This window comes from Gavia stellata, chromosome 9 (genome assembly GCF_030936135.1).
Source record: "Gavia stellata isolate bGavSte3 chromosome 9, bGavSte3.hap2, whole genome shotgun sequence".
NCBI lineage: Eukaryota > Metazoa > Chordata > Aves > Gaviiformes > Gaviidae > Gavia > Gavia stellata.
In genome coordinates, this window is record NC_082602.1 from 8,558,427 (window position 1) to 8,694,860 (window position 136,434).

General features: G+C 38.0%; 1 protein-coding gene across 1 annotated transcript; it reads right to left on the bottom strand.

The window, feature by feature from the left end:
- Window positions 1–4,709: 4,709 nt before the first annotated feature.
- Window positions 4,710–115,066, bottom strand: BICC1 (BicC family RNA binding protein 1). The gene is made up of 21 exons (XM_059821214.1): window positions 114,865–115,066; window positions 77,071–77,117; window positions 59,641–59,710; window positions 31,761–31,840; window positions 30,428–30,586; window positions 29,434–29,487; window positions 28,255–28,449; window positions 27,005–27,256; window positions 23,133–23,264; window positions 21,794–21,980; window positions 20,243–20,401; window positions 19,652–19,848; window positions 19,212–19,353; window positions 17,949–18,105; window positions 16,386–16,551; window positions 15,047–15,086; window positions 14,224–14,378; window positions 11,687–11,843; window positions 8,940–9,100; window positions 6,598–6,697; window positions 4,710–5,058 (listed from the first exon to the last, which is right to left on the bottom strand). Exons 1-21 carry the CDS (start codon window positions 115,064–115,066, stop codon window positions 4,928–4,930), a joined length of 2,943 nt encoding a protein of 980 aa, XP_059677197.1. The 3' UTR covers window positions 4,710–4,927.
- Window positions 115,067–136,434: the final 21,368 nt, after the last annotated feature.

Sequence of the window (136,434 nt, forward strand, 5' to 3'; positions counted from 1 at the left end):
GCCTGCCAGGGGCCACTGCTGACTCCTATTGAGTCTGCATAATTCCTAAAATTTATATAATTTATAAAATTATTAAAATTCTCTTTGATTCATTAAATCATGTAAAACATTAAAATCAGGAACACTATAACCAGAAACTTCTGTATGTTTGTAGCACAGGAAACAAAGATAAACCCCAAATTTTCCTTAATACAATGGCAAATCATAATCTGCAAAAAGCCTCTTGTAATTTCTGCATTTAGTTTTCAGATACAGAAATGCCCCAGATAATATCTTAAGCCAAAAGAAAAATAAAGGAAATTTATACCAAAAGCATAAGTTTATTGGGTAGTGCTTTCCAGGTTTCAGGTTTTCCTCACTCACAGCTACCCCCAATTCAAAGTAAGAACTCATTTATCTTTTAACCATTTCAGGCATTCTGTAAACACTTTCCCTAGCTGCCTACATGTCTTTACAGTTCTCCACTTTCAGAAGCTGTTGAAAATATTGTAGACACCAATGATGCATATTGCAAAAACTTCTAGAAGTCCATTTGCTTTTCCATCTTCTCACATCCTCAGGAACTTTGCAGCAACTCCAAATAAAAGCCAAGCCTTTCTTCTGCTCAGATGTCTGTGACACAAAGCAAGACAGTTCTTCAAATATAAAAGGTAGCTCCAGCAGTGTCCAGACTTGCGTGGAATCAAATACTTCTTGGCTTACTTACAGTACAAGCACAAATTTCTGAATATCCTTGCCTATCACACCTTTCCTGACCAGCCTGGAACAGTACTCATACACCTTTTGTAACCATGTTTTCCAGGGCTTTGGAAAAGTAAGTCTCCTCCACCAAGTGTTTGATTGGAGTGGGGGTCAAACAGTAAGGACAGATGTCTCACTGTTAACCTTTACACAGCTTAGACAATCCATCTCTTTTCTCTTGTATATTGGCACTATTTCTTAGTAGACATCTTCCTCTTCAGGCTGGAAATCACCAGTTTTGCTCTTCTGACTGGTAGCAGGAAGAGGTGATGAGCATCTGGATAGTGAAGCCTCTTTGTTCAGGGAGCAATCCAGTTCATGCTGTGCCATGCCAGCTGCTGGGAACACTGCTTGCACCGCAGGGAGAGCGGCCATCTAGCTCTGATGCTCTGTCACCGCTCCTCCTCTTTCCCACACCACCTTTACCACTCTGCTGGCTGAAGCCACATGGTGGTCCATTAGAAGAAATATTCCCAAATAAATTGTCCACAAAGGAAACTAAATAGTTTCAGACCTCTGTGGATCACTAACACTCAGGCATCAGAAACACTGTGCCATTTGCAAGTCCACCAGCCTGTGCTATTTCCACGTAGTTTACGCCAATGCCTTTGAGCTGGTACTCGGCACGATACCCCTTCAGCTGCCCTCAACAGAAGTGTTTGTTGATCTGTTCCCTTCCCAGACTTGCTCCCACATCTGCAATTCCCAGTAGGTATTCAGAAAAATAACTCACAGATTTTTAAAAGGTCAGTGAGCCAGGAATACTGTAATTTAAGTGGAGACCTGTGTGTATGCAACAGTTAACAAAGAAAACACATTAGGCTGGAATAATGAAATGCCTGAATACACTGAGTGAGGTAAGTAATATTAAACTTGCATCACTACATGTCAAGCAAGCAGACAAGACTAAGGTAATATTATGTACATATTACCTCAGTGTGAAAGCTATGCCTCTTTCTAGAGTCTGACTGGTTGAGTGGCCAGCATTCCAAATAAAGAATCCCTGTTGTTTTTTTCCATTTCTACACTGGAAGTGATAGTATAATGACCATCATGAAAGAGTACATACAACTGTCCTGCTACCCACACCAAAACATATATCGTCATTAAAATAGGAAGACCAAAGAAAGAATAAAACTCATGTAAGCCAAACCATTAAAACCTGCTACGAATGGAACCTGGGATAATTTCACTCCTTTCACATTCACTTTTAAGGAGAGGTAGCTCAAAAAAGCATTCTCATTTAACAGCCAGACAAACACACTGTATGTGATATAAAAAGAACGGCAAAACACATGGAGCATTAGCATGTGAAAGAAACATGTTGCAATTATGTCAAATACTGCTTTTTATATTTTATTAACAAGCAAGCATCCCTGGAACTGGGTCTATATAAAAAATACTTCATTAACCAATCAGAATACAAGGGAGTTATATAAATTTATTTTATGCAACATTGATTAGTTTTGAAAATTCCCATTTTTAATGTTTTAATTTCATCTTTTATTTAAAAAAAAAAATCACTAAAAGGACACAACCCACAAAAATACAATCTGTATCTGCTCTATATTTACAGATAACTGGTCACTATTAAGGCACAGATTTAAAACTAACATTTTTATATAGCAAGTCAAATATTTGTGCATAATATAACACTAACAATACGGTACACTGTACTGTCATATTCCCTTTGTGGAATCAAAATAAGTGAGAAATTTTTTTCTTCCAGTGTGTTTTTTTTGTGTGAAGCCCTATTGAAAAATAATGTTAATGGGAAATTCTTCACTTTGGTGTAGATGATAAAAGCACTGCTCAGCAAAAGACCACATCAACTTAATACTGTAATACAATCAGTTTCTGAGTATAGTACTGTCTAGATACATAGTATGTACTTACAAAAGACTAAAAATCTAAGAGTGTAAAGGTTTTTTGATGCTTTTAAGTTTAGGCAAAATAAGCAAGAAGGGGTTGCAGAAAATTCTGTACAAAGTGTTGCTGAATATTTATTTCATTAAAAATATTTTCTAAAATTAACATGACTGAATACAATTTGATTTGCAAACACTGGTCTTGCAAATGCAAACATTTAAATGACAGCTTATCAGTAAGCACATAGTAGTCCATGTGAATGGAACGATCCACGTGCTTAGAAGTAAGGACAAGTGTAAATAGTTTTAGAATTAGAAGTTGTGGCTTCCACAAGGGTTTCCATGAAGTTGCTCTTACCTGTGTAACACACATACACACAAATATCTCCTATATATGTGGACGTTGACTTTTGGCATTTGAGCACAGTAACTTTGATGTGAACAACTGCGTGCGTACAAGATGCAGTTTTATCCATTCAGATCTCTAGTACAAATTTAAAACCAGAGGAAGCTACTTGATCTATAGGGGAAATCACCCAGCTATACACCATTAAGTAGATATGGCTGAAATGAGTACTGAGCAGTTATTTTTTGCTAACCGCAACAAGACTTTATATTATCGCTTGATCATCTATGCCCTTAAGTAATAGTTTCTTTATATTCCCTTTGTGTGTGCAAGTTTCTCTATACATCATTTTGTATTCTCACCTTAAAAAGAAAGAATTATCCATGGAAAGTGTCAAAACTATTTCTCACCCATTTTTGCATAAAAACCAACTACTGTAAATGTTATTCTAATGCCTTCTGTTAAGAGCACTTGACAGTGGTTTATGTCCATCTCAAAAGGCTTGTACACTGAATATAAATAATACATTACAGTAGAGGTAATTCACAATATTTCTTATGGGAATGCTTTTCAACAAATTAATGCTTCGAAACTTCATATTGCATTGCAGAAAGAGGCACTTTATGAATTCCTTCATTATATCAGAACCCTTCATAAACCCATAACAAGACATCTGTAAAGACAGAGGAATAATATTGGCAAATTATTTGGACTTTCACAGTATAAGAAGAATGCAATAGTTAGCTCTAGCCACTTATAATATGGACTCTTTCTGTTGAACATAACTTGTTTCAGAAATAGTTCATCTCCAGAGTTTTCATCACTTCTGCAGCTGACAATTACAAATCTAGATTGAACAAAACAGATGTTATTACACCTATTTTATGTAGGTCGCTTAATTGCTGCATGCATAGTCATGTAAGTAATATGTGTCATTTATTAAATGGCAACAGTGCTGTCTTGTCAAATTGGATTAGTTGTCTGTTTAATCAAACTGACAGCCCAGAGCTCTAGTTTGATGAATGCCTTTCATTCTCTACCATAAATCTGCAGTAGATCAGTTTAATCTGATACGTATTGTAGGTGTATAGAATCTAAAAATAAAAGTCTGATATAAATAAGTGTCCTTTAGTGGCAGGGTACTAAAAATAGCCCTTTGCTTTGAGACAACCATTAAAAACAGTTTTAGCATAACAGGCAGCAGTTAAATATGATGACTGCAAAGGGTTAATATTGCAAGGTCCATTTTGGTCTTTCATTGCATCTGTTACAGTGAGTGAGTATTATTGCAAGCAGCATTAGACTGCTTCATAAGAGCATAATAGGACTGGTCCACTACCAAGTGGCTTGATTTTGGAACAATCTCTTCAGATAACTACCAGGGAGACAGAGAGAAGGAAAAATCTGCATAAGAACCAGTTTCTAGTACCGTTATAGTGAGATGTGACTTAATGCAGGAACACCTGAAAAAAATTTGACTAGTGCCAATATAAAAATTGATATGGAAATGAAAGAGAAATAAATTTCCACAGGACAAGAAATCAGAACATGTAAAGTGCAGAAAGACCTCAATAATTATTTTAAGCAGTACCAGAAAAATCCATCTTGATAAAACCAAAATCTATGCTCTCTGGCATCCCAGCTCTTCATTCTTCCTTCATTCAACAAAGTAAAAATTCAGTGCATACATTATAGTTATAGGTAATAAAATACTAAACAAAGAACCCTATATTATTATTATTATTGCAAATTCTGTCCAATCTACATGAGTAAAACGTAACCCACATTTGGTGTTTTGAAAGACAACAGACAAAATGTGTTTTCTCTTTTTTTTTGGCACAGTCTTGTGCAGACAAAATGCTTTGGTCCTTGACACCCAGACTCCCAAAGTGCAGAGGGCGGTGTGCAGTGAAGGCTGTCCACAGGATTGCCATGTCCATCTTTACAGCTGACTTTGAGCCACAACTTACTGCTACCAGCGACCGCTGACACTAGCAATGTCCGAATGATACTGACGCGGCAGTCTTCCACTAGCTCCACCTTCCAGGAATGAGGCACGTATGTTCGATGGGTCAAAGAGCTTTCTTCGGTTTTTATTCAGTTCTGTAAAAGGTCACACAAAAAATCTCTCATCAGAAATTAATTTTAATATTTTGATCTAAACCAAAAGCAAAACTTCTATTTAAGCAAACAAAATATTTTAGACAGACCAGTATGAACTGAAAATGTCTGTGAGGTACTTGTTCAATTTAACAGTTCAACAGGATAGTTAAGAGTGCCAGGTTAAGACTGATAGAGGCTGCTTGGGATGCAGGCATCTATTTGGTGCAATTCTTAATTGGCACTGATACAGTGTAAAGTAGATAATGTTTTGCAATATTAATTTAGATCAAATTGACCTGGCTGAAACACTTTAAAAAGGTTCTCTTATAATACTCAAAGGCTGAAATCTTCCTGAAGGTACATGCACACAGAATATACAGCTGCAGCACAACCATGCAATGTAAACTGAGATGACTGAAAAGCCTCTTAAGCAACTTGATCATTTCTCAACATGCAATTCTTTAAACACAACACTGAAGCAATATTTTAGTAAGGACTGTTAGAAAAAACAGATGCTCACCTCTCATTCAAACATGCACCCTAAGCTTGTATTAACAAATGCTCATCCAAAATGTTTCTCCTTTCCCCACTTTTCTATTCTTGTAAACAAACTCCATGATAGATACAAATCACTGAAAGATTACATAGATTTTCATGACTGCTATTGAACTAAGTACATTGCATTTTAACCCTCTTTATGCCACCATTTTAAATTCATAAAAAACATTCACTAATGGCATCAGTAGAAGAGATGCAAATCGGGGAAAAAAAATGATCTAGCATTACAATGAAGCATCTGAAGAAAACTATTCCTCTGATACAGATTCATTGCCTAGACATTGCCTCATGCTATTTATTACAATCAGAAAAATATAGTTATGCATTATATGCTACAAATTATATTTGGCCTTCATCTTTCTGCATGTAGGATACAAGACAACCTTTTAATTAAAAGTGGGTTGGAAAAATTCCAAATGAGAGAGTTACATGTTTCTTTTCAAACCTATATATTTTGCAGAAACAACTGGCCTAGGGAAAAAAGAACCCAAACAAAAAACCCAAACCAATAACAAGGCCCCCACCAAAACCAGGTAATTTTTCCCAGTAGGGTGATTGATTGCTCTGCTCACCAATAAAGTGGAGGACGGGGAACCAAAAGCCTGAAAATGCCAGTTCCGACTGGTATGTAGTGCCCGTTAAGACTCTGCAGAGCCTGTAATCCCAGAGCTTCTAGGACCCACAGTTTTGGGGCATAAAACAAAGTTCACAATCTGCTGTGAAACAAACTTTCTACCAAGCTCCAATTTTACATGGGGACACAGGACTTCGTAACTGAAATCTTATTCCGTAATGTGAAAGCTCAATAAACCCTGGGTTTAAAGTACCTTCTGATGAGGGGCACACCAATATTACCTCTGTGGACTAGATTCTCACTTTTCAGTCTTTCCAAGATACTTTGTTAACTATAAACCACACAACTCAAGTGAGAAGAACACAAACAATACTTAAAATCAACAAATGATAATCTGTGTTACTTACCTGAGATTGCAAGCAGCATTTTTCTTCTGGCACCAAAAGTAGTAATTCCTAACTCTTTCAAATCTTGATCAGTAAGAGTAAGGAATGTCTGCAGATCAATCTAGAGTAAAAAGAAATGGGAAAATTATGCCAAACAAATCTCTTCCCAAAAGTATTTAGCCATAAATGTGGTTCAGAATAGCTTCACAATTTTTTTCCCTCCTGCATTTTACAGCTACTCTGCACGCAAACAGCAATCATTGCTTTCCAACAGCTTCTTCACACAGTTGCTCAATTTACTACTCTGCATTTCTGACAGATAAAGAGAAACTAAGAAGTGAGCAGTTTTAGAAAAGCACAAAAGATAAATTTATCTTATTTATTTGTGACTCTTAAGGGTTTGAGTATTTACCACAATTGCTACAATGTACTTGGGAATAGCCGGGTATATATGTCTGTAGATATGGTAGGTGCTTCAGACTATAGTAGGTTAGCAGAGCATGATTACCCAATCACTGATGACGTATTTGAGTTAAAGCACAGAGTATTTCATAGCACTCCAAAGCATGTGCAAGCATCTATGTTTGTGGGTTTTCAGCTCCCAATACAATTCACAGAACCGTAGTGGAAAATTGATTAGTTTTCACTCTGGCCAAACTACTTGGCTCATCTAACATCTGATCAGCCACTCTTGAGTTAAGAAAAAACAAAACCAAAACCCACCCAAACAAAAGCTATCTTTAGTGTTAGAAACCAACACAACCATCTCTCCTTTTTAGGAGAGTGGCTAAGATAATAGATAAGGGTTAATGACTGGATAATATGGGTATTATGGAACATGCAGGGGAGTACAGAGGAGATAAACCTGAGGAACTGTACTCAGAATTTACTGAGGCACAGTTGGATTTATTCACTCAGATTGAGGATTCACCTTGCCACTTTCAGACTGGTTGAAGGCAAACCCATGCTGGTGTCTATCCCACACCTGCCAGTGCTTTGCAATCCAAAAAGAGTTCATTAGCTCAAGTGCAGCCAGTTCCTAAGCACTTTCATGCAGTACTTCACAGGAATAAAATTCCCCCACAGCACTTAAGCAGCATGATTAGAGAGAGACAAGAAATGCTGGCAAGAAACACACCAGATCCAGCTGCCCCCAGGCTGAGACAGCAGCAATACACTTCAGTGGACTTAGGACGATTCTGTGAGCGCATATACATGAGCGACTTAGTGCACAGGAGAAGGTACAAATTTGCCTTATGTCTACCCTTGGAATAATGTAGTACACACTTCAGTGTGCCCCTGGTTTGCGCAGTTTTCCTCTTGCAGAAGCAAATCTGAAGCTCAATGTTGGCACACCAGAGCAACTTGTGCAACGTGAATGGAAGGTCCTCTTGGAGTTTGTTTTTCATGAACACATGCACAGTTCTCTTAATGACATGGCAATCTGTGCCAAAACCCACTTTGTGTGGGCTGTTAGGAGAAAACATGCAGGTGCAAACCCAAGACCAGCAACTAGTGCAGGCCTCACTGCCGATAAAGATGTGAAGTGGACATATGGGTCCAGAACACAGGAATATGCCAAATCCAGCTGTGGTCCTTCCCTGTACCACATGAGGTACTGACGCAACCCACATGGACATCTGTTTTGCTCCCTAGCACACCCAGTTCCAGTGGTGTGAGACATACAACTTCCCACATACAAGTACAACGCTTTCAGGATGAGCTCAGGGGCTCTATGTCTAAGCCAGTAAGTCTTGCAGCTGGGCTCACTGTACTTTTGTGACACAGTTAAATGTGTCACCAGAATAAATTATCTGCAGATAACCAAGTTGACTCTACCTATATAGTATTCTACAGATACGAAATAGTACCACTTGGATTAAACTGAGATTAGTTGGCGCGGAGGTGGAAAACTCACAGAGATGACTGACCATATCTCCCTGTTGGGAGTGAATCAAAGGAAGTCAACTGGCACACAGGAGAAAAGGCAAGGGGTGAACATATATGACCCCAGCATCAGCTGAGACAAGACGTTACTACTGAATGCAGAACGGATTTCCATAACCTATACATGAAGTTGACCAAAAGCTATTAAATTCTAGTTAGCATCCTAGTTTACAAGTAGGAGCCAAGGTTTAAACTTTCTTGAATGAAAAACACCCCAAAACCTAGTTTAATTATTTGTTAAGTATAAATCAAAGGTGCAGAACAAAATAGTACTCATGCCCAGGCTGACTATCTGGAAATTGAAAGACATATGATACAGCTTTGAAAGACTAGCTCACAAAAATCCAGTCACAAAGTGAGACTTCTTAGTAGCTCTGGTCAAGAGACAGAACAACTACTTTCAAAGGAATACTAACCTCTTGCTGTTGGAATACGTCTGTGTATTTGCCCAAACCAAGTTTGCTGAACAGCTCAGGCAGATCAGATCCCTTAAACAAACTGTTCAGGTTACAGCCATTGCTTCCTGTCAGTGAGGAAATGCAGTCCATGTAATTGCTGCTACTCAGATAGTGTTCAGCTGAAAGGGAAGAAGTGCACTTTTTAGTCACGTCACAGAAGTGCACAATTTTCTGCCACATCAACATTATAGTCAACTAGATCACTAAATTAACAAAAAATATTTAAATCTTTATTATTCATCAAAAAAAGCCTCTCAGTGGTCTGAGAGAACGAACAGCATAAAGGAATTTTTTTGTTAAATAAGTTCCAGTGTTTGTTTTCTATAGAAAGAATAAAATCACATTATGTGAACTGTCACATGGAAAACAAGTCAGGAACTCATACAGGGGAAAGACCTGCAAGACCCCGCTGCTTTTCCTCCTCTTAAGCCCTCTCTTCTTTTCACCAGTGAGTATTTTGGAAAACACCATTTCACATAAATGCAACCAGCTCTTTTTGGTCTGGATTGGGAGAAAACCATGCTGGAGCAATTCCCGATAAAGGAACTACCTAGTAGCCACATGATTTGGCTATTTTTTTAGTACAATACCGACAAAAAATAAATGCAATAGTTTTATAAAAGACTAGAACTGGAAATACACTCCCTATACAATTTTAGATTACATTACTTAAAGGTATACCTTTAAATAAAAGTTTGCAGGGTGAGGTTCTTAAAAAAAACAAGAAGACTAATTTAGCAGTGCGATCCCCGTTCCTCTGTGTGTGCACACTGATAGTATGTAATCACATAGTTCATAATTATTTTTCCTCATGCTGCGTAAGAAAAGGATAGCTCCCAGGGAGTGCATTAGGCATTTGTGTAAATGGGGCCATTGTGAGTGCTCCCTCCCTTGTTACATACACAGGAAAGAATAACAGTGAATGCATAAGATGCTTGCAGGAGATAAAGTCTACTTTCCCAGGTGAGTAAAATTAAGATCGCCCCAGAGACTTATGCTATGGCCTCCATTATAGAATGCCAATAGGATGTGAAAACCACTATTTTTCACAACTGGCTATGCTACATTTCTTATTTTCTGGGCACAGACTAGTTAGAAGCATTTGGGATCGGATTTACCGAGTTTGGAGAATTTCTATCAACCTCAGCTCCACTTGGGAAAAGAGTTTTAAAACACAGTAAACCGTTCAATGTTGAAAAAGTGAACATTAAGTTTGACAAACAAAGCAATAACTAAGTTGATTTTTCAGACTTTAAAAGGTGGTACTCAACTTCTTCACTATCAGAGTAAGATAACACTAGAAATACCCAAACAGAAAATCATGATCCTACACTCAGGGCAGATGATGCAAGGTCATGTACTCAAAACTGAATATTAAGCAACACTTCTTACTGGCACAGTCAGGAAGCATTATCTTAAAAACAAAGAAGAAAACTCAACACTATTATGCAATTATGCCAATGAAGACTTATATTTTAGTACTCCGGCACCTATATATTAAGGTAAATGCATTTGTCCAGCCAACTCATAACTATTGCTTTTGACCCTGCTCCACATATTTCATTCTCTGGGAAAGCTACAGTTGCTATAGAACAGAGTTTCCCCCACCACCAATGTATTCACACTTCTGATAATTTTCTACTGCATATGTAAATACATTTTTAATCATTATTTATTTTGATTCACCTAGAGCTTCTGCTTTTGTCCAATTAACTTGGAAACATCAACGGCTTGATTTCAAAGATAAACTTTCAATCTCTTTTGTTCTGCGAGTGCTTAGAATATGGTATGCAGCCATTCACAGCTGAACTAATATGCTTTTAAAAATCATAAATAATTGCAAGTATACCAACCATGAATATTTTCCCTAATTGAAGCCATCCTTTCTTAGGATGTCCAACTTTTACTATCTGTGTACTCTGCAGTTAGTCTGGGATTTAGGTTTTATTCACCTTTACATGAAAAATGCAACCAAAGAAGTAAAACCAGCCATAGTGGATATTTCCCCATAATGCAGATAGTATGGACCAGTATTGTCTACCTCCATTTTTCATTGTTGCAGAAAGGCATATATTAAATAATTTTAAAAAATGAAATTAAGTTTCAAAGAGTTCAACTGAAGTAAAATTTTAATTTGTAAGTTTTAAACATTGTTTAAAAGTAATTGCAAAGTTTACAGCCTGTATCCACAGAAACCAGTGTTTAAAATCATGTGCTAGGCCACGCCAAACATATGGACAGCCTTATTTTATCACCACAAAGAGAACCATGCTATAAAATTCAAGATCAGCACAGATTATGACTTCACCACTAGCGAGCAAATAGCCCAATAAAGACCTGGCTGTTGTTGTTGCATCGATAACAGAGCAGAACGATGGTAGTCTAGAAAAAAGCTTTTATATAGGTCTGTTTTCAGTACACCTTAAAAATTCCTTCCAAGACAGCAAAGAGCTTTCAGCATGAATGCCTTGCATTTAAAAAATTTCCTTAAAACTTCTCCTTTTGGACCAGTATTTGTATGTTATATTATACTACTTTGCATATGCTTTCACTTTTCAATTTGTAAAATAAGTTTACTTTACAGGTGCCAGTAATTTAAATCCTTAGTCAGGAAACATTTATATTAAAATAAATATTCATTGATATCAATATGATTTTTTTTTTTTTTTTTTTTTTTTTTTTAAATCATATCTTAAGAAATTAACCTGATTTATTTTGTTTCCGTTTGGGGCTGCCAATTGAGGAGACAAATTCATTATGAGCTGTGGGTCCAAGCCCATTACGGTCTCTCCAGTTATCAGATTCACTGCCACTTCCCAGGTGCTCCCGACTGTTGGACCGTGAGAGAGACATCGATGAACCCTGCAAACAAAAAAAAAAAAGAAAAATTTGGGCAGAAAACAGAAGTTTTGTTGTGACTCAGATGTTTTCTTTGAAGCAGCTCAGTTAAAAATCCCAGCTTTTAATGCTTGCAAACATTCTTTTGGCAGTTGATCAATAGTCAAAAAACTGCAAATGGGATACAAAAACAGCAGGTGTGCTTAAAACATATGCAGTTTACAGATTTTAAGCAGAAGTTATTTAAAGACCATGCTTCAAAATAAATTGCTCAGTATTTCCAAGTTTGTTTCCCAAACGTTCCATGGTATCAAATTCCCACACAAATTCTAGACAAAGCAGTATCCACTATATCCCTTCACGGGGAAGAGTACATAATAGAACATCTATCTGAAGATAAGTGGATGAAATACACAATACTTGACAACAATATGGTATATAGTACAACAACAATTCTGCAGTGGTTTGTGAATTTGCAGCTTTTTTTTTTTTAAAGAAAAACCCCAGATTTTCATATTAAGTAAAGTACTATTTATCAACACTCATCACTGTGGGTCAGAATGTTCCAAAATAAGGCAACAGTATTTTCTGAAAGCAGCAGTTAACTATGGAATTGGGTGGGGATGTATGCAAAAAAAGATGGACATTATTGATATCACACACTTACATGAACTAAAAATTGTGGAACCAAATGAACAATTCTATAGACGTGCATCAAATTCCAATTGAAAAGCATAACTTAGGAGGCAGCAATCTTTTCTACTATACAGGAAAACAGACACCACTGAAGAAAAAAGGCAAAAGCTCCTTGTCTTTGGCAAAATTGGGAAGGTGTGAGCTATAGTTAGTATGACTCAACAAATAAAGGCAGGCAGGAATTGACTTCAAGTCTTACAGAAAAGCGAGACAGGGCTTCTACATTATGTTAGATCATAGTGATGGCTAAGAGTTGTGAAGCAAAAAAGATGTCATCCAATGTTCTTGGAAAACTGAATGCACAGTAAAATATCACAGATAAGATGAAATATGTTTGGTAAGTTTATTTTACAAACTAACTTCCCAAACATTAGACTACAATCCCACTACTACGTCTGTTCAAAGACTTCAGCACATGACTCTCATCAAACATGCATGTGTACAGAGGAAGTGTGGCAGTACTGCCTCTAATACCAATGATGTTGAAGACTGCTAAATAGAAGAAGGATACAAAGAATACAAGTTTTTTAGCTTTCCCAGATGTTTCCACAATAGCTCATACCAAACAATGGAAACAGGAGTCCTAACATGCTATCTTTTTCACTGGAAAGAGCTAAGCCCGTGGTTTGCACATGGGCAGACTCTGAGTAACTAAGATACAGTGTTCTTGATCAGAATGACATGCTTCCTTAGAGACTTCTAGCAGTGCATCATGGTTTGGGGAAAACTCCACCCCAGCTCAATCAGTATAGAAAAGTATGTAAAAAAAATAATTCAGATTTTGGTTGTAGCTTTTTCTCTCCCCCTAGTTACTACTGCAAGCTCATTACGTCTAACCAAAACTATTACATGTAGTTGAATGACAAAAAATTCACAGGTCAAGTGGGGAACACCAAGGCATATTTTTACCATGGTTGAATATCTCTTTGGCATTGAAAAGATAGGTATATCCTAGAGAAAAGCTGCATTAAGTCCCAGTCCTGAAGAAACATACCATTTACATTTAATGTAAGTAGGACAGAAATAAAAGAAAAAGGTGTCTGTATGGAAGTTGGGAAAGATGACAGCAAGAAAACACACTGAAAATCAACTTCAGAACGCCTTTGAAAAGAATGGAACAGAAATTCCCTGCAAGATTCCCGTGGTGGGACTCTGAAGAGACTTGCTGGACCCTATGGCTGCCTTCTCCCCCAGAAATTTCTGGGCCCAGTGAACAGTGCAAACAGAGAAAGCTCTTTCATTTCTACAGCTTTGTCAACAGAAGATAAGATGAGCTGCAGCCATTTCTTGTTGTAACATTCTGCTCCACCATGCAGTGATTCACTTATATAGTTTATCTGTTGTATACAAATTGTTTTAATTAGGTTACAAAATTTCTACCACTTGTCTACAACTACCGAGACATTTGGTTCCATTAGTTGTTTTAAGTTTCTTTAAACAAATATATTTTCAGCAGCAGACTTCTATAAAGCTAGAGTAAGATTTATAAAGTGGATATATTTTTGTGTGTCAGGCTGAATGTATTCCATATGCCTTAATATTTACTTAAAAAACGTTTCACAATAAAAAAAATATTTAGAACCCTAAGAGGAAAGCTAAAAACCTTATCTGCAGAACTTTTGTAAAAAAGTTATAGATATTTCTCAAGAGAAACAACTGTATCATTCACTAGAAACAGAATTTCCATTACAGGATAGTTTTTTTATACCTCGTATGTAGTTGTCATAGATGGTTTGTACGATACATGATTCGCTCTTCTTAATTCCTTGATAGTTTCTGCAGGCATAGATTTAGAGAACCCCAAACCACTCCATGTGTTTGTTGGAGTTCTCACTTCCGTTACAACTGGCTTCTTTAACATAGCTGAAAAAATCAGAGACAAATTAGTAAATATTAACCATAGTAAAGGTACTGAGATGATAACTCTTAAGTCATGTATGCTAATAGACTTCAACCCAAACAGTAAACTCTAAACACCTCCCACTTTCTACACAGATTGAATCCTACCCTTCCTTAAAGCAATTTACTCTGTCAGAAGATAGTTAAACCCCATAGGGCTGCAAGGAAGCGAAAATAATCATATCTGTTTCAAAAATAAGCGTTCCTGGTTTTCTTTTGCTGTGTGGGTATTTGGTTTGTTTTTAACAGGTTCAAAGACATGGATAAGTCCCTTATAAATTTTGTAAGTTAATTCATCCCTGAAATAAGGAGCAACTTTGCCAATATGACAAACATCTTAGTTTAATTTGCATCCAAATAAAATCAAGTGTCACAGCTGTGAGGTCTCTGAAAACAACATGGATCATTTGCATATGGATACACTCACACAGAGAATATCCCACCTGCAAGTTGCTTATACTGTATTTTACATGTTGGTATTATGAACTTTTTGGAACATGGAAACTAATATACAAATGTTTCATTAGCAGCTTTAAATTTGATTAAAAATCCAATTACAAAACTGAAACTTCAGAAAATTCTTTCAGCCATGTTCTAACAAACTTTTCACAAGTCACTGTTTATCCACATACCTTTGGTTGCTAGTAGCTTCTTCTGTTCATAGTCAAATGCCTGTAAAATTAAACATGCAGAAGATAGCTTAATTTCATTCTAACTAAATGTCATTCCAGTACTTAGCTCTTTGTAAAAACAAAGGTTTTGAAAGTGGCCAGTGAATACATCTAGGAGAAATCTGAAGTACTGCACAATAATTTGACAGTAGTCCAGTTAGATAATGAAGATTTAAAATAACTCACTCATTTGAGTGAGGCTGCAGCAGTATTTACAAACTATTTAGGCAGAATTTTTTTTTTAAATAAGACATTTTTTCAAGCATAGTTTCTCTTCCTTACATCATCTGTTCTTAGCAATTAAAACATTCCTCAACAGTACAAAAAAGATATTATCTTAGACAGCAAATCTAGGCACCACAGTTATTTTAATAATCTTCTTTCAAGTTTAGTTCTTCTTCTCCATGCACTCATCTTCTGAAAGGAAAAGAACCTAAGTTTTGAGGGAATTAAAAAACACTTGTATTTGTACTACATATGACAATGGAAGAGTTAACCCCTGGTTAAAGAAGTTAGACTTCTTGGTATTACAGATTAGCAAGTCTAAATATACACATAAAACTACAATGCAGTATTTAGCATTAAATTTGCTACTTGAAATAACTAGAGCTCTGATAAGGAGAAGGGCTGCAAAACACTAACCTTAATCTTGTTCCATTACTCCATGAAGTCTAGTTATGCCCACACTGATAGATCTATACTGAAAACTACTCTGTTACTACTGCTTGACAAACAGTCAAAGGGGTGTCTCTTTGGGGAGATTTGCAATAACATGGACATAGGTTATAGTACAGTAGTAGGCTGTAGTTAACCAAGTAGGAATAGTACAAGAAAAAAAGGAGTATATGTACAGATCCATATTTGTAAAGCAAAACTAGTTAGTTACTCCAGTAATCCCCCCTGTATATGAACCTGAAGCTATAGGAAAAAATTGTGTTGACACTGCTTATGAAAAGTTGTAAAATGTCTTTTGTATATATAATAATCTCTTCTCAAAGCAATGATATAGGATTTTTTTTTAACACAAGTGATGCTTGTGTAAACTAATATAACCATTCCATTTATTCTGTTCTTAAATTTTTCTTACTCAACAGAAGCATAAAGGCTTTTTTGTCTTCAAGACTTTTAGTTGACAACCCACTCTTTAGTTGAAAGAGTTAACGACTTTGCTGGATGCTTTTACTGAAATAGTAATGGCAAGTCAGTCTGCTGGTCAACTGTCACCTTTGCATTCTGTGGTAATTTCACTTTGCAATTATCAAGTTTTGCACTAGATTTGGGTTTATTCAGGGAAACATACCTGCATATTTACATATGATGGTTGTGGAGCTAGACGTGCTCTTTCAGAGTTCTGCTGGGCAGCTGCTGCTCGTTCTGCTGCCCGTTCACTTCCAGGAGCCTTTTTATCAGCCACGGGACTTTCAGAAGCACTTAACTCTGCATCTGAGAGCAGCCTCTCTGTGGTACTGTGAGAGCAAAGTCAATATTAACTTCAGTCTTCTTTTTCACAGGCAGTGAACATTCAAAGCAATTTTGATATCTGAGCCTTATCCCGAGAAGTTCGGCAGCAAAAGTCAAGAAATGCCAGTACCAAACATATCAGCATTTTTAGCAACATTTCTGAAGTCTCAGCTTTCCTTTACCTGTTTCTCTGTCACTGAAACAAAGCATGTATTGCTGCTTCCTATATTACCAAGTATGAGGCATAGTTTATAGATTCAGATTTGAGCTGTCTGTTACTTGGAATTATCACATGCAATCCCTACACGGTGTGACTTCATACCGTTTAGTCTTGATCAGGCAAGCAGCTCGGCAGTTCTAACAGATTGATAGTAGCATGATAAAGAGAGATGCATAATGGGGACTAAGTTAACATGGGTCCTGCTTGCTTTTAAAGCTTCAATAATTGCAGTCCTACATGCCAAAGCACCTCTTAATGTGATCTTTTCTTTCTAAAAATCAGCCACATTTTATGCCTACTCTAGAAGAGTATAAACTCTTACTTCAAAGCAAAGTGACCATGTTTTAGATGCTGAGACTGCCCCAGAAAAATGCCACAAGAAAACTGTGAGCACTATGTCATCAACAAAAAGAACAAGACATACAAACTGAGTGACATAAAACCAACTGAGTCTGATTAGCAGGAATCCTTGGATTTCTAAACTACGAGAACAGAATTAATGAAATAGATAGTATAGCTTTAACAGCGTAAATAAGTCAGGTAAGAGAAAATCTGCATCTCAAAAGAGTGATGATAAACAGTTCCCAAAAGGAATAATGAAAACGCTACTTAAAGTACATCAGACAAAAAATTGTGTTAAGCACAAAACCTGTGTGGCCAAGACATATTATGACTCAAAAGAGCCTTTGCCACTGCCGGCTCATTAAAAAAACCAAACAAACAAAAAAATCATTGAGACAAGTGTTTGAGAACATGCTGTTACGCCCTGAATATCGTTTTTCTAAGAAGAAAACAGCCTCAAGTACGCACAAAAGGAAAAAGGCTGTCAGTTCGGAATTGTTCTAAAAGCAATCAAAAAAAAGAAAGTGCAAAAATGTATCCTTTAGAAAAAGGTAATGAAAGTTACTCTGAAAAAAACCCCACTCTTTTGTGGGAGAGGTAAGGCGTTTATTTTTTTCAAACCAAAGAAAAATACTTCGGATGTACAAAAAGCATTCAAAGTTTGCAACTATCAGACAAACTGGCGGGTATATTAATGCCCAATGTGATTAAAAATCAAGCCCACTTTAAATCAGCTCTTTGAGTATCTTTGACTGAACCACCCCTTCTACCTACAAAAACATGTTAAGTCTGTTTGCATGGTGAAAGTTCCATTAATCTGTATTTGCACATTTAACTTACTGTAAATGAGAGTTTTTGGTGCCTTGCAGTAATTCAACCGTTTGTCTCTTAGAACAGGCCTGTTTGGAAGAGCTCATCATCTGCTTCAGATCACTGGTATTTGCTGAATGGGACGGACTTCTTGGCATTCCCACTTCTACAAAAGCATCATTGCAACCTACAAGACCAATAAAGAGGATCGTTAAACAAAAAATCTCTATGTTCTAGTGAACTTACTGAAGGAATGACAACTATAGAACAAAACCTGCTCTTCCTCCTTACAAAATTATTCTAGTCTTCAGGGATAACAACTTGATCAAAGTTAACAAGTCAGAAATGTGAGTTCAAATGCACAAAAAAGTGTTAGTATTCACATATATAGTAGACACACTAAGTATTTTCTTCTTAAAAAAATATTTTAAGTAATATTACTTAATAATAAATCTGAAGACTGACAATCAGAAGTGAGTAAGTATTTCAAACAACTTTGATTTTATATCCAGTTTTAATAAAGCTTGCAGGTACTCAGATAACTGTTGCTGGAATGAAAGCTCCCCACTTCATGTTCAAATATCTTTAAATGTGTTTTTTTGAATATTTACCACCTTAATTGGGCAATATACATTTTATTCAAATCAGTATTTCAAATGACCACATCCCTTAAAGGGCATCTCCTTGTTGATCAGTATTTGCAAGGGAAACAAGGCCTTTACACATATTTGCTCAAGTTTGAAGTTGAACTGGCTTTCCCTCCCTCCAAGAATCATGGAAACAGTTCATTAGTTCCTTTAGTTCCTAAAAGGCAGCATAACTGAAATGTTGTTATAAAACATGCACAAAAATTCTGTTGGCCAGTGTCATCTAGGTTTGATCTACACGTAATTTTCTGCAATAACCTTCTCAAAGGCATTAATTCTTTGCTTTCATTAAAAAGCAAAAATACAACATCTTTTAAATCAGCAGAGATTGTTTTAAGCAATGAAGTTAAGCAGCTGTAAAACACACTAAATTTTCATAGGTTATTTCCCTCTGCTCTTAGGGAATAAATAAAATGTTACAAGCTCATTTATGTTGACTTAAGATGTTTCTATCAACAGTACAGCTCAGATACTACAACTTCTATTTACTTTCTTTGAGAACAAATCTGGGAGAGCCAGCAAAATTTTCCTTCAACATGGCTGCAAAACCAATGCACAGGCAATAGATTTACATTTTTTGTTTCATGAACTGTACATAGACTGCACTAACACTACCAGACAAAATAATAAAATGTCAAAAATTTACCTTCAGCACTATTTGACTTGGCAGCTACTTGTTCTGAAGCACCATGAGCACTTGTTTGTCTTACTGGATCACTGTGGTTTGTGCTCAACACATTTTCTCCTAGTGATGTGGCAGACAGTCCAGCATACTTGATATTTGAGGTCTGAAATGATTGTTAAAAAAAAAAAATCACTAAAAAGTGGTTGTTATTCTTAAGGAAATATTGAAAGAATTTCCCTTTTCTATCTGTGCAGGAGAACAAGAAATTCATTCCCGATATAGAAAAATATGCTTGAATGTTCCATTTTCAATCTTTAAGTCATATTTTGAAAACACCACTGTTCTATTTCTAAACTTAGTAGCTTTAAGAATCTACTAACGTAACTAGTTTTCTCTTTCAGCTTCTCTTAGTAGAGGTTTATTACAAACAGATCTGGTTCTCCAGAGATAACATCACTTACCTTTACATGACCATTTAAAGAAGGTGAGCCTTTTTTACTCTCTGATTGCATGCCGTTGACGTGGACTTCAACAGGAGTCAAGCCTGGTGGTGGAGATGGAGTGTTCTGACTGTAACTAGGTACTCCAGACAACAGAATACTAGTTAAAGTTGCCTGGGCAGTAGACGGTATCATTAGGTGTGGAATAGCAGAAAAACCTGTAACAAAATTTGGTCATGTTCTGATGAAGTTTCTCACTTAACTTTCTCAAGTACTATAGTACTTTATATAAATCTCTATGTGGCTTTGATACATCATTAAACAAGTTTCCATTAGAATTGCATGCCAAAATCGTAATGCTTTATCTAATCATTACTTTGTAGGTTAACATAGTTTCCTATACAAAACAGATCAAAACACTGCATGTGACAGCACATCGTAAGTTCATATTAAATTATAACTTTAAATTTGGATATTTATTAATCTCTGTTAAGAAAAACTTAAGAATTATTAAGGCTCTAAAGAATGAATGATTCTGGACTTCTCAACTGTCATTCTAACAACTTACTGTTGCACAATTAAATTTAATTTACATTTAACTTTAATACCAACCTGTGGCATTCGTGTTAGCAAGAGATGTTGCCCATAACGTGGGACTAGGTGTGCCTGAACTTGGACTCTGTAAGGGACTCACAGAGCTATTAAGGGCATTCAACAGAGAGTTTGGAGCAGTTGAGGTGTTGACTGACAGGGCTGTTGGACCTAAAAGGCCTGCAAAAAATTATACAAATGAATATTTAGTTAAGACTTACAGAAAAACATTTTTACAAAAGTACCGCTTAAAACATTAAACCTGCTGTTAATTTTGTGCAGAGAACACATTAAGAACAAGCATTCTTAAACTGGGAATCATATATCCAAGAATTGTAGCATCTCTTACTTCCTTCTACTGGACTCTAACTATTGTCAGAACAAAGAGCCTGCACTGGCTGCTCCTCAGTCCCACCATCCCTTTGTATCCTCTTCATTGCTTCTGTCAGTTTGTTTCAAAGAAGCATCACTTAGAGAACAAGCAAGCAACTACACTTCACAACCTTACTTTCATTTCAGACAACCTTTTTCTCAGAAGCTCATACGAACGAACCACTACTTCCACACTAAGAACTATTCAATTCCTTTTTGCATCTTCAATACTGACTGCAAACCATCCCCCAAATGCCTTGCTTATTCCCAAAGCATTCCCTCAAACCAGCCCTTCATGTAAGAGCATTCGCAAGGCAGTTCAGCACTACACTCTAAAGAGGTAAAAACACAACCCCAAAGTGCGGGCATGACAAGAATGGTAACAAAAACAGCATTAAAAAACACAGTCAAATGGCACAAATACATGCCCCTGTGTGACTCCCAAGAAACCATCTGACATGGAACTACGCAGCATTCCCAGATGGCAGGTTGCAAGGGAGCACGGTGGTTACATGAGAACTCTTGACTTTCAAGAACCAGTGTCAAGATTTGACACTAAATTCTTCTGGGACTGCTTGGTTTTCTATACATTTCTGATAATAGGGTATTTGCAGAGCTTGAAAATAAAATGGTAATTCCAGTCTGGACTATGTGCTTCTTCTATAAATTTACATTAAGATAGAAAGCTTACACATTTCTCTCCCAAGTTTCATACTGACTATTAGCACGTGCATCCTTCAATTACAGTGAGATACAGCCAGAACTGAAATGTGGTGTTAGCTATGTTAACTTTCACGGTACTGTTGACAGGCTCAAGCACCTACCCAAATTCAGGACAGCATGAGACATCACAATATTACCAAAGAAGTTTCATTTGAAAGAGATCATTCTGAAAGTTGTAAAAGCAAGGTCCTACTTCACCTGTGTTTCCCTCCCTTTCACTTTCAGCCGGCTGGTTTGCGAGCTTCTGTAGGATTTTCTACAGAGATGAGTCACATGTCTGATTACAAAAGCCTTGGAGGAAGTTTTACAACAACAGGCCCTTGAAAGGCCAGATGCTTTTGGAATTCTCTAATGCTTTAACATGATTCCTTATGCAAAACACACATCTGGTCCTTTTTTCTAGTACAAGTGAATTAAGTTTCACACAAATAAACATCTATAAAAAATATAAAGATATGTATAGAATAGAATGCATACCAAGCCCAGTGAGTCCTAGTCCTGCTGAGGACAAGATATCCAAACCAGTACAAGACAGACCAACAGGGCATGAGAGACTGGAAGGATTTGATGCTATGGTAACTCCACTACTTTCAAGTCCCAAGAGACATTTCCGTGCCTCGTACATATTTAAGGCATTTCGTTCAACACTTTTTACAATCACAGACTGTAGGGAAAGAAAATGAAAAATAACAAAAAAGGAAAACCAATGAGTAACACAACTATACAACATGGATCTGCCACACACATCCCCCCTCCTCTTCTTAATACTCCCTCATGGCTATCAGTAACATAGCAGTGTGAGACAGCATGAGATAATGCCCGTTAGCAACTACTCGAATTCAGTGGCCTTGATGGTAAGTTCTGGGATTTTGTATGCACCTGACAATGAGAATTATGAAAGTCCTTTCTGTTTAAGGGAAACAATTATTATTGTATCTTGGTGCTATTTGGTATATCAAATTTTAAGTGGCCCAAGATCCAGAGAAGTGAACCAACAATTAAAATCTTATTCTCTTTTATCAGAGGTCTATACCTTGAAGTGGACAAAATAGTTGTTTTTATTAAATTCATAGCTGTCTGAGAATAAAGTAACAAATTAAAACTTAAAAAAATTAAACTACAAAAAAACATTATTTGTTTCTTGTACATTCTCTACATGACGTTTCTTTGTATCAATTTTATATATCCCTACACAGAGAAGCTTCCTTATTGACACAATGGGAATGGTCACTTAATAATATTTTGAATTTTTTGTCTGTTACAGCATTCTGTACAACAATGCAGATAACAGAGTCTCCTATCCATACTTGCCTGAATATTTTACAATGAACATCTCCCATTAAAGGTATTCTGTAATTCTGTTTCTTGTGGAGAACACAGTCAGACTTTTCTCATAGTCATATTATTTTTTTTGTTTGGGTTGTTTTTTGTGGGTTTTTTTTGTTGTTGTTGTTTAATTCTGATTGCTAAATTACATTGCAGTTACATGGGGGAGCTGCAATTTAAGACGAATCTCTAAAAACCAATCAAGAGTAGTTCTAGTCAGATAAAAGAAATAGACTATGAGGAGATAAAGTCTATCAGTATCTTCCATACAAAAGCTAAGCTCTATATTGTCAAATATTTAATGAAAAAGTCAAATTACCATGACGGAGAGCTGTCACAACATTTAAATTGATATTCCAAGCAGAAAATATATATGCCTTTTACAAGTTTATGATCCATTAAGTTAGGGAGGAGGAGCAGAGATGTCAACTCATCAGCTCTGAAAAGTTGTCATGAAAGCCTAAAAAGAATATATTAGCTTTTCACCAACCTTGCTTGGTTGCTTTGGCTTCGGCTTAATGCTTATGAAGACATCTAACTGCTCCATTAGCTGTGTTATAAACTGTGGTTCTACTTCAATTTCTTCCTTCATATCAAACATGAGCACAAGAGGAAGGCAACCCTGAAAAAAACCAAGAACGCAAAACAAGATGCAACGATTCATGAAACTTAGAACTTACCCTTTTCACATGAAAATGTTAGCAATAAACTGACATGTAAAGATTGTAACACATGTACATCATGATACAGTAAGTTCAGAAAAAAATAGCAAGGATGAAATTTTAAGTAAAGCCACTTCCTTGTATGGAACAATACAGATGTATCTTCCTACCCTGGGATTCTGAACAAAGAGTTTGGTGGTATAAGGGTAAAATGATTTGTTGAATATTTGACATTCCCATCAGCACATACACACCCTGCATTAGCTATTTATACAGACTTAGACGTGTCTGGAGGATTCAAATTCAGAAACCACTATTACCTATTAAATCAGAACAAAGTATTGTCAGGAACTGATAGCAGGACTCTCACATACTCAAATGGCTCATTTTAAACGATGTCTGAGATACAGAAACATAAATCTGAAAAAATTTCTTTGTAAGTCACCATTGTCTAAGTCTTAAATTTACCTTTCTCTTCCCCTGTTCTAGATCAGCTAGATAAGTATATTCCAGTGATATGGACGACATCTGTGAAACACTTGAAATACTAAAACTTTAAGTAAAAAAACCTAGCACCCCTAAAAAAAGCCCAAATCCGAAAAGTAACAAAAAACTCAATGGTCACAGGTTATCTAGAAGTTACTAGATTGCTACTTCTCCTAAAATAACAAAAATAGAAGGTACAAAGTGAGTGAAAAACAAATCTTATGTTTTGTGAATCTAGATTCACAATAAAGTAAACAATATCACACATATCAGGAAAAAAGCCATAGTAAGATACATTCAAGGAAGTGGTCTTTTTTAATCAGTTTCCTGCTTTGGCTTCAGAATGAAAAGCAGCAAATTGGTATATTTATTCTTCAGATCACTAGTTCAATATCATTTTATATTTAAATAGCACTTTTCAACAGTACCACCTATAGCTACGCAGTACTTCCCAAACTTAAAGTAATTTTAAGTTAAGGAAAATTAAAGCAAGGCATCTTAACCATTTTGACTTCAGGAAGACTGACAAACACAGCTTAACTCCACAAAGTCAACTTGTCTGAAAAGAACAATTGTGAATAAAGTCTATTTAAAGACATTGAAATCAATAATCATGAATTTTACAGTAACAGAACTGCTGAGAGCATTTCATACTGGGATGTTCCAAATATTTTTGTAAAAAAGCTACAGAAAGTCATACCAGAAGGTTTCACCGAAAGCCTGCTGAATAAAAACGCAACTAAGTTCACAGGAAAAACAGAAACTTTGAAGTTGAAATGTCAGGTTTTATAAGCATATTAAAAGACTTGTTTTTCACACTTCTGTTTAGTTATTGTATGTTTAGAGCTCCTACATGATGATGTTAAGAGAGGAACAGGACCAAATAATGTTATTTGACAGGAAGTGAGTGAGAAAAACTAAGTTGTCAATACATCTTCTGTAATTAAATATAGTACAGTCATTATTATATGCAAAACTAACAAAAAGTAAGTCTTATCATTTTTTAGTGATGATCAAAATACTGATGAAACCAAAGGGTTTGGAATAAGGGGAAGACATAGAACAAGAACATTTTAAACAAGACTCCAAACTCCTCTCACTTAAGTATTTAATTTTAAATCACTAGGTATTCTTTCTTCCTTTTACAATTTGCCCTCATCACTACTATGAGTATTGTCTCAACAACCACATTGAATATATTCCTGCAAGCAATATGCTGATGATTAGAAACTGAGACTTGCAATAGTTGTCAGAGATAAGTGATATTCACAGTTTATAGACCACAGAATTCATAGCCTTCTCAATTAAATTAGTTACTAGTTGATAGTAAAGTTTTCATTTAGACATATTGCTAAGCAATATTTAAAGATAGCACCAATACATTACATACGTCCTACTGTAAGGTATCTATGCACTGCATCGCATTTTCTGTTGATATTGTAAACTCTGCCTCAAATTTAGTCTCTTACAAGAATTACGGATCACAACAATTTAGTAGCTCAGAAAAACGTTACGGTATTTTCTTGGTATTGATGTTCAGATGCTTCTAGACAGTTATTCCTAGGAGCTCTGCAGAGATCAAATCACTATTTTTAAGTCACCTCTCCAATTCCATAGCACACTTGTGCTGCCTAGCTGTGAAACAGCATCAGCTGTTATTCTGACTGAGGACCTGGCAGAAGGCAATAACAACAGTGACCACAATGAGAAGGCCAGCATGCAGTCGTATCTTGCAGGAAGTCACTCCACAACACAAATCTCATCCCACTGAACAATGCCCAAGAAGAAAACAGGTCAAGTGACATTTACTTCAAAAGAAGTTGAGAATGACTGCAACTATCTATCTGTATGTAGGTATCAGCATGGCTGGCTTATTTAAATGGTTTTATCTGAAGCTGAAAAATACTGTTTTTGCTAAGTTAGGAATGGAGTTAAGATTTTATCTGGTTAGTTACTTTTTCCCTCAGCTTTTCAAATTTTAATTGTTTAAAAAGATATATTCAGTCTTTGCAAAATTTGCTTTTAAAACTTGTTTTATCTACAGAACTTGAAACAACAGTTTCAGGACACATAATGCCAGTGAGTTGAAACAGACCAAGCCTCCTGGTCAGTACAGTTCTTAAAGGGTGATATAGTGGATGTGATTTGGGATACTAAGTTGTACTGATATGTTTGGAACTATTAAATCAAAGGCCAGTATTTCAAAAAGTGGCCCTTGCATAATTCTAAGTTTCAAGAGTAAATGTGTACTTTCATGTTCATATAATAGCTTGTTTGCATTTCCTTCTACTTCATAAACCTCCAGAAAAGTTCTACTTAAACCTCACCAAGGAAATACACAGAATAAGACTATCTCTTAGTACTTACAGACAATAATATCCTAGAATAATCATTAATATACTGTATAAACAGAAAGGCATCATGTTTTTGTTTTCCACTATACAGCAAGGCACACTGCACTGTAAGGGAGAAATGGACTTCTGGAATTTAATGGTATCATGGTTTATCCTAATACCAGCTTTGAACTGGATTTGAATCCAATGTGTTGTTTGTAAATAACCACATATATAAAAATCTGTGTACAAGCAGTAGTACTACAACAATGCCTAAAGGTTCCTGTGAAGCTTAAATACCAATATAACAAAAACCTGTACAATTAATCATAATACTCATCACCAGAGCTATTTTTCTAAAAGGTCTTACAGTACTGAGGCTATGGTACTAGAAAGAATGTAAGATTGCAGAATGAGTAAGTATTTCCTATGGTTCCCCAGTTTCCTTGAAAATTCGCCTACATAGGAACTAAGAAATTCCTGCTATTTCCTCCCAAAAGAAACCTACTTACCTGACAAACATGGAAAAGGCAGGTTGGCAAAACAAACAACCCACCACCCAACTAGAACAAAACCCTACAAAAGTCTGCTTTCTACTCAGAAGCATATTGTTATCGTAAATTTAAATTGCTTATGTTGCATTTATATTGCCAAGTTCGTTTTTCAAATCATGATACAAGAGGTTACAAATATTTTCAATTACACACACTTACAAAACACTGACAAAAATAGAGCACTCAACTGAATCAGATTTTTGCAATGTGAGTAGTAATCCTTCCTCTCTAAGGCTAATTTACATTTGACCAATAAATACGTGCAGAATGGGCATATTTTCTATAATCTGGCATTTTTTTCAAGCAAGTTTCACTGGAAGTATTTACCATGAGATATTGCCTGGCAAGACAGACAGACTCAATTGTGCCCTGGAGGTAGACAGTGGATTTCTTCTGTGGGTTACTAGGGTCAGGGAAGTGGATCTGAGCACCAGTCCTCTGCATAATATGTTTGATGTTACTGCCATTTCGACCCATCATAAAGAGATGATGCTGCGCTGCAATGTCTAGTTGTGTGCTCACAGGGATTGCAGAGGCCAGGCTCCCAGCTAGGTGTTCTAAAAGCATGGCTGTTCCTTCCTGCGGGAGAAATGCAAGAGACCAGTGAAACAGTGCTCACAGGCATACAAAACAACATTTCAGATGTTTCCTTACTTGTCATGCATTCCACATTCAAGATAAGAAAATTCTGTTTTGTTTAAAAACCTGATCGATTTGTTAAAGGCAATAGAAGGACTAAACTCTACCTACTATTGCCATTTTATGACCAAATGCAGCATTTAATTGCCATTGTAAAAGGCAGTAAGATGACATTGAATGGTTTGGTCCCAATAGACCTTCGGTGCCCATATACAGCAATAAGAAAGTCGATACAGATTTATTTGGGTAGTTATACTTTCAAAATTTGTCTTTTGATTTTGGCCTAGAGATGTTCTTAGTGGCTTCAGATACACCCATCTCAGACCATATCAATCCGTCTCACTGCCAGTTGTTAACAAGGAAACTTTTTTTATTTTATTAAGATTAATAGGCTCATGGCAGTTCCCTTACTTGACTGTCAAATTCACATCTCCCAATTCTGGTTTAACAAGACCAGTTTTACTGACTTTAGGGCAACTTTCAAGGTTATGTATTTGAGTGCACGTTAAAAAAGATCAAAGCATGAAGAATTCATGGGCTGGGGTTTTTTTGTTATATGACTGTTGTAGATTTTTTTGTTTTTTAGTGTTGTTGGTTTTTTGTTTTGGTTCGTTTATTTTTTTAATTAAAAGATGGTAAGATTAGCACATATTCCAGAATTGCTAGAAACCTGAATAGGTTTGCAAGAGATAAAAAACAGATTAAAAGCTTAGCACAAGCAATGCTAAATCCTAAACTTAAAACTATTTTCTATGTATTTTTACACCTCACCTATACTAGTTAAGTTTAAAAAAAACTAATCCTTCAGGCTTCAAAAGTGATTATACATTAATAAAATGTACTGATGAAGCAGGATATAATGTTAATATAGTTCTTAAGTACCTAAATTATGATTAGATTTATGACATGCAGAAAACCTACTTAAGAAGACACATTACCTTCACAGCACTAGTGTTATTTTGTGACCCTCTGACAATGACTGTAGCACCATACATTCGAGAGCGTTGTTTAAAGGAAACTGAAATATTGTATGTCTGAGATATATGCTGAATTGTGGGAGAATTAGGATCTGGGATTGGTTGCAGAATTCCAGCAATAGGCAATTCAAACATGAGTACCAATGGAAGCAGCTCCTACAACAACATTGAAGAGCAAATATTGAAAACCGAAATCATAATCACTAAGACTACACCGATTTAATTACTGAATCATAATGTATTGGTCAGTGATTATTAAACTGACATAATACAACTTCTGCCCAGGGTTCATTGATAAAAATATTATCATATCTTGAACTGGAAAAAGGCACCAATTTTTCCAGGGACAAGAGTTTTTTGTTTTCCATAGGCTTGTTTGTTTTGGTTTTTTTTCCCCAAAATAGCAGGATCTTTTGCAACACGTAGCAACAATAAATCAAGGTAATTTCCCATACTTATCCATGCAGACCTACAAACAGGTCAATATTTGTAGAACTTCCTAGAGAATTCTGTTTTCTGTCATGGATTAATTGGAGCTCTGAAGTCACCTACAAAGCTACATAAACATCAGCTTCTTTCATGACTGTCAAGACCAAGGTTGTGTTAAGTGCCATACCTGACTACAACAATTGCAAAAAAATCTTAATTTTTTATTTATTCTTATCCACACCAAAATACACATGCAAATCAAAACTAGAAGGTAAAGATAGAAAAGTACTACGAGTGAAGAATGGAACTGAATTCCACCAAAATTATACACGAAAATGGTTAAAATTAAAAAGGCAGCAAATGCCTTTCTTAAGTCATAGATTCACACAGGATGCCTGAGATTCTACAGGCCATCTGTGGAGGGTAAGTTAAGACGCAATTTTAGACACAGCATGGGATACTTAACATCTTGCTTATACTGTAGACTTTGTGTTCAAGATCCATCTTGGGTTAGTTAAAAATTTGGCCAGAATGTGCATCACTGTTTTTATAATACCCTTCGCATTTTACTCATATGGATACTCACATTGTTCCCATATTACTGCTGTCATAAGACAGAGCCAGACAACCCTAGGGTTTTCAAAGCTACCTTTTTTTTTTCCCCCCTTTCAGGTGTTTTCAAGGGAACACTATAGTGAAATAGACTATTACCCGAATTCTAACTCTTGCCGACTCCACTCCAGCTGGCTGTCCTGCAATAGACACCTGGAAGAGCAAGAATATAGAAAACATAGCATCACATTTTCAAATGAAGCATTGGAAAAGTTATTCAGATACCTGTGTCTCTTTTTAAAAAAAAATTTAAAAATCAACAGATTTCACAGCTGGTGATATCTTAAGTGTTCTCTAACCAGTAGCTGAAAACTAAAACCAGTTTAAAAAAAATAATCTATGATTATTATAGCATCTTAAGTTACATGGGCTTAATCAATTAGAAAAAACCTGATACATCAAACAATACAGCTGTTTGGATCAAATAATGGAATTACTACTGTATACATGTACTCAATGCTAATATTCAACAACCGTATGTTTTCCTGAACCTTTTGAAATTACTGTATTTTGCTCAGCAGCCACTAAGATGCACAAGAGGGAATTCTAAATATGGTGATGAAAGACTTGAAAGTAAATATTCCAGTCATATTATCATTACCAAAGATGTACAATTCACATTCCATGACTTACTGTAATAAAGTTGAACTCTTACAATAGGACATTCATTTTTGCTAGATATCCACGAAGTTGTTTTCAACTAAGTTACACCATAAGCCAAAAGCACCAAGAAATTAATTAATATGCTAAATAAGTCAGGTGTTGAACAGGAAAAAGTTTACAAAAGCAGTGCTTTTCATACGCTTCTCTACCATTCACAGTAAGTTGTTGACCTCTGTATGCTCAAAATAATTTTAGTTTAAAAAAATTGAAATTATTCATGAGCCATCACAAATTGTTTCCATCTGTTTTTAAAGATTTGCTCGCTGAGAAAGTCCCATGCTTTGCACAGAGTTAAAATACCAAAAATCTCTTTCCCTGAACATGAACTTGCCCATCCCAAAAAACCCCAAATGGATGAAAGAAGTTTAGAAATGTTTTATACTCTCAGGAATTACAGTATAAATGAGTTAAAATATTAACCAGTACTTACTTGGTTGCTTTTCTCTGCTTGATTATTCCTATTTGAGTCTGGAAAATGGATATGGCATCCTGTTTCCTCCATCACCTTTTTAATATTATTGCCACCTTTACCTATCACATGAGAATGTTCTGTATGTGAAACATCCATCTTCAAGGTTACCCGATTGCTCTGAAAATCAAGCACCCATGATTAGATTTGTTCACAGCAGAACCTGTGTACTTTGGAGTAATGTAGCTTCAAGAATGACACTCAAAACTGTATTTCCAAAATATTTTTGCAGAGGTTTAACTGGCTTAACTTCTACTCAAGTACGATGTTCTTAAAATGGATCATAGTTAGATGCTAAACCATTCACATTTTCTTTCGAATGAGGAAATAACATGGAAATAAATATCCCAAAGATACATCCTCAAAAAATGTCTGAGACTTAAAATGTGCCCTAGCTTTTATCAATTGTGACTTAAGTGTCCTCTTGCAATCCATTCTAATTTATTTTAATTCTGTGTTCTTTCAATGGCAGTCACACACTCCTGTCTGATCTGAAAGGATCATATGATCAAGACTTTGGCAAATCACAAAGCCACTGGACCTAAAAACAACAGGATTTTTTCCTCTAACAAACATTGCAAATTTCGCTGGTACATCAATTTTTAAAATATACAAACACTGCCTACAGCTGTTCTTAAACACTGTGTTGTTAATAGTCCATAATAATGTTGTTAACAGTTCAAAAAATTGCACTTATCACTGAAGTGTTCCTTTTGGCAATCTGTTTACAGAATCAAAAAGTTAGCGTACAACTATGCAGAAGCCATATACGCTGCCCCAAAAGACTTCTCAGAAGAAAAGAAAATCTGATAAGACTTCTGGACAAAATCTAGATGTTTTAGAAATTCTGGTCCTAATGTTTCAGAGTATAAGAATGCAGTAACAGTTAAAAATAGAACTGCATAAAAGCTCCTAAAATTGAATTTCAAACAAAACCAAAATTTTAGGTTCGCTGAAGTGGCTGTATAATCTACTGTTTGCAGTGAAGCTGTATTTCAGATTTTCAAGTAAAAAACCCAATCCAATGAACAAACTATGTATGCTTTTAGCGACACAGCTGGAAATATTATTTCTATATAGTTCAGATCTGGAAAAAGTGTTTTGAACGTGTATTTTCTTGTTGCGTGTTTGAGTATGCATGTATACACCAAATCTCAACATCCAGAAGGAGTATGTTGGAGGCTTTGTTTCGGAGCATCCATTAATACCTTCTGTTTAAATGAGCCCATTTAACAAGGTCAAGTCAGCACAAAATCAGGGGTTAAGGTGTCATTCTAAATAATTTCTTTCTTACTTTTGTGTCCAAGACAGACATGATTTTCTCTTTCGCTTCTTTAACATTTTCCTTTTTTCCAGAGACTTTAATATGGGGATCTAAAAAAGAAATAAAGACTTGTAAGAAAAATACATTAAAAAAACTATCAAAACTTTCTTCACTGCTTAAATAAATTTGAATCCATTACTTATAGTTCAGCAATAAACTGTACCACCAACCTTTGGAATTCAGTTGAAACCCAAATGCATCATTCCATCCCTTCAGCCCTATGGTTAGGATTACCAGATGAGTTTATTAAACATGATAACCAACTTAAAATAAATAGAAATCAAATGCCAGATGTACATCACAGTTTTAAAAACATAGTCTGCAATGCAATTATATAGCTAAGCCATCATGTCTTCTCGAACAAATATTAACAGAGGACAACTAAAAGTTTTTTGACAGCCTTACTCAAACTTAACACAATGTCTAAAAAACCTCCCACCAAACTCAAACCCACCCTCATCACCATTTCATTATATTTAATTAGTCTCTACAACTATCCTTTGCAGTTTTAACCTGGAAAAAAGGTGTCTCCACCAGAAGTTTTCTGACTGAAGTTATAAATCAAATTTAAATGACACTTAAATAATAAAGGAAATCTTTGAAGTGTCAAGTATATAAATTAAGATTCGCTACTAAGGTGTATACCCAGGAGGAACACCAGCTGATGGCATTTTTTGCCCAGTGATATCTAAAATATTGATTCTACAACACACTTCAGTTTACATCATAATTTTCAGACCACTGTCTTTAAACAGCAGAAGATGTTGTGCTGAGCCATCAGGTACCGTTCTACATCCTGGAATATACGCCTGGTTGGAAAGTACAGAACTGAGTAATTGATACTTGATTTAGTTCCAAAGTCAAAAAAGTGTGAAAATTACACATTAGATAGTTTAGCAGCACCATCTGGTGTCCAGAAGCATAAAATGTCACAATGCAAAATTACTGTCAAAACATTAAATACAGGTTCAATTAAAACAAACAAACAAAAAAAAATCACCAACTACCACCCAATTTTCTAAGTATTAGAAACAAGGATATGATTTTGCAGCTGATGCTTATTTCTCCTTCCTCAGTTCTTGAGTCCTCTGCCCTTTTGCAGTATAACAGTGCTTTTTCTCCTGTGATGGGATGAACTGTTCTCAAAAAATAAAATTCTAAACCCTCTTCCAGCTAATGAATTAATCTAATTCATTATGCTAGACAGATACAGACATCTTAGGGTATATAAAAATAAACATATACTTAACAGCAGGAGAAAACATAGCCGTAACAAAACATATCTGCCTTTCCCATCATCTCAATGATTGATACCACTTCACTACTAAAGAAATGCCAAATAATACAACTTCAGATTGTAAACCTGTTGTATTCAATTGAAAATTGAAACTGTTCAAGCCATACCTGGATACTCTTTTCGTTCCAACAATATAAAACCTCTAGTCTTTACCACTGGGAATTTCTAAGCACATTCAGTTGGGGATACAGAAACACAAAAGGAACACGGGATTCACTGCCAAGTTTCAGGAAAGTCAAGAAAAAAGCAGCATTTTGAGTTCCGAGAAACACATATATTTCATTTTTAAAAATGGAAAAACTGTAGTCGCGAAGACATGGTATGCACATAGAATCTACAGAAGCTCCAAAAATCTGCTGCTTCAGCCTTTTCACAATGAAGCAAAGTAAAAAAACCCAAAACACACACACGCACACAAAAAACACCAAAATAGTCTTAAGGGCAATTTTTCTTTTCTTTTTTAAGTTGACAGTAAGCCATGTGGTTCTAATGTGTTTAAGCTGTGAATGGTATTTGAAGTGGATGTCACAGGCAGAAATTCCCAGAAGCAGTTTCTAGCACACTATGTATGCTCCAAGTGCTCTTTAGAGGCAACCTGGAAAAACACAAAACCAGACCACCACCACTTACTTGGGGGTTGATTTTCACATATTTGTAAACATTATGTTTTAATACACATTTGGTCACAAGCATGAAAAGTATCTGAAACAAGCCTGGCATCCTATTAGTAGCAAAAAATATTACTACCATTCCGTAATACCATTTGTTGAGCCATGGGTCAAAATACATTTTAGAATACCTTTTTTTCATTTCTCACCTCAGTTGGACTCCTCTTTTTTGTTGATACTGACAGCTTCAGCAAAAAAACCCGTATTTCTACATTTAACCTTTCATTGTTGTTTTTAGAGAAAAAAAAGCTCAATTTCTCACTTGAAAAACAAAAGCAAAGAAGAATCCACAAAGCAAAAAAGAATCCACTGACGCCAGTGACAATTCTAAAATATGCTACGAAATCTTTCAAAATTGGTCTTAAGTACCCTCTCCTCACTTGACTTCTCAATGACACAGTGGTTGGTAATGGCTATGAAGCAACTTGTTTTTAAGTTAACATAATTCTTCCTTTGAGACTTGCTCACTCTTTCCTTGAAGGAAAGACAATTCATATATGACATCCACATCAAGATTTTGCATGAGAAGAGTTACTTGCATCTAATAGAGTTTGAATTCATTGAACTGGCTTTGCAGGAGTTGAAAGTACATTGAAATTTTGTACGATCTGCAGGAAAACCAACAGGTAGTCAAGTAACAGCGAATCAACGAACGAACAGATTGCTTTAGGAATTGCTTAAAAATTCAGAGGGGCAATTAGATCATATAATCTGACTTTCTGTATATTACAGACCCTTAAATTTCTTAAATATACCTCTCTATGGAATCAATTAACTTGTCTGCATTGCAGTTCCTCTGGAAAATGTGGAAAATTATCTGCTGTAATGATTCATTAGTTTCAGCCTCACAGATTTGTCCTGATTTGTCCCATGGTTTGCACTTAGGCTCACTGGTTCTTGTACTATCTTCCCCCCTCCCCGAGATTAAAGAGCCTTTATTGTTCAACAGTGCCTTCCAGTGAAGGTCCATATATGCTAAGCAAATCACCTATCATTATACCAGCTCTTTTTCTGAGCCCAAACTTAAATACTCTAATTTGACAAATCATTAAGAAAAATGAGCTAGAGAAGCTGCCTGGTTTTTTCCTGGCTAAATTATTTATTTCCAAGTAAAGGACCTTCTATGTCTGTTTTTAAACAGTGTATAACAGGTGGATTTACTAGGAGATAATCAAAAGGCAAGCTTCTCCCAAACTTCTTGGAAGCCCAGTGCAGAGCAGGCTGCATTTGACCTGAAATAACTGTCTGCTAAATAGAGAAAACCTGCACTAATGGAATCAGCATTTACCTTCAGTTTTCAGGTTTCTGGTTAATCTGAACCATTTTGTGAAAAAGACTGAAACTAAATAGTATGTGAAAGCTGTTTTCAGGATTTCTATCCAAGTAGGAATGTCTATGTAAGGTCTTTGTACATCAATACAAGGGAGCAATTAAAACAGTCGACTTAAGCTTTCTAAACGTTTTCTGAAGCTGTTGCCACCAATAAGCAGCCAAATACATTAAAAATGTTTCCAGGCAATTTGTTACTTCTTGGCACCACACACTTAGGGTGTTCAGTACTTGTGTATGACAAGTGATGTCTGTTGCTATTGTATTTACATCAGACTAGGCTGAACATAAAACTCTTCCATCACCTATTTTCCAGGTGCAACTATTTATTCCATGGATTTACAGTTACATTTTTTTAATTTAGAAAAAATTTACTACCTTGCCTTAGTATTAAGACAAAAGTATTTGTTGGATAAAGCTCTACATTTAATATTTGAAATACCTACAGGGTACAATTCTCAACAAAACAAGATAATTAGCACCCTGAAAAGTCTGAAGAGGATTGTCAGGCACAAAGGTATAGCAGGTGTAATGTATGTATAGTACTGTCAGCACAGATAAGCCTAAAATCACCCTCCAGTCAGTATCTAGACTGACCTGATTGACCACAGCACCTGCCCAGTCTTAACTGGTATGAGACCACCCATTGAACAAGACCAACTGATTCCCACAGAAATGGCTCTTGGTGAGACTAGGGCCATAACAATGCCATTTTTGTCCAGATGACAACTGGATCAGATCACCACAATGTTATGCCATTCTTTATCCCCAAAGAACACTGGTTTTGGTCCCTATTTTTACTGGGAAATAATCCCATTCACCCCCCCCCCCCCTTTTTTTTTTTTAAGCTTTTTAACACAACTAGAAGTATACTTTGAATAGAGTTACAGCAAAGAACAGATGCCTGTCATGAAGAAATGAGACACCAAAGCTTTACAAACTATTTGCAAACACGCAACAATGGCTTCAGAAGAAGTCTGTGTGCTAAAAGCACATAAGGCTCTAACGCTCTAAATACAAGTGTAGTATCAGAAACTGGAAAGAGTTTGACTCATAAGAAACAACACTATTAGTGTCTTGCAAAATATAAAAAATTTCATTATCTAGTAATCTATCTTTTAATCGATTTTGATGGGCAGTATCTTCTTCCCTAAGAATAGAAAAGATAAATTTAATTTTAACAGACTCCTCCCCCCCCTCCCCCCCCCAAGAATGGGGGAATATGTACATAAAATAGAAAGGGGCTACAGCTAGACAACAGAAAACGCTGGAAATTTTTCTAAACAGTCTTCATTTTGCCAGACTCCTGCCTTGAAGTGGCCTTTTATTGCTCCTATCCTCAAATTCCTCACTCCACACTTTGGCAGAGTTTCCTCCTCCTCAGTCTTTGTCCGCAGCTATACCAGCAAGCCTCCAGCTTTTTTGCTACTATTGTGTGCAACATTTCAGTAAACAAAATAAAATTCCTCCAAGCAAAAATACATTTGTGCCAGTGCAAATGCATCTACACTAACTTTTGCCAGGCAAGAAGTATTTCAAATAATTAAGACATTTAACTGTGTAGGCCTCTACTGCAAATCAGACATCACATTTAATGTCTGGGCAAGCTCTTCAGACCACAGCTATGCATCTAGCTGTTTACAGGATGAACAGACTTTACTTAAGTTACAGAAATGCCACTAGTCTAAAAATAGCTAGACAACTGGGCAACACCAGGGCAGATGACAGTCATTCTTAGTAAGTAGCTGATTAAGATCTGAATAGCCCATTAGTATTACTGAACTTGAGCTATTCAAAGAAAAACAAAGACAAGAGACCTCGCAATTTTAAGGACAAGTTAGGAAAATATCTGTCCCAAAATTACTAGCAAAACCATACTAAGCTGTACGAGAAGTTAAACTAAAAAGAGAAAGCCAAATGAACGCATGTAAGTTGGTATGTGCTCAACTGAAAGAGTATATTATTCACCCTACAACAACACGATGAAACACAGGTCTATAAAACAAGTGAATTAATCAAAAAGGTCAAGTAGGACTTCCTATTAATATGGAAAAAGGGATAATTTAATTGAAACAATTTATTTAATGCTTTTAAATAAGTTAGGGAATACTGTGTGTGCAGTTGTTAGAGTGGATATTCACTGAAAAAACTAGATGGATTGATGATAGCCAAGATAGACTTGAAATAGGCTCAATCTATTCCCATGGAGAAAAAACATTAAGGCTAAAAGCATGCAGCAAATGCTCATGATTAAGGGCATATGCAAAGTAACTCGATTGAATAAGAAAGGAAATTTGTCACTTGGGCACTTCTTGCTGTTGGCTTATCAGTTTAAAAGAATTCTCACCCTCTCTCCAATGTACCTCAGTGCACTTACTTCACCTCCCAGTATCTAACCTACAGAAGAAAAAAGCAACTCATGTATTAAGGCAGAATCCAATGAGCCATTTCCTACTGCAGACTCCCTGTGTATCCTCAGAAATACCACTCAACAACATGGGGTTTTTTGTTTTGGGTTTGGGGGTTTTTTTTGTAGTTTAAATTAGACTGCATCATCATCATCTCTGAACGAGATTTCAACTAGCTAACTTGGGCATGATCAAAAGCCTACCCAAAGCATCACAAAACTCAACATGGGCTGCAAGCAATTAATAGTGTCTTCAGAGTAGACACATCCTGAGGCTCTGGGCATTCTAGGGGATCTGTTTGTTGTGGACAAACAGCTGATTACAAAATGTTCTTGGTAAGAGCTAGAGCCACTGCCTATATGTGCTCACACATTTGAAAGACTCTTTGTCTTCTGAGAACTTGGAGACTCTTAACTTTCCCCCTGACTGGCATCTAACTCCAAACCATCTTTAGAAGAATTTCTGTTCTACTCTGAATATGTTGCACTGCTTCTGCCACAGCTCCAGGGAAAGCAGTTTACACGCAACCCTTAGCTCTTTTTACATTTTGGTTGCTGTTACGTAGTCACCTGAGGAGCATTAAATATGAGAGCATTGCTTTTCAATCCTGCACTGTAACAACTGTATGATGGTGAAGCCTACTATCCCCTCCTTAATTCTCTCCACCATTTATAAGATACATGTATATACATATATACATACACAGACACACATATACATAGATCTCATGAAGCAGAGACCGGGTAAAACAACACTAACCTTACATACACACACACAAAACCGAAGAAATGCTGTGCAATATCTGGTAGGGCAGAGAAAAGAATATTGTTTCTCAAATATTTCACAGTGTAGTTGAAAAGAAAACTTTAAAACCTGTAACAGGCTAATTTTAATAAAATAGCTACTTAAAGTGAAACAGCTGTTTGATGTAGCCTCACACATGAGAAGAAGTAAAATGAGCTGCACTTCTCATCAAATGATAGCCGAATCCCACATTCGGGTCTCTTAGCAGCCTTGAAACAACCCAGCAGAACACCAAAAATCAATGTTCAGAATGCCCAGAATTAAGTGAAAATTAGCCAGAAACATCAGATAAGCTTTAAAAAAATAGATTACCTGTACAACTTTTTTTTTTTGGAGAAAAACTACTGAAGACTGGATTTCGGACCCAGTGACAGAGGAAATGAAGTTGGAAAGACTTCTCTTAAAGCGTAAGCAAAGGGGTAAGACAAGGAAGAGGCAACAGAACATATGGCAATTTAAACAGAACAGTGACCAGATTTGAAGGGAGAAGGGAAGGCCAAGGTGGAGAAGAAGAAAACCTGAAAAGAAGAAATGAGAACGAATTAATTGTAATCACCCAGAGACGCCATTTCAATTACACAATTTTAGTTCCTTACCACCATAATTAGCTTAAATTCCTTATTTGACTTTTTCTAGAAAAGGTCATTAGGGACATTTTATAAATGCATTCAGACACTAAAAGGCACACGCCATGCTGCAATGTGCTACTTCTTGGGCAGTTTTTCTTCAGCCTTTAGCCTAAGCAGCCACCCAAAGCAAGGCAATCTCTCAGCAGGACACAAAGTCTGTTATGCCTTATTTTTTCAGCATGGAACCAATGAATTCACAGTTCATTACTTAAATGCCTGTTGCCATTGTATCTCAAAGCACAAACACAGAACCACAATGCCTGGGAAAGAAAATAAGAAATAAAGGGAAGAAAAAAGCTATAGTATTAGAAGATCAACTTAGTAGAGGACTTTAGAAACAACCCACAACATTCCTATCAAAAATAGCACCATTATATCTTCACTGCACAGACTCATATTCAAGGTTACAATTTTGATGCATAACCCTCAGGATAATTTTAGTTTCTTACACACGCATTTGCAAAAAATTAATTTAGCAAAACACAGCCACAATAAGAAGCATCATAAAATCTGACTCATGAGCCTAAATGCATGCCTCAGGCTCAACCTTCTTTGCAAACTCTCCCACATCGAAATCCAACTACGCTTACTTCACATCTTCATGCTTCCTGATTATTGCTGTGCCTTTTAATGTCTTATTGCTTTGACTGCACTCCACTGTGTAAGCTGGTTTTTATACAGCCATTGGAAAGTACTAATTCTGTGGCTGGAACAGGAGGATGCAGCTAGTCTTCAGGAAAGACTACTGCGCTAGATACACCTGAGTGAACAGGATGAACAGAACTGTCCTCTTGAGAATCAGTACGAAATGAAATGTTATCAGAAAGACGGAAACAGCTGGTTCTTGATAGGACATCCGACACCTGGTGACTAAAACCACAGACAGCTAAACATAATATATTTGGTTGCAATTACAAATACTCCATTACTTTCTCTGCTTTAGTATCACACTTTACAGATCGAAATGGATTCTCCTCATAAAAGTTTCCCCTTCCTGGATAATTATATTTTTAGAGGTTTTTATTCCAGCTGTGTTTCTGATGAACATGGTGAATGTGTTTTTTGTTTGGTTTTTTTAATAAAGAGAAAAACAAAAAGTCCAATAAAGAAACATCTGTACAATCTTCTTGAGAGCTAACCAAATAGCAACAGCTACGTGAAGTACATGAAAATGATTCTTATTTCAAGTTACAGCAAGGCATAGTCAGATCATGCATTATGAGTGTATCTGCCTTTCAAAGAGTATCTCTAAGCTTTCCACTCCAGCCCAAACATGGGGGGTCTAAATGCACAACATCAAGCACTTAATCAGCTGCCAAGTAAAGACCTGAAGTGCAGTGAACATAATGCAAAGATGCAGCAGCCCACAGAGGAGCAGAGCACCCCAGTGAGGAGGTCCCCATCAGCAAACGGCCTCTGCGAGGCAGGAGATTACAGGCAGGTTCCCATGAGCTAATACTGAAGGCACAGCAACAAGTAGCTCAAAAGCTGGAACAGGAGGTCTGAGAAACAGACTGGTGCCTGCTGAGGCTGGAAGCCCAAGAGCAGGAATAGTTACAATCAGGGAATATGAATGGTTATATATGACCAACTGGCAGATGGTAGAGAGATGTTTCTGGCCACTGCATTGTCAACAGTAAGATTTAAGCAACTACTGCAAACACTAAGCATAAAAAGCCCCATTAGATGGTTTTACTATTTCCATTATAGTGAACTATTGTTAAAGACTGAGTTTGGAGCTCCAATAGACCTTTTGTTACTCATGTTGAACACACGTTATTTACAGTACTTACTTTCTATTACTTGTAAGAAAAATAACACCTGTGTATTTTGATAAGTCATTGGCTTATTGCTCATAAATCCTAGTGCATGACATTTCCACATCAGCTACCTGCATGGTGCTGGTACACAGAGCACGCAACAGACAGGCATAATAAGGACTCACAGCAGCACAATACAGGGGGTTTCTTACAGCACTGACAATCCAGTAAAACGCTAGTCTAACAGTCCACAGTCTGATACTGATTTAATGGCTTAGTAGTCTCTTACGAAAGAGAACTCAACTGCAAGCAGATCATATTCACTGCCTATTTTGTCATTTCATCTACCAGATACAAATAACATTGCTTACAATAGATAGATACTACAGAAGCAAAACCTCTTCAACTCTTTTGGAAGGCAGTCATTTTCTTTTTGACACAGAAAGTTAGATCATCGTCACATACATTACATTTCTACATCTTGGGTTTGATATTTGAAATGTTAGCCATCAATACATATTTTGAAGTTTCGACAATATTAAGTGCATGAAATTTGACTCAAAATTGCTATGATTGCTATCAACTTGTTTCTGCCATTCATTGAATGAGTGTTGGGTTTGTTTTGGTAGGGTTTTTTTGGGGTGGGTTTTTTGGGGGGGTGTTTTTTTTGGTTTTGGGTTTTTTTGTTTGTTTTTTTGTTTTACAGCCAGCACGGCAATGTAATAGCTTTTTCCATGCATCACTGCTGGGCAGGCTGTAGCCTCCAGGAAGAAAAAAGCGAACAGGCAGATAGGGGAAGTAGTGTTTCCGTCTTTCTTCTAAATCTATTTGTGATGTACCCGATCAAGAAAAAAAAAAAAACAGCCCTCTAGTAGAAATTGTTTATGACTGTTGAAAACTTCAGGATGCTTTTATAAAAGTGATTTTTGACGTGAATACTGAATTACACATTTTAAACATAATAATCTACCAATTTTTGGCTTTTAGCACAGTAATATTTGTATGGCACTGTAATAGTCATATTAAAAGATTATTCTTATTCACAGATATTAAATTATTTACTCCAGAATGACAGGCAGCTGACCTGGGAAGTGAACCTTCATCTCCTGAAGACTACTGACCTACTTAAAAGCTTCTGCTTTTCTTTTCAGGGAGGGGTTCATAGCAAATAAACAACACACTACCCACATTGTTCCTCTGTAAGAGTAATTTCTTTGTGATATGCTTAAAAAACACCTGAAAGACGTCAAGTGTTGCCTTTTAAATCAGGAAATCATCCCTGAGCCATTCACAAATGAATTTTCTCTGCATCTCTGATGTCTATCTGCCTCTCTCCAGTATTAGACCAATAGCAAAACTCACCTCTAGAAAATTAATCTCCTGTTGAGCATCTGTGTGATGTGAATTTCAGCAGTCATCCTGGTAAATTGCTTTTTGTGTGCCCCAAAATTAAGTTTAAATAGAAGGATGGGGATCACAGAGTGGAAGACTGTCAGTCTCTAATTTAGGCGTAAACGCAGTATGGAGCACATTGCAAGGTATCTGCTAATGGCTAGAAGCTCCTAAAAATCCAAAAACAATACATCAGCTAATTCCAGTTTTCGCGGAAAGATTGTGACAAATTTGTATTCCCAAGTAATTTAATTACAAGATAAGAGTTTATATTACTACATTCCAGGGCTTGAAATTTCAGTTTTCACTACAGCTACTGCCAAGCACTCTCACTGGATGTCGAGCCCCTTGATAATTCTCTTCATAGTACAACTGTGTATGTATTCTGGCTCTCCCTTATCTGCCTGAGTGTAAGCAAATTACTGTTTTTCACAGAAAGTACAGCAAGCCCCAATCAAAAATAGAAAAGCCCAAAACTTTGTTCCTATTCTTCTTACAGGAATGAACACAGTTAAAATCACTCTGCCATAATTTCCTTGAAGTACCATGCCCACCTGCTGGCTCCTTTGCTACTTAGAATTTGTTTCCTTAAATCATTCAGAAATGTGACCATAAACGTATTTTATCTTCCTCTGAGCTGATACGAATTCATGATTTTACTTTTTTGTGTAGAACCAGCAGTTGCTGCTGCAGGCACACGCACACCCCAAGCACAGAAGAATTGACAAGCTAACCGCAAACACGGTAAAAGGCTCAAGCAAATGTGACTTTCTTTAAAAGCTTTCTCAGTTGTCACCTACACTGCATGCGAAGGGGGAAGAATTAACTGATCTGGCTGGTTTCTGAAGTGGTAGCAAGTCTGGAGGCTCGTTTAAATAACTCCAGTAAATGAAGTATTTGCTGCCAGCTGCTGGCACAAGGGATGCTGTGGATTTGTGCGTGTCAAACTGCTCAGATCGAAGAGAATCAACATGAACTCCTGCGGCCACGTTTTGAATGGCCTGGGACAGTCTTCTGTTCATTTATTTATTGCAAAACAGGGAGGAGTCATCTGTGCTTGGGTCGGCTCCTCCAGAAACAAAAGAAATAAATGAACTTGTGATCTAAACACAACAGTTCTTTAATTTTTAAAGTACACAATTATAGGGTTTGGGGAATTTTTCTTCAGAATATGAGAAACAGTATGCACTGACAGTTTCTCATTTACAGAGAAAGTTAACAAAAAGCAGATGTAGCTTATAATACAGTGACTGCAAAACATGCTGTAATTAATCTGGCATTCCAAACAATAAACACGATGTCAGCAAGAGACTTGCTTTAAATCTGTAAGTCAATTATGCACTGATTGCCTTAGCAATATATTACAGAAAATATTTACCATTTACAAAGTTGTGTTAAGATAAGCAACAGTTAAAAAACTGCAACAGGTAGGTCACAGGTTAATTAGGAAGCTTAGCAGTGAGTACCTAAGGTGAATACTTGGAGGACGATTACAACTACAAAAATTCTTTTCCTCGATATATTCACAAGCCAAACATCATAAACACAGAAAACAGCTGAACTCTTCCAGCTTTATATCTCATCCTGAGGAAAGCAGCAACTCACGAAACAGAGACTGGATATTTCGTGTGCATGCATTTCAGAGTGCAGAATATGCAAATACTGTCAGTCTTGGCAAATATAGAAAAACTAGACTAGAAGATAGTGAGGTATAGGAAATTTCGGCCTTCAGGTAGAGAATAGGTCCACTTAGAAAAAGGGTGGCCATTGTGTTTCATCTGAGATGCTGAGAAACTCAAAAGTTGGCTTTGTTTCAAGTTCTATATTCACAGTTTAAAGTAAAAAAATTCCCAGTGTTAGTTTTCCACTAATTGTTTCTGTATAGCACAAAAAAAAAAATACAGCCCCTTTCCAGTGTCTCATACAAATCTGTCATGTCCCATCAATTTAAACCAGGAAAATACAGAGCAACAGCTATGGACAAACAACATAAGACAGCTGAAAATTGTCCCCACAGTTTAGCTGTCTATTTGTGGGAGCAGACAAATTTTCCATCAAGTGTAGACAAGTCACAAAGTCAAATTCTAGCTTACAAGTATAATAAAAAAAGTAAAAATTAATAATTCAATCAATAATATTTTTATGCCATATTCAAAATGTTGCCTTCAGTTGATCTCACTTTGACAAATTTCAACCAGAAAGTAACCAAGAATTTTTGCAAATACTTGGTTTTGTTTACTGCTACTAACAGGCATAAAGAGTCACTCCAAAAATTACCTGCAAACACAAGACTCGCAAAACAAAGACACTGCTTGAGAGAAACTCAAAAATATAACCTAGTACTCCCTGTATGCTACCATGAGAGTTTAACTCCTGAATGTCAATGCTGGGCATAGGATTAAGTCAATATTTTAATTAGCAGCTGTGGTCTTACATACCTCACTGTCTAGATGAACTTTAGCCTGCCCGTGCCAAAAAAAAAAGAAAAAAGAAAAAGCTGTATGATTAGGGTGATTAAGGCAGTGGCATCTGAAGAAGGTCGACAACCGAGGGGAAAAAGTCCATTTTAACAGCAGGAAGTAGAGATTGCAACATTTTCAGAACAAAACTCTTCAGTGGCACAAATACAAACCCCCTGTCTCCCAGAAGTCCCAATTTATTCATCCAACCCTCTGGAGTCCCACCTTCCTTCAGAGAGGCACAGTAACTTTAAAAGCAAACTCTCCATCCTCTCACAGCCATTCCGTAGCCTGCCCCTTCAGCTCTGTGCAAGTCTGAGAGCTGCCTGTCCTACAGCTTCCTTCTCTGCTTTAGCAGGCAAAGTGTGGACATGCAGAGCTGTCATATGGCTCTTTATAACCACTCACTGATCTACTCCAAACATTTGCTTTGTACCTGACCGACTTTTCTCCGCCTAATAAGGCAGTGAAAGGCCAGGGGAGGCATGGCTGAGACACTGCACAACCGCCCTGGTTCAAAACCACGACAAATCTGGGTCCCCTGCCATCCACTAGCAAAACCAGCTGGGACACCACAATATTCACCACTGGGCTTTAAATACCTAGGCACTGCTAATGCCAGAATACTGGTTGTGAAAGAACACGACTACACATGGTCGGGGCTGTGGCAGGTAAAGTGACAGGAACTTAAAGCCAAAATATTCTTCAGAGTCTCACCCGTGAGGAATGCCCCCCCCAGCACCGACTCTCAGCCCAGCTCTGTGCTCACATCTTTTCCCTGCCAGCAGACAAGAACAGAACAGCAAAGGACACCGCTTGCAGAAACAAATTTAGCAACCTAAATTTAGGCGCTCAAATATAAGTTACCAGACATTCATTTTCAGCTACTGCTGAAGTCATCGATGACTGTGGTTCAAGTTTTATTTACTAAAATGACAAAAGAGGATGAAGCAAAAAATATGCAAAATATATCCCATCTGTCATTGTATGGGGGGGGGGGGGGGGAGAAAAAGTTAATTGCCAAGAGTCTCTTACAATTTCTTCCCTTGTTGTCATAAGCTCATAGACTTGACCTCTTTTATCCTGCATTTTACCAATAATTCATGCTACAAATGGCCTTCTCTATAGTAATTTTTTTTGTTTATTTTTCTTCTAATACCCTCAACTCTGGAATGAACCCCATCTTTACCTACAGAATCCAAAAGTCTGCTCCCCATCCTAGTGCACTGATGTGCGCTGTTGTGGCCATTCCACATGGATTCCTTCTTGCAGCGTCCTTCAGTAAGCATCTACAGCTGGATCAGTTCTTTTTAAAAAAGTCTCAGAAGTGAAGGACTGAACTATTTCAGGTGGTCACTCAAGCCACCTTTGTGGCAGGTTGTAGTATACTAGAGCACTGTTGATAGTTATTCAATCTGTCCTGAAAAATTTCCACTAGTAGGGACCCCAAAGCCTATGCAACTTATTACAATAGCTATCCTCGTCCTCCCTAAAATCCAAGAGAAATCTCTGACAGAAATGTTTGCTTTTAATCCTAAGCAGACAGTGATAACAATAACCTTTTTCCTATTCCCACATAGCCTTCACTGGTTTTTTTTAATTGTATATAACATTACACTTTTTTAAACTCCTCCAAATTCTTGTTTTCAAAGAATCTCCTTTGCTTTCCTCTGCATTTTCTCCAAATTGTCCAAACTCTGAAGACCAACACTGGTAACTGGTATGATTTCACAGGTGAAACTTCAGCAGTACTAAGTTGCACAAAATAAGTATTTATTTGCAAACAATGAGTCTGAATATACGTCCCAGTTTGCTTTACTCTGGGATACAGCACCACACTTCAGTGCCTGTTTAATCTGTGGTACACAGTGTCATTTAAACACCTTTCTTCAATACCGTGCACCCGAGCTTTCTTCTCCAAGTAGCCTGCGCTGAACTACCATTACTGAGTTGTTGCTAATTTCACATTTTTCTCCAATTTGTTTTGGGTGTAAATTGTGTTCTGCCAACTTGATGCCAGTTGCAAATTTTATATATACATACTATCCCATCAGTTAATGATCAAGAAAAACACTGCTCAGTACGGGACAATACATCAGAATATCTAACAGAAGGAAAGAGGCCACATTTCAATCATTTTAAGGATGGGAAGTCACTGGACCTCCTTAGGTTTCAGGCAAGTTTCCTGCAAGCAGAAAAGAAAACAACAAATACTGCACCCAAACAGTCATGTTCAGTGTTTTTTTTCCCCCTCCAGAAAGTGTATGCTCATTCTGAAAGTTTGGATTTCTTTGAAGTGACCAAATGTATATCTATAAGCAAGTCAATTCATGTTTGTAATTCTCCACCTGACAGTACCCACAGGCAGAAAAGCTAACATGAGCTTAACTTCTCACTGCACTCCATCACAATAGAAACAGGAGATGAGAAATATACACAGGAATGTACTTTGCACATGTATAGCTTAGTATAACTCTACAAATGTATTGCTAAAAATCTCGGTGGGAAGTGTTTGCCATTACAATGTTTTAAGCAAGTTCCACAAAGAAAGCATGCATTTTCTTGAAGCCCAATATTTTCTCAGCTTACTTTCTCGGCTATTTTTCTCCTCTAGTGCTGCAAAACCAAGCAGTTTACATTATTTGACATTGCACTGGACACAAATCTAATAAGCTGGATGACAGTTGCACTCAAATTTAAACCTTTTTATTGCTGTCTTGTTTTACTTACACACATTCTGTTTTGTGATTTTTAGCAGAAAGTGCCAATATCCTCAACTCCTATGGACTAGAAATTAATGTTTTGCATTCCCAGTATTTTAAAGTCATACATATGTTTTGATGCAAGACAAGACATCTGTTAAACGTTTAACAAATTGAAATTGCAGTCATCTAAATTGCATCTTTATGGAAGTAGCACAAAGATATTAGAGATGATTATAGTGACAAGTTAGATATTTAATCACTGGTCTAGTAGTGAAAGTCTGCATCAATACAGTGGTGTTTACCAGCTTCTCCCCAGGACATTAATCAAGTAGAAACTTCAGAATTGTGTCCGATCTCATTTCCAAGACTAGGATATGTATTGGAAGTTCATGTCAGATATCTAGAACACCAGGCTGTAATCCTCCTCTCCACTTCTTGGTATATATGTTTTCACCCAGTCCCTCCCTCACATCTTCCTCTTTCCACCTCCCATCTGTTTTCCCATTACCTTTATACCATCTTCATCATTTACTCTTTATTAATCTACTCTTGAAAAAGCCTGATTTCTTTCAGACTCCCACTCTAACCTCATGTTCCCTGCCAATCATTTGCTGAATCACATCTACCTCTTTCCAACTGTCTTCAGTCTCTTCACCAGTCTCTCATTTCCTCTCCGTGTCTCTCGCTTCCCCCATTCTACTTCGTTCCCAACTTTTTCCTTTCCCACAGCTTTCCTCCCATTAACAAGAGATCATTTGCCTTTCCCTTTCACAGGAATTAATATCGGGAGCGTACGTTGCCAACAGTCCTCAGTGACTAGCCTTGGTTGATAAACATTGCCAGATGGTATCAGTCTCACTAGTTAAACTATACCAATTCAGCAGCTTCAATTGCTGCCACACAGCCAGAACTACAGGCTACCAGAGCTCTTGACAAGCATTTACCATAAAATAACAATTGTTTTGTAACCGCTAAAAATCTGGAAAAAAATATAAATCACAAGAACACTATTTTTGCCCTGGATTTTGTTCTCTTTAGATCTGACTTGCTTTACAGGAAATGTTAGTCTTGCCAAATAATCAAGGAATAAAATGACTAGCACAGTTCACACAAAGTTAAGCTTGTACAGACGAAAAACTTACAATTCTGAAAACCATATTATAGTTATTTTTCAGATATTCCCTCCTACTGCTACTCCAGAAAAATCATATGATTCAAATTATAGTTTCCAGAGGAAGTCATTAAAGAAACTTTCTATCAATGAAGGTTTTGTATGTTTGCACTTGGTCTTTGGCACACACTCAGTCTATATTTAGAATACACACTACAGAAAGTGTTTGAAGCCAAAGCAATTTAAAAAAAATAATCAGAATTTCATTTATAATACAAAGATTTGCAGAGACAGGATAATACTCGCTTACACTGTAATTCTAGATAGCTTATAGGAGTTGCACAGGTTTTAAGAGGGGAATGCAGTAGCCAGCCCTACCTGCAAGTGCTACCGTCAGCAGGAAAGCCTGGAGCATCAGGTGAGGCACTGGCTTTCTTTGGGAAAGACTGGTCTTTAGATGGCAGTTACAGAAATACAGTATTAAGAAACTGGAATGACTATAAAAATATTTTATCAGCTACAGAATATCACACATTAGGTATTATTCCTTCAGAGTATAAAAATGTAGCATTCTCCCCAATAATACTGGTGGGCATATGATTTTTTTTTAAACTGTGACAAGATTTTTAAATGATTTCTGCTATGTGTTCTAGTTTCTCCATGCTTTTAAAAGCTGTTTTGGGGTCCTGGCCTCCTCCACTCAAGCCATTTTTTTTCCAAATCAAAACAAACATTTGAAACTCATTTACTCACCTAACATCATTACCATTCACTGACCAACGCTTAATGCCTACCCGATGTGTTTAAATTAGCATCTTCAACTAGGCTTGCAGTAAGTTTTTCATATTAGTGTCAAACGTTCGTACACAATAATGCATTAGATTGGCATCAGGAATTTCTCAACATGCCTTGAAACCTTCTGAACCATTATTACCATTTAAACACACAGAAGCAGGTCGTGAACTATATTTAAAAAACAGATGAAACACAACACTTCACCTTTCTCAACACTTCTCCAACCTAACCCAGGAAAAAGTACATGCTGAAAAACAAAACAAAAACATACTGTGGGCTTCAATTGATACTTGACACCAAGAGTTTATCTTCTCTCATGAAAAATACTAGAGAGTATGAATAATCCCTTCTCAAAAGGAAAAGAGTATTAGTGAGTGGTAATGGTTAACAAGCAGATACCATATAGCATTACAAGCAGATGACTGCAGCCTCCCCAAGAGCTGCATTCTAAAGCCTGATAGACTGAAATACGTAACTGTTCGATAGGAATTATCCAGCCAGCATTTTCTGTATTCTGATGATCATCACTGATGATGCAGGCTATTAATGCATTTTTGTAATCTTATTCCTTTTTACAATACCTATTTGATTTACATCAGAGCAAGATCAAGTCAGGTAAACCAATTTTAAGCAATTCAGAGGACACAAGTTACAATCGAGCATAATTAGAGACAGGCATAAAGTAATTCAGCAAGTACTGCTCCATCTTATAAAGAATTTCTAAAATGAAGGTATTCTGCATTTCAGATTATGTAACTGTTCCGTTTTATTTCACCTAAGTGGCAGGATTTTAAAAAGCTACATAAGATGCCCCATAATCAAGTTAATCCATTTTTACCTATGGGGAAATGCAAAATAACATTAAGTTTTGCTGTAGAAAGGTGAGGCACAAAGGTAAGCTTAAGGAAAAGAAAAAGCTTGTGATTTCCCAGATCATGTATCACATCTGACTGAAGTTTTCTTTTATGAAGCAACTGCAGATGTAAGAAACGATCTTCTTTTCGCCCCTCAAATCTTGCTAGAGTTTCAAGAAACATTACAGATCATCTTTTATTTCCTGACATGACAATATGCAGAAACATACTGTTGTGAAATTCATGTGCTTCTGAGATATGAGCGTAATTTAAAAAAACTCTACTTATATACACAGTTATCAGCTGGACAATTGCATAACAGGATGAATCTTCTTGTTTTTAGTGAGGTCAACTAAAAGCTGCAAAGGAATTTTGCTCCATGCATAGAGCGCTGACACGGAATACCCAAACCAATGGCTCAGTTGTCATGGGCACCAACAAGGAAAAGGCATTTAAATGCCAAGATTTTTAAGGAAACCTTTACTGAACTCGTATAAAGTCAGACCTACAACTTTATACCTTGGGAACCAAAACTAAATAGCTTTAAGAAAAATTCTGCTGACAAAAGAGCACAGGTCTCAATAACCCAGCAGCCCTGAATGCCCTCTCCGTCAGTGGGTTTGACACCAGGGCATGCCAGGCTGGAGGGCTGAGCTGCCTAGGAGGTAGCTATGGAGGCAGAGGGACAGACCTTAAACATGCAGTAAAGCAAGAGAGATAAGACCACAAAATTGTGCTGTTCAGCAGCTGTGAAAACAGTTCTGTCTCCTCTGATTTCATTTCCAGCAAAAGTAGTTACTAGTCTTCCCTTCAGGAGTACCTGGAAAATGCACAACCGAGCGCAGCTGTATCGTTACTCACAACAAACAGAATAAGGCTGTCCGAGGGCTATGGCGATCAAAACCTACTGTGCCTACTGCTATTGTATGAAATTGTTTCAAATTGATGCACTAGGATCCCGTTTCCACTTACAGATGGGAAAGACATGTGGAGTCACTTCAAAAGCTCATCTTCTGGCACCTTTTTGCTGACCTATGTGTAACCAGGTGGAGAGCTCCCCTCCTGAGGGAACAGGTTCCTACAGCACAGAGACATCAAATCATCACACCTCCACCCCCTTACCTGATCAGCTATTGACAGGGGACTATTTCCCTTGCCATGTAAAGGTGGTGATCCACACAAACGAGGGAAGGCACCCAACAGCGCTGCAAGAGCCTAAAACAATACTCGGATCAGCAGCAGTGATAGAGCTGCTGGCAGAGTTCCAGCTGGTATACAGTATGCTATTTTCTTTGTAAGAAACAGCATGGCACTGGGCAATTTGAACCTCTATTTCCATTCATCTGCACTGAAACCAATGCTGAGACAATAGAAATTAAAACTTGATCGTGAACCAATACAAAAGTTACCTTTGTTTTTAAGCACTTAAGCATCTAAGCACTTCAGAGGCTTTAGATGCTCTCTTTTCTGCATCACTTCACATCCCTAGTTAAAGATGATAGAACAGGCTGTGCTTGTTCAGAAGTGGAAATCACTCCATAAGTTTTCAGTTCCTATCAGAGTTAGGGTACAGCCTTGCAGGACAGTTGGCACAATTTTCAAAAGCATCTTAGTGGATTAGAAGCTAGTTTGTCAAAAAGCTCCATATACCACTGCAGGTGTCCAAGGGCCTGATTAATTCCCCCCCGCTCCTTTCTTAAGTGAAGCTTAAGGCTCTAAGCCAATTAAGTGGCTATTCATAGCACTGAATTTAAGGTAGGAAAATTAGTTTGTTATATCCCATGTTCACCCTCTGCCACTCTATTTGTTTTGGGGTTTTTTGTGAGAACAGCAGAAGCTACAATTATTGTAACTAGAAACAGCATACAAAGAGATTAAAGTAGGTCAAGAACAGACATTGAGCAAAGCTATGAGAAAATTACTGTTACAGTACTTGTGTCATTAACAAGTCTGAAGTATTTGGTAGTCCTGTGATGCCATGTGACCTTCTCAGGTGGGACTGGCTTAGCATTTAATCACAGAATCACTACAGTTGGAAAAGACCTGTAAGATCATCAAGTCCAACCATCAACCCAACACCACCATGCCCACTAAACCATGTCCCACAATGCCACATCCACACGTTCCTGGAACATCTCCAGTGATGGTGACTCCACCACCTCCCTGGGCAGCCTGTTCCAGTGTTTTACCACTCTCTCAGTAAAGAAATTTTTCCTAATATCCAGCCTGATATGCAAAATAAAACTCAATACATTATTGCATTTACAGAAACACAAACTATGAACTCCTTTTACAGTAAAGAGTACTTTTCCTAAGCTTTGAGTCTGGTAAATTAGCTACACAGATATGTACTGGCAAGCATACAAGCAATTCCAGCATATTAAGCTTTGTTTCCCATTATTCACCACAACATTTTTATGCAGTTTAAGAGGTTATATATGGTTCTGAATGAAGAGACTGTCATTTTACAAGTGAATGAAATTATAGGAGGACTTCTAGAACTTATGCACATGAATACTTTTAACACACAATTTACATGGGCATATTCTTTAGAAAAGTAGCAGGATTCACTTTTATATTCAAAGAATGAAGATCAAATCAAGTGTAATTAAGAAATTTATTCTTTGTAAGAAAGTGTTTTCATGCAACTTAAACCATCTCTGAAATATACAACCTTCAATTTCTTTTGAAGAAAAAAAACACAAACAAACCACCACACACATGTTTATATGCAGATGTAACATCCCCTTCCTCCTACCCTGTGATACAAGTCTCAATTTGCCAAGCAGAGTGTATATAAATACCAATTGTTTTGAAACATTTCTATGGCCTCAACCTGAACATAATAAACTGTCTAAATCTATATAAGTCTGAGAATATTCTTAACCTCAGTGTCCATATTCACAGAAAAGAGTTGCTTATTTTCCTCCATTATACATGATATATGCACACCTTCACCTATACCCTTATTTTAACTTTCCAGACTATATCTATGACCTCCATGAAGAATTCATTAACTCAAATATAAAAAAGCTGATATTATACTCCCTCACTACAGTGTACAAACAGCAAAGAGGTTCATACACAACCAGGCTAACCTGACATGATTGACTCTTGAGTTTAACAGAGTACCAAAATAGGTTAGGTATTTTTACCTGGTAATTTTTTGAAACACCAGTTTTATATATGTAGATGAATTTTAAAAAACAAAACCAAAACAGAAGTGTTCACTTCTAGGAACGCTTTTAAAAATGGTCTTACGATACTTACTATAGAAGAGCTCTTGCTGTTTAAACCAATGGGTTTTCCTAGCCCCATATTGGGTTTTGGATTGTGGGGAAGTTGTGGGGTTTGGTTGCTTTTTTATTGGTTGGGTTTTGGTTTCTTGGGGCAGGTTTGTTTTTTTTAATCCAAAAGAGCCAAACCAGAAACACTACCTCCATGCCCACAATCAAAATGAGAAGGTAAAGACCTCCGAGCTCAACCGGGGTAATAAATAGATGCTGTGTTGCCAACAACTGCAGTTTTCCCACAATACAGCTAGCTCCAAATTACTTTTCGGCAAAATTAAAACAAAATTCAAGGCAGGTATAATATATATGCACTGTGAAAAATGAAACAAGAAACTAAACTCTCTTCAGCCCACAATAATGAAGTCAAGGAAAACAGAGAATTAAAAAGCTATGTTATGGCTGCAATTATATTAAGTAGAGTTAATGTGTACATGTAAAGCCTGAGAAAAGGAAAACACTGAGGCTTTAAAAATAAAGCAATCCTAACAGTCATTGTTCTATATGCATACACACACACAGCATGGCATTTTATATTTAAACTGCAAGGTCTTCAGCCTTGTAGGTGCCAAACTGCTGGAAACAGAGTCTACAGTTTTCAACTTAAGCAGTTATATAAGACAAAGTAGTAAATAGCCTAAACTATTAGGTAATTTTTAGTTATTTTTATGCTTGTTTGACTAAACTCAGACTTGGCCAATTTCTTGGGGAAAATTTGAGATTATATAACTGCACTTTGTAAACATGCCAGCCTCTGAAGTACACCAAGCCACCTGGTATTTAGAAAAAGATTGAGTACGTAACTTAAGTTTAGTAGCATATACTGAAATACTTTTAGTATTCCAGTGATCCCAGCAATAATTGAAAGCAGAGAAATGTATTAATTTCTCTAAACTTTGCACTTACTACAAAATATCATCAATGCAATGAGGCAGAATCTCCTGAAGTGAAGGCCAAGACCACTTTATGCTACACAGACACTTTTCACAGTACTCAAAAGTTTCTCAACTGCTGCCTCATTAGGTTCATTGCTTTGCTTAGGGGTGTTTTGGTTTGCTGGGTTTTTTGGGTTGTGGTTTTTGAGGGGAAGGGAGAATCCAGAGGCCTCCAGATGTACTAGATGCTATTTAAAGCTCACATAACTCTGAAAGAATGATGCTGCATGGGGTTATTACCTCTTGCATTTTCACTGACTTTTCATCATAAAGTATTAGGTTTGAACCTAATTTGCTTTGACCATTGTCAATGTCTTACCTTGCGTCCACAATACATTGGAACAAACAATTGGAGGTGTTATCCGTACGTTTCTTTGCCATGCGTTTCACTGAAATTTCTGCTGGGGAAAGGCAGTCTCTCCTTTGTACAAATGTGGGATTCAGCTCAGTTCCAATATTGAAAGCAATATTGCATAACAGTCAGGGATGCATTTATGTTTTAAGAAATTATGTAATCTCTCCAAGGAACACGTGTGTAAATGATGAAGTGTCTGCACATGGGACACTAAAAACTGGCAAGTACAATGCTGAACTGCTCTTATGTTAACTGCTTCTCCATGTATGATATTTTACTGTAAGACATTTAGCATTGAAAGCAGTTTTCACTCTTTTAAGAGATTTTCTTGACAAATTAAATTGAGAAAATTAAGTCTTTCTGAAGAGAAAAAGAAATTATCTGAAAAGCATAAAATCAGACTGGAGTTTTATCAGAAAACCCATGTCAAAAGAGTGCATAACCCTGCACTGTATTTGCACTCATTCAGAAGGCTGCACTGCCTGACGCCACATCTCTCTCCTCTCCCTCCCTTCTTCCTCTCAAAATGTAAACTTCAGCTTTTATTACAATATTGGGAAACAATGGAAAGTTGACCTAAAGGTCTGAAGCAACAAACAGAGATTACATTTTAGCTTACTCTTGATATCTAAGGCAGTAACTTGCACGCAAGTTTGGCCTTAAGTTCACCATGTAGTGACATTTCTGTTTTAACAAAAAAGTAAGTCTCTAGCTTTTATAATAATGCCTCCTGGAATGTGCAACGCTATTCCCTTATGTCTAAACAACATTCAAATAAATGAGAGCAAAATTTTACTAATTTGATTGCTGTCTCTCAGTACAGTTATTTGCCTCAAATAGAGTATTACAGTTGCTAACTCTATTTTGCATATTGTTTCAGCAGCTTAAGATGCAGAGAAGGTAATACCGGACTGTGCTTGCAAGACAGCCTGCAAAAGGCAAGGTTTAAGGAAAAAAGTGTGAAACTAAATTGTCAGGCAATGAATGCCAGCAGTGCCCACTGCTATAGTTATTGCTGCCTTCCTTCTAATGTCTTCAGTGCTACTATGTTTCCTCCCCGCCTGCCATTCACCTTAGATAGGAATTTGACATGTTATGTACTTGACTTGCCTTTGAGATACGCTAATGAAAAATAGCATGTAGTAAACATTTTGATAATAGAAACTTGTTTAAAATAAAAAAAGTTACTGAAGCTTGATTTTTGAAACAGAAGATGCAAAAATAAGTAAAAAGGAAAAAAATCAGGTGAGGGGAAAAAAATACACAAACAGAACATGGACTGGATTTTTTTTCCAACCAATTTAAAAATGCATCAGTAATAAGAGGGGGAAAAAAAGCAAAACCACAAACAAAAAGCAAGCAAACAAAAATCCAACAAGCCCCAAAACCAGAAACAGCAAATGGAAGAACAGGTGAAATGAAGTAAGAGCAACTCAAGAAAGGAAGAAAAGAAATGAGTGGGTAACTTCAACAGATGATACAGATAAAGAACAGCTGGAGACTGTAATCTGGAGAAAGTGGAAGAAGAATGAAAATATGGGAAGAACAGGAAGAAAGAAAAAAGAGCAACGGAAGTTCAGTAAAAGCAGACATTTTTAAAGTGAACGGTGAAAGAGACCCCAGAGTTATCCCTGTTGTAAGCTCAATTTACTTCACTTCTCCCCTTACTACCTTTTTTAACCTCCCAAAATTTTCCTTGCTCCAACTCTCTGAGTGAATTCCTGCCTAGGGCCACTAGGTTTCCAGGAGCTGAAATGATTCTTAGACTGGTTGTTAACCCAAATTTCAAGGCTGTCTGGATTCTCAGCACGCACATATCCCCATAACTTCTTTATGGCTGTTGAAATACAAAGGCACACACCTGTATAGAGGGGGCAGGGGGGTAATTTAAACAAGGAAAGAAAAAGAGTAAGGAAAATGGGTGAAATCTAAACTCACATATACCCACCTCCTAAAGTTCCTAAAGAGCACCTTAAATTACCATCAACAAGTACTGCTGCTGAATAACATAGTGTTCGCCTGCTCCCAACGCATTAAGCATTACAGATTCATACAACCATATGGTAAAGCAGACTGAGGATACAGTTTGGGTTAAAACAGCGAGCAAATACAGAAGAAAACCCCAACCCTCTCCAGCAGTAAAAAAATCAGTTTTAAGCCAGCCTGGTCCCCTATGTGACAATATAAGCACCAGTGACAGCACAGCAGAAAGGACAGGAGAGCAGAACAGGTCAGCATTTTGGGAAGGGAGAGGGAAAAAATGTTAGCTTACGCCTGCTTTGAAAGTGTTTGTGGAACTATAGCATCTGACCATTAAGGATTTGGCAAATCTACTCTGAACTTTTATACCACTGAATAAATCTTTAGAAGACAATGAATAGCATTCCTAAGGAACAGTAACCATAACAGAGTGAAAAAGTATGTTGAGAGCAAAAGGGGAACGGATAGAAAAGTCACTGTCCCTCAGTTTGAGCTTTAATTCATTGGACTACAGAAGACCTGAAAACTCCAGAACACCAGGTTTTGGTATGCCCTGAACTCTTCAACACCCATGCAAAGCAGAGCAGACCACAGCAGTGACAATTGTTTCATTACTGCTAGACAGGAATCATTCATTACGGAAGTGATTTAAATTGTTTCACTTCCCCCTCTGAAGCCTTAATGTTATGGGATCTCTTTGTCAGCCTGAACAAATGGCTTGCCTAAAGATGCTACTGGAAGATTTATATTTGTTTGTGTGTTTTTCTAAACATGTATTTCAAAATACTTTAACCCTCATCACTAGAGCAAGACTACAGCATCTGGTGCTCATTAAAGCCAGGAAATTCCTGTTTTGGTCTTTATGAAACTGTTGAGAGTTGATAATTGATTTTTGAATTCTAGCCCTTGCAAAGAGCTATTCTAGCAATTTCATAGTAAACAAGAAATTTTACTTAGCAAATTGTTTAAATTCTGCATAATGCTAAAACCAGGCATTAGCATTTTGCAATTCAAAGTTTTCAGAAAATATTTATCAAGTTCGAGCCAATCAATCACCATTATGATACACAATACATCTTATTTTGCAGTCATTAATTTAAAAGCTGTAATCAGCGTAACACAGAAACAAAACCATTTAGCAACTTGCAGGTCATCTACTCTTAGCGCTTCAGCTTCACCACAGTAATTTTTTTCCCACAAGATCAGAATAAGATTCTGGGTCTTGTACAGATCTTATTCCTAAAACCTTACTGAACCTTATTATGCACACCTTGTCTGCAGATTTTAATACCTATAATGTAATTAGAAAGAAAATATGTACTCTGTCCTTATTGATTTGGTATTAACAATCTTGAATTAAAAACTGACAACAGCAGTGAGAAAAACACATTAAGACCTAAACATTTCATAATAGACTGAACAACATGACAGAAACAACAGCACAGGTAGAAACATCTTCCTAATGATTCCCCCCCCCCCCCCCCCCCCCCCATATTCTGGGAGGAAAGCTGTGAATGATGAAAGGCCACAACACCCATCCACAGAATGTGATGCTACTGAAACTGCAGACAAATTATACTGGAAAATTATGTGAAAAATTTGGTATCACTTGATTATGATAGAGTGCAGCGTATGACTGTGGTACAAGACTGTCCATCCATAACTGCTTCTCCCTCACTGAATGAATGCTTATCAGGCAGTCGGATCCCAGCCAAAGAGACCGGGAAAGATGGCACGTTCCAAATTCAAGCCCCCGGAGGGCCGGCTAGTTATTTGTTATAGACTCTCCTCTCAATCACAAAATGTCATTAAGTGAAGCTACAGTACGTTAAAGACTTAGAATATTTTCCCTATATAAACAGCTGCTGTAGCTACAAATGGAAGGTTACAGAATTGCAGACAATTGATACCAAGTGTAAATAGAATATATAAACTATACTTTATTTCACAAGAAATAGGAACCTCTAGGTTAAGGGGTTCTTTGTACACATACTGTAATTTACTGTGTGTTAGGTGTATATATACACACACAACTTCCCAGATCAAAGCTAGCCAGAGAGTAAAAGTCTTAACTCTAGAGCCACCCTACAGTCCACAGGCATTTGAAACATCTTTTTAAATAGTATAGCATATTGCTAAAATGCCTTGTTTGCAGCCCATCACTGAAGTTTCTTTTGGCATCAAGACTTTGGCACCTTTCTAAAGAAATTATGTTTCTTCCCATGAGACCTTCTTCATTTACAAAGGTTAGTCCACATCTCCACCTATACATTGTAAGTATCGCATACAGAGAAATTATTTGAACTCCACTTTCTTGGTTTTTAATATATATCAGCCTGAACAGAAATACATGCAATGTTAAAAATCACTCCTAACTTCATTTTTCCTGCAGAAGAGGAATTAAGTATTGCTTTCATTCAGTCACAGCTATAATTCTTTAAGAACAGAACTAGAAGGCTTATTTCAAAAAGAGATGTTCCAAATTGTATACTTGGTTCACATTAATAGGCTGTACTTCCAAAAGAAGCATAATCTAAAACACGTAATACTAGCAATTCCTAAGAAATAGCTCTACTTAGGTTTCTTAAAGAAACCAAAAAAGCATTTAGACTGTCTCTGTCAGGGACACTATGAGTATATATTGTTCTAACTGAGCTTGACCAACACACATCTTTGTATTCTATAAAAACAAACAAAAGACCAAAAGAACACCCACTAATCTACAATGTTACCAGTAAGACTAACTGGCTTTGGCTGCTGTAAAATAAAGAAACTGTTCAGATTAGATGTAGAATTACACAGAAGAAAGCACACATGCTAGAGACAGTAAGTACAATAGTATTGATAATAAAGTACTTGCAGAAGTGCAAGCTATTTAAGATGGGTTTGTACGTCAGATACCTATATAAAACTGGGCTAACTTCAACAAGAAACTCTTATAAAAACAGTAGAGACTGAAATGAAAATATTCCAGGTGCCCAGTATTCATGTGGTGACTCTAAAGACAGAATTGTTTATTTTGTGGTTTTACTACTCTAACAATTAATTCCACCCCATAAAAAGAACAAAATAAAAATACCTTTTTTTGATTTTGCGCCAATCTTCAACTTTGATGGCCAAGCAATCTGTGTATTTGTTTCTTCCATAATCTGTTTAAAAGAAAGCATTTATGAAAAATTAATTTTCTATTCTTCTCCTACAAAGTCAAAAGTTCGTTTTTTGAAAAGCCGATGTTTACCATTTTTAAATCTGTTGACTATTATTACTTATAAATAGCACACGTCATTAACTACATTTCTGGTTTTCTTGAGAAGACTTTTTCTCTGATGATAGGTGGAGCTGAGTTCTGATAATTCCAAAGAAAACCAAAGAGAAAACCAAGATGCTCAACAGTTTCCATGAAGCTCAAATGACCACTGTTAGCTACAGCATGCTCCAGGTCCATCTCAGAGGGAGTTTCAAAGCTTCACAAGTCAATAAAAATATTTCTTTAGTTACCTTAAAACAGCTTCTAAGTAAAGCCTATCAAATTTAAACCAAGTCCTTTTGAGTGTCCGTAAGTCAAGATACATCAGTTTGCCTTCATAGGTTCGTTTCCCAGGGTTTTTTGCCTCACCTTTGCCTGAAAGCAGCTTTTCATTGTAAGCCTCTCCAGGCTTCAAAATGCACACACTCACACTTATACTTTGAAATCCATGTAGTTATTTGGCTTCATGTAGATTCTCATTCTGTTGCTGCCTTTGTTTTAGTATAAGTCCACTAGCCATAGGCATATTATACTGAAATTTAATACTGACACAGAGTTACAGTGCATCACGAACACATTTAGTAGTACTACAGGAGAAGGAACTGAATGACACCGAAGACTTCATATATATGAATTGAAATTCAGTTTTAAGAAATGCTGGGCCTGTCTATTGAGACTAAAGAACTACTTTTTCATATTGAGATCTGATCAATAAGTATGATGAAATCATCTTTCATCACACTTGAGAGAGTATCTAATCATCATGACTAAGAAGAGAATATCATCATTATGAGGACCTAAAGAAATGAGAAAGATCTGCCCCATTAGTCCATGACAAGATGGTTGCAGGATGCCAAGAAAATGCACCTGTTAAGCAAATGTCATGCTACGCTACATCAGACAAGGCATTCTTTTAATAGAGAAGTGGATTATAAAAGGCCCTGATGAATTTTCACCTGGAATAACTTGTCCAGTTCTGCTCGCACACGTACAAGATTTTGTACAGCAACAAGCAAAAGGGTCCTCAAGCCTAAAGAGATAAAGAGCGATCAGTTTGTTCAGATTGACTGATGTTAATTAGAAGGGGTCCTAGAATCACAGAACAAGTTTGGAAGAAAGGCACCTCTGGAAGTCATTTAAGTCCAACCCCACGCTCACAACGGGGCCAACTGCAAAGTTAGGTCAGGTTGCTGTCAGGGCCTTGCCCACCAAACTCTCACTACCTCCAAGGAAGGAGATTCCACAGCCTCTTGCACACTTATTCCAGTGTGTGGCCACTTTTACTGTGAAATTATTCTCTCATACGTGGTTGATTTCTCCTTCGCTCAACCTTCTGCCATTGTTACCTGTTCACATTTAGGAGGAGCCTGACTCAGTATACCTTTAACCACCCATAGGATAGCTGACGACTGCTATTAGATCCCTCTTCTACCTCACCTCCTCCATGCGGAACGAACGCCACTCTCAGCTTCTCTTTGTACATGAGCTGCTCCAGGCCCTTGATCAACCTGGTGATCGTCCACAGTAGTCACTCCTGCTTGTCAGGATCTTTCTTGGGCTGAGAGGGACATAACTGGACAAAGTACTCCATATGCAGCCTCACAATAACTGAGCAGATGGGAATAACCACTTCCCTTGATTTGCTGGGTCATACTATTTTAGTTAGTGAGTCTATGCAAAAATACTTTCTCCAAAAAGGGCAGTAATAAGTATTAAGGAGATTATTTAATACATATAATGTTAACAAGTAAACAAATGCTCACTCTACACTTAGGTTGCAAATTAGAAAAACCTAGATCAGAAGAACTGAAAGAATACTTGATTGTGTAAGTAGGAAAGAGGTAGGAAAGGAAAAGGAGAGAGCTTTTCAGATGACAACTCTCAGAGTCTGGTTCCTCCTGTATAAAGATTATTTGTTCAATTTCCACAGAAGGACAAAAAAAAATAATTGTGTTCTTTTGATTGCTGACACAAATAAGAATTATAATACACAAAAAGCAGACACTATCCAAAACAGTCAACTCACCAAAATTGGTGGGGGCGGAGGGGGGGAATTAAGCAAAACAGTATAATTTAGCACTTTTAGTCATCTGCAACAATCATAAGCAATAGTAAAAAAAATTCAAATTCCAAAATAACAACAAATCTACTTCCAAGAAAAGAATTAATGCATTAAGAATATAACAATACATTTTCCATAATAGTATAATTCAGAACTAAGGCAGACTTCTCTAACAAGTCTTAATTCTTATCTTCTACATCCAAATCCCTAGGACACCACAACAACTTCCAGATTAGTACACCATGTGGAAAAACTGAAAGTGTCAGCCAGACTTCATTATACTATATTTTTGGTTTCAGCAACTATTAGATAATAAGTTACAGCTGAAATAAGACACTTCCAGCGGGGTGAAATTCTATCAGCAACATACACATACTTTTCCCAATTTTCCAATCCAGATGTGAAAAAAGCTATTTCAAAGAATTCACTTGTGTCCGATAGAAGGCTTTGGGCCAGGATTATTAATTGTGCAACAGGCAATGAAATACACAGAAAATAGAAAAGCATTAGCTAAAAGGAGAAGGAAGATGATAGAACAAAGAACGGTGCAGGACTGAGTTAAAGAAGATCCAACATAAAAGGAACCCCAAGAGAGGAGACAGAAGAGGAGTGAATGAATGTCATTCAAGTGTTACATCCCATCAGTCCTTTACGCACTCAATAAAGTTTGGAGACTTTTGTCTTAAAGAAATTAAATCCTCCTCATTTCTCATGCTAAACCAAAACAAAATGAAAGCCCACAACTTCAGAGATGCACACATTCTGGGGACATACGAGAAAGATGCATGTAAGATCTTCAAAGGAAAAGAAGTCTGACTGCCAGCCACTGAGATTTGGCCACCTAATATCCTTAAGCTCTTTGGAGAATGCAATGCTAAAAATTACCACATTAGACCAAAAAGAAGACTCAGTTTGGTCACTACAAAAACAAAGTTTATCTCCTGTCTCAGGCAGTTAGGCAAAAAAAGTAAGTCTGGATGCATTTAAATTAAGTGCATTTATTGAAGTGCAAAAATCCTCAGAGTATGTACTGGCTTTCAACTCTAAGCAGTAAACTTTATCATAAATTCCAAGCTGACTGCAATTATCACCTTTTCCACAGTTTTGAAAGCCACATATTATATAGGAAAAAAATAAAGGTTTTTGCTGCAGCACTTTTATTTTCACCAGTGAAAATCAATTATCTTGCCAGTGAAACAATTTGAGAATTTTAACTGCCTAGGAAGGTTTGCAATGGAAAGTAACTTCTCGTTTTGTTTTTGAGAAATCCAGGCTTGGACAGGAATCCTTAAGAAGATTTTAAACTATATTGCTTGCTTTTTAAACTATTTATTGTATTTATTTGATTATTTATGTATTCTACTTATTGTAACAGCAGGAGTGTCACAAAGCTCTAGGAAACAAGAAACAGTTTTTACTACAGCTGTTGAACCTCAAGGTAAACATGTTGAAAATTGTGCGACTGTAAAACTCCACATAGTGTAGATCACTGCTGCATTAACTTTTAGTTCTGTTTTACCATTCTAACTCAGGCACTTTTAAGTGCCAGGATTTCTTTTTTTCCCCTGAAACAAATTTGGAATCATTCCATAAAACCCTCAACTACATGTTGCAATGGAATAGTTTTATTAGTGAAAACTCAGTGTTATGCCACATACCCTGAAAACAGCAGTACTGCTCTCAAATGAGCAAAACAGAAAACAGAACTCACTTTACAAGTGATGCAGATATATACATGTATTTCAATTGCATAAATACTTTAGTTACAAAACAGTTAGAGGAAATTCAGCCTAGGGATGAGTGAATCAGAGTTCATGATCATCTATACTGCAGAACAGCACCTCTACTTAGGCTTCCCTTCTTTTCATGTCAAATAAGTGATACGGTTTATACTAACCAGCACTCTCCTCACCTTGAAGGATCAACTGACTGAAAGGAGCAGGCACATTGCGCAGCAAGATTTAATCACATAGTAAATAATCTCATGCTGCTGCATCTCAAAATGCAGGAAACCCAAAGAAATAATTTATTTACTTCTTCCCTTCCTCTCCTTTCCCCAAAATAAATTGTGGTGTTTACGTAGCCAAAAATATGTAAGTTATTCTCAGTGGAGAACATACAGAAGATGACACAAGATACTGGAAGATACCAACAAAACAAACAAAACTGTGCCCTGACCCTGAAAAAAATGGCTCTAGTTGCAAATCATTTGGCCTTCATGAAAAAACCTCTCGCTGTAAGGCATCTGGAGGAAACGCTTTTGGCTTCTTTGTATTCCAGCTTGAAAAAAATGTATAGTTTAAGCACTTTGGGGAGTTTTTACATTAAGACAGTAAGAAGTTATTTTTCCTTACATTGTAATTTTTGTTTGGCTGATTTTGGATGGAAACTGGAATGTCCTGAATGCAAAAAACCAACCAAAACTCCCCAAAAGCCCATGAGCATTTCAGAATTCAAAGGAAGTATTTTACAGGCATGACATGAAAAAGAACAACCTATCAAACAGACCTTTCTTCATTTAAAAGAAGCACATTAAATGACAGTAGTATTCTTTATAGTTAGTGTTGTTACGAAGTTACCTATTTCTGATCTTCCCACCTTTGGGATTTGTGCATCTTGGCCATTCCTGCCTCAGTTCTTACTCACGGTGAAAGGAAAAAAGAGTAAGAGAGGAACCTGGATCTGCTAGGGGGTTTCTGCAATTGGTTTCCTCAACTTTAGCTCAACGAGCTCATTCCAACTGATATGACAAAAATAACTCTCAAAACTGCAAATGTAACCGCCAAAAAACCTAGTTTGTTATTTCGCCAATGGAAAAACACTCTCTTTCAGTGTGAGGAATTAGCTTCCTCAGTTTAACCTTGCTTAACACAACAGAAGATATATACACACCATTTTAACACAGAGTACTTAGACAATAAATAAGCATAGACATTAAAAACCTTGTAAACACATTTAAATTATATTTTTAGAACAAATACATGTTTATCTTAATCTGTATTTAACAAATTTTTTTTAAATACACAATACTAGGTTTTGTAGATACCCTGAATTATTCATGCTATTAAAAACCCTAGAAAGCAATGAAACTGTATGCTCACTGGTGTTTCTATTTATCTGTCCATGTCATGTTTTGGACAGTTGAGTTTTTGTATTCAAAGAGTTCTCCTAGGTTTTCCTCTTTGCAGGTTAAAAAAAACAGAAACACCTAGGTTTAGATCAACATCATCAAGGGCACTAGACATTTAAGCATACAAAGTACTGCAGTGGTACCTTATTTTCAAGCATCAAACAATGCAAATCCTCAACGAGCACCTGAGGGGGTAAGTCTTTCTCCTTCAGCAAGTTCAGTGACAAAGTAAAAAAGGGCAAGGGAAAAATAATAATACCCTTCCAGATCTTGGTTTTTACTCAGAAACTGCCTCTGTGTGCACACAAAAAAAAATTTACCATAAAGCATACAATCAAGAACAGGGCCCAAATTATATTCCAAATTACCGTTAGAGTCACTCTTTATGTCATTCTCAACCCTGTGTTTACATATCTCACAGAGAGAGCATTTCTTAGTATAAAAATCATCTTCCAGCAAGACAAAAAGGTATGATCAAATAAGATGCAATTTTTCCAAGCAGTATGAAGTTTAAAATTGAAAAAAGTTTGATGCAATGCTAATGTAGCAAGTCAAAGGAAAAAGCAAATGGGGAAAGAGGCGGAAACTACTGTGAATTAGAAAGAGAACAAAACCACATTGAAGTATGAGACAAAAATACGGATGGCTGAGCTGCATCAGTAGCCCCCCCCCCAAAAAAAAAAATTGCAAGGATCAAGTTCTCCACCAAGCAAATATTGGGGAGGGACTCTGTTAATTTATATTCCATGAGCACAACTCGGACAGCAAGTATAAGGGCACAACTAGAGAATTATTATTGGCAACATGACCATCCGGAACTTCAGAGCCAATTGTGTCTGCAAGTTCAAGATGGCTCCTAATCTCCACTTCAACAAAACATCAATAAACATCCCTTTCTCCACTGACATAACATAAGAACTACAAAGCGCTTTGAGCCAGAAGCAACCCCCAGCAAGTGCTTCCCAGTGTAAGTGTGTACAGTTAAAAATTGCTGCAGAGGAGAAAATCCCATGTGTGAGGGTAGGACGAGGACAGGGAAGGACAGAGAGGATTAGAAAAAGTATTATTTACATAAAGGTCATGATAATAGAAATTCTCCAAGTAGATGTTTGGTAATCGTCTTTTGAAGTTGAATCTCCATTAGGTTAAAGAAAACACAGCAGTTCTTTATGGATTACCATAGGTTGATTAGTTTATGGGGGAGAACTCATACCCAAGAAATATTTCATACACAGCTGCTGAAGGAAAGGTGACTGATTGTTTTCTTACATCACTGTATCCATCCCCATTTTTAATGGGACTGTTTTCTGAGAACCATTTTTCCCCCGATACTGAAGAAAATTTGTTCCATCAATTTTACAGAAGACAAAGATGAAAGTTACTGTGCAAGACAGCAGAGAAAAATGAAATCCACGAATATCAATATTAAAAGAAAAAGTAGTACCATGGTAATGGCCTTTCAAAACTTGACAAATACGTCTCTCCATAAACGTAGTATTAATGGGAAGATAGTTTTACTGTCATAAAAGCTCGCACTCTTTTTGCGGATCCAAAACAGTCAGGCAGATGCGGTTGTGGGTGCAGAAAGGAAGCCAAGCATCATGTTGATATTCCCCTAAGCTCTGCAGGTAGAAAGAAGGATTCCTGCCATCAACACCCACCCTGACTTCTCCCAGCACAACTGATTCCTAAACCCTACCCCATATCTTTTTGCTCTTCTACAGGGACATTTTAATTGCTTAATTATTCACAGGAAGCACACTGTTTAAAGGATAAAAATGGAAAATACTTAAGCAGTGAGGTTAAATCACAATGCTGGTTGAATAACCTTAAGATGAAATAACTGCAAAAGCTTTGTAAGTGTGGTTTTGAATGATACAGTGAGCTTCAAAAACAAAGGCTACAACAAGTCAGATTTTTTAAGCATCAAAACCACTCCAAAGCCAGGTTTCTTACAAGAAGGAGACAGAAACATGATGGAATTTTATTAATTATCATCCACCATCTGATACAGACTTTTAAGCATTTGTTTTCCAAATATTACCTAAAATATTCTTCAAGATACAAAATTAATTCAGTATTTAACTGAAGATACTGTAAGAGATAGAGTGGTCTGATCACATTTATCTTACCACAAGATAAACATAGTCCTCATTTAGTACCTATTATTTTTCCTTTACACCTAGAACAATCTTAAGTAGTGAAATTGGTTAATATAAAACTGACATGTAGTACTGTCTTAATCTCAGCAACATCTGTAAAACAGCTTGTTGGTACACACAAATACTCATTTTAAGACAGATACAGGTCCTTACCCACCATCATTTACAAATGCATAGAAGCTGTGTTTGATACCAACACTTTCTGTTAAAATGTCCAGTTTTCATAAATCAAGTGCTCCAACTGCTTCAATCCAACAACAAAGCCACAAAAAGTAAACAGGCAACTCAACAAGTATTTGTACATCAAACTCAACATGAAAAGCATAAGCTTGCCTTCTGAATACAGCTTTAAGAACCATAATGAAAGCTGGGGCTCTGCACAGAGTATTTGAAAGTTTCAAGTTCCAGTCTATCAGTAATTTTATTTTTATTTTGATAACAAAAACATTTTTCTTTCTAAGACAACACACAAACAAAGTAAGTTCCACATAAACATGGTCACAGTTTTGATGCAAAATCTGCTTGTAATTAACAAGGCAAGAGTACCAGGGCAAAGGGATAAGTTATCCCATTTACTAACTCTCACCAAATAAGCCAAAATTCAGTTTTGCAGATTTCACTCATTAAAATTTTTCACATTCAAATGAGCATTTCATTTTAGAAAATGGAAATATTACATGTACAATCTTAGTATTACCCAAATGGTGACATGTGACAATTTTAAAATCAGACCCCACGATGCCTGGTAAAAACAAACACACACAAGTTTTGCCAGTCTCTGAATATTTTGTTTCACAGACATAAAACGTTCATCTTGCATCTTCTGCTTTCCGAGAACTTGTATCAAAGTTAGAGTAGCATGGCTCCCTCAGTATGTATGCATTTAGAGCAGTATAAACAAGTTTACTCTTACAGTTTATTCAAAACATGGAATATCAATTTGCATGAAAATTAGAAAAATATTTCTATATAAGCAGAAGACCTGAGCTGAAGAGTCACAGTAGACTCGTTAAATTCTACATGGGCTGATACTTATTTCTTCTTCTTCTAATGGTGAAGTGGTGAAGCAGCAGTATCTGAGAGGATGACTAATCCCTGAACATGAGTTTTGGCAGCAAGAACAGAGCAACGGGTGTAGCTGGAACCAGAAGGAGTATTATATTTAACGGTTTGTTGTTTTTTGGGTTGGGGGGGAGGAGAAAGCAGGGCAAGAACAAGGATGCGAAGGAAGAACAAGACACAGAAAGGAATTGTGTAACATTACTCAGGAACTGACAGCGTGAATTCAGCCTCTAAAACTGGTAAGGCCAGAGTAAGTGCTTGAGATGCCAGAGCCAGAACACATCAATGGTACACCATCAAGGACTGCTGGGTTTGGTGAAATACAGGGCACGTAAGAAGTTAAAAAAGAGGAGATGACAAAATTTAGCCCAAAGCTCAGTGCAAATATGTAGCTCTCTTGCAAGTCTGGCCTACATTGGGGGTACACCAATGGATTCCTATCCCAAGCCCTGTTGTGTTTTTTTTCCCCCCTAAGGTGGTCTACAGATGAAATTCAAAACTAGAATTCACTACTTATATTACAACTACTACTCTAAAAAGAAGGCAGCACAATGCATCTGACTCCACAGTATTAACGCTACCTTTCTGCGGGTAAAGGAGAGGGGCTATTTCTGAGCAGGAGCAGTAGAAGATAGCCCCGGTGCACCCACACATTCCAGACTAAAACACCATTTAGAGTTTGCAGTTTGTGCTCCTGCGTCACAGAAAAACCATCTCCTATGCAGAGTGGCGGCATAGTGAGAATTGAAACTGTAAGACATAGAAAACACTTTACTAAGTTTGTTCTTAATTTAGATTGCTGATACTAATAGTTTACATCAAAGTGTAAACTACTTAAAAATACACACCAACACTATGCATAGGGAGGACAAGGACTGAGCCTCAGTTGTGTAATCTCTGTACATGAAGGAGCAGTATGAAAAAAGTGCCTTCCCAAGTGCAAGGGCATGAGTGCATGTGTCTCTTGTAGGGTAGGGGTACCCGATTTTCCTATTTTATATTCCAACTGTCAGAAACCCCAAACACATTTTTAGAAAAGTATCTGTATGTGACTATTTGGTCAGTCACTCTCCCCTAACTTTACCTGTCTTTGAAAAGGGTAATATTTAAATTATTTTAGAGACTATCATATGGGATAACATGTATAGATAAGGTTCAATACCGCCATACATGTTTTTTCATGCTTCCACTGCAAGTCATTTGTTTCAATACTGCAGGAATTTGATCTTCACATCTGTTGTTGTCCATCTGTGTTAAACTAACTTAAAATTAAAATCAGTTATTTCAGCACTTAAAAGTTGTCCAAAAAACTAGTGTCTCTGAATTTTCCAACTAATCTAGATTCAGGTATAAAAAGGCAACAGGAAGAAAACATGCCTGTTTCCTATTTGCATACTTCTACACAGCTTCATGTCAAACTAAGCAAAATACTAACATGCTTTCCTCCAACTTAACATGACCAACAATTTTGTGGTCTGCATGTACAGACTTTGAGACTTCCACAAAGAAAGCAGGCTGTTTGTTGTCAAGGACTATATCCTAGCCCAGATTAACTCTAAACAAATTTTCCATCCTCACTAGGTATTCACAGCTATTCCTAATGACATTATCAAGAATTAAGACAAGCATGTGCAGGATGAAGAGGTACTGAAGCTAAAATTAGAGGACAAGATGAACATCATAGGCAATGTATTCATTTATTCATAGTTTTGATCAATGGGTATCAGCTGATAGTAGTTCAAAAAACTAATTAACAGATTATATGTAAAGGCAGTAAAGACAGCAGTGTAAACAACATCAGCTTTACAACTCATACTTTCAGGCTATAAATGAAAGCTTTAAATCATTAAAGAGAGAATTCGGGAAAGCTACCTATGTGGATATGGCTTTGGAATGTTTAATTTTTTCCTCTTCCATTAAGGCATTTTTAGCTTTGAAGGGAAGAGAATACATGCATGCACACACTGCATCCTTTTTTAACCTTCACTTTACCTGAAATGAACTAGGTAAGTTCATTCTTAAAACAACGGTCTTGTTTAAGCAAGCAAATACTGCAGTATTGTTGCTGCATCCAAAAACTACACTGAGTGAACCTTCTGCAACAATAACATTTACAGAACTTTGTATTTAACTCAATTTATGAATACAGCAAATGAAGTAAGAAGAAAACTCTTCTCAATCAAATGCCCTTACCTATGGAGAAACATTAAAGTCCTTCCTTTACTTGACTTGAATGTTTTGTTCACCCTCAATGGAAATATTAATCAAAGGTCACAGGTAATTAATTTATTTAAAATAAAAGTAAATATAGTCAAAAATCTAAAGGGATTATGTAAGCATGCAAAAAAGCTATAAATGTATCTGTGTCTACAGCATTAAATGAATGCTACACAAGTAATAGAAAAAAGGGGAAATTTATCTAAGAAAAATATTACTTAACAATGAGGCCACCACAGCACATCATTAGGAACACCACATGCAGCCAACTCTTGTCTCCAAAAGCAGAAGCAGCAAGTCTCCTCCCTACAAATCAGGAACCCAGTGTATAGTATTAATTTGTATCTTTCTCATACTCACCTCGTCTTTCTTTGTGTTTTTTTTTCCAGAGAGAAATAAAAGAGTACAAGCATTTCTGAGGACTGAAATCCTTCCTCTATTTTAAGAGAGGATTTAACTTTCAGAGTGAAAAGGATTAAGCATCTCCACCTAGACTGTGGTGACAAATTGCTCCTTCTCTGTTGCTTTACGATGCAAGAGATCTTGCACAAAATGTTAAGTACGGCAGTGAGATGGCATAAAATGGGACTTCATCATCAACTAATACTCTGATGCACTTGGAACTCAGACAGAGCTCCAAGCAGTGATGTAGAAGGTCACATAGTATAATACTACAGGATCAAAATCCCCACTGTTTCTGGCCAAGGGGATTATTCAAAAGCAACTCAGCAAGGACAGTTGCTGTTTTAAGACTTCTACCTGCAGTGGGCACTTCAAGGATTAGGCCCATCAAAGAGCATTTTCATATTACAGGTAAACTCCCAAGATTGTCCCCATTAGATCAGAAGCAACATAATAGAAACTAAAGATGAAACAGAAAAAACCCAAAACCTTGTAACTACTCCATACCCTTAACAGAATGATTGCTATAGTAGAGACATGATGAATGCAGTCTTCCACAAGAATGAAGCCTTCCCACCACTTAGCTCTGCTTGAACTAGGCAAAAAGTTAAGTAAGCATTCTTGATTTACCTTTTTAGAGAAACCAATCCAACCTAAACAGTCTCCTCCTTTCCACTGGGTGTGGTTTTGCCAAAAGGGAGACAAACCTCTCAATCTCAAGATTTCCTGTGAATGTTGACTGCCACTGACATTCTTTCAACTCTCTAATCCATACCACCCTCTCTGAGCAGTTGCTTCCTCTTCCGGGGAAGCTAAATGAGAGAAAGCTCAATGTAAATTAGAAGTGCATGCCAGCGTTCCCATCACAGCTGGGCGTTTCAAGCACATTCTGGAAGCGTATGGCCTTAATATAGCCTTGTGACATGCTATGAGCCAAACTCTACATCAAGAGGTTATTTTAGTGCTAATGCAGATACTGATTTCTACCCAGAAAAAGTGGAACGTGTGGAACCAGTTTCTGGAGTTCAAAACTGCTCCTGTGGTTGAAATAGAAACAAAACCCATGATAATGTATAAGTAACCATGAACTCACTATGTCTCACTAGCAAGACAAATAGCACTGGAAGAAACCGATAGCTGAGTGGTTGCCATCAGAAATGGGAGTATAGCCTTAGGGAAACCATAATTACAAATAGGCAGTTCAAGAGAAGTCATGGATGAAGACACATAGAAGGCCCTTCAGAAGTTACTGCTGAACATGGATAATAATCAGCCTGAGACATCTCAGTCTCAGGTCAATGATTAATATTTTTTATGCCTAAAAATGCCCAAAGCCGTTCACATTTGAAGCTCTACCTACACGTTTCATGTTCAGAGATTAAAAAGGAAGACCGACCAACTTTCAGTCTGACCTACTGCAGACAGGAAAATACAACTTCTTTTAGTTAAATTTATTTGTATCAGTATATACTATCTATACTTACAAAAGCATTCATGTATACATGAACACTGTATCAATACATTCACACGTAAGAATTTTGCACAAAAGGTATAAGGTTTGCCCCAGATCAACCAAACAAACATTTTTCAAAGATACAAGTGAAAATACAGGATGTTGCAAAACAAGCTCTTTTACTATCTTAGATAAGCAAAGTGGGCTTGAGGCAGCTTCCTTACTGCCTTTGCTGCCAAAGCCTCCTAAACAAATACAAGGCAATGTACATTCATTAATAACTACTGCACACAGAAGAGGAATTTAACAGAAAGGTGATTAAAGATGTGATTAGATATACCTTTTTTTCACATATTCAAAAACAAACAATTGCAATTATTTGATTTTTTAAAAATCTCTTACTGCTACTGTTTTCAATATCTCATTTTAAAGGATGGTTTCACCAAATATTACTTCCAAAATGGCCTCAGTATCTTTTAAGGTGCTACTCATTTAATAAAACAAGCAGCTACAGATGCAAGATGTTATATGTAAGGACAGGAAGGAAAATTAAAAAATGAAAACCCTAGTCTTCCTTTACACTCCTAAGCTCCTAATAACTAACAGAAAAGATTTTGGTACACACATGCAACATTTTGCCCATTTGCATCTTCACACTTCCAATCATGATTACATCCTCTTCAGAGAATACCAGAGTCTGCAGTCAAGAGAAGCACCAGCATTTAAACACACATTTTGCCTAAATCCAGTGATATCTTAAAAACCCCTAAGTATCTGCAACTGTGCTAATGAATATATTCCTACAAACACCACTTACCTTTGATTAAAACCACCAAGCAACCGCCCCGCCCCCAACCCCTAAATAATCTCAAACATTTATTATCAATAAAACCCACAAGTTACAGCTGCCTGGCAGTACATCGTGCTTTCCACAAACCAAATTCTGCAAATGAACTCTTGAAAGCCAGGAAGAGAAGAGCTGAGGAGCCCCTTCAGAAATAGTCCAAAAGCCCATGACTAACACACATACACACTAAATTATGCTGAAACGAGCAGCTTAAATCTGACCTCGTCAAGCACTTAGGTAGAGCACCATGTCTGCATCATTTCCAGTCACTACCTTCTGCACGTGCAGTCCCACGTTAGCCCAAGAACTCCATCCAACTTCTACATAACCCACAGCCTCCACCTATCACCCACCATACTGTTGACAGTCCCATGATAAGGCTAGATGTACACTCTTGCCCTGGGAAATTTCAGAACGAAAGGTTATCAGCAGCACCAAGATTTCCAAGTGTTAAAAAAAAAAGATGAGGTAAGATCTAAAAGCAAACAGAAATGATGCATTAAATTCCCCTCTGTCCACACGGCCGACCCTCATCTGTTTTGGATTATGAACTCTTCAGGGCAGAGACCCACCACCTTCTTACATTTTCTATAAGAGCGCCATGCATATCTAGTGCTACATAAATTATATGTTCCTTGGAACAATGTCCTGGCTTTGTCTGGGAAGGGCCTTGCTTGCCTATGAGGCGTGAACCAGATGTTATGGAACTCAATGGAAAAATTCCACCATCAACTGAAAATGGGCTTTAGATCAAGAACAAGTAATAACTTCATATTATGTATTACTCTCAGGGAATAAATTAGGACAATAATATATAGAGCAAGGTCCACAAGGATCTTTTACATAAATAGTATGTAACACAACAGCAAACCAATCCACGTTTATTTAAGATTACCTGTCACTGAACTGCAGATCAGAGAGCTCTAGAGAGAAAACTATCACATTATTTACTTATTTCTTGCTAAATTATTAGCAGCTCCCAGTGGTTTCGAAAAACCCACATTATACTATGTTAAGTTTTCCCCCCTTTGAAGCAGTAGTAAACCTTAGAAGTATTAGAAGAAAGTATACTAAAGTCTTCAAATTTTTTAAAGTGACACTACCAAAAAACATTTATCTACTTTTCACTTTAATTCAGGAGCAGAGGAAGGGGCACTTCACTTAGTCTTCCCCACCATGACAGGGAAGAAATACTAGCTTAATTTGCCCCTTGCAGCCAAGAACTGGGGCTTATTCTGTAACTCCACCAGCAACTGCAAAACATATGCTTGTTTCTGCTAAAAGGCTCAGTGCAATAATGCATTTTGACATTAAAATTGTTATTACTAAACTTCATGTTGATAGGACCAGTTCACATCCACTGAGTGTCTGCTTGATTATGAAAATCCAAGAAAGTAATACTGCTTGCTCACGTTTGAAGACCAGTAAAAGACTACTTAGCACCGAAAAACTTAACTTTCTTTACAAGCATGACAAATTCATTACAGTATACTATATGTAGCTTAACAATCCAGGCCAAGTCCCTGACTTTGAGCCCAGCTCAGAGAGCATATGACCAACTGCTGTTCCTCCTGAGGGCAAGCTAATGAAGAACTGAGAGCTGTCCCCCATTGACCAGCCACCAAGCAAGACCCAGCAGCCACTTACAGAGCCATCTGCAAGAAGTCAGCATTGTCTCACTCCCTCCAGCACCAGCCTCCGCCCTCTTCCTTTTTGGTCTGAATGTCTTGACATACAGCATCACCTTCTTGAATCTTTGCCTTGTTACGTCTGTCATTTCAGCATTCACAAGAAAACTTCTTTCACCTCACACACCCCTTCCACCCAACAACAACTTCTGCACATTGAGGGTAGAGTTTGGCAGAAAATACTACACATGGCATTATTTATGCAAATTACACCCTCAGTTCTTGATGTGCCTCTTCAGTGAAGCACTTCCCCTCCCCGTTCTCCTCAAAAGCCTGGCAATAACACCCTGGAGAAAGTCTCTTTTCTGTAACTATTTTAAAAAGCATTTACTATAGGTTCGAATTCATATTAAGTTTCTGCAAGTATCTTGCTGCCTTAGTTTGCAATGTGCTTCTAATGCTACAAATCACTTTCTTCCTCACTACACAGCCTGAAACACATCAAAAGTCTTCATTTTACCTCCAGAAACTCTGCCTTATTCATTTCACATGAGAAAGGAAAAGCTTAACCCCGATTAAAGGAAATTGCACAGACAGAGATGGTGAGTAAGCTATGAGCAACTGTCCAAAGATTTTTTTGAACAAAAAGAAAACTCGCAAAGAAGATAGCTTCCATCTGTTTCTATTAGCTGTAGTATTGTGTGTATGTACTTTGAAACGTCAGTAATCTAAACTACAGAGGTGATGAGACTAAGAATGCCAGTCAAAATGAAGCAGCTTTAACCTACTGCAGCATCCACACTGTGCCTATATAGTAATTATGCACATAACAAAATATTCGTGCCAAAATAGCCACTACATCTAGTATCAATATGGATAAGTAGTGTACTCTTATTCACATACTTGAAGTTCTAGCACATTTCACTTTCCTACTAAATTCAGAACAGTATTTTTTGCTATTACACTAATAACTACATAATTGTAAGGTACTTCATATCTACAGTAAATAAACAAGTATCCAAATACAAATGTCAAATATATAAGCCACTCAATCCCACACAGAGGAAATATTTTGTTTACAGCTTCAAGACCTATGAGCAGATTTATACAAGTGTGCGAAAACACTGTGTTGTAAAACAAATGATGTGTAGAATGAAGTATACGCTACTATGGCTTGGCTTTGTTGCAGTAAGTAAAAAGACCCCATACGTTTTGATAAAATCCTAAGGAAGAATTGTTGACACATTCTCCTCTGTGCACACTCATAGTAGACAGTGAAGCACAAGCACCATGTTCAGAAAAGTAACTCTTATTGTCAGTCAAGAGCAACATAATCTGAAGACTCCCACAAAATACTTCCTAAACCAAATATTTTTGGCAGTATACATACTCCTCCCCACCAGCTTTCATCAAAGCATCTGATAGTCACGTGCAGGATAAAGTATTCTTTCACATCTAATAAGAGACCTGTTAGAAGTACCACTTATAAACATGAAGAAAACATGGAAAATATGGCAAACTATTTGTTTAACGGACAACCAATCTAAAAGGAGTTTCAAGACATTTCAATATACAGCATGAAAATTTACAGTGTCTTCTCTATAGTAGAGAAAGACAAAACAGCTCATCATTTTCATTAGCATACTATATGCAGATCTTCATTAACATAACTCATAAATAATATTTTACACACTATTCTTGAAAAAAACCCAACATGTTGCTTTGCAAAAGTAATTTCAAAGTCATTACTCTTGACCATGTTTCTCTTTGTAGTTTAGTTGCTGCAGGACTATTTTTCCAGTCTTTCCGTGCCTCTGTCTAACCACAAACTTTATTGAATCACTCTGTGGATTGTGCATTTCTTTCTTAAAAGGCCTTTGCATTTCTCAACTAAATATTTATGCTTTCAGCGACATCACAATAAGTTTCATGTCAGTTTTTCCAAAACCAGGATGTAGCATTTATTCATAGACATACAAACCTTAAGACCACCTCATCTTTTGGATGAACCCCCTGCTGTTAAGCAAAATAAACTTTCATAACGCATATTTTGACATTTTCAGTTAAAGAATAATTAAGTTTTTGTGCATGAATGATGGCAGCATACACCGAAGAACATATTTCTCATTACATTCCATATACAGCTGATGGTTAGTAGACACATTAAATGATAAAAATATTTAAATTTTAAAATATTTGATCAACACAGCAGAAACTGTGTTAATACATTGATCTCACGAATGAGCAATGGGCATAATTTTTCCTCTAGTCAATTGATGTTATAAAATATCTTTCTTACCTTCTGAAAAAAGTCTTCCCCACTTCTCCCTTTACCCTCTGCAGCAGCTGTAAAACAAAAGCAGGTTCTGGTTACTAAATACATAGGAGAAAGTTTACAGGTTTACATATAGAAATTATCAATGAGTACATGCTGCTGTGAAGTTATAATTCTGGGTAATTTTTTCTCATGCAATAAACATTTGTCAACAACTAATACCCAGAACAACCTCTTGCAAGTCACTTGCCAAGGATGGAGTCCAAACAGATGTTTGTATATGCATACAAAAGCTATAATATACTGATACATATTTTTGTTACCAAGTAAATATGGTCGTGTAAGTCTAATGATTTATTCACACTGCATACTTTGCCATGTAATTCTACCAAAAGGAGGATCAAAAGAAAGCTAGGAGGGCACAAGACTTGCTGTATCAAGATTAAAAATTAAAACCAAAACAAGAATAAGCATTATGGTAAGCCAGAATCATGCTAAAAATATTTTTCCTCTATTCTGCTATTTTTTATATTGAAGTGAAATAGAGAGCTACTGCTATGTGATTTATTGAGCCTGAAAAAGCACCACAAAAATCTAAACACTTATTAGTGCTGTTAAATATCCCTTTCTCAATTGCTTGTTACCCAATGAAATTTTGCAACATGTACTTTCCACCAGCTAATGTTTATGAGCTACTACAGTCAAAGCAGCTGAAAAACAAAAGGCAACCCTAGATACTTCCACTAGAAATGGTGCCATTGTACAAACCAGAGGCATGAGCACATTTGAACATTTGAGAACCATGTTCAAGAAAGATGACTCAAAGCTAAAAGTGGCACTGAACGTGGCTACTGGTAGGGCTTGGCAACTGTGGGCAAAGAAGCACTTGTTAAGCCGAGAAAAACTAGGACATCTTGATTCTCTTAGCCTCGGCATCAAAGTCTGAAAGGTGGAAAATCTTGACTTTGTCAAGAGAAACACCATCAGAAAACATTCTTCACACCAATCCTATTTGGAGAAGAAGGGACAATGGAGAATGCCACCCTCCTCCTCACATCCAATGCACACCTCTTGCAGTGCCAACTGACCCAGTGCAAGGGGCTGAGCTTGCAGCTGGAGGGGAGGGTTGTGTGTGCAGGGAGGGCTATCCCAGGACCTCAGCTGCAGAGGGAATGAGCGGGGAAAACAGGCATCACCAGAGGAACACGTGCCAGTACACTGAAACACCACAATGGCAGAACAAAAGATCACTGTAGAACACAGCTTGCTTGGAAGCTTACAAGAAGCGATCATATAATTCAGTGATTTCAAGAGCAAGACCTGGATTAGGGCCTGGATTATCTCTCCCATGTATTTAAACCCATAATCGTATATTTAGTTAATGTAAATGATTGCACTTAAAATTATACAACTACATATAAATTTATGTTGCAGCTTATCTGTGTTGCAACCTGAGACCTAGCAACCAATTCAAAACACAGTAGGTCAAGCTAATCATGAAGAGGATAATTGCCTTTCCCCTGGAGAAATGGATGCCTCCAAATGGAACTCCAAGTGCAAAAAAAGTTTCCTGAATGGTACTGGATTTCTGAAGAAACTCACTGTCATGATTTTTCTGTATTTCTCACGCACAAAACAAACCTCTAGCTCACCCCATCACCCTGGCTTCAAAAACTCTGTTTCAAGTACTTAGTTCTCCCCATTCTTCCGATTACACAACCAATTTCAAACTCTTACATTAACATTAATTCAGCTAACGCAACATAAGGACAAAAGCAACCGAGCAGATACAGGCTAGAGGCATGAGACAACTTTCTACCCCAGAGGAAGCAATGCCAGTACATTTGAAATAGGCTTCTCAAAACATTAGTAACACCACTTAAATATCATGGAGAAAGTGTATACTACAAAGTTTTATCTAACACAGTTCAGAAGTTCATGTTATTTAACTCAAGTGTAGTCAGAGCAGAGGCAGTGAATGAAGCCTGTCAAGCAGTCACTAGTCTCAGAAGAAAACAAAGCCCTCCTCACGCTCAAAACCCACAAATGCCTCTAAGAAAAGAGTGAACTGGTGCAAGTTTCACCAGAACAAGGTTTTCTGGAAGCAAACAACTGGGGAAGATTTTGGTGTTTCAGATTTATAAGCTACAGATACTAACAGAAAAATACAACTTTTTGACTGCAGCCACTTCACAGATGCATGTTATTTTACAAGTTTTCCATTAACTCAGGGAACTGAGTTTTGGGAACACTTTTGGGAAGTGAGTACTGCCACACTATTTCAAGTGACACATGGGACCAACGTGCTTTTCATCAGACGGTACAGGAGATAAATTGGAGATGAGAACATAACAGATATGAGGCTGAAGTTGCAGTTTTGAGGACAGATTTTGTTCCAGCTGCAAATACATGATTCCTAAAATGAATACAAGAGATGGCTTAGATAATAGCAGTGATGCTCTGCAGGGCATTTAACAGAATACTGACAAAGCAAATTCCAAGCTTTTTATTGTAGCTTTATTTTTATGCTGAATCATTCTGGTAACCTGATTTACAGCTTGGCCCCACCAACTGTATGGCACAACAGATGGTCTCCAACAAGCACAGACAAAGTGGGAAAGAAGAGGTAATGAGGACATCCTAAACTAGGTTCACAAAAAAATAGTACAGAGAATAGTGAAGTTGGCACTCGCAAATGGCTCTTTAGAAACAGCTTTAGTTAATAATGACTGGTTTATAGTATGGTGTAACAACTAAAAGATATGGTCTTTCATTATAGCTTTTCAGCACGTAAGATGTTTTATGATAACCCATTTGTCAGGTCTCATGATATCTACAAAAAGGCAGGGAAGACTGTATGGTGTTTTTTGGAAAAGACACTGAAGTTTAAGGTCTCTATACCTTAAAGCAGTTCTTCACATGATTAAAGACATATTGCAATATATTAATACTTTGTCACTTCGTGTCCATGATGCAGCACTGTTTAATCCATTAAGAGGTATGCCTCTGAATTTTTCATACAAAATAGCTTTTGTATATTAAGGTGCTCTAGTCATTACCATCTCCATTATGTGCTGAATTAAAAAAAAAAAAAAAAGATGCTCAGAATTACGGCTTAAGGTACTGAGTTACACTTAGGATGTTATCTTTCACTATAAAAGAAGAAAATGCCTAAAAATTTGAAGATAACTACATGAAGCAGTATATTATGTTTTCTTCTAGGTTAGCTATTCTCCAGCTATTTCCTCCTTTTGCCCTTCCTCCTCTTGATATAACTCTTTGTACCAATTGGTTTTTTTTGCCCTTTTATTTTACTTAGCTTCCTAAAATTTGTCTCCTCATTTCTATGAGGAGAAATTACAGTTAAGAAAAATTAAATTTCATCAGTAGTTTATGAATTTGGGGATGCTACCCACAATTACATACATTTTAATATATGTTTACGTCCAAACTAAGTACCTATATTTAAGAAAGCTTCCAACATGTGTGCGAAACATTTACTAATCATGTGAAATTATCTTGAAGCATTTCTTCCTCTCCAAAGCAGGCAATGACAGTTCTAACACTTCTGAAAACAGTAAGAGTAGCCAAACAAGGGGAAATGTACCCATTTCTTTAATAATTGGGAGGCTATCAAATAAAAAGATAATCACCATCTTTTGCAGGGAAATGAGCAAGAGAAGCATTCCAAAGTTACGAAATTTATGCACAAGTCATTAAAAGTGGAAACCATTTACAGTGTTCACTAAAACGAGCTGCAATTTTGTAAGCCATTGAGGTTCACCTCAAATCAGATAAACTGAGATAAAAGCAAGCGTTAATTTGTGTTTAGGAAAAAAGTCTGTTAGGTCATTGCATCCTAAGCTCAACTTCTTTCTAAACAAATCTTAAGTTTATTTTGAGAGTCAGGGCTAATACTCCTCATCTTTGAAATATCATATTGAGAAGCTCTCAAAATTTACATCTGACAGATGTACGCTGGCAGATTATTTTAGTAATATTACTAATATTAATTAAGATTTTAATATGAAAACAAGCTTTCTTCAAAAAGCGGCAGTTTTCCAAGTTCTCAAACGCTCAAGAGAACAAGCCCTTTGTGGGAGGTGGAGAGGGCCAGCAATGCCCTATCTGTGCTGCATGGAAGGCACAATGTAGCCCATCCAATAATTAAATTTGAAATAAGCTTTCAGATTACAATAGACAAAGTTTTGCATTTTCTGACTTTACAAACAGAATTAATGATTTCAAAACACCGTACCAGTAACAAACAACATTAAGAAGTGACACTAATGCCTATGCTTACTAAGTTACCAACACTAATCCCAATTCAAGCAATATAACGCCAACAAATGCAGTTCAGTTATTTAAATTGGAATTTAGCAAGCCGTTAAATAATGATTAAATCCTTTTTAGAGCTTTCTTCCTACAGATGCAGGTCACTAGAGCCCCACTATCCTCAGCTGCTGTGAGAACGTTTTTAAAAGACAAGTCCAAGCAGTTACTTGTGGAAGACAGACTTTTGTTTTATAAGAACGCTTTCAGCCACTAACAGAAAAAGCCTTTCAGAAAAAGCCTTTGCTGCTTACTTCCACCCTGTGCTGCTCTCCTTCGTTTGATGGCACAGCTTTCTGCGCAGCCACGGCAGGGACCAGGTCTAGCTTTATACTTGGCAGAAAAAATAGCATTTACTGGAATAGCCCCCCGGTCTTACTCGGCTGGGAAGGGCAAAGGGAAGGAGATCTTTGGGGCTCACTTAGCTGGCAGCTCTGGCATACACCAGCTGAAGGTGTTCTGGGCAACCACATCTTAAAGATAACTTTGTCTACTACTGCTTCTTGAAGTCTCCTCCAGAACCACAGGCTCCTCCGCCAGCAGGACCAGGCACCACAAATATGACCCGAGTAGGAGAAGAGCAGTTAACTTGATAACAACCCATTTTACAGCACCAGTGCTAACAAGTCAATGAAAGTACTCCTTGAACTCAACTAAATGTTTACAATGACAACTGCTTAACAGTGTCTCTAATGAGAAATAGGAATGCATCAGTGCTTTGACAAGGTTTCCAGATGAGCTATGGAAAGCCATGCCTGGTCACCCACCTTCGGAGACCACTCCACCCTTCTGCCAATGGTCCATGTCCCCAAAGCAGATTTGAGAGAAGCCACAAACCAAATGGTAATTAATACAGTGTACTGACTTCTGACTGACAATTTTTTTAATTTCTGCCAACCTCTGCTACTCAGGAGAGTCTGTTTTCTTAGAAACAGTATTTATTGTATGGTATTGAATAATCACTTAACTGACCTTCACAGAAACTAGGATTATTTTTACACAAAATGGTAACATTGGTTTCAGAAATACAGACGAAAAGCTATGTAAATGTGCATAATAAGCATTTTATATTTTAAGCTGTACTCTGTTTATTATAATTTCTTCCATACCATGAAATATTTTATATCAGGTTTTTGCTTTTCAAGATATATTGGATTGCCAAGGTTCCATCCAATACAAATATAAAACAGTTGAAACAGGTGTTAACTATTATGGTACCCGTGAAGTACACCACTTGTCTACTTAATCACCAAATCATAAAAAAGCCCAATTGTAATTTCTCCTAAGTTCACATGGAAAAATGAATTTGAACTTTTACTTCAAATGTGATTTTAATTATAAAAAAATTGTTACAACACAGGCCATATTTTACAGGAACTGAACCCAAGATACACTTACGTCTTGTTTAAATGAATTATTGTAACTTTGTGTTCATCTCATACATCAGCTTTGTGTCTTATTTTCTAAACTCTTGAAATTGTTATTGAAAACAATGTAATGTATGTTTGTGAATTTGTCTTCACGTTGATTAGTATCAAAACTTCTTCCTCTATCTGCATTGAAAGACTATATATATAAGAGAACATAAAAGCATGTTCTGCTCTTCAGGTTTCAGCTGTGATGAAACAAAATCATTCCTTGCCCCAAAACACTCTTTAACAGGAAAGATAACAAGATATTATTTTATTTTTAGCAAGACAAATCAACTTCACAGGATTTCAAGAAACTGTAGAATAATATACCTGAACGTAAGTAATCAGTTATCCTTTACCTTTCCCATCCACTGAATGAGAAACAATTCATAACACTTATGTTGAGATTGTCCTCATGTTAATTAGATGTTATTTTTATGAAACTGTCATAGATACAGGCCAGCTACGTAGCTGGGTTGTTTTTTATTTATTATTTTTTAAATGAAATGGACAGTTACTTATATTGAAAGCCTGAGCTATTTCTCAGAAGTTACCAAGCGCGTTATCACACACAAAAAACCCAACCAAAAACTTATTTCATTGAACCAGAAACCACCTGACAAAAAGATCATGTTTTCCTGTGCACAAAGTCAGTCACTAACCCATACGTACTCTGAAAGCTTGCTTACATCAAGCCAAGATAAAGAATTCCACCCCCACAGGCCACACAGTTAAGCTAAATTGCTGAAAATATGCCTTTAGGAACAAAAAGATAGAGCACACATTATTAAAGAAAAAAATCCGACCTTAAGTTGAATTTGTTGAAATCCAAACAAAACAATTTTCCGTTTTTCTTGTAATTACAATGCTAGTCTCACTTCCAGTTTTCAGCTTGGAAACTAAGAAATTACATAAAGAGACAACTCAGCTAAAATGGAAGTGTCTGGCAAAGAACTGACACAGCCCAAACGAACGAGAAATCTGCATAACAATCAATCTTGAATACTGTTTTTCAATTGGCTTTTCAATAACATAATTCTTCTCACTTTATTATTTATTGCAATAAATTTCACTAAGTAACCTGTAACACATATCATTAATGTCAGTATTTTAGGTTCTCAAGTGGCTTCATAAATATGACCAAGTTTTCCAGAGTCAATAAACAAAAAATCAGGAATTCAAACTTTCTTAAATTCATATATAAAGCAACCTTTAATTTTTGAGGATATTCACCATAGCAGGTCAGAGTAAAGCCACAAAGTCAACTGGAAGTATCAGAAAGGGGGGGTGGGCAAAGGCAGACAAAACCCAAAATACTCAAGAAGTTATGGCACACTCAACAACCAAGAAAACTAGCAAAAATATACTTGGCCATATACCACGCTGACAAACTTGTCAAGTCAGGACCTACATGATATCTGGAATATTACAAAAATTACCCAATGTCTACATGTTCTGTGACAAAAGGACTCTTGGACCAAAGGTGAAAATAAGAGTGCCACCTTTTATTAAGAAGTTAAGGAAAAAACTTAAAAATTATGCAGACAAAAAAAGATAGAAACATTTTAAGTTTGTATCATGGATATGGGAGCACTCTTCTTTAGGTAGAGCAGCCAAAGAAAAATTGGAAGAATTTCAGCATGTTCAGTAAATGACAATAAATAGACTGTTAAATATCTGGATATTTTTGGGTGGGTTCCACTGTATCTCTTTCTGTTAGAAGGAATTTGATACGCAAGCTACTAAGCTATCCATAAAGAGGCCAGATGTGCTATAACTTCTGACAGACATAACTAATCCTGTGAAAAAAGCAGACTCCGAGTACAAGATACTTTTACCCTGCTGTTGAAATACAGTGTCGATGAGCCCCCTAGGAGTCAAGCGTCTATGGCCTCTTTTCGGACTACTTGCTAGCTGGATGAGGCTTGTTGGATCAAGATTTATGTCATCTGAATGCGCACGTAAACACAGACAGGTAAGATGTTCATATTCTTCGTTCTCCCTTTAAGCCCACCTTTACTCTCAGATACAGAATCATGATCATGAAGATTATATAGGCATACTCACTTATAAGAATATTTATTTTTCAATAACCTTTTTTCCCTGTGTACTATGTTAAAATTAAGATTGTTGGCAAATAACTAAAATCATCCTACAACCAAAATTCAAAGTTTCACCCGTCCATCATTTGTGATAAATAAAGAGAACAACGCAGGAAAAAAGGGAAAGCTTCAAATAATCTATGGTTACTTCCACTACCTCGGCATACATGGCCAAGAAAGAATGCATGAAAAAAACCCAAACCATATACACTTTAAAGACCAAAAAGAGATTGATTTTGAACAACTATTCCTGGAGATTTGCTTCTAGCTTCCTTAAGGACTTCATGGATTTGGTGACTAACAGGATCAGGGAAAAAAATAAGAAGAGAAAAAAAAGAATTGAGTTACACTGAAGGCTACTTGTGTTGTCAATTTTCCCTCTCCCCACATCAATATTTTGAGAGTTACTTAAGTATAAAAGTCCAACCAGAACCAATAATCTAATACACAACTGTAAATTTTAGATATGTACCAACAGATTTTTCTAATTTTGCAGAACAAATTTATCTCTAGGGAAAAAGTTGTCTGCCAAGTCTCTGCATAGAGAAAGTCTGTTTGTTTATTTATTTTTATAGCCAAGTCACAGCTTGAAAGCAGGCTGTGAAGTTGGGGCTGCTTTGGGAGCCCCTCTTTCCTTGTTAGAAATCTCTCCTTTGAAAGGCACACATGGGTCTAACTCATCCACACAACCACAGAACATTTCCTTATGTTATGTGGAGCACAGTTGAGTGCATGGCACAAGATTTAGGATTTTAATGAAGATAATGAAGCGAATGCTTCGCTTCCTGCCAGCTACTCTTAAGCGCTAAGCCAGGAAAACTGACTAGCTGTCAGCACTGTATTACCTGATTAAAACTACTCTATTAGCTGCCTCAGATTGACACTTGTTCACTATTAAAGCCGCAAACAGCCTGTCATCTCTATTACTTTGCTTCTCTCACCTTGCATACAGAAATCCCAGTAACAAAACTTTGCCCTTCGCACCTTGATTAGGATTGCTATGGTAGAACTGCAATCATAGATGAAGAAGAGACCAAAAAGCAAAAAAGATTACTGGCAGTCTATGCCAACACTGCACAAGTCAATTCTTCTACTCTGTGCTTTAGCATACTGGGTAAAATATTCCTGGAAGTCTCCTATGTCATCCTTCAGATGCATTCAAGGACTTGCTATTTCCTGTAGTAGATAGACCAGCTGATGTTTCTAGATGAAGTTTTCAACTTCCTCTTCCTTCATCCAAACTTATACTAACTTCTTTAGTTTGATGCTAGCATTTCTAGAGCCTCTTCTCACCTTTCTATTTCTCACTGTCAAAATCTAGGTTGAAACCAAAGCCTCTTTTCCCTTAGAATACTCAGTTGCTCAACTATAACCTGATAAACCAAAGAGTAAAGAGTCTCTTTGGAAGTCCCTATATATCCTAGTCTTTTCTTCAAAAAACCCTTCTGGATTCTCAATTTCAATGGCTGACAGAGATTAAATTAATGGCCCTGCTTCTGGGAGCAGAGGGTTTGTTGGAAATTCCTGAGCTAATAAAAATTCAACTGAAGTCTGAGAAAAAAAAAGAACAATTTCACTGAAGATTTTCCTTAAAGCATAAGGAGTCTCAAGCTAATGCAAAGATTCCATTTCAAGTTTGTAAGCACTTTAATTGTATTGTAAAAGGTTAAAATTCTAGGAGAATATCAATGTAGAAAGTGTAGCCAGCTGCCAGGCTGTAGGAAAAGAGATGAGAATTCAAAGGGAGAAAGAACTCGAGACAGGGCATCCCAACTAGAGGGCTGCTGGTCATAAAAGATACTGGATATTTTTCTGAAACAAGAACAGTTGGCACACTACTGCAAGCATTCATAAATTAAATTTTAAAACTTATAATTTTAATTATTTCTTGTTTTATCACCAGGACTTAAATAACACTGTTAACATCCAGATATAGTATAGTATATAACGTTAGAGAACATACTTGATGTGGGCAAACTGTGGTTTTCTTTGCTTTGTGAAGAGGTTTCTTTTCAAGAACAGAGACCTAAATTTTGGTAATTTTTCACCAAGAGATTCCCAGATGATAATAATCAGTTTTTTGTAATTATAAGCAACATTTTTCTTCCATTTTAATCAAGGGATGAAGACAGCTTTTCAGCATCTAAATATTGTAGTAGCTGAGTTTAACACCCTATTTCTAGTTTCTCTTAAAGAAAAATTTGTATCTGTGCAACTGATAATAACTTTTTAGAAAGTGAAACCATTAAACACTGTCAATTACAATGGGACAACTTTATTAAGATCCCTGGCCATTAGCATGAGTGAAACCTGATTAAAACTTAAGTAAATTCATGCAATGTAGCTCATCCCAGTATTTCCCCCCAGTTTTCAGAAAAACACTTTGAGAATATATTGGAGGATATAGTACTAAAAAGGGAAGAGAACAATGCATTCTAATGTTTGTAAAACATTTTTGCTACCTAAATATGTAAGAATAAAGCATCCGTGACCTCAGTCTTCCTACACTCCTTGGCCAAGCTGCCCTCCAGAAAGATGCAAAGTGGAATCACATCCCAAGAAGTGTCACCTCTACTGAGATGTGGAAAGATGAGGTGGCTAAGCTTTTGTTATTTTATTTGAGGAGCTAGTTAATTGTCTCCCTTCCTTCAAACGGGCCTTTCTGCATTTCAATTTTTCAGGAAATTTGGGAACCTGTGGTCAAAACAAGAGGCTGGCCAGAAACAATTTTCACATTTTATTAATTTGTTCCAAATCCTTTGTAGGCACAAACCTGACAGAAGCAGTCAGTGGCCAGCCATGAAGTCAGCAAGAGTGCTCTCCCATGTTAAACACAGTCTCTGGATAATATCGATTACCTTGACCCATGATTCAAAGAGAGGTAGATTTGGAGGAGACAGCTGGAGAAGGGCTACTCTGGTAGCTGTAGGAAAATCTCACCAATATCCCATAGGACCCACTGCTGTTATAAAATACTTCTCATCACAGCAATGAAGTTATTTATGCCAGCAACTGACTTTTCTGTTATTATATGTTTACTCCCTGACACAAGGGAAGAGATCAGAACAATGCGGTAGGGTTAAGCCATTCCAGCCACACTTTCATCTTGCCTACCTCAGTTGACTCCCTTATTGTTATTAGCATATGAGCTGACATGCATTTAACTCACACTGAATTTGGGGACTGTTGTTCACCTAGGCAGCTATTTAGTGAGAGGAAAAGATGGAAGACAAGGTCCCATCTTTTAGGCTCTAGCGTTTTTCTTCCCTGCAGCCTAGCCATCATAAACATTCCAGAAGGGACAGGACAGCGGATTGAGCCACCCCCATGCTGTCACACATCTGGAAATGAGTCAAAACATTCATGTAAGAGAAGTAAAAGATGTAAAGTTTGGCATTTTTCTAAAAAGCTCTGGAGTGAAGCTGCCTTCTTGAGTCACTGGATGCTGTGAAGGCCCAGAAAAAGCCCTTGAGTGCCTCAGGAGGCAGAACCTCTCTTGCTGCCAGTGCCTGACAGATCCAACTCTGCCCCCAAGCCAGAGTATCCATTTAACAGAACTTGCTGTTTACAGGGGAAAGAAAATCATAATATCAGAAGTGCCCCAGGGGCTGACAGAGGATAACTGCCAACTACAAAAGCTCTGCTCTCAGCAGATTGATGGCTGGGGATATTCTTTCTGCTTGTTTAGCATTCAACTTTCTCTCAATGCACAACCACTTTTCTTGTCAGGTATGCATACAGATACTGTATGATTCATTACATGGGAGGGAAGAATGTAGCAAGGCTGTAAAAAAATTAGAAACAAAAACCCTACAGATTTGGATAAAAATGTACACAATATTTTTCTGATGACCCTGCTTGTTATGAGTCATTCACAGATGTGGAGTTACAGGAGAGAAGCCAAGATTAAGTCAAAGACAAAGCTTTATACAGGAAACCAGTTTAAGTCTGTTGCAATGCAGGTTACATACTCAGCTACAAGGCAAAAAAAGCCTTTTCAAACAGTAATGAGACACTGCGCATATCTGGAACCATTACGCTGAATGAGATTCTGCAAATACATACAGACAGGGACAAAACACATTTTTTGGAATTAAGAGTTCTCTTCCTTTTCTAAAAAACCAACCAATCCCACACTCTCCAGCTTCCTGGATGCAACTGGAATATCTGGAGAACAAAACACAAACAGTTCCCTTTTTCTGTCCAAAAACCACTTTCTTTTCAATTCCGTCTGTATCAAAATAAAAAACTCGGAGGTTGTTGTTTTTCAAAGGATACATGTTATGAATCCTTTTCTAGGCATCTGAGCTCCTGTTTCTGCACATCTACACAGCCAGTAACACCTCATATGAAAAAGACCACACTCCCAAATCCACACATCCAGGCTGCTTGGCATCATTTTTTCCCTTAACCTGAGCATGCTGAATGCCTGCCTTTTCCTATTTTGTGTTAATTGGTTTGAAAACAGATGGATCACCTCCGATGCAAATTCTTTCCCAGAGAGCATTCACAGATACTTTTATTCTTGTTGCTTCACATCTCCAGGCTCCTTACAAAGTATTTAGTACTCAGGTCAAGTGTCCAGTACCTATTGTACTACCTGTAATTGGCATCATAAAAGTAAGTTCTATAATTATCAAATATATATATATTACAAGCCTATAAAATTCCATTTCATACAGAAGCATAAAATGCCTTCTTCGATATTTCAAGCATTAATCAAATCCAATCCAGCCTCATTTTTAGTATATTCAAATTCTAGGATGTAAGGTATGTGACTACAGAGGAATTCTATAAGAGGGCTGTTAAGTTTAGAATAACTGATTTCCATTTCGGGGTAAGACTGAGAGTCACTCTTTATATTAAATTTCTTGTGTTACACTACTGACACTACTACTGAAGCAGTGACCACTTGATATCAACTGTTACTTTGAGTATTTCTTAAAAGTAAATCAGATCCTTTCTGTATCTTTTACTCCTCCTGAATGAAAAAACGGAAGTCTAAGTTTACATGCAGAAAAATGTAAACCCACTTAAATACTTCATAAAAAGCATAATTGGGCTATAAACTAGTATAAAGGAGCAAAGGACAAAAAGTTTAAAAAGCCAAGAAAAGCCCAAGATATTAACAGATTTAAATAATGCATAAGCATTATTATGTACATGCATAAGCACCGGGACAAGGCATTTAAGTATTTAGTTAATTAAAAAAATGGAGAAAAATACAGAGCCTCATACTTTAACACAGAAGGTAAAAAATCACATTTTAACATGTAACCCAGCTTACAGCAATGCGTTCTATGTCTCATGTCATACTGCTCACAGCTTTAAAGACAAAAAAATTGTCCTACTGTGGCTTACTCTTAGGTACCACCATAATCTAGATAACATTTGAATAAAACATGTTCATCTGTTTCACTCAAGAATAAATACAATTAGTTCTGTGCATTGCAGAATATAGAGCAAATAACATCAATGTGGAAGTTGCAAAGTAGTTGTGTAAAGAAGAGAGAGTGGGATGGATTTCCCCAAAGGGTGGAGGTAGGGGAAATGAGAAACCTACTCATGCCTCAAGTTTAAAGCTATGTATCACCACAACAAAGTGTGTGCTAATTTGTCACCCATTTCCCCATATATTAGCTAGGCAAGAAATCCCAATTATGTATCAGCACAAAACCACAGCAATGTAAGTTATTTCACCAAACTAAAGTTTATTCACAACACCATGATCTTTCTGCTTTTAAGAAACTAAGGAAATGAAGTAATTGTTTAGGTACGAAGATCAAAGCACAACAGAAGTCTAGACCCTTCTGGTAAAGGTGAAAAAGTTTTATTTTCACAGCTGGTTTTATGTCCACATTTCCAACATCTACATGGTTTTTTTCTTATGAACAGTTCCCATATTAAAAAACACAACTGCTATACACAGCTGCCAAAGCATTTAATGATTCCATTTATGCATATGCATATAAATAAAAACATACACACACAGAGTGAAGAAAGAATGTCATGCTGTATAATTAGGATTTCTAGATACAGTTTACAGTAAGATAAAAGCCTGCACTAGTTTACATTGCAGTGGTAAAATTTAGTCGGGAGCCTAGCATCCATTCTGGCTCAAATCATGCCATATTAGATGTGGACTGCATTAGCTGTTAAGCATAATTTATTAGTTTTTACTTTAGTGTTGTGGACTGCTTAGCAGAAAAGAGGACAGCTAGCTTAAGACAAGCAAAAGCATTCCGATTTTAGAGAGTTAGACAAAAATAATTAAAACAACTACATTAGTTTTATCTCCCAGGTTAAATTACTCCACTTGGGAAATCCTACCTTCTTCACTGAGACAACGCTACAGATATAAACAGTACTGGACTCAGACATAGCAGATGCATATATCCAGAAAACAATTGCTCTAAATTGGCACCAGGAGAAAGCCTTCTCCTGGTCAAAAAGATGCAGCTCCACAAGAAATTCTGCACTTATGCTAGTAGAGTATCTTTTTATTACCAACATGTTTTTCAAAGTAAATAATCTATAAAACATTTGCAGAGTGGTAGCAAATCCTCGTGAACTTCAGGTGAACTATAATTACATACTTTCACCAACTATTTCTAGTTCATTTTTCATCAATAACTATGGAAAAACTACAACTTACATTTTCTCTACATTGAATGAAGGTCTGAAGGACCGGAGGATAAATTTTTTTCATTGGGGAAAAAAAACTAACCAGTTGCATGCTGCATTCAGTTCACTAAATACAATTTCAGAAAACCTAAGTATTCTTGCCAAACTAACTGTAAGGGTGGCATATAAAAGCAAAATTTCAAGTTACACAAGCAAGCAGCAAAGTAACATATTCATTACCGTTTCATTGAGAACTGCTCAGTTTAACGCTTTACAGCCCTAGGTGCTATAAATCCACAAGCTTCTCCAGATTGCCTTGGAACCAAGAATCTCCCAAAACCGCATGATATTTCAAGTATTAAGAAGTTGAGCTCATGCTGTGTATTACAGAGGGTCAAAGGAAAGAGACCATCACCCAAAGGTTAAAAAAACCAAAACCTTATTTGGCAGAACGTACGATGATATATATTCAAATAGCTAAATGCTATTGACACATGTCCCTCAGAAAGACCCCAAAGCTCTTTTTGAAGTTAAATACAGACATGCTGGAAGCACACATCACTAAGACTACATATGGATGGTGGAAAACTGATGAGAAGTTTTAACTGCCCCATTCACCTTAAAGCACTGATCTAGGCTGTTAGCCCTCTTCACATGGTACTCCTTGCAAATTTAGACTGACCTCAAGACAACAAAAATTAGTCAAGGATGTAAATTTTGCAGTACTTGAACAAATAAAAATATATGAACATGCTATAGGACTAAAGATTGTCACCAACTTTATAGCCTAACCATCAAACCCCACGTGTATTTTTGGACATAGCTTTCATATACACAGACATACTCAAGTCAATTTTTCCTGGTTTCCAAATTATGTATTCTGGCTACATGGGAGCTGTACAGAAATACAAAGCTCCCCCTACCCTAACCCTCTTAACAGATGGGTCTTTAGAAAGCCAGATCTATTAACCCTAAGATTCCTTGTGATTTCCAGCCCCTAGAGGCAAGGTCCTGCCATAGGGTAGCTGAAATGCTCCGGAGAGACTGCGAAGTCCTGGCAACACCTTTGAACTGCTACACTTGAAAGATGTGAAAAATCATTTGCACTTTCCAGTGTTCAGGAAGCAATCCTGCAGAGGACTGAAACCTCTAATGGGTTTGAGCAGTCAAAGCAAATATCGCAAAAATGCTATGGGTATCAGACTAATTTTAAATAAACATCACTTATGAGTATGTGTAACAAGATTTGAAAGCCATCCTTTGTGGACTGGTGAACCTTTTATTCAAGCTTTATTAAACTGAGGGAGGCATTTAAGAAATAGTCGGGAAGTGGGAGCTGTTTTGAAGTTATGTTGCTTACCCAAACAGGCCCGAAATACGTTACTCAAATCATGAGACTCCCCTCTTTTTACATGCAAGCTAATCATTGCCTACAGTGTATGATCTCAAAGACTAGTATCTAGCCCCCTGCTAGCTAATTTGTATTTTTATGGACCCAAAGCTATTTCTAAAACTGTTGTTTAGCAGAAATAAGCCAGAGAAATTCTACAAAACTCCATTTATACAACCTTGTGATACAGCACAGGAAATGCTTAAGCTAAATGAATGACCACAAGTAAACAAGAAAGCATTGTTTTGTGGTTAGACAACTGTACTTCTGAGTTACACAACTCATTTATCTAGTAACCTTGAGTATTTCTGAAATTAAAGTTCTTCTTTTCCACTTTTAAGACTCCAGAAAGTCCTGCTTAGAAGAGCTGATACAATACCAAAACCCTTTAAGTCCATGCAAAACAAATAAACTGGAAAGAAACTTGTAAACTTAAAGGATATAAGGTGTCAAGTGTGGGGAAGTGAAAAAATTAAAACAAAGAATGTGCAATTTCTGCCAAAATCTAGAAAAACAAACGATAAAGAGTAAGGAACTAGTATTTGGCCTACTCCTGCCTCCAGTTCCTGTGTGGGAGCTTTAGCTCAAGAAATACTGTATTTTTGTAAACAAAAACAGTATTAATTAGCAAGATGTTAGTGCAGCTGATTTAATGCAATGCTTTTTTCAGGAATAATTTTTTACCATTTCTGCTCAGCATTATTCAACTCAGATTCTTTCAGTAAATGTTCATGTGAATAGGGGTTTTTTTCTGTTATGTCAAGTATCAACTCCTTTTTCAGTATTTACACAGTAATAAAGTAACTTGTACACAGGAGAAATAAGAAAGTTAATCAAAACCTAATCTGTAGCAGAAAGTTTTAATACCTCATAACTCACATTTATAAACGACCTTGAACATGACTTAGTATTTCGAATTGCCATTTTTAAGTGTCTGCTGATCAGGCACAAGGCACATCTCAATTAATGATGAAATGATGGGATATGCTAAATGCTTGCTATGGTGCTCACCAACATGACATTTACCAGCATAAACAGTGCCCTTAAACCCTGTATTTACATTTGCTTTTGTATGCATATTCAGTACTAAAGCTGACAGAGTCTCAAGTACCACGGTAAGTGCCTCTTTACTCAGGCAGCATACCACCCTACTCCTCTAAAAAAAATACTCAGACAGCCTGTGATACTCTGCATAATTAACATTTACAGCTCTTTCAAATTAGAGCAGATTTTAAGTAATGGTGTGACAAATACAAAAATCGTAGTTCTTTACCACTAAACACAGAGTGATGTTACCACCTATCAGTGTAACACACTACGGACTAAACATTGTGTAACATCTCTCAACAAGTTGTATGTGCAAAATATCCCAGTTTTTATAAATATTGTCCATGTGTTTCATGCCTGCATAAAGCTTTTGCCAAAACACTTACTTTCTAAGTGATATAGAAATCTCACTAATTTGGAAGGAATGTCTGTGAACCAATGAGAAAAATCAAGTCTACTTTAAAACCTTGTTATTTGCCCCATTACCTGCCATTTTGTGTTCTTTGGAGTAATTAACCGAAATAATTAACGCGCACATCCAGAGCTAACTGTTGAAGCTGAGCTGACATAGTACAAAAGCCTTACCATTTTTTTTTAAGATATATTTTATAATCTAGGAGCACAATGTCATTAGGAGGGCTTGACAGGGAATAAAACCAAAACCACGGCCAGTTGCTGGACAAAAAGATACTAACAAAGCGTTATCCAAGAACATGTTAAGATTATATTGCTATGGCAGCAGATAATGTTAATCTGTTAACTACAGTTACTTAACAGGTACATAAGTATTGATAAAGTTATTTTAAAATTGGCCAAGAAATAAGTAGCCTAAAACATCAACTTAAATATCAAGTAAGCCTGGCAAAAGGAAACATATTATCCAAAAGTCTTTTTAAAAGAAGCACAGCAAACAGCCTTCATCAGGGAACAGTGAAAGAGACTGTTCTTGAGAATAAGTCTAGCTAGGAATGATAAAAGATACGTAATATGAGAAAAAGGACTCCTCTATTTATGGAGCCATGTTTGCTCCTGAAAAGTACCTAACTGCATTTTATTTATACAATGTAAAACACAAGTGAGCATATACATATAAATTATTTTCAATTATACAAATAAATTACTTCATCAACCACAGATATGATTATTGTAAATACATGGGAAAAGAACACTGTAGGAATGCGTAATTTCTAATTCAACAACAGTTTTGTTTCAAACAGGAGAGGGTCTTTGAACTGCAAACCTTCTTAAAGAAATACAGTCCACTTGAGAGCAGGGTAAAGTAACTCGAAGTCAGCATTCCCAGACATAAGCATGCACTGGGGGTCAGGCTTCTGCAAAGGAGACAAGTTACCCATCAATAAAAAAATTACTATATGCTTGTTTGCAATAGCCACCAGTAGTACCTTCAGCCAAAAAGGAACAATATCAGCATTTTATGTTCAACAGAATTAACGATAAGCCAAACCTCGAGTACTCAGTTTTGCTGGAGAGTAAAAATAAAATAGCACCTTTGACACTTGACAGCCCAGGGGATCTCAGTTTTGTACTTCAGTGAGAAACAACAACTACCACCACCACCATGGAGTATAGGTTGGTCAACACTTATGTGCTCGTATTTGGCTACTGTCTCCCCTAAACACCAGTTAGTAGTTGATTTTAAAAAAATTTTTAAAAAAATGCGACAATGCCTTGCGCTTGTTCCGAATCAGATCCAATAATAAATACTGAAAAAATTGCGTTAGGTGTTCATTCTTCAAAGTCTGTATTAAGAGAGTAATACAAGAAAATGTTAAAAAATGATTAGCAGGAATATAAAAACCCCATTAAAAAGTATACAGTTTACCTAAAAGGTTGACACGCTATAACTCAAATCTCACTTTCTTTCTGATGACTGTTTTAAGCCACATGATTTTTCAACACCAAATTGCAATGCATACAGGCAAGTATCACAATCACAGAAAAATCTGAAATTTTTAAGTCCTCCATTACTTCCTCTAGGCTTTATCCAGCCCTCACAAAAGAAGTCTTTCACACATTGGGTCTTATTTACACTCCTGGGAAGTTCTGCAAGTTAATTTTACCCTCTAATGCTTCTTCCTCTTATAAATTAAGAAAAAAAAGAAAACCTCCACTGACCACTCTTAAAATTACATGTTCTTCTCAAGATCTTGAGCCCTTTGCCTCTATTTCAGCCTTCTTATAGACACGCAGCAACTCAGGACAGAGAAAGCCAGGTCAGTATTCTCACAGGTTTGTAAGAACTATGCAAAGCCTAGAGTAACGCTGAATAATGCCACTAAGGCATCCAGGAGTAAAAAACCAAAAAGCAGGGATGTGCCACCAGCTGAAAATGGGAAATTTAAGGATATGTATCTTACCTAAAATTGCCAACCCTACTTTTTTTTTTCCTAAGACAGGAAGGAGAGGATAGATCATGGAGCCCTTGCATCAGAAAATGCCTACAATTAAGGAACAGAAAAATTAAACAAGCAATTACAGTCTTGGCTCTTCACCATCCCAAAGCAAGGGCACAGAAAGCTCTGCGGCAAAAAATAAATGGTCCACAAAAGATTCCTAGCATTCTTCTTCCATTACAATAATATAGATTTCAAGATGTTCCACAATGTGAACTATAGCTGGCTTGCACTGCACGAAGCTAACAGAAAAAGTACATTCTTCGTACAGTTAAAAAGGATTAGCTTCAAAACTAAGCAGAAAGGGAAAATTGAGGACTTGCTGCTCTAGTTCCTCTGTTGATTGTTTGGAAAGTTCATGTTTCATAAGTCTTTAAGCAGAGTAAACAGGATCTCAAGGCTGCAGAAGACTGCACTTGAAGAGGAAGAAGGTTAATAATACTATAAGTTATACTAGTAGAGCTTTTTTGCAAATGTAGCATACTGGAAACTTCCACTTCCAGACATGAGGTATTTGCATAAGAACTAGCTCTTGCAATCTTAAAGGAGCCCTCATTCAGTAATCTTAAATCACAAAGGCATTGAGAAAGGATAAGGACAAGTCACAGCAGCGAGAACTCCAGCAGCAGAGCAGATGCTCAGCTCTGCTGTCACACTGCAGATGCAATGGACACCAGAGAAAATGAGCATTTTAAGTTCAGAAAAATCCTTCCTGAAGTGCAAGTGTCCACTTAGAATAAGCAGCACACAATTACATTATGCCTGCTCCAGAAACATGGCAAACACAGCCCTACCCACACATGATAAGTATCAAGCAAAGCCTCCTACTATTGACTTTATTTAACTGGGTCTTCCTAGAGTTGCGATTAATCCGTAGGAATTTTCCCAGTTTCTCAGTTAGCAGAGGCTCCAAGTGCCATCAAGTCTGTTTTTATAGTTGAAAAAAACTTCAGTCCACATACTCACAAAAACACAAACCCAAGATTCAGAATACCATCTTCTAATACTGAAATCCAGGTATTCTAACAAAAAAATTTACAAACATTACACACACTTTATTTGGCTACATTCTAAAGACAATACTTATCATCAGTAAGTACTTAATCTTGAGCTCAAGATACTACAGAAGTGTAACTATCAACTGCATGCAATAGCACAAGTATGACACATCAGATGCAGCTCTAATATTCACACTTCAGACAGTTTGATTATCTGAGAAAAATTATTTCTTCTACCACCTGTTCTTGAGATAAATATGAGTACTGTGCTTTCTACTGTGCAAACAATGACTTTATCACTTAAATTATGCTTTTGAGCTTCTTCCTTCATGCTGTTTTTACTAGCGCTACTTCAACTATTTCAGCTGCCCCTTTAAACCAGAATTTGTCTATCGTTTGCTTTTTTTGGCACATTACTAAAAACAGTGAGGCAGTGCATATAATCAGGATTAATTAAGTTGTATGGAGACTAGTAGATTGTTCTGCAAGGACAAGCATGTAAGTTTAGAAATTATTCTTTTTCCATAGACACAGCAAAGCTCCCAAAGTTGTCTTGACATAGAGGAAATAACATTGCAATGGCCAGAATAAAAGTCAAAAAAGTTCATGAGATTCTGAAAGTCTCTGCAAATCTCAATCGTGCATAATAAAAAAAAAGTCCAGAATTAACAGAGGTGAAAGTTTGAATGGTCTACTCCATTTCTAGAGTTCATAAGCCATTATTATTAAGACTGCCAAAAAAAGCAACATTTCCTGTTTGCATTTTTTTCTTCTATTTTGATTTTGGTTGAATTCAGGTTTCCTGTTACAGCTCAACTGGCTTTAACCATAAAATACTTTTCAGCTCTGTAAGTTGCTACCCTGAACTCAAGAGACAGCTTGGCTACTATGAACCCACAACCTTGGCAAAACCAATTTGCAGAAATTGATACAAATCTTTTCCGTAACTTGCTGAAAAATAATCACTAAATTTAATGTGTCAGAAGAAACATTTTGTTTTAGAAAAAAAACAGATTGGCTTCTGTTGCCTAAGCTGTCACAGTGAAATGTTTACCAGCTCTAACTGTGCCTGCATGAGCCCACTTGATCACAGGTTAGAGAGGTTTCTCCAGAAAAGAAAACTATTCTTATTTTGCTAGAGAAATAGCATCAGGGAGCTAGCTCAAGCACCAATCCCTGATGTATTCAGAGTGGATGCTCACTCAACTGCCAACCTCTACTTTGCAGCAAGTAATCAGTTCCTGCCAGAGGGTCACAAAACAGTCTGTATTTGAGGAAAAGAAGCTGGTAACATAGTAGTTTGGACCTTCGGTCCATCTGGGACAGTAACTGCCATTTACAGAAGAAAGTACTAGAGTCATTAGAGCACATTAAGAAAACCTGAATTAAAAGTTACATAATTACTTGCCTGAAAAGGTATCTTCCTCCTAAACAAGCCTCTTCATCTCTTTTTCTCTCCTCAAAAACGTTGGAATACTATCCCTTCAAATTCAATAAAGTGTAACTCATGAACTACTTAAAGATAAATTGCCTCTGCATTTCTGGACCTGAACTAAAGAGAGTAGCTAAATACTAAGGACTTGAAAGTGTTTCAGAATAAGAAGTTCTGTCTAAGTTTACCATTACCACCACACTACCAGGTAAAATTGATCTACCATAAAAAAAGTATATTCTCTAGATTATTTTTAAATAATTTGCAAGATATTAATAGATGATCAGTAAAAGAGCGTAATACCAATATCTTACAAAGTGAATACTCAGCTGTACTCAAAGCTATAATCCTAAGATCTCCAGCATTATCTAGAAGATTACAAAATGTATTTTATGGTTGTTGCTTTACTCTTTAGAGTAGAATGATGCAAACCAAAGATGACTGACGCACAACCAGCAGCTCTACATCATGGTCCTCCAGTTCATATCTTTCATATGAAAGTCAATATGCACTGAAGCATCTGAATTTGGTTTACCACTGCGAATTAAAAATATACGGCTCCCAACTGCCTTCCCACTGCTTCCATTCCAGTAAAGCAGATCTGATCAACTGGAGTAGCTCTCTTCTGACATATGCACTAGATCTCCCTACTCCACACGTCACGTGGAAAGGCAAGCCTGGATAGGTAAGTAGGAAAGCGTTTACACCAAAGCCTACACTACAATGTAAGCATTCACCAAAGCTCTTCTCCCTCTGAAAGGGCAGGTTAGGAGAGGAGGGAAGAAAGTTGAATGTTCATCCAGCCCCTGCGGGTTCTCAGCTCCCCGTGCCTGCCCTTAGCCTGCTCTCGCTTACATGAAGCAGCAACAGCCCCAAGTCTGTGTACCAGCTGCTAAAATGCCGAATGTGCTCCAATTGATCTCGATTCATCACACTGCTGGAAGAAGGCAGAACAGAGCTGGTGAGTGGTTTCTCCTCCTCTCCTCTCATAAAACAGAATGAACAGAGAGAAAGGGGAAGAGAAGCTGAACAGAAGTGCCGAGAGCAGCTCCTCTCCAAACAGCACTTCTGGCCGCTGCACGACGTACAGGGAGATCTTTCCTGTGCGCGTCCAGAGCTACTGGACTTTTATAATCCTCTTAGTCACATCTCCGTTCGCCTCTCGGGTCCCAAGACTTCCCACTTTAAAAATATTTCCTATCCGTCTGAAAAACTTGGCCTTTACACCCTTCTACTAAAACTCTGGTCTGGCTAACCTGCAGGGGCAGTGTGTAAATCTTTCCAAATCTTTCCTTCAACTCAGCCACTCACTTGTCTCATGCCTTACTCGGTCCAGCAGCATGCTCCCGCTAGACCCAAGCCACTACTCCGTTGGGAGGATGAACACTCCTTTAACTTGTGCAATGTAGAAAGAAGATAGCAGGGAAGAGAGACACCAAAAGCATCCTAAGTCAGCAGGAAGCCGCAGCAGGAAGCTGACAGCATGTAACCCTTTAACACGTATTCAAAACCAGTCTCAAACTCTCTGCTGGCTGTTCAAGCCAGAGCGGAAGGCAGTGCCAACACAAGCTCTGCAGTGATAACAGGAGACCCACCCAATTAAAAGATTCTTGTAAATATGCATTTGATATCCCATAAGGAAAAAAGTATATTTAATATTTTACATTTTAGTTGGTTTGAATTATAATCTCAACTCAAAACACCACTAAACAATACTCAGCTCTCTCTCTCTATATATATACAGAAAATATACTTCCAACTAGATTTAACAATTGAAAAAGTTAATCCAGATACAATTGATCTGTAATCAAAGTTTGCATCTTTCAGGTGGTAAGTCACCTAAAACTATACTTAACATCCAACAGAATACTCTTCCAGCACTCACTTCTCTGAAACACTTAAAAGAACACAGAATATAAAGTTTTGTAAATGTTTATATTTGAACAAAGCTTTACAATAAGTCGACCCCACTTTTTTCACTGCTTAAATGATTCCTCATGTTTCAAAGACTAGAATGACTTTTTTATTTCTGCCAAATCTCTGAACAATCTAAAGATGTCACTGAAGGCCACTTAAAGTAGAAAACCTGACTGCTGCTAAGCAACCCAGAAAACATCCTTATATATTCAGTTGTTTGGTGCATTAAAACATTTCATACATATTGAGAGTCCATGTATTCTGGACTCTTATGACGGTAATGTCTTCCACACAGAGGGAGAAAAGAAAATTCTGCAGGATATGTTCGTATTTCAGGAAGGAATTTCTTATAGAGGACTAAAGATTTGATCAAATTCATTCACTGCTTCTGCATATGGAATAGATTAGAAACAGATTCTCTCTTATCTGCTCTTTTACACACACTCCAGAAGTAAACTTACTAAGGAAAAACTGCACTTCTGTTTGTTTTACTAAAAAAAAGTACCAAGATTCTTTTCCACTACATAAAACAATATTTAAAAATGTATTCCATATCCAGACTCTTTAAATCAATGCTAGTTTAGCTGCTCTAACTGCATATAAACAAAGACCATTTAAGATAATTTAATATTTCACCATTCTACAGCACTTTTCACCCACGGATGCACTTACATATTCAGAACAAGTGAGACCGTCTTATATTCTTTGAAGTAGTTCACGACAAAACGAAGTATTTCCATGTCACAGTAAGGACAACATGTATATGTATCCTTCATTTGAATTACACACAAATACATATACATATTTTATTCAAATTTATGTATATACACACACAGAGTAAACACAGAATTTTTTTTTTTAATCACGTGATTAACCTTGCATTCATCATGGCTTTTGTAGCACAGTGTAACGTTCTGCACAGGAACTACCTTACAACATAGCTTCTGGTTTAATTACACTGCAAACAATTCACTGAATCCCAGTTTATATTCCCTCCAGCAATTCAATTATCTCACCATAAAGGTCATGGGGAGTATCTTCAGGAGACATCAATCTGCTAAAGCTTTCCATAACAAAAATGCTTCACTGCATCAGTTAATTGACTTAACATTTATTTTGGAATTATGGATTTCATTTTTTACTTTTCTCAAGATGCTTAGTCTTAAGTTACCAACCTCATATATTCAACTGCCATAAATTTATTGCAGGCACAGTCTGAACAGAACGGAGCCAATAAAAATAGATATAATCAAAGCCCTCCATTCACACAAAGTTATTGTCAATAGGGAAAAAGGCAAATTTAAAGGTTAGCTTAAACCACTAATTCAGAGTGGCAATACGGATTCCCCAAACCAGACTTGCTTAAAATGGGGAAAAAAGTACCATCACCTGTAAGTAAAATTAAAAAATATTTTATAAACAAAAAAGAACATAGTGGAAATATATTTAAAACTCTGGAATATCTGGTAACATCACCATGAAACTTTAGAGTACATTACAATTAAAAATTTTAAAGCTTTATGTACCAAGATACTAGTAGCATAGGTAGATCATAAAACAGACTGTGTATGTGCATATTACATAAAGAAAAAAATCACATATGCATATCATGTATGTTTAAAAGGACTGAAATGGCACTTTTTTTAAAATAGGATAAATCATTAATATTGCCAATTTCTACCTCCAACTATCTATCAACATTGTTTATTTCAGACCAGATTTACTTGGCTTAATGCTGATTTTCAGGTGTGTTACACTATAAACCATTTAGCTGAACTTCATTACAGAAATGCTGCGAGTTTTCCTCACATGGAAATATAGCATAATTCCTATCCAAGAATGAAGTTTAATCAGACTAAGCCCATGATGTGATCTGTTCCACAAGCAGCAGAATGGCATTTTGGTTTTATTCTGCTAGTCACCTCCTTGGTAGTATGGGCAATGAATCTAGCTTTTACAGATACTTTGTACTAAATGAGAAATAACACAGCCCAATCTTTTCTTTATACCCATATTCAAATTATATACTTATTTAACTTGAATTATCTAGAATGAAGTTTCCTTTCTTTTCTTTCCTTGCCAATCATTTTCATTTTAATTTTTGCTTTCAAAAGCTCTGTAATATTCTAGCATCTAGAGCAAGAACATCCTGTGGCATTGTAACTCTTAAAAGAAGTTACCTTCGTGAGTTAAAAAGCTTTAGAGAAAGACTGAAAGACCTAAAAAAAATTACCATCCCATAGCTTCTTAAATAAAATGTTGGGCAGACCCACAGGAAAAAAAAAAAAAAATCAGAAAAACCTTTCTGTGGGACAGGGGGGAGAAAAAAGTACCTATAAAAGCCACAATGCTACAAAGAAATTCTTCAGCATCCACATACTGGAAGCCTCACAATAACCATATAATCACAAAGATTACTGCTTATTTTTCCTCAAAAACAATTCTTACAGACCTGATCCATATCACAAAGTTTTAGCAGAAAATGGAACCAAGATTCCGCAAAGCCTCCCAGGCCTGGCCTGCACAGAACTTGAGCAAATGGAAAATGGATGGCTCATGCTTCACTTGCATCTACACGTGTTCCCAACAGGCAAAAAGGCAAAGAGGAATGGGGAGTCGCTATTTTCTTAAAATAATATTTGAGAGAAAGCTTCTCCATACAAGTTTATCAAGTTTTCTACATAAGGAGTATTTTTCACAAGGTTTATTGCAACCTTTACACACCAGACTAGTACTGGAATTGCATGGGAACAGGGAATTTGAGTCTGTGTTGCGGCTGGCACCACACTGACCAGTTTCCTACCTCTGGGAAAAGGCTCAATAGTCAAATCAGATGGGAAAGAAAAGCAATTTAATTGAGGTCTCAAGGCAGATCAATGGAGGATATGGCTCCTAGTCCAGTAACATTTTGTACCTCTCTAGAGATGGCATACAGCAAAACATTGAACTACATACACACATATCACTTAGCAGCTGCTAACTACATCTTCAAAAAATCTTCAGCTGATCACAGACTGCATGTGTCCTGGCAAGTGAGCTCCTCAAGTGACCACAGTGTGCTCCAATAGCCCCTGGCCTCTAATAAAATGGGTCAAAACCTGATCTTTAAAGTTCTAGGGGATATCAACTTGGGCAACTTAAAAAAAATAATCAAGCATTAAAAATAGTAGCTTTATTCCACAGCATTTACAAAACTGTTGATCTCAAGATGCCAAATTCGAAAGACACAGCTGCTGGCAGCTGGCCATTCAGGAGGTAGTCAGAATGACTGGAAATCTCATGCCTTTTAAATGCAATGTCTATTATTGTCTGTCTTTCTCATCACAAGTGATACATTTATAAACATTTTTTAAAAACCCTTCACCCTTGAAAGAAAAGAAAACAAAAGAACAAGTTATCTCCTGTTTATTCTCACTCACATGTGCAAGGAAAAGACTTCCAGGAAGGGTACATTGAGCAACGAGTTTTTCTGTGGTTTACACAACAGAATCCAAGCAATAGAGATAACACGACTGTGCTCCAATCTAAGCTGCATTACGAAGTCCTGTTTTCACAGCTTGCTAACGTGCCATCAGTAAGGACGTACAGCTCAGCAGACCGTAGTGTAAGCCATAGCATGGAGTCTACGAACTACACCGCTTGAACCAGCAAGGCCACTCCAGCCCGCAGCCAGCTCCCACTACTTGGCCACTGAACCTCTAGTTAGTTTATCCAGTTTCCGTAAGTGAACCCTGGTGCCTCAGTTTAAGCTCAAGCAGTTAAGAAGCACACACAGTCTAACTAGAGATAGTTATATCCTTGTCTGATGATGATTTTAAAATCTGTTTGAAGGCAGCAACGCAGCAGTGCTGAATGCGTTGCCACAGGAGACTTAGGTCTCAATTCACCCAGCCAGGCTGCAAGACCCCTTCCCACCAGGGACCCTCTGGTCACACTCCCAGGGGCCAGAGCACCCCTGGCAAGACTACAATCTGCAGCCAAACAGAGCACCCCTGCACCCCTCGCATGGACAAGAACAGGCTAAAAGAAGGTGCCTACGGAGACCTGCCCTGCCAGCAGCCGCCTGCCCCAGTTGCCATCTTCCCAGGGCCCGTGGGGACTTGGGGACCAGCACCATCCCCTGGCACGGGCTGCGGCTGAGCCCGCAGTAGCCAGACCCAGCCCTTGCACCCAACAGACCTAGGGTATGTACTCAACCACCGTGTGTGCGCACGCTGCTGCCAGCCACACCGCGGGGTCACCACACGTCATCTCACATACCGAACCCGTGACTGCATCATTCAGGTTGGTGCAAACAAATGAAACGTGAAATGTGCTGGGCATTGCCACTTGTTCTCAGTTCCGCTTATTTAAAGCCCTGGCTACATCAACACCTAACACAGACTATCCAAAATATTTCTTTTTTTTTTCCAAGATATAAATTTTTAAGGAAATAGGACAGGATACAGCCTTGGCACAAAAGATGATACAAGGGTCAAAATAAAAATAAAAAGTAGGTGTAAGGAAGAAGAGGTCAGCTGCCCCAACATTTTGATCTTCACTGTTCATTGTAAAACAACAGTTCCCAGGCAGAGGCCAGTAGTCAGCAACCAGCCTGCAAAAGAGCATCATACACATCTATTGGTTTGGGAAACACTATAAAACAGTAAACACTGACTTGCAAGACGATAATTAGCTTATATTTAGAAGTCACCGTAAATTATAAAGTGGTGTCTAAAAAACAGCGTTAGCCACAATAAACAAATAGAACAAGAATAAAAATTTCAAAAGTATTAGTGATTTTCTACCTGTTCGAGAGAACCACAACTTAAAAATGCAAAGGCAACCTAAATAACTTTTGACTGCGCCATCAGTATTTTAAGTTTCCCTAACGTGACACTAAATAGCATCGGTAATCAGGCATAAGAAATCTGAAGTTTAAAAAAAAATCTAAATCCTACCAGGACTTTTAAAGGTGGGATGTACAGATCCATTTTTCCCCAGCAGATGTTTCTCACTGCCTTTTATCAACTCTGGAGTACAGTTCAGGCCACAAAGTGCCATTTTTAATACTGTATCTAATCAAGCATTGACCTAAAAATGTGTATTTATAGTCTTATTCAGTACGTAACATTAATAAATATTATGCTCTAATATTACAGTCCAATATTTTAACTCAGTATTTAACAGTCAGTATTTTAACTCAACAACTGAAAATGTAAAATTAATGTTAAGCTCTGCAGTCAAGAATCCTTTGATTCCTTCACTCTCCAAGAGACATTAGTGATCTCACTTCAGCACTGAACACTGCAAAACTGACAAGTCTCCAGATTTTATGGATTGTTTCCTTTTCAGAAAAAGGAGAAAAGTCATAAAATGAAATTTTGCCTCTTGTCCTGTCATTAGGCACCACTGACAAGAGTCTGGCTCCATCTGCTTATACCCCCTGACACACATACACAAAATTAATAAGGTCTTCCCTATGCCTTCTCTTCTCAAGATTAAAGCTAAACAGTCCCAGATGTCTCAGACTCTCCTCCTATGTCAGATGCTCCAGTCCCTCAGTAGTTTTGTGGCCCTTTGCTGGACTTGTTCCAGTATGCCCACGTCTCTCTTGTACTAGGGAAACCGGGTCTGGACACAGCACTCCTGATGTGTCTCACCAGGGCTGAGTAGCAAGCAAGGATCACCACCCTCAACCTGCTGGCAACTCTCTCTCATGCAGCTCAGAATGCTGTTGGGCTTCTTTGTCACAACACCACACCGTGGGCTTGCTCATGATCAGATTGTCCATCAGGACCCCCAGGTCCTTTTCTGGGACACTGCTCTCCAGCCTGTCAGGCCCAAACCTGTGATGGTATATGGGGTAGTTCCTCCCCTGGTGCAGAACTTCACGTTTCCTTTTGTTGAACTCCACGACATTCCTGTTGGCCCATTTTCCCAGCCTGTTGACGTCCCTCTGAATGACTGCCCTTCAAATCCCTGACCAGGTTTTCCTTGCTTGCAAGTACAAAGTCCATCAGAGCACCTCCTGTTGCCACCAACTTGATCACCTATGTTTGGAAGTTGTCATGAACGCACCCCAGAAGCCTCCTACATTGCTTGTGCCTTGCTGTGCTGTTCCTCCAGCAGAGTGCAGGGTGGTTAAAGTTCTCCATGGGGTCCGAGGCTTGCAAAAATTACACTTCTTCCAGTTGTTTGAAGAAGGCCTCATTTGCTGCTTCTTCCTAATCAGACGGTCTGTAGCAGACACCCCTAACACCACCCAGATTGGTCTACCCAATAATACTGACTCATGCAGTCTCAACTGGCTTACTGTCTGCTCCAAGGCAGAGCTCCATGCAACCCCACCAGTCTCTCACATAAAAGGGCGATACCTCCTCCTCAGCATCCCAGCCTGTCCATCCTAAAGAGTCTGTATCCAGTCATTGAAGGACTCCAGTCCCAAAAGCTATCCCACCACACCTCTCCAACTTCAGCAAGATGATAGCCCTGCGACTGCATGCAGACCTCCAGTTCCACCTGTCTGATATTCATGCCGCCTGCATTAGCATCAGGCACTTTAGGGAGGTACCCACTCGTGGATTTCCCAGAAAAATTATGAGAGCTTCTCCTGTAACTGTCCTGCAGGCACATGCCTATTGCGTGCCTTCCGGATTTCTGTGCCCTGGTTTCTATTACACTAGAGCTACACAGCCAGGATAATGACTAGGACAAACCAATGTTGCTACATGCCCGTCAACCTCTCTTCATGAAATCTGGTTTGCAGCAGAAAAATTAAAACATAGTTATACTACTAGGCAAGTGACTTACTCATTCAGACACGAAGCGTTATCTCTGTTCTGTATTTGTTTTCAACCTCCTATCCATCACACCCATCTCTTCTTGCATGAACATCAAGAGTTTTTTCCCCCTCAGTATCCAAAAACTACACTTTTACCTATAGATTAGAGAACTTATTGAATACCCAGATTCCTTAGACTCTGTTAGCTAGACAGGTAACAGCAAAAAGGATACAGCCCTGCGTTTTCTATGAGGATTACAGTTACTCCAATAGCTCCACACATACAGTGACCTGGCAGAAGGTTGCTATCACTCATGAGCATTCCCTCACAACATCAATGAACCTCTAACAGGAAACAATTTTTCTGAAAATTATGTATTCCTATTCCAGTAAAGAGGATATCACTGTAGACATCTTTACATAAATCAGCTACAAAAGTCACCGAAACATGAAGAGTTACATTGCCCCATGCAATACAGTCACACTGAACCAGATCTGAACCAGAGACAAGAAAGCCTAGTTATAAACAAAAAATAGTTATAAACAAAAATAGAAACTGAACAAAAGTTGCAGATAAGTTCAAGGAATGTTTTTAGTTGCTTAAGTCAAAATTATTTTAAAAACTATCACTGACTAACAGGTAGCATCTTAAAGAAGAAATCCTTAAATCAAGTACTCATTCCTTCATCTACAAAAAGCACACATAATTAATAAGCTGAACTCCAACTCATGTGTCGTCATATTAGTTTTTACGCTCAAAGTTCATGAAAGTCACTACTGAGCCTTCACAGTAAGGGATATTACTGTAAAAAAATTAAATTAAAAAAGCTATTAGTTCTTCAACAGAGGTCTGAAATTAAAGAAAACTAGCATGTTTCATTGTTTGACAGGCGTAAAGCCAAGAGCGTGAAATAAGTACTCAAAATAGGACATATTTTCCAATGGAGGTAAAGATTACAATATAACCAAGAGGAATGTGCAAGCCAGCAATACTTAACTTAGCAGTTCATGCCAAACCATGATAGTCCGTTGTACTACTTAAAAAACACTGAAACTTGAGAAAGTGGTATTATTACAATTGTTAACAATGGAATGCAAGAACATTTTTAAACTACAAGTCACACAAATTCATTTCATATATTTATTTTTGTAGAAATAGACTATTCAGCACTTTAGGGATTTGAAAGCCTGACAAGGAACTTGAGTTTTTTTTCCTGCTACATGCAAGTTAAACACCAAATGTAAATGCTATTAGAAAGGTTCCAGTTTCCCCACAACTATGTCCTTGTCCAGGTTATGCTGATACATTGCAAGGAACAAAAAAAACCAAAAAACCCACCAACAGAAATCTCACAATTTAGTAGAAAAAACATTTTCTTCCTCTAGGAAAAGAAACTGTCTTTAGGACCTACTAAAATAGCTTGACAAGATATTTCAGTAAGAACCTGGTCAAAGAAAAGACCCAGTTCCCATCTCTTAAAGCTCCAACATGGACACAGGGAACTTTAAACAGGAATATGAAATCAACTGCACTCTGAGTATTTTTAACTTCAGTTGCAAGCAAGGTACACTAATTATTTGAAAGATGACAGCACATTTAGTTTTATTATACAGATTTCTGCCACCATCACACACACACAAATCCAGAAGAGAAGTAGTAATTCCTGCTTAGCCATTTCAACATAAAAACCCAACATAAATTTAACATGGAGCTTGCCATCCCCACACAGAAACCATCACAGTCAGGATCATTCTATTTAAGATACAGTTGCCTATTAAGCAGCTAACTTGCTCTAAACCCATTAATTTGTGTCTTCAGGGTCTAGCCTCTAATAAAACTATTGTTTGTAGCAAAGTCTCAGCAGACGCCCAGGTTTCCTAGAACATCTCCATCTTCTTTCGCACAAATACAGGTCTTTTTCTTCCCCCCTGCCCCTCCAAACTTTGCTTGTCACACTTATCAATTTATCATTCCCTGTAGTTGAAACAAACTAGTAGAGAAGTCTGTGGGAAAGTGTACTTTTAATACTTTTCTTATAGTTATGCATTAAGTAGGGAAAATATACTTGTTTAAATACAGCAAGTTTCACCTGGTGGATCAGCAAACAAAATAAATTGGTTATCATCCAAGCATCAGAACTAGGCATTGCATAAGTACAGTCTTAGGATTGGGCAACAGCTTCAAGGGTGACCTTTAGGCAAAGGAATTAACAATTCCTTTTCAGTAGATTTACAGTAAATAAGTTTCACCTAGGTTAAGTTGTGCAAAGAAGTTATCTATTTACGTCACTTCCCTCTAAGAAAAGTAGGGCAAAATTACTAATTGAGCATTTTTCTAACTCCCCATGACAGGCAAAGAGCACCAAAACTGAGGGAGCAGGATGGGGGAGTGCTCACCCAGTGCTGTGATGGCAGGAGAGAGAGCTATGCAAAGGAACTCAGATGAGCTGCTTGTACTGACTGTTCATACTAAATTTGAGTTACAGTACTTTTAGCCTTACTGTCTGAAAAATAATCAATGATCCTTTATTATTTTTAGAAATCAGGTCTACATTACATAAATTAAGATTGACATGATTCCTAGAATTCTGACCTACTTCAGTTAACATATGAAGGCACTAATGACAGTCAGTACTAAACTAGCACAAGGCACTGCTATTTTCCAAGATTCCCACTCGGTATCAACACAACCTGATCTGTAAGATGAGCTCAACAGCAAATAGGGTGCTTGTGGTGCAGAGTACTCTTCAGAGTTTCCCGAGTATGTAGGTCTGTGCTTTTCTTCATGTGTTTGTTTATCAATACTCAAGTAAATGCTGAATTATCTCATAAGAAAAAAACAACAAACAAACAAAAAAACACACCACGTATAGAGTTTCAGATCCCATAATTAAGATTACCCCAAGGAGTCCTCAAACTGAAAGATGATGCGTAAAAAACCAAACCAGAACAGAGAAAAACAAACTTCTAACAGGCACACCGTTGTTTTTTTAACGAAAGAGCCATATATAATATGCCACGCACGCCACTGCTAGAGTTAGACTCTTACTAAAAAACAGTGTCGATTTGGTTTTTTACCCAAGTACTGTTGTGTGATAGTACACTCTAAAGTAACAAAGTATTTAAGCACGTGCTGTGCATACATCCCATCAAAACCCCCAATGTCTGTTAAAGAACATGATATTGAAAAAGGATTATTTGAAACGCAAGACTGGCATAACACTTTGTAGCCAAGGATAAGACGCATCATGCAAGAGAAAAGGGTATTGCTTTTTTTTTTATTTGGTTGGTTTGCTTTGTTTATTTGAGGTTTATGGCCAACTTGTCTAAGTCTATTGATTGCTGCGACATCAGCTGTTAGATTATACTTTTCGGACAGCTTTTCTGAGTCTAGTGTTTTGCATTTTTGTAATAATACTCAGCTGCTATGGTAACAGGCACTCAAACACACACTAAGTAAATCATTCCACAGTATTAAGTCACCTGAGCATTCACCAGCATTTAGTGCAGAGCAGCTATAATTAGTAGGGCTACTATGAAGTATCAGCTTCTGTCGCTGCTGAAAAGAATACCTAATCTGTTTTACTCAAATTTGCTTCCTGGAAGAAAAAGTTTATTCTGAAGAGATCTGTTCATCAACAAACTCTGATGAAGACATGCATCATAACACAGCTTACCACCCCACTGTATAGACTGAGATTTGTTTATGGAACATTATTCCAGTCATCTATAAGCAAGTAGTAAAACAGTCATACAATGTAGTTGGACACAACAAGAAAAAAATTATTCTTATGTTCATGGTTTTTACCACAGCTTTTGGATTTTCTCATATTCCAAACAGAAAAAGCAAAGCTCTTGGAGAAGCTCCCTCTACCTTTCATTTAACATTTTTATCTTAAGGCTATTCAGAAGCAAACTTTGGAACACCAAAAATACTAAAACAATTATTTCAAAGTGGAAAAAAAAAGTACCAGAAGCACCCTCAAATCTATCAAGATTTTCTGACACCTCAATTCAGATTTGGTTTCTGCTTCAGATACAACTGGTAGCAAACTAGCCACATCAACTCTTTTTTGGAAAGGGAACTACCCAGTGTCTTCCTGCAGCACTTACTCCAGTTGTGGACTCTATATCTGATGGTAAGGTACACCAGTCCCCCCGCCATGAGCTATACAGTCTACTATGCCCAGGTGAGTCTCACTCAAGTCAGCATTGTCCCTCAAGAAACTACCCACAACATATCAAGTGCAGGAAAGATGAAAATAACCATGGCAGAAACACATCTAAAATTCAGCAATGCAATCACAGAATGTAACAGAAGCACAAAGCCGAACACTGAGCTTCTTCATATTCTTGCTTATCCTAGTTGTTTTTTTACATTTCATCATTAGTGTAGTAAACAACAGATGTTGACTAGCAAAAAAATAAGGGATCCCCGAGCAAGAATGAGAACATTTCCTGACAGGTTTCTTTAACAGATGCTGTTTCAAACTTGGCTTTAAAGATAACTGAACTAAAGACGACGTATTCTCACTTTCCCATAATGTAAGAAAGCTATGGTGAACACTAGAAGAAATAGTAAGTCTTTAAATAATTTAAAAAGTAACTTTCACAAGTGTAAACATGCTCTCTAGCAGCTGGTAAAAGCAAAAGAGCCTTTAAGCATGTAATACGAACAAGAAGCTGTATTTACACCAGCTCAAATTAAAAAAAAAAGGCAAAAAATCGAATAACTTTTGGAAATCAGAAATCTGCTCATCACCACTTAGAGTACAGAGATGCTTCCCTTTCATGATGCCATTTCTGCATATTTTAAGAACTTTCAGTGAAGGATCTGGTATTAGAAACCATAGGAAACATGACCCTATGAAATGTCTAACAAAAGTTAGTTTCTGGAGATGGCACACTGCTTCTTTTCCATTGTTGCTTTTCTACTAGGGGGAGTCAAAGTTTCTACTCCCAAAAGACGGCCACAAAAAAAAAAGGAGGGGGGAAAGAGGTTTAAAAAAAAAAAATCAAATCAACTTTGGCTTGTAATCAGTAGTGTAATTAAATTGCTGGATACCAGTTATAGATCTGGCTTCATGATGCTCTTTGTGACACCCTGGCAGAGGTGCTCAGTGCTTGAGGTATTCTCCTATAAGAAAAGGATAAGTAAAACCTATCTTGTAGGAAGTCAACAGTGAGAAAAACTTGTAAAGCACAAAGAGGAAACTGAATGAAAGCAGTAATGTTTAACAAACAGTTTGCAGTTTTCTGACAGAAAGAACTATTATGTTTGCCTCACACTTCCCAATAAGCAGGTTTTCATTACCAATAAGCCAGAAAGTTTAGGTTTTCACACAACATCACTTATTACCGGCTCCAACACGTGCTTTTCTTTACAAAAAAGGATAACTATCTGATGCAAAAACTCCTCAAACCATCACCTGAAGCATATGTATTCTAGACCGGACATACAGCAACCTCTTATCAAAAAGCAGGCAGCATTCTGTTTGCACTTACTCACTGTACTCTATCAACCATACACTTTTTACTACACTTTTACTAGGACGAGAAAAAAAAATTTTAAAAAGGAGCAAACAAAAAAATCTCACATTTTGACACTTGCTACTACTGTATGACACAACCTATAGAGTATTTGGATTCTGCTTAGAAGCTTTGTTTACCTTTGCATGCTTGCTACCTCAGGCAGTAGAAGGAAGGACTGCGTGTGGGATGAGATAATGGAAATTTATTTTGCTACTAGAGGAAAATATTAAGGCAACCTGCAATCTTCTTAAAGCACTTTGTAACTTTTGACTCTTTTTCCTACCACTTCATACACAGAAATACTTTTTCTTTTCAATACCCACGTGTTTTTGGTTGTAAGACGCTTTTGATGAGCACATCTTTATAAATAGTTGTTGCTGATTTTGAAACTTCTGTTTCTCCGAATTCCTTCCTCTTTACTGCATTACATAATAAGATTTTTCCGCTAGCACTAAAATATTAACTGATTAAAGATTAACTCGCCCCCAGGAGAGAGAATCTCAATTAAAGAAATTCCAATCATTGTAGTCACCAAGTCAAACCACAGCTCTTCAGTGGCCAACCCAACTCACCCGCTCCTGTTCCTCTGCTAGCTCCTGCAGCCTCCCATCACTGGAGGAGGCAGGTTCTCTGACAGGGAATGGTCAGGGAGCGAGTACCTATGGTTCCAGCAAGTGAATGAAATGCCTTCCATGTGACACGCCACATGAACAACAGCGAGATATTTGTCAGGGATTTATTTGTTTTGAAAATGTACATAAATACTTGAGTTACCATGTTAAGTGTAACGCTAAATGTTTACAAAACAGTAGCCCCAGAGGAAAGAGTATGCTTCCCGAAACTATCATCATCTTTCCTTGTTGATCCAAACATGCCCTAAGATTTGACAATGTAAGACCTGAAACTCACCTCCGTTCTCATGGGCTCTTCAGAGCAGACAGCAGGGAACATCCCAGGGGGATCACGCCACTCAGCAACATCCTCAACCGCTTTAAATCTATTTATCTGCTCTTTAGCAACAAAACCAGCAATTGCTACTCTTATGCTATTTTGTCAAGAACTGCCTACGTAACTTCCACTGAGAGTTAGATAATTCAAAACATACTGGGACAAAATATGTAGTCTCAAGGAAGAAAAAAAAAAGTAAAAAAAAGCAGAGCCAACGGCAGAGCAAGTCCTAAGGCAGCGGCTGCCGCTGTCAGCTCTCCCCGAGCCGTCCCCGCTCCCCCGGCCGGGACGCCCGGCTTCAGAGGCTCCCTTCCCGCTCCGAGGTGGCCTCGGCTGTTCCTCGAAAGCCGAGAGCCTGAACCACCCTGCCAGAGCGGGGGTATCGCGTTTTTAAAGAGGGATTTCTGAGAGACCTCGACCTTCAAAGCGGCAGCCTCGCAGCCGCGCCGGCTGCCGCTGCGGGACGAGCCCCGGCGGGGCTGGGCAGCGGCGCCACCCGCGCCGCCGGGGCCGGCCCGGCCCCAAGCGACATCTGACGACCCGGGGGTGCCCCCGTCACCCGCCGCCCGGGCCATGACGCTCGGCTCCGCGGGCGGGAGGGGGGGAAGAAACACGGCGCCTCCTCCCCCCCGCCCCGCGCAGTCCCCCTCCGGGGAGGCCACGACGGCGCCCGGGAGCCCGGCACCGGCCGGCGGGGCTCCCGCCGCCCCAGGGCCGCGGCCAGCGCCCGGCCGGCCAGCGCCCGGCCCTCTGCCGCGCCGGAGGGGCTGACAGGAGGGTCCCCGGCCCGGCCGGGAAGGGGAAGGCAGGGCACGGCGCGCCGGGCCGGGGACACGGCCCCCTCCCCTCCGGGGCCGCCACCGCCCCGCGCCCCCCGGGGACCGCCGCCGCCTCTCCCCGCCCTCACCTTGGAGCATGGCCTCCAGTTTCTTCCTGTCCACCCGGAATCGCTCCTCGCCCCACTCGGGGCTGTGCAGGGGCCGCGGCGGGCCGGCCGAGTCCTCCTCGGAGCCGGGCACGGGCGAATCGGTGCTGCGCTCGCTGTTGGAGCCCGGGTCGGAGAGCGGCTGCTGCAGGTACCCGCTCAGCGGGTCGCACTGAGCCGCCATGGCGCTGCCGGGCGGACCCCGCCGCCGCTCCGAGCCCCACTCGGCCGCCTCCCCGCGGGACGCTATCTGCCCCCACAGCCGCCCCCCCGGCTCATCCCAGCCGCCGCCTGCCAGAGTCCCGGCCCCGGCGCCGCCGCCTGCGCCCGCCTCTGCCTCCGGCTCCCTGCCGAGTGTGCGCGTCCCCGGGCCGGCGGCGGCGTCCGCGGCTCGGCGGCGCCCCCAGCCCGCCCGCAGCCCGCACAGCATCTCCGCCTCCATTGGGCCGCCGCCGGCCCGCCGGGGAGGGGCCGGGGATATCCCCGGCCGCGGCCCGGGAGGAGGGGGCAGCGGCGCGGCGCGGCGCGGCGCGGCGGGAGGAGGGAGGGGAGGGGAGGGGAAGGGGAGGGGAGATGCCGCCCCGAACGGCACCGCCTCCGCCTCAGGGCCGGCCCGGGCCGGGGTCCCTGTCAGCGGGGCTGCAGGGGCGCCCCCGGCGCCCTGCCTCTCCCGGAGGGCGCCCCTCGCTCGGGACAGGCCCCGCCGTGAGGTGAGCGGTGCCCCGGGGCGGAGCGGAGCCGGGGGTGCCGGGCTGCTGGCGGCCCCCTCAGCCGTCCCGCCTCCGCCGCCTGAGGGAGGGTCGGCAGCGCTTGCGGTAGCGGGTGAAACACACGGCGGGCGGGGTGGCGGCCCTGGAAAACGGGACCTAAATAACACCCCCGCCCAAAAACGATCTCCCCGAAAGGTGCCTGTGTGTGCAGGAGAAACGGGCATGCCAAAGTTTTTGCCGGCATGTCCTGGAAGCGCCGTTCGCTTGGCGCGGCTGACAAATCTCCTCACGGCGGTGAGGGCCCTGGCTTACAGCTCGGCGGTTTTTCTGTACGAAGCCTCTGAAAGGCGAAGTGCCCTGCGCTGCTGCGCTGCATCGCAAGAAACCAGGTTACACATCCCTCACCGTCGAGGCGCAATTGTGTTAATCCGCACCCAGCATCCCAGCGCTAGATTTTACCATGGCACAGGGCATATCACTTTACAAACAGTTTAAGCCCAAAAGCATGCAGAAGTGTAGAGGAAGCGTCGGCAGCAGCAGTCACGCTGGTCCGGTTGCAGTGGTGCCGTTCCTCTGTTCTGCAGCCGGACACACTGCCCGGGAGGCCGACTGCTGCCCAAAGTTTGGCTGCCCAAACCAGGTAGGTGAGGGTGAGGCATGCACACCCCTCCCTCTTTGGGCCTCTCCGGTGCCAGCCAGCTCGTTTCTCCTGAATTTGAGAAATCCTTTCTGACAAAAAGGTTACGCTGCACATCACGCATTCCAACACTCTTTCGATGAATCACTGTTTTCTGGTGAAAAAGCATTCTGCTACAAAACGCAGCGGCAGCGCCCTGTCTGGAATCCCACCAGGTATCCCACCCTGAGAGCATCACACCTCACCTGCAGTACTGCAGACGCCTGTCGTCTGTCTTCTCCAGTACTGCAGCATCTGCGTATTTATGATGGCCAAACCAGGTTGCTGTATGCACTCTGGAAAGCAATACAAAAATTACAGCTGACTTAGGTGATGGTCACTCACCTCATAGTTACCATCATCTTGAAGGACCATGTTAAAATTTGTGAGGAGCTGCACTGATACTCCAGGTAGATGGGAACTGCATTGTGTCCAGTTTACAGAGGTTTAGGTTTTGGCTTACTGAGTCTTTACGCATTTCCCACTTAGTGCCATGACAGTGTGAATTCTACAACACCCATGGTTTCATTTCTGCTGAACATTATGTGCATGGAGGGAGGCACTCCTAGTGGAAACATCTAGTATTCAACTGTACTATTTAATTCTCTTGGTGGTCTCTGTGGATGCTAGCCAGTGGCTTGCAGGCAACATACTGCTCACAAGGTCCTCTAATATTTCTTATGACCATGGAAAATAAAACAGCTAAAGTCAAAAACAATAGAGCAATATATGAATATAGGTCATGAAAACAGCGCAATCTCCATTGTCCTCAATAGTTTACTTGTAGCATGATAATACTTCTGGTGTGCAGGGCAGTCTGAGGAAAGGCTGAAAGTCTTTTTCTTCCCAGTTCAGAAGTTTACAGTTACCAACCACCTTTTTTTTTTTTGCAGATGGGAAAGTGAACATTGTCCATATCAAAACAACATGAAATTCAGCAAAGTCTGCTGCCGCCTCACCCCAGATCAGCACCAGCTGGAGCTATCTGTCTTCTAGATGCCAGGACCAGTGAGTTACACAATCCGAATGTTCAGAAGTTATGAGTGTTGACAGCAACAATTACAGTCCACAGGAGCTACAGGTGCTTAGCACCTCCGAGCAAAACAATTATTTGAGTATTTTCCACTCATAAACTAGTGAGATTTACAGTCAGAGATTCTCAATGTAGGAGGTCCCTTTGCTTGTGTTTTATCAGTTCCTGCAATATAGTCAATGAGACCTTCTTTCTCATCAATTAGCTATGGTTTTCTTCAGCAGCCGTGTAAACAATATAATAAATCAAAGATCTCTTAAAAATAGTGATGTACACAGTTCAGTTTTTGTTCTTTGAAAATAACCCTTTCATGGTGTGGTTTTAGACTAAGAAGTAAACTCTTTGATTTCCTATTTAAATCCATATAAATGGTCAAAAAAAGAAACCGTTCTAGTGATTAGGAGTTATTATTGGTAGAATATGTTCAGTAGGGTATCACTTCTGTTGCATAAATGGCATTTTATTTCTCCAGTATATTGCAGTGGGAGAATAAAATGTCTGTTAGCAGAAAACTTGAACTAAGTAGAAAACCACATTTTTTAATGGCTAAAATAATATTAAATGTGGATGCAATTGGGGAAAAAGGGTGGAAGTTGGCAGACAAAAGATCAAATGGCTAGAAAGAACATCAGCTGAAGTTGACTTTGGCATATATAATTTATGTTGGCCATTTTTCTGTGGCCAGTAGCTTGATCAAAGAAAAGAATAACAGGATCTTTCTCATTTTGGCATACCGTGTCTATTTTGCCACATTCTCTCCCTCTTTTTTCATCCTGGGCTCTTTTCCTCACCTCACACACACATAATATCTGCAAATGTCAGAAAAAGCATAACGGAATACAAAAGTGTTTTATTCTCACACTCAGCCTATAATGCAGTGTCTTTTGTATAGCGTTTGTTGGGGTGGAATAGGTCCTATGATTTTAATGGAGATTCATTAATCTGTTGATCTACTGTAATAAGTCACATCTATTTGGGACTGCATAGAACCCTCAGATTTAGAGTGGTATAGGATCTCTCCTGTGAAGAACATGGGTCTGCCTTTGGGCCTGTGGATGAGAAGTGACAGTCACCACGCAGAGAGCACCGTTAGATGGCTTCGGGTCTGCCTTAGGGCTGCTGCCAAAGCATGAAGCTGATGGCTGGCTATCTCTGCACTCCAAGAGCACAAGATGTAGAGGTTATCTAAAAATGGAAGAGTGATGCAATGTAACTTATTATTATTACAGCACAGTCTGTATTACAGATCTTGCATTTATTTATTATTCTCAAATTTATTTACTTCACAACACCATTACAAAGCAAAGTGTCTTTATACGTATTTTTATGAGGTGGGAGCCATGTACAAAAAGTCCAGCTCAGAAAGTTACGAAGTGAGTGTGGGGAAAGAGAAGGAGGCATACAGAATCTTTAAAAGTGATCTGTGGTCTCTAGAAATGTTTTTCTAGGGAGAATGCTAAGTTTGGTTTTAGTTGTTAAGGAGAGGTTTATTACTGGTGAAAATTAATGCTGGGAGTGTTTTGAAAGGCATTATTTATTGCATTCTTTTTTTTTTGCAGAAGAGCCCGTAATATTTTGACTTTCATGATGTTGTGCCATATTCCCCAAATAGGCCCCATTAACTCCAATTTCTCAGAATAATATGATGTGGCCTACTATGTACTAAAGTACCGTGCACTTAAGGCACACCAGCAAATAAATGAAAGGTCCTCCACAGCTGTTATAAAAACTTTTCCACTCCTAGAAATTCCCAAGATAAATTAATTTTCTAACCGTAAGAGCAGAGAGATTCTGAAACATGTTCTTATACTGAATCATGGGACCATAAAAAAAGATTGAAAGAGATCTCCAAAAGGTCATCTAGTTCATCTCCTAACCATGCCGAGTTCATTCCTGACAGATATTTGTTTATCCACTCCTTCACAGTTTCTAATGATGAGGTCTCCATGACCTCTCCAGGAAATTCCTGTGCTTCACTTACCACCAAGAAGTACTTTTTCCCCTTAATAAGTAACTTGAATTATTCTTGATGCAACTTAGAGCCGTTAGTTCTTGTCCTGTCCACCATGGACATGGTGAATGGATTATTTCTTTCTTGTATCAACCTTCGATGCTTGTGAAGACTTTTATCAAGCATTGATCAATCCTTAAGTGTTCTCTTTGTTTAGCTGGTCACTCCTAAGTCTTTCAGCCCATTCTCAGAGGTCATGTTTCTTGTTGCTCTCCAGCAAACTCTTTCCACAGTAGTCTACATCCTTCTTGAAATACAAAGCACAAAACTGGAGAGAGTACCCCACTTGAGGCCTTACCAGTGCTGAATTTCATGAACTTACCAGGTGTCTCACCAACTGTACTCCTGCTTATTCATCTCTGTATCATGCTTATCCTGTCTCCATGGCATGATGTTACTGGCTTGTGTTGATGTACTATAATCCCTAGGTCTTTTTCTGAAAAACTACTATCTAACTAGTTGTTCCTCATTGTGTATTTGTGGTGTTGATTACTTTTGCTCAGCATGGTCTCCTGGTCTTGTCCCTATTGAATTTCATCCTGGTTTTCTTAAAGACCATTTTCCTGATTTTTTAACATCTCTTTGCACTGATGCTGTACTTCTGCAGTTTTATTTTGTATGCCTCCAAGAAGCATACTTTCAGTTTCCTCATCTGGATCATCAATAAGACACAGAACAGATATGGGCCCAGAATAGAATATCACAGTCCTATTTGATACATCCTTCCATTTTGACAGGGGAAACAATTGTAACAATCCTGTGTGGAGATGCTTATTCACCCATGTTTATGTCATCGCCTGACAATTTTTGCAATACTTTATGGGACTGTTACAGGACATAGGGTTTAAACTCTGCTCAAGTCCTGAAGTACGGCCTCCACTGCTACTCCCCTATCTGCAGACATTCCTGGTCTATTATAGTAGCACATTAGTCTGATAAGATTTATTCTTGTCAGATCTATACTGGCTGTGTATAGATCTTCTTAATAAGTTACCTGTTCCAGTTACCTGTTCCAATTTGTGTGATACTTTTTTTCCCCAGAATATTTCTGGGACCTGAGGTTAAACTGACTAGGCTAAAATTTCTTGGTTCCCTTCCTGCCTTTTTTAAAGACAGTCACTGTATTTGACCTTTTCCAGTTTTCTGGTACCCCACCCATCACCAAAGGATTTTGAAGAAAACCATTCATTAATGGTTGTGAGAATGAGCAGGGGAATAAATACAGCCTGGATGAACCTGACAGAAAACCAGAGGATCTAAAAAAGCTTAGGCTTAAAAGTCTGACTGATCACACACAAGGTGTTGACATTTGGTAACATTCAATGTGCTGTATAACCTTATATATACACTGGTATTTATTACAGCCATGCAGTGCTAAACGTCTTAATCTCTGGAAGACTTTTCAACAGACAGACTTTGTGAACCTTGTCTTTGCTGAAACATTAGGAGAATTAGAAACAAACGTATGAGACTCAGAAATCCAGGAATTTTCACTCTTGGAAATTGTAGTGGCCATTTCTGGCAAAAGTGCAACCTGTCTCTTTTGGCTCTCAGAAGCAAAGTAATAAATTCACATTCTAAATCTAATTAGAAATCAATTATAAAGAGAGATTTAAATATTACCAATTAGAAGAAATATATTGATACTGCCTAATTTGTAAGGAGAGTGGTTAATAAATAATTAGCATGAATTAGAGTGTAGTTGAAGATGACATGATAAAGACCTGAAAAGACTGAGAACATGACCACTGCACTGGGAATCAACTTGTCATGTCAGGTAATATCCTGCATTGCTGTCAAAGGATCTGCATTATTTATTTGTAAATGAGGAAAAGTTGTTTTGTAATGTTTTCAGTAAATTTAAATCTAAATACTAAATCCTGGATTTTATAACCCTATTATTTTCTTACTTAAGAGGAAGAGAGACTGTCTCTCTCTCTCTTCTTTAGAAGCCACTGGAAAAAAGTCCTCCTGGATTAAGAAAAATGATTCCTGTTCTGAAACTCCCCTCTTGCCACTGTACTCTTCACAGGTGATTTTTAGGTATTTCACATTCCTTCTATTTCACTCAAATAGGTTTAAAGTGGCAGGCAGAAAAGAGTGTCTTTATTAAAAGAGGGAGAGGGTAGCTAAAATAATTTCTCATAGAACTTCACCACTGAGGGGAGATAATCCTTCACTCAGAGTCAAATATATAACAGTTTTCCTCTATATTCCTAAATTAATAGAAATAAGATTATAGATATCTTAAAGTGTTTTCTGGAGTCAGGTTCCAAATGGATCAACCTTCTTTATTAATAATATTCTGATAATTTTTGTTTTGCTATTATTTGTACATGTAGTGTACATTCTTAGCCTCCTGCATAGCTAAAATGCTACATTTAACGATGACACGTTAAAATCTATTCTTCCATTTGTATCAGTACATAAGATTTACTAAATTGTTATAGTAGTCCCTCAATGAAGAAAAATTCTCCCTTACACTGTACAGGCACCCTTTGTCACTCAAGGCTTTCATATTGTGTAAAATGACTGGTATAATTCATGCATTTCCACTTCAGTAGTAAAGGCTAATGACTGCTAAGATCAGCCTTTGGTTATCTACCAGAAATCAAACAGAAAAATGTGATTTGAGGATTTTTTTTGTTTGTTTTCTCATACAAGTCTAATACTTGATTTCACTACTAAAAAATCGCTTGCACTTCGTGAGTCACTATTCTGTAAAAAAACCACCTAGATAGATTTAGTGATTAAAACATGCTTGCTTTTATTCCACACAACTACTCATCTGTCAGTCCTCAGTAGCCATGCTCTTGCAGTGTCAGAGCTCTGAGTGCAGTAATAGGCTTTAATTTCCCTGACCAGCCTCACCTGGGGCCCCACCTACACTCTCTAGCCATGGGCCCAGGAGCCCCATTTAAGCTTGGCCCTGAGCATAGCTTCCTGGTTTGAGCTACACTGGGGCTCAGCCTTTTGTCCTGTTTCGTTTCTGGCTTGTTTGGACATTGGGCCTGTGTTGCAGGTAGGTGGTTTCCTGTTTTGTCTCTTGCTGTTCCTGTATGGATTCCCTGAATGTGTCTTGGTGATTCTTCACTGATTCATGCCTGAGACTCTTGGTAGGACTTGTTATCAGCACCTGTTCTTCCTGCTCTGTTGAGATAGTGTGGAGTTGTGTCTGGATTGGTGAGGCACTGTTGTCTTATACTCCTAGCTTGTCCTGCCTTCTGGAGAAGCTCTGCCCTCACTGCTCCCTGGTAGCAACTTCCCTCTTGTTATAGGAGTGCCCCTTATCAGCTGGCTGTCCTTGATTTCTCAAAAGAAACCCAACTCCCAAGTGGGTAAGTGTCAATACTGCAAACTTAAATTGTTTAGTTGTGACTGAAATGTTAGAAGTGATGCTAGTAGAGCTATACTGAGTTTTAGATCAGGCTTTTCAGTAACACAAAGTAATGTGGACATGGTATCAGAAAAAAGGAAGAGAACCTTGTGAGCTGCAATCTGAACTCCAGGCAACTGTTTCTCCAATACCATTCACTCTGTGTAGTCACTTACTCCTCCATTATCAAATGCCACTATTTCAGAATTTCCAATAATTTATTGCCACATTAACACTGATGTCTACTTTATGCAGATATAAGTGGCTGAACAAAGTATAGGGAGTGAAAAGTCACATTAAAAAACAGGGATTTTTACTTACCTTTCCCTTTGGAAATTGATTAATTTGTTTTATTTGTTTTATCTAAAATAACTTGTTGACTTGGGCAGACCTGATATTTCATTGGATCATAGAACAGCAGGGGGAGAAAAGCTACTTTTGAAAAGATCTTCTTTTAGTTTTTATTCAATGTCATTGCCCTCCTAATAATCTCAGCAGCTTTGATGTCTTCAGTTTTGCATGATTCCTGAAGAACTTTTTGTTCTGTTTTCAAAGACAAAATAAACATATGACCTCTGGTAAAGGAAGGGAGACAGAAGGTCCATGAACTTTAACACAGAACTGGCCGTGAGAGCAAAAAAATTTCTTGTCCTTATGAGAAGACATGTAAGTACTCAGTAAGAGGCAGGGAGACTTCCTCATCATAAGCACAAGGAAGCTGATAGTTGAAATAATCTTTCTCTTGAGTGTGGTTTTTTTTTTTCCTGCACTGCACTACAGAAGCTTAATTTTGCTATGGTAATTCAGAACAGGCAGAATTTTTAGGAGGCAATGTTCCGCAGTACTTTCTATTTCCCATTTGTGTAGCTGTTACCTTAAATTCAGTGTAATACCTCTCTGAATGTTAAATATAGCTATGTGGAAAGCAGTAGCCAAGCTGTACAAATTGCATTGTAAGGATGTGTGAGAACAGTCCTGTTTTCTTTTCTTTCAGATCTCATACTTTATTATATGCTGTGTAATTTGATAATTTTAATATCTAATTTAGGAGTGAGAGAGGGGAAGATTTCTTCCCTTTTGGAGTGTTTGGTCTACCAAGGGCAAGGAGCTATTTCATGGTTAAATTTGTGGTAGGACTACTTTATTTTAATGCACATGCTAAACACGGGTCATGACTGGGAAGAGAGTGGCCTTAGTTTTTACAATGTGTTTCTGTCTGAAGCAAATGCAGCCATGATCTAAATGGGTGGAGGAGGGGAGGGACTGGAGGTAGAGGAGCAGCCTGGCTTTGCAACTACAGCTGGCTCCTGGGATACTAGAAATGTGCATCGTTCTTGTTGGTGCTATAGGAAGGTTACTAGAGGCTAGAGTACCCTTTTTGTCAGTATATTGGCCTTGTACAGAGGTAGTTCAGCAGTCATCCTTTTTTCTTCTTTATCTGTGTAACACATTGGTGGAGCAGACACTTACTGTGGAATGCCATTTGGTATCGTATACTGTTATGGAGTCTTTTAAAGTCCACTACCATTTCAGTAGTGGTAACAGTCTTGAGCCCAAGTGGTTCAAAGATGATGCAAATCACCTTCACTTGGTCTTTTCTGGACCTATCATCTTGAGCTATACCTTTCAGGAAAACTGTATTCTCCATCTGGATTTATTTATTTATTAAGAATTGGCTTGAGTTCTATGTGTGATCCAGTAGAGAAACAGATGAATAAAAAAATTGTTCACATTCAGGAGGTCAAACATTTCATGTATTGATATTCTTGTTACATTTTGTGTGTGTTTTCCTCTGCCCAAGGCTTAGGAATACATAGTGGACTACCTGATAGCCATCAAAATATGTCAAAGACTTGACGTACTAAGGTAATTTATTCCTTCAGTCTAAACTGAGGAATGAAAGAATGGAGTGGTACAGCCATGTTTCTAAACACATGGGAAACAGCTAGTCATCAGCAAGGGCTTTATCAGGATGGTAATAGAACATAAGGCTTGGACCCTCAGCAACTGTAAACTTGTATGGCTTCAAAGAAGTTATGCAGACAGCTGAGCTTGGATGATTTACATCAGGTGAAAATCTAATTATTTCAATGAAAATACCTTAGATAAGACTAATGTAATAGAGAAATGGTTCTAGCACACAGTGGAATTAAAATCAGAACTGGAAGAGGAGCATTGGTGGTTCCTACTATCCCAAAGACTGCAGCCAAACCAGCAAAGATTTAAGGAAATGACTCATAGTACTCAGAAGAAAGAAAAACAGCATAGTAATGGCAAGAAAAGCTAGGTTAATGTAACCAAACTGTTGAAGTCAGGTTTACTAGCCTGCAGAGGCAGACAGGAAGCACTGAAATGACTGAATTACATTCCTAAAACAAGTCTGCAATAGTGTTTTATCAGGTTAGTGACTGTAAATGTCCAAGAACTTCAGTGGACATGAAGGAATACATTTTGCATTTTTACACAGACATGTTAGAGTAAATGAATTTGCACATGTAACAGGCAAAGACTTGATCCAGAGATCTTAGTGTAACATACTCTTTGGCAATACCATGAAGCCTGTTCTTTAGTTTGCTTAATAAATACCTGAATCTCAATTTGCTAATATGCTTATTTTTAAAACGTTAATTTCAAAAAAAATCTGGAGTTTTAATTTCTGGGCAAATGTTTGTATTGCTCTTAAAAAAACCAACCTCTAAACACAATTATTAGCAAGACTAATTATGTAGGAATGCTTGCTATCTTCCTGCATGAATGGGCTACAAGTAGTAAAGCCAAACCTGGGCTTCCACTGTAATTACTAAGATTGTATACTGACATAGAATTCATGTGAAAAATATTTTAAGCCATAACTTAGTACTTATTTCCGAAGTTGAACAATTAATTTAACAGTGTTTTTCTGGGACAGTTGGTGTTGCCTTCAGTACAATCTTCAGTGTTACTATGGCTGCAGATAGCAGGGTTGCCTGTTTGATAGCCATTCTTTTCTCCTTTTTTGAAAAGAGCAGTCACCTGATGACACGATGGAGGTAGTGGACGCAGGTTAGCACACAGTCCTGAACAGGTTTTATTTAGAACATGATCACCTTAAGGGTGATCAGATATTGGAACAGGTTGTGCAGGGAGAGTGTGGGATTTCCACTGTTGGAGGTACCAGAACTTGACTGGACGAGGCTGTGAGCAACCTGATCTAATTGACGCTGCTTTGACCATGGGACTGGGTTTGACCTTCCACCTCAATTCAGTCTATGATTCTATTTTCTTCTTATGTCACATCGACTGAGGGTTTTTTCTGAATTTACATTTCAAACTATTGTATGTTCTTATTCTAGAAACTTAGTCCAGACCACAATTTTCTAGTTTACTTGTAAGGATGTTACATGTAACTTTGCTAAAGGCTTATGTTACTATTATACACTACATCTGCTAGTTGAAGCCATGATATATTCTTGACAAATTGGGCCATTCTTTGTCCTAACTGTTCAAAAATCACTTCCTAATAAGTTGTTTTAGTATCATCTTTGATTATCTTTCCAGTCTCCCACTTTTTTCTGGTTTTGGATTTAGTGCTCTTGTATTTCTTTTGTATGTCACTTTTTCCTGAGGACTGGTGCATGTTTTGTTCTGTTTTTTTTTTTTAAAAGGCTGTCCCTGATGTATCACCTGCATGGAGTGGTAATGGCCTTTGGGAAATACAGCACCTCTACTGTGAAAACTGGAGCTGCTTCTTTTATCCTGTTCTGCATAATGCTTTGGTTCCTACACATGGGGGCATGGGGACAGAGTTAGGTTTGGCATGAAAGCACTGTTTACTGTCTAATGGAGGCAACAACTAGTCTTTCCCTGGAGCTACATGTTAGAATCAGCTGGTATCAAGTAAATAATCATCTTTTGTAAGGTTGACTATGCTAACATTGTTTTTCTGCTGAGCAATTTTCTGGCAGCAGCAGACAGATCTACTTTCCAAAATGCTAATCTGGAGACTGCTGGAATTATTGTTTTTCTGTATTTAGTTGGTATAGGTGAGCACATTTAAAAAAAAGGATTCTCAGAAAACTGATGGAATTAGGCAGTCAATTTAGAGTCATTTACAGTAGGAATCAAGCACCTAATTTCTTCTTGTGCCCCCTGGAAATGTTTTTTCCACTTGCTGCCTTCTCCTATAGTTTAGTCTTTCTGCAGAGCTGCCAACAATATTGGGATTAAAGCAAATTTGCCTTTCAGGCATTGTTTGGAGTAGTGACTGGCTAGGACTACCAGTCACAAGTCACCATGGACCATACAGGAAGTATAAATTACAAGTAACTTTGCCAGTGTATTTTACACGTACAAGTCTGCCTGTATTCTGAGTGAATGTCATAATGTTTGAACTGGTGTAGTCACCAGAGTAGGTTTAGATATGCAAGTATGTCTTCTGTAGCAATCTGAAGGGCACCGAGAGGCTTTGGGTGGCTTCAAGGTATGTGGCTTGCTGCACTCTGTCACAGCTACCAAAGCAGGTAGCAATATTTTACTTCTCTGGATGCTTATTGCACTTCTGTATGCAGTTATAATACGGAGCTATGCATGGATGAAATGCAAAATAATTAAACAGCCTTTCATTCCTTTTTTGTCCTAGTATGTGCACTTTTAAATGAGATGAATCACTAACTTGACTTGGTTAACCCTAGGGGAAGGCCTTTTAATTATTAACTTAAATAGTTGTGGGAGTTTTGCACATTTTGCTTTAAGAATGTTATGCATTTTATACTAAAATGGGCTGAGTGTGACTTATCTGACTCTGTCAGGATATTTAAAATCAACAAAATTTTTAATATCCAGTACAAAACCACTGGCTGAGACCATTGAACCAGATTAATCTTAAGAGGTGCAGCAGTGATTCCAACTAACAAGAGCAGTACCCTTTCATATGGCCATCATGCACAAGAAAGAGCTGGTGGAGTTAGTGAAGAGCAGTATAACTTCAGAGAGTGATGTAAGAAAGCAGGGATGTGGGGGCTGTCATTCATGAGATGTAATGTTGCAATACAAGGGCTTCTGCACAGGTGCTGTGTGCTAAATGAAGCTCACTTAACTAATCTGTACCTTTCCTGAACTCATTTTGTGTAACAACCTGTATAGTGCTGGAGTGGCAAAGGTCACATAGGTCTTGAGATGAGAGCAGATGAAAGATGCATAGTCATTTATATACAGAAACAGTTCAGAAATACAGTACAACAGACAAATAATCCACCAGTGGATGTACAGTTACTGCAGTGACTCTGAACATTGATGTAGGGCAACAGACTTCCTGAATCCCCTTTGAGAGTGTAGTAGTCAAGAGACTCACCTGTAATATTCTGTCCCTCAGGAGGGAGGGTGAGCAGGATTCAGATCCCTGGGGTAGGCAGTCTGTGGTACCACAATATCAGTGTTTAGCTAATACCATAAAAAACAGGGACAGAACTATTCTGAAATAGCTAAAGCTTATTGATTGCACATACATTTCTTGAGATTAAGATAGCTAGAGGATTCTAGACAATATATAATATTATAAAGGCCATCAGTCACTGTGGTGCTTAACCCTGGCTTTATGTGTACAAATACGTTCACCAAAATCAACAGGCTTACTTATGTGATTGAATTCATGTCTGCTTAAGTGTGTTGCTGGAATGGACTCACATACTTTCCGCTATGGCATGTGAAACAATGTGCTTCAGGGAGAAAGTACAATCCCCAACAAAATTAATAGCCTGAAAAGGAGGAGATAAAAAATGTATTTCATTGTTGCTATATGCAAGTCTGAGAGAGCCCAAGTTTGACAAGTGAAGCATATTGTGCAGTGGGGCCTAGTGTTTTGGCAGGTGGATTGTTGCTGACTTAGAAGTAGGTATTTTGATTCATGGCACAGTCTTCTGAACACTTTTTCCAAGTTTTGGTAGGAAAAAAGGTCTACAAGGACACTTAAGAAAACCTATTGTCTACTAATATTTAGTGGTGAGGAAGGATTGCTAGTTAGATACTATTAACATTCTGGTGAAAACTCATCTTTTTGCATCATGGAGCTGATAAAACAATAGCTAATCATTGAAAAATCTCCATGTGCTCATACCAGATTAAGTTTCACAAGCAACATTCCTGTGTCTTACAAATGAGCTGCCATGGCACTGTGATTCCTGAGCTATGAGAAAATGTTTTCTTTGGTTTACAGGTGGGTTAATATTGGAAATTCCTATGAACAGTGCCAGATATTATTTGCTCTGATAAGGAACAACAGTTTAGTTTTTATCTTGTGTTTGGGAGGAATACATCAGTCATCTACACTCAGATAGCACGGAGGTAGCAAATTTCAGAATGATCTTTAGTTTTTTGAATCTTCCTACTGTAGTTAAAGATAAGTTTAGGCAGGTACAAAATGTGATTTTTCACCTCTTTATTTTTTCTTCCTCATGACACATTATTTAGACTACTTGTGTTTTTAAAAATGTCTGGTTTATACTAACAGTTCAGGTACTACTCTTAATACAATAAATGAGGGATTACTTAAATTAGTGATTTTCAGTTTCGTGAAAGTAAAAACTGAGCCATTAGGAAAAGATTGCATTTCTAGACTCTTAAAAACATCTTTTGTGTATACAGTTATTTTCATGTTTAGTCTGTTTTAAGTATTTGGGGATCATTTTCCATGAATTTTATTTACTTTGGTTGGAATGGAGCAGTCTCCCTCATGATCAACTTGTCTGGCTGGAAATGTTGAGGAAGATGAGGAGGTTCTCAGGCTTTGTGGGGCTTTTTCCTCTCATTTCACTAGTAGCATGATTTCTTTCAGGCTTTTTCCTCAGCAAGTGGCCTGTTGGGGGTGTTCCCACAGCTTTTATTCAGGCTGTACTCCTAGTAGAGCAAAGCCAGAGGTCTGTAGTGTACTAAGTGAAATCTGCCCTGGTAGGGATTGCACAACTTGATCCAAGGGGACCTACAACTGAAGTGACTGCAGGCCTGTGACTGATCAAAAGGCAAGCATCTCAGTAATTGGCTTGCCTATGGATAATTGTTGTTTAGTGTGTTTTGCTACCACCCACAGCTTAAATCTTAAACTAGTTGCAGTAGTTGGAAGGTAAATATAAAGGCCTTAAGCAGTGGCTTTCAACATGCTGAATTAAAATATAAATGCACCATGAAGTGACCTGTGGACCTTTATTTTCCTTGCAAGATGAATGTGCGATTAGAACAAAAATTAACCCAGAAGAATACTTAGTGAAGAATATACTGTCATTGACCTGGATCGACACACTGACATAGTACAGTGGGAATAATTCTTGACAGTTCATATAGCTATTAAGATGATGTAATAAATTTTAAGTATGAATATGAAATATTGTTTCATTTACAAATGTGTTGCTCATGTTTTTTTCCTTAGCGGTTCTATTAATTCTGGTTCATTGTTGTAATAGATCATTATTTTTCCATCTTGCTGTCAGGAGAATGCATAGAGATTCTTTGGTTAAGGCATGGTATGAAAACACACAGAGTCTGGGTCGAAGTATTCCTGTGAGTAAGAACATGGGACCAGACTCAGTTGCTTAGTCAGATGTATCAGTAATGTGCATAATGTACCAGTGTTCTGACTGTTAATTGTAGCCTCATGTTTATCCAGTGCTACAAAGATGTCTTAAAGCAAGGATGTCTTAAAGCAATCTGTAATTGATACTTTGAAAAAAAATAATTGGAAACTATTTGGTACATTTTTGTTATCTTACATAAGAAACATGTATTTTTTTCCACTCTGTTGACAAATGAAATAAGCTGTTGCAGGAGTTTTCTGCAATGCTGGAAAGTAAGCGTACCTCTAATAGTTTATGATGGCTTGAAGTCAGCGTTGGTAGAATGCCTAAAAATTCCTGCTTCCTGTTGAAAGCACATTCAGCACACTGGGACACATTTGTGTGATATGTAGAAGGTCTACTTTTTTTATTTACACTAAATTTTCAGTGATTCCTGTTATTTCAAACCACATACACCCACACAGCTATGGTTACTTGGAATCTGTCTTGACTGGAATATATCAGGAGTAATTGGGTTGGTATGCCGTCTTTTGTTGACAATTGGAAACTCTTGGATCTGACACAAGAAGTTAACAAATTCTCTGTACTTAGCCATATGTTTTAGAAGTTCTTGCAACAGCAATTTTCAGGTCATTTATCTAGCTGGAATTCGAGAAGAAACATATGGCTACTGCTTATGTCCTGCCTTATGATTCTTAAGAGTATTAGTTCATAAACAGAAAAGAGCTCATTAGCTGGTAAATTATTCATAGACCTAGCTGGAATTGTACCAGATATGCACAGGGACTCTTGAAAGGGTCTCTTTTAATAGCCTACACTTGGAATTGTCTGGGCAGAGGTGTATTTCTCTTTTCAGTAAGACAAAACACTACAAAACTGTTCATCTCACTTAAATCAAACTGTATGGTGATTTTGCATTAAATACTTCTCATATGTGATTTAAGAATAGAAAAAAACCCTGCTAATAAAGATATCATGGATTTAGCTGTAACTTGCATTCTAAGCTGTGTAAAGCTATCACAGTCGAGTAATTAAAGTGCTCATATGCATAGCAGAGATGACTGGTGTTTTTTTTAATTTAGTGGCTACATCTGCTTTAAGACTATTACAGATTACCGTTCCAGTGGTCCTTCATATTAATGTTAAAATATTCTCTGGTGCCACCTAATGGTAAAATTATTCAGTTCCTTTAAAGTGAGAATAAACAATGGGTACCCACCACATTTATTATTGCACTTAAGTCCATCAGGATCAGTGCTGTGGCCTGAATATACATATAATGAAAAATGGCTCCTGACTCAAATTGCTTCCAGTCAAAACATTTCACTGTTAAAGGAAAAAGTGCAGTAAACCCTATACTACTACCTTTAACTGTTTTAACTGAACTGTTTTTTAAAAGGTTTGGATACAAGCCTGAACCAAACCAACCAGAACTTAAATCAAAGCTGCATTCTGAAAATAACCCATAATTTTGTAAAAGGCCAAATGAAAAACTCAATATGCTGTTCACCCTTACTCTATTTGGAATAGAAAATTCAGATAGGGATCCTAGGTTTGTGTCTAGGTGGTTTTTTTTCTGTATTCTTGCCACAGTGCTGGTCCTGCATGATTCCAGGAAGCAGAAAGATGCCTCTGAATGTGGGAAATGTAGTATGGATGCATGGCAATAATACCACTCATTTTGCACCATCTTCACAGCCTTTGAGTGTTTCAGAGCAGTTGTGCTATCTGCACAGTTGGTAGCTGTACAGTGAACGCACTCCACAGGGCAAAGTGTGCTGGAGGATGTGTGAATGGACCCCCTGCAGCAGGTGAGGGTCGGTACAAGGCGAAAGAGGCTGCAAGCCAAAACAGATCCAGAAGCTCTGCAAAGTCTGAGACACTCAGAGGAGGTCAGGTTCTTGTAGATGAATTATAGCTTGGAAGCCAGTCTCTTTACCTGCCCAAGTAACCCTTAAGAGAGATAATTTGCTCCTTCCTGTGTGAAGGCTGTAGGTAATTCTTTCTAGTTCCCTTCTTTTCATACACTTAAGATTTGGTCTTTCCATATTTTTAATTCCATTTGTTTACCTTTAAATACTCTTTAGCAGTGGGACATAAGCATGCTTACAGTTTTACCATTGGATGTTGTTGTGCCTTGCTGTGACAATTTACATACTTTCCTCGGGGAGTGGGGAACTGTTCTATTATTGGCAAAAAAATGTAACTCCTGCTCTAAAGGAAGTAAAAGTGTATGTGAATATTTTGCTCCAGTCTGTAGAGAAAGAAACGGTAGTGGCACAATAATAGATGTAATTCTTTATCCTTATAAGAAGCTAGCGGGAGGGACAGTGTAGCCAAAGGATGTTGCAAAAGAACTATTTAAATGAATTATTTATCAATCCTCTGGAAAAGAATGTTCAGTATGTTTTAACTGATCAATTCTGCTATCACACATTTTCTGAATACCTGATTAAGATGGAATTAATAGAGTTGAGACAAGGAACAGTTCTATCCAAATAGCTGAAATACTAGGTTTTCTGCCAATTTGAGTCTCAAAATGCTATTAAGTAATGTAATTGTCAGTTACTCTAGTCAGAACTGACTGCCCAACACAATGTGAGCTGTGGATGTCCATTCTAATGTCCTGTTTTTAACTATAGACTTACAGGTTTTTTGCATGTTCTGAATCACCTTTCAATTGCATCCTTGGGTCCTTTCTTCAAGAATAACTACTCTTGCAAACAAAAACTATTTGCATGAATAGGAGTTCTGATATTACTTCTAGAGAAGTTTGATTTTGAAGTGAAACAGTCTGTTTTTTAGCTATAGAATAGTTGTATTTTGGGGTTAGCAGTGACTTTTTCTTTGTAGCTAATTAAATTCTATTGTGGGACACCCCCCCCCCCCCTTTGCTGCTTTCTCCCAGGTATTCTAGAAAGTTGAGCATCAGTGCATGTTAATAACATGGATAAAGTAGTTGCTATAAAAGTAGCATTTTTTCCTTTGCATAAGCATGACTAGGGAGGAAAATATTATGGGCCAAATTGTTTGCAGATGTAACTGTTGTGGTTTCATTGAGTTACAGACAGATTTTAAAAGATTTTGTCCCAATAGGAGATAATATGTGCAAAGCACTTCTGATGGTCTAGCCAATTTGTGGGTTCTCAGTCTGAGCTGAGAAACTGGCACTATATGCTTCTGGAAATCTGGCTTTGAGGACTGTGCCACATCACAAAACCAGAGGTTTTGGCCCACTTACGAAACTAACTGCCTGAATACAAATCTTTGAATTTCTTTTAGGTCAACCCAATAATAAAATTGTCCTCCCTTCTTTTGAGTTGTAGATAAAGAAAGGAATCCTTTTCTGTGGGTTGATGGCTATTGTCCTCGAAGGCACTGGTCACTGACAGTAATGCTTAATACTGGCTCCCTCTTTGGGATTCTTCTGTATGAAAAAAGGCCAAAGGATCCTCCAAGTTAAGTCTGCATCATATACAGTAAGCATCCTCAGGCCTCCTGATTGTCATAGTAAGAAAAATGTTCTTGCTTTCATGGTCCTTCATGAATCTGCAGCTGACAGTCCACAGTCATGGGTACTGTCAACTCCAATTGATTAAAAACCATGAAACTGGCCCCAAGTCCTGACATGAGGTACTGTTAAGCCAAGTAGCTCATGCATACCACTACTTTCTATGTATCAAGAATGGGAAAAGGTGAAGGAAGGAATTGACTCCCTAATTATAGGGGTTCAGTGGGTGAAGCATTAGGAGATAAACACTTGGCACCACTGCAGTGAAGAGCAATAGTTCTGCTTGTCTCACACAATCCTATCACAATATTGCAAGCATCCTGGAAACACAGTAAGAGCTAGCAATGCTGTGCATGTTGTTGGTAGCTTCATTAGTTCCTGGAATTATGGGAAACTCAACTCTGACCCATCTGTTCTTTTCAGTCTCCTTTGTACTTTTTAATTTCTGAAATATCTGCTGAGTTACATTTTATGGAAAGTTTTTCCAGTCCCTGCTCATGGTTAACTTCTTCCAAGATAAGTGCAATGGGATTTGAAAGCATGGAGTTATTAAGGAGCATCGTGTGTGTCTGTGTGTGGAGAGAGCGTTAGCTCCCTTTCTTTGTAATGCTTAGAGCACACATTGTTCAGGGATGACTTGATATCTCTGGATACCACTGTGCAACTTCATATAAAGTTGTCTGGAGCATAGTTTTTATGAAAATGAAGATGGAGTCAGGAGGAGGCCTTACAGATTCCCACCTATACATCTTACAAATGTACTTAGTATATCATAATGTCGTCAGTTATTTGCATGCAGAAGTGTTGACTTTAAATAATTTTCCAACCAGATAGCACTCATTTTCAACAGCCTTGAATCCTCTACCTCATTAGTGAGGCCTAGGAAACCAGTCAAGTTGCTAGCTGTGCTTCCCAACCATTTCTCAGAGGTATACCTGTGAAACTCTCCACTAGGATATGGCAGGAAAGTTGCTTTTCTGCACTCCTGTAACTGAGAGATCCACTCAAATAGCTGACCTTAAACTTTCTAGTTATGTCTGTGGCCTTAGGGACAGATCATGCCCTAAGCTCATAGTGGAGATGCATTTAACCTGTTTAAAGCCATTGCCAGGCTCCTCATGCATCCACAGAAAGTATGGGAGCCCACACTGGTACTTTCTATCTTTAAACTGGATGTTTTTCTCAACAATGGTACCACCTCAGCTGTGCTGTGTAGTACCACTTTGAGTGTAGCCAGGCTGGTTTTGACCTATGCCTCCCAAAAGAAAGTAAAAAGCAGAAGAGCTAGACTTTGACTATTTGCTTCAAGTACCTGTTTTGGTTTTGTGGGTTTTTTTTGTGTAGCTGATCTGTTAGATGTGAAATCCAGGTCTTACAGCACATTACCTTAACAGTGTGCTGTGTGTGGTTATTTTCAGAGGCCTTTAAAGGAGACTCGGAGATTGAGTATTTCCTTAGAGTCACAGTCTTGGTACAGACAACACACTGCATGCTGAGTTCTCCTATTTGTGTGAGTCACGAGCTACAGGAATACTAGTGGCTTAGTGGGTTTATGTGCTGGCACCGAATTTCGGAGACAGAAATTAATCAGTAGTGAAGCTCAATCAAGCACAATCTTCCTTCTGCTGGAAAGAGAATGAAAAAGTGATTGGTAACACAGTTACCACTGGTGCTGGTGCCTGAAAAATGCTGCAGGAAGGATGAGGACTGATGTATCTCACTGGCAGCCTTTAGAAGGGCTCCTGCAGAGCCCTGCTGAAAATAAATGTCATTCTGGAGAAATATCTGTCCAGGCAGAAAGGTTTCCTGAGTAGTAGGGAACTTAGAAAAATGGGAGCTGGATGCCAAATGTGGATCCAGGTGGGCCCTTCCTTTCCTTAGAAGCTTCTAACAAACTCAAATTTTACCTCATTACCTTCAGATTATTCATGCTTTTCTTCTGCTCCTATCCTGGCCTCTGAAGGTCTCCTTTCCTACTGCATTTTGCTTTCAGAGCAAATTATCACAGGAGTCTGAAACAATCCTTCTCATACTGAGCTCCCCGGTCACCTTCTCAGAGCCTCTCCTGTGTCACTGATACCAATACCTGCAAAAAGAAACAGCAATCTCTGGTGCTTACCTCCTTGGTCTGCTCTGCTCTCAGCCAGGGGAAGGCTGTCCTTGTTCAAATGCTTCTATAAGTTTGAGGTAGAGGAGCAGCATTGCAGAGAACCTTCCTCAGAGCAAAAGCAGTACAGGACAGTGTATACAGTTTTCTGGGGATAGCTCTTAGTCCCTGTAAGTAAATCCTCAGTCTTTCACAGAGGCCACAAGATCAGTGACCAAATTTCCCAAAGAACAAACCCCTGACAAATGGGCGTCTGTTGCCCATGTCCCAGAGTATTGGTGGGATATCCAGCTCTGGTGGGAGGTAAGTTGCTGCTAAGTGTTGCAGTGAAACATGGAAGTAATGTTCCAGAGAACCTCCCCCAGGGCAAGGGTGCTACACGAGAAGATACAGACTTGTCAAGGGGGTGCCTGGGATCACAACTTGCTGGGCAGATTATGCCTGAACTAACAGTCCTTGCTTAACCTCCTGACTGTCCTCAGCACCCCTGTATTTCTGTCTTATAGCAGCTTTGTCCCCGTTAGTGATGGCAGTCTTGAACATCTCAGAGGCAGTGGGAAACTGGGGTTACAGTCCTTTCAGCAAGT

What these genes read in the sequence shown, in the direction of transcription:
- BICC1 (XM_059821214.1), bottom strand. Translation starts at nt 115,066, where the DNA reads ATGGCGGCTCAGTGCGACCCGCTGAGCGGGTACCTGCAGCAGCCGCTC. An exon ending in TGTCTGTCTTGGACACAAAA is followed by an intron (nt 30,587 to 31,760) that starts GTAAGAAAGAAA and finishes CTTGATTTTCAG; the next exon opens with AGCAATCGGGTAACCTTGAA. An exon ending in CTTTAAATGGTCATGTAAAG is followed by an intron (nt 19,354 to 19,651) that starts GTAAGTGATGTT and finishes CAATCATTTCAG; the next exon opens with ACCTCAAATATCAAGTATGC.